The sequence below is a fragment of the Tursiops truncatus genome, chromosome 3 (genome assembly GCF_011762595.2).
Source record: "Tursiops truncatus isolate mTurTru1 chromosome 3, mTurTru1.mat.Y, whole genome shotgun sequence".
Taxonomy (NCBI): Eukaryota; Metazoa; Chordata; class Mammalia; order Artiodactyla; family Delphinidae; genus Tursiops; species Tursiops truncatus.
In genome coordinates this window covers 168507908-168623838 of record NC_047036.1, presented here as the reverse complement: position 1 = coordinate 168623838, position 115931 = coordinate 168507908, and the positions used below count along the sequence as shown (strand labels likewise).

General features: G+C 44.2%; 4 protein-coding genes and 1 pseudogene across 8 annotated transcripts; 1 reads left to right on the top strand and 4 right to left on the bottom strand.

Moving 5' to 3' along the window:
- Positions 1-304: 304 nt before the first annotated feature.
- Positions 305-19163, bottom strand: LOC101339372 (zinc finger protein 77-like). 5 transcript variants are annotated; one of them, XM_033854710.2, is made up of 6 exons: positions 18738-18818; positions 16393-17332; positions 15889-16026; positions 9327-9453; positions 7087-7267; positions 305-6671 (listed from the first exon to the last, which is right to left on the bottom strand). In XM_033854710.2, the coding sequence occupies exons 2-6, from the start codon at positions 16393-16395 to the stop codon at positions 5564-5566; spliced, it is 1557 nt and encodes a 518-aa protein (XP_033710601.1). In that variant the 5' UTR covers positions 16396-17332; positions 18738-18818; the 3' UTR covers positions 305-5563. The 5 variants fall into 5 exon arrangements, 4 of the variants coding, with proteins under 4 accessions (XP_033710601.1, XP_033710603.1, XP_019781716.3 ...); XR_012331147.1 differs by lacking the exons at positions 15889-16026; positions 16393-17332 and having other exon boundaries at positions 305-1932; positions 3759-6671; positions 18738-19163; XM_033854712.2 differs by lacking the exon at positions 15889-16026 and having other exon boundaries at positions 18738-18814.
- A 3122-nt stretch (positions 19164-22285) lies between these two features.
- Positions 22286-57901, bottom strand: LOC101336707 (heterogeneous nuclear ribonucleoproteins A2/B1 pseudogene; annotated as a pseudogene).
- Positions 30852-57903, bottom strand: LOC101336993 (uncharacterized). The gene is made up of 4 exons (XM_019926158.3): positions 57764-57903; positions 34033-34159; positions 32805-32982; positions 30852-32400 (listed from the first exon to the last, which is right to left on the bottom strand). The coding sequence occupies exons 1-4, from the start codon at positions 57764-57766 to the stop codon at positions 31209-31211; spliced, it is 1500 nt and encodes a 499-aa protein (XP_019781717.1). The 5' UTR covers positions 57767-57903; the 3' UTR covers positions 30852-31208.
- A 5896-nt stretch (positions 57904-63799) lies between these two features.
- LOC101327650 (uncharacterized) lies at positions 63800-74218 on the top strand. The gene is made up of 4 exons (XM_019926159.3): positions 63800-63941; positions 69257-69383; positions 70237-70297; positions 70688-74218. The coding sequence occupies exons 1-4, from the start codon at positions 63939-63941 to the stop codon at positions 71727-71729; spliced, it is 1233 nt and encodes a 410-aa protein (XP_019781718.2). The 5' UTR covers positions 63800-63938; the 3' UTR covers positions 71730-74218.
- Positions 74219-78802: 4584 nt separating this feature from the next.
- On the bottom strand, positions 78803-104147 carry LOC101325922 (uncharacterized). The gene is given in 6 exon segments (XM_004312790.4): positions 78803-81443; positions 81446-82845; positions 83604-83787; positions 84220-84346; positions 94797-95399; positions 103549-104147. Coding segments are annotated over 5 exon segments (1755 nt in total). The 5' UTR covers positions 94800-95399; positions 103549-104147; the 3' UTR covers positions 78803-81402.
- Positions 104148-115931: the final 11784 nt, after the last annotated feature.

Below are 115931 nucleotides of genomic sequence, written 5' to 3'. Positions count from 1 at the left end.
GATAAACCTATGCTCAGTAACTAATGTTTCAGTATTTTTTCTTATTTGGAAATGATCTGGATATTCCATGTATTTAACTTAAATCATCATTTAACTTAGGAAAACTTTAAGATTCTAGGTTACCAAAAGACTTGGGGAGTCTTTTGGAAAATTCACCTAAAACCTTTTTATCTTGCAATCTATTTGTTTGTTTTCAACTATTATGTTTCGATTAGTTTTGAAAATTTAATTAAATCGTTACTTTTTTTCCTGACAAATTTTGTAAGAGATAAACTGAAGTTACTTGACTTTAGGTAAACTTAAGTAAAAAAAATTTTTAACATCTTTATTGGAGTACAATTGCATTACATTGTTGTGTTAGTTGCTGCTGTATAACAAAGTCAATCAGCTTATGTATACATATATCCCCTCCCTCTTGCGTCTAAAATTTTTTTTTTACATCTTTATTGGAGTACAATTGCTTTACAATGGTGTGTTAGTTTCTGCTTTATAACAAAGTGAATCAGTTATACATATATATATGTTCCCATATCTCCCCTCTAAGTAAAATTTTTATATTTAATGCTGATAATTCTAAAGACATGCCTATTTTAATTAAACCAACAAATGTAAATTAGCTTCACTAGTGAATATTCTCCCAGATGACGTGAACCTGAAAAGCATTTTGGTTAGTTTCCACTACAGTTCTGGGAATTTAATTTATATAAGTGCTTATTTTCTTTAAGGCAATTAAATAGAGCTCCTTTTACAATATAAATTAATTTTGTCAATACCATCCAGAGGTAAAAAAAACACCGTATCTTTAATGTACATTCATAGACATACACAAACACACAGATCCAAACAGAGACCTTAGAAGACACTTTAAGGGTTTCTTGTTTTTCTAAGTTGAAAATAACTTTTCCCCTTTCCTTTTACTTCTCATTACAAATACATCCCTGAAGTTTGTACTTTAAACATACGGCCTAGATTAGGAGTTAACATTTTTTATCTCAAAGGCACAGGGAAATGATATAAATTCCTCTAAGAAGGACTCTGGCTTCCTAAGACCAATAACTTAAAAGCTTTTTGAGATAAATAGGGAAGGTTTTAGGATTGGTAAAAAGAAATAGATGTTGGATTGCCTCTACAGCTGTTTTTTTTTTATTTGTTAAGATAAGTACAGTTGCTCTCAGTTCCTCAAAGAATTGGGTTGTAGTGTAAATGATATCATGCGTTGCTCCACCTCTCCACCTTTGCTGGAATGTTCTTCTTTCCCTATGGGTACATTTAACTTAAGGTAAAAGGCCTAATGAAATTTTTTTCTTTCAGGCTCTGCATATCAGCTTCTAATCTGGCCAAATTTCTGGTTTAAAGTTATTAAGTCCTTTCAAATGTCGTGTCAGGTTTCAGCCAGGAGCAGTGAATATTTTTGGCAATATGAACAACGTCTTGGATTCAAGAAGTGTCCCCAAAGAGGTACAAAATATATTATCTTCACGATATCTAGAGTCACTCACAAAAGAGCCAAAGAAAGCGCCATCAACTTGTATGTCCCAGGAAAGCAGAAAGCTCAGCCAAGTTTTTTCTTTTTCCTATTTATTTATTTATTTACTTTTGGCTGCATTGGGTTTTCATTGCTGTGCGTGGGCTTTCTCTAGTTGTGGTGAGCAGGGGCCACTCTTCGTTGCAGTGCGTGGGTTTCTCATTATGGTGGCTTCTCTTGTTGTGGAGCATGGGCCCTAAGCACGTGCGCTTCAGTAGCTGTGGCATGTGGACTCAGTAGCTGTGGTTCGTGGGCTCTAGAGCGCAGGCTCAGCAGTTGTGGCGCACGGGTTTAGTTGCTCTGCGGCATGTGGGGTCTTCCCGTACCAGGGCTCGAACCGTGTCCCCTTCATTGGCAGGCGGATTCTTAACCACTGCGCCACCAAGGGAAGTCCCCCAGCCAAGTTCCTACGACATAAAACAAGACATGCAAGGAACCAAATCTATCCCTGGGAGAGAAAGGACCAATAACCATTTGGCATGGATTTTGGAAAGGAACAGCTGTGAAATGTTATTTCCCTCTCTTGACTGGGCAGTACAGAGATTTGGGAGTGCTATGATAAGAATTTTCACCTTTAGCTGATTTTGCCAGTTTTTCCAGGATCACATCTGCAGGTTCTGAGTGGGGTAGAAAGTGGAGAGCATAGCTCTGATTTTTACTAGAATTTGGCTAGGGTTTTAAATTCATTTTAATTTTAGTTTCCCCTAGGCTGTTAAAGAGAATAATGCAGCAGTTTACCAGAAAATCTCTGAGTCTCATCAACTCTGGGAGGGATCCTCCTTTCAAGGTAGGTATGAGGGTGTATATGAGGCTGTTAACTTGTTGGGTTTATGTTGCCTTTTATATCATTAATTTTTCATTAGCTTTTTGCAAGGAAGCTTTTAATGAAGGTATTTTTGGAATTCTGAAGCCTTTTGGGAGCTTCTGGGTACCAGTTAAAGTAAGTAGCCCATTCTGTTTGTTTCATTTGGGAACTCCTGAGTGCACCTCTGAAATGATCTTATCCAATTAGAGAGGTTCTTCTAATGGGCATTGCAATTCCCCTGGGGGCTGACAGCAGTTATGTAGGACCCTAGTCTCTTAGGTTAGGTGCAACCCACATTTCAGTCTGGCCATGTTTTGGGGCCCCCAACGTGACAGTGACCAAGCCAAGTTCTCAGGAAACAAAACAAGCTTAGCAAGATTTTGCCATTACTACAAATATCTACAGCTTCTGGGACCGCCGTTCTTAGATATTAAAAAAAAGCAAGTGTGCCAGAAGGGGATACACTTGATTCTTTAGATTTTAAGGATCCCACTGTATTACTGTTTTGTATTTTTAGCTAAGCTTTTGGGTCTCTCGAGACAATCTGATAACTAAAAGGGACATGATGCTGGGTTAGAAGATGTGGGATGTATTACGCTGTACCTCACTACATGAGAATTGATCTTCTTGAGGTTTAAGGGTGACCCAGTATCAATCTAACCCATTTCGTAACCAACTTAACCTAACATGGGTGTCTGAGTTAGGTGGCAAGTGCTTTAACAGCATTGAACTTTGCATCCCTTGCCCAACTTCTGTGGCTATGGCTTCTGAAATTCCCATGTAGCAAATAGTCTTTACCTCATGTGCACATTAACAGCATCCAATGGTAACCAAGGAAATGGAGCTGTGGACACCAGTAGCAACCAAAGAACTAGAGACAGGGAAAGGATTAAACCAGCAGACCTCACAGATGGGCACTGTGGACTCATTCCTAACAAATGGAGAACTGCACTTGCCATCAGCAGTTCCCAGTGTGGACTGTGGGGGAAAATTCTAATACATAGGGAACTATACACTAAACCACCAGCAGATCCCAGTAAGGAAACTGGGAACAGAACCAAGGGCTGGGGCTTAGAAATTACTGCAGACTTCCCAAGAAAAGGCCCCGTGTGCACCACCAGCAATTTCTGTGGAAACTTGGACTAGGGGAAGTGCTGACCCAGCAGACCTCAACAAATGGGGACTGTGGACTCAGGGCTCCACATGGTTGGGGAACTGCAAGCTGCCACTAACAGTTCCCATGTGGATCTTGGGACAGAAAAAAGGTTGGGATTTTCCAAACACCTGAAAATTACAAACTGAGAAGCCAAGTAGAGTGGGAAGCTCAATGTGAAGAGACTGGAGATCTGAACCAAGAGGAACTTACCCATGGTCCTCAGAGACAATGAGAAAGACAGTGAACTCAAAAGGGTTTCCCTCGTACCATACCTGTGTTTCTCATTGTCCCCAAATGCCAAACATGTGTCTGGTTGGGGGCTGTTCCACATGGGCAGAGCCAGAAGTCAGAAAATGGTGCTGGAACTCAGGCCTACCAGGTTGCCATGCATCTCCGTCTCCTAATGGTACAAAAGATCCGAGAATCATGGATTCCTCACTTCTGCTTTCTGGACCTCACACATCTTTTTTTTTTTTAATTAATTAATTTATTTTTGTTTGCATTGGGTCTTCGTTGCTGCATGCAGGCTTTCTCTAGTTGCAGCGAGCGGGGGCTACTCTTCGTTGTGGTGGGGGGGATTCTCATTGCGGTGGCTTCTCTTGTTGCAGAGCACGGGCTGTAGGTGTGCAGGCTTCAGTAACTGTGGCTCACGGGCTCAGTAGTTGTGGCTCACGGGCTCTAGAGCGCAGGCCCAGTAGTTGTGGTACACGGGCTTAGTTGCTCCGCAGCATGTGGGATCTTCCTGGACCAGGGCTTGAACCCGTGTTCCCTGCATTGGCAGGTGGATTCTTAACCACTGCACCACTAGGGAAGCCCTGGACCTCACGCATCTTTTTCTTCTCTACACTTTAACTCAGAACCACTAACAAAAGGACTCTGGGATACATAGCTTCCCATCTTGCCCAAGCTGACAACAAAATTCAATAGAACCACCTGGATAGTAGCTTTCAACTTCACACCAACAAGTTGCTCTTCTTAACTCAATGTTTTGTGTGCAATTTCTACCCAAGATCATGGACAATGAAGAGAGGCCAAATTAATAAACATAATCAGATGAGACAGAAGGTCTTCCAAGACCTTCCGCAATTACTAATTTCTGTGAGGAACACAAATATGGTATCCACTAGCAACAAACATGGAAGACACACCTTTTAGTAATATAAACTAAGGGGAGCATAAATACTGAGTCAGAAAATTCCAGTATTGTTCAGGAACCAGAAAAGACATTTCAACAACACAGGTCTCACATCATGATCACATATTAGGAACATAAGACAAAGTAAGAATCAAAAATATTTTCATCTAGGGGCTTCCCTGGTGGTGTAGTGCTTAAGAATTCTCTTGCCAATGCAGGGGACACAGGTTTGAGCCCTGGTCAGGGAAGATCCCACATGCCGTGGAGCAACTAAGCCTGTGCGCCACAAATACTGAGCCTGCACTCTAGAGCTCACAAGCCACAGCTGCGGAAGCCCGTGTGCCTAGAGCACGTGCTGTGTGATGAGAAGCCACCACAACGAGAAGCCCACACACTGTAACAAACAGTAGCCCCCACTCACCGCAACTAGAGAAAGCCTGCGCGCAGCAACGAAGGCCCAACACAGCCAAAAATAAATAAAATAAATAAATTCATTAAAACAAATTTTTTTCATCTAAACTCATACCATGTTGCACATGAAAAAAACCACAAACCAAAAAAACTTTCACTCTGGGTTCAAAAGACATTGTAATGGAATTGAGACAAGTATTATATGACTGTATAACTATTTAAAGTCCAAGATAACAAAACATAAGTAGCAAAGATGATGGGAACATAGAGGCATGGTTATTATCTTAAGTGTTCAGATCAGTTAACATGAGCTAGAAATTAATACACTGGGATCCCTATTCAGGATGAGGCACTTAAAAGGAAAAATCATATTTCTTTCCATTAAAAAATTTTGTCTACCCTGAGTTTTCAAGTATAAAATAAGTGCTGAAGGTTTCCCAACATTCTTTCCGTTCATAATGTTTCTCTCCTGTGACTGCTCCATTTATAAGATTTTAAGGGAGAATGAAGGCTTTCCCATAGTTTTTCTATTCAGAATTTTTCGCCAGTGTGTGTCTTCATGTGTCTTTGAAGGGATATGAGACACCTATAGGCTTTTTCACACTGCTGACATTTATATGGCTTCCCTTCACTGTGGGTTAGCATGTGTCCTTGCAGGGATCTGGGATACCTGAAGGCTTTCCCACACTGCTGACACTGATAGGGCTTCTCTTCACTGTGTGTTTTCATATGTTCCCGAAGGGATGAGGAAGTAATGAATGCTTTCCCACATTCTGTACATTCATAGGGTTTTACTCCACTGTGTGTTTTCACATGTTTTCTAAAGTATTTGGGACAACTGTAGGATTTCCCACATTCCTTACACACATAAGGTTTCTCTCCAGTGTGGATCCTCACATGTCCTTGCAGGGATTTGAGATAGGGGAAGGCTTTGCCGCACTGCTTACATTCATAGGGTTTTTCTCCACTGTGTGTTCTCATGTGTTCTCGAAGGTAAGTGCACCAACTGAAAGCTTTGCCACACTGCTTACATTCATAGGGTTTCTCTCCAGTATGCATTCTCACATGTTCTCGGAAGTGTGAGATGCGAGTGAAAGCCTTTCCACATTCTTTACATTCATAGGGTTTCTCTCCAGTGTGAGTTCTCACATGCCGTGCAAGTTGGCAATAATAACTGAAGGATTTTCCACATACTTCACACATGTGGATTTTCTGTCCATAATGACCTCTCTCATGTTCCTGAAAAGATGAGGGACAAGTGAGAGCTTTTCCAGACTTCTTACACTCTAAAGACTGTTCACTACAGTCACTCTTCATGCACCTCTTAGATGCTCTCCCAGCATCCTGATGTTTATCGGGTTTCTCTACAATGTCTGTTTCCCTGGGAGGGCTTAGGCACGAGATACAGCTGCAGGCTTGCCCCCATTCTTCACATGGATAATGTTTGTGTCCAGGGTGAGATCTTTGCTGATTCTTCTGGAAAGAATGGTCCCTGAAGGTTTTTCCACACTTAATGCATTGATGGGGCTGAATTCCAGTCCAATAACTCTTATGCACAGTAAAATCTATAATCTGGTTCAGGGTTTCTAGACATTGATGACCTTCTTTACCTTCACAGAGACTCTCCACCAAATTATTTCTGTTCAAAATAGGAAGCACAGTATTAGGGATTAATAATTATAAGTGATTTCTTAATTAGTGATTTGTTGATGGTTATTCATTATTATTTTGACTACACATTTGCCCTTTTCAATGAATGGGCATGTTTTTAGCACTCTGTGCATTGTGACAAAGTGCAACAAGTTTAATGCTCCAGCTGAGGGCTCAAGCAGGGCCATAACTTTCAGTGTTTTTTACATACGAGGTTTCCTGACCAGTGTTTCCTACTGAATTAAGTTTTAGGAGCTCCATATCTACAACACATTTATAAAAGTAGTTTTGTAAGAATTCTGTGAATAGACAATTGTCTAGCTAAGTTTACACTTTTTCTTTAATTTTAAGTGAGTCTAATACTCTGCCGAGATTCCCCCTCCCCTTGTGGGAGTGCTACTCACCTCAAACGCCTCTCCTGAGTTAGATGCTGATCTTGCATGTTATGAAATGCCCAGTTTTCTCCCAAAAAAGACCTGGAATCATTTCTTGTGAATCTTACTACTTTCTCTTCACTGCATAGTCCAGTCTCCAAAATATCCCAATGAGCACTTGATCTACTGGTTTTAACTGGAGAGCAAGAACCTGCAATAATTGGTAACATAATTAAATCCATGGGAAAGAAATGGTGGGATAAAGGAAAAAAAAGAGACCACATGTAGATTTCTTTCCATAGACTAATTCAAAAATGTAAAATAATTTTATAAAGGAAGGAAGAAGATGTGTGATATTGTGATTTATCAGAGACATATATATATTTGGTCATTCAGATGACCAACATATATTTCTCAGAAAAATTGGGTCCTTATCCACAGTTTCCTGCTCGGGGATCCTAAAACCCTTGGAATTTCCTGAGCAGTAAAAGCAATGGAATAATATGTGGTCTCTTGTGCTCATTTCCAGAAAACGCTTCAGGATCAGAAAGGTGAAATAGGTGTCTTGTTATTCATAAAAACCCTTTCCATCCCAATTGGGTTTATGTTAATGAAAAAAATTGTTAGAAAGAAGTATGGGGGCTCGTTGCCAATGGAGACACCATGTGATTAAAGGGTTGAAACTTTCAATCCCACCCACACGCCCAGACACCCCAACACCTCTGGGGATGGGGGAGGGGCTAGAGATCAAATCCACTGCCAATGGCCAATGATTTCATCAACCATGCCTATGTAATGAAGGCATGAAAAAAAAGTTCAGAGAGCTTCTGGTTGATGAACACGTGGAGATGTGGGGAGACTGGCACCTGGAGAGGCACAGAAACTCCTTTTCAAAATCTTACCCTATGCATCTCTTACATCTGGCTGTTCCTGAATTATATCCTTTTAAAATGAACCTGTGATCTAGTAAGTAGTATGTTTCTCTGAGTTCTCTGAGCTACACTAATAAATTAGTTGAACCCAAGGAGAGAGTCATGGGAACCTCTGATTTATAGCCAGTTGGTCAGGAGGACAGGTAAAAGCCTGGACTTGAGATTGGCATCTGAAGTGGGAGAATATGGAGTAAGTCTTGAAGGACTGAAACCTTAAGCTGTGGAATCTGTGGCTATCACTGGGTAGATGGTGTCAGGATTGAGTTGAATTCTATGATGTGCTGCTGGTCCAATAATTGTTTGTTGGTGTGAGGTGCCTTAACACATGTGCACGCGTGCACACACACACACAAACACACATTAGAATTGGGTCCAAAACAAAATTAACACCCACACACCCACACACACATTGGAATTGGGTCCAAAACAAACTTAACACACACACAAAGAAAAACTCTGAGGACCTCAACTATTTGGAACTTTAGCCATCATAGGGAAAATGAGTCAAAATGGCAGACTGTTCACTAAGAAATACTTCAGAAGAGATACTTCACAGAAGCAAAGCAGGCAGGAAGTGGGCAAAATGCACACTCCTAAATGCTCCCTTCGTAAGAGGAGCTACAAAAAGACTTCTGAAGTGGGCAAAGATGGATGAAAAGTCCAACAGGGAAGCCAGGTCACCTTCTCAAAGACAGAGTGACAAACGTCACCTTCTCAGAGTCATGTTTCTAACAGTTATGTCCAAATATCTCTCCCTGATACAGAACCTGCTCCTCCCAAGAGATGTGCCCTCCTGGTGATCGCAGGCACAGAGGCCCTAGAGGAAGCCTATCTCCAGTGACCCAGCTGCCACTAGGAGATCAGATGGTGCGTGGTTGCTGTCCTGCTCGTGGAGAAAAGCTTCTCAGGGGGAGGATGGAGGACAACAAGCCCTCCATGAGATGGGCCGATTCTCTGGTCCTCAAGTCACTGAGGATGGGTGAGTGTGAGTTTAACTACAGCAAGATTATCATGTCAAATGTGTACTGATCACAGTGTAACTTTCACAGGGTGAAAACCGTAACGCTGCTCTCACTGCCCCAAAGTAACACTGGAGACCACGCTCACATTTATACAATTAGGGAGCCTCAGGATTCTGATCAAGAGCAATAAAAATCAATTCAATATAGAAATATTTAGTCATGGAAAAGCTATTTGACTCTAGGTAGGTTCTATAAAGGTGGGGACCACGTCTGCCTGTTTCTCAACATATTCCTATTCCTTGGTTCCAGTAAGAAAGAACATTGTAAGAAATATTTGTTCCCTAAAGACTAAGTGCAGGGAGGAAGCCGTCCTCACCCACGGAGGCCAGGTTCCTGAAGGTCTCCAGCATCACGTCTCTGTAGAGCTTCCTCTGAGCCAGGTCCAGCAAAGCCCACTCCTCTGCGGTGAAGTTCACAGCCACGTCCTCAAAGACCACCGAGTCCTGAAACAGCCACAGGTTCCGTGTCAGCAAGGCTCCCTCTTCACCCCCATGTGTGGGAGGATGGGGAGGCTGGCAGTCGGAAACCGGACTCAATTCCTAGGACTCCTGAGCTTACACTCTTGTGGGAAATGAACACACACAAGCCAATCAAATGCATTTTACTCAGTGATGGTAAGTGCTAGAAACTGAAACAAAATGTAACAACAATACCTGATAAACACTCATGCACACATAATGAAAAAGAACGGTTTTTACTGAGATAGAGCAGACAGTGAGGTATGACACATACTGAAAATGAAATCATCATTCAGACGACATGGAAATGGACACTTGGCCTGCTCATAAGTTATTTCCTTGAACCTCCTAGAACTGGAGCAGACTGTCAGGAGGTCGTGAACACTGATTTTCCAGGGCCGCTGCATCTGAACAACTCTCGCCTAGACTGAAGAGCATGTAAAAGCCTGGGCCAGTCCCCTCATATCCGACAGAGGTAGAGATACGAACCCCCTGCCAGGATGAGGTGGACACCGAGGGCACAGACGCAGGCCAGGGCCCAGGGCCTGGGACACCTGTGGTGTAAGAGGAGGCCTGGTTCCTGAGGGATCTGTCAAGCCAGCAAGGCCTTTCAGATAAATAATCAAGAAATCAAGAATAATGCCCCACGAAGAAGAGTCATAGAAGGATCTGATGGCATTAGAGCCAAAGATGACTTTAACACAGAGAAAAATCACCGAATTAATGTTTTTAGGACAATATGGTATGACTCTACACCCTTGAAATATAAAGCAAACTATCTTTATCAATTAGAATTTTAATTAAAAATATATTCCGAAAATTGAAATGATAAAATATTCCACTACATCAGCTACAAAGAAGGCAAGGCTATCTCACCCGGGCCTGCAACTGGGGTTTGCTAATCACACACCTGAAAATATGGGACATTAGTCATCAGGGAAATGCAAATGAAAACTACAAGCAGATACCTCTTCCTACCCACTAAGAAGGCTATAAGACAGACAAACCGATGCTGGCGAGGATGTGGGAAAGTTGGAACCTTACAAACTGCTGGTGGGAAGGTAAAATGAAGCCACTTTGGAAGACAGTCCAGCAGATCCTCAAAATGATAAACACAGTTTCACCATATAACACAGCAATTCCACCCTAGGTATCTATCTACCCAAGAGAGGCGAAAGCAAACACCAACACAAAAACTAATACACAGGGACTTTCCTGGTGGTCCAGTGGTTAAGAATCCGCCTTCCAGTGCAGGGGACACAGGCTCGATCCCTGGTCGGGGAACTAAGATCCTACACACCGCAGGGAAACTAAGTCTGTGCACTGTAACGAAGAAGATCCCACGTGCCACAACTAAGACCTGATGCAGCCAAATATATAAATATTTTTTAAAACCCCAAATGTAATACACAGATGTTTACAGCAGCATGATTCACAACAGCCAAAAAGTGGAAACAACTCAAAAGGTTATCAACTGATTTGGATAAGCAAACACAGTAATCTCACAACGGAATATTATTTGCAACAAGAGGAATGAAGTAGTAATCCACGACACAAAATCAATGAACTTTAAAAACATTAACAGGTTTCACAAAAGCCCACAGGCAGTATCATATCATTCATGTGAAATGTACAGAATGAACAAAGCTATAGAGACAGAAATTAGATTAATAAACTGCCTAGACGAAGGGCGGGTGGAGGCTTGGAATGAGAGGTGACTGCCAGCAGGTACAAGTTCTTTTGGGTGATAAAAATATCTAAAATTAGAATATGAGGACGGTTGCACAATACAGTAAACATTCTAACACTTCTGAATTTTACAGTTTAAACTAGGAAACCTTACGGTTCATAAATTATACCTCAATAAAAACTGTTTAAAAAATAGATTCAGGGCTTCCCTGGTGGAACAGTGGTTGAGAGTCCGCCTGCCGATGCAGGGGACACGGGTTTGTGCCCCGGTCTGGGAAGATCCCACATGCCGCGGAGCGGCTGGGCCCGTGAGCCATGGCAGCTGAGCCTGCGCGTCCGGAGCCTGTGCTCTGCAACGGGAGAGGCCACAACAGTGAGAGTCCCGCGTACCGCAAAAAAAAAAAAAAAAAAGAAAGAAAAAAAATAGATTCAGACTAGCTAAAAATATGTTCTTCTTAATCTAATGGCAATTTTATTCAAAAGCACCACAACTTGGGCAAATAAAAGAATATGAATTGCTTAAGGAACAAAGTTACAAACGTTTCAGAGATCCAGTAGGTTGAGGAGATATCACAAACCAATTGTCAAGGATGCAACAAGTGCCCAGAGATGGAACTTGATACATGATGTTCTATTTCTACAGGAGACAAAAATTCAGTCTGGTTTTCTTTCAAGACTACAGGCTGAAAATGATGATTCCCCAAACTGCCTTTAAACACGACTGGCCCTAAAGATGATGAACGATGCTCAGTCTTGGAGATGAGGAAAGACTGTCTTTTCAAAAAGGAACTGGGCTCAAAATCTTTCATAGTCTTCCCTAGTATGGAGGGAGGTTTCCATAAAGCACAATTTTTGATACCATTCTTGGGGGGAAAATGTTGCAAGCTGACAGTTCATGAAAGATGTAGTTCTAGTACACTATTTCCACGCACCTGCCTTAATAACAGGTGAACAGGTCACTCTTCAGTATACTTTATGGAGCCTGTTGAGCTTTGAAAATGGACAGATATGGGAAATAATAAATAGTATTAAGTTAAATGATCTTATTCTAGTAAACATGATTTTTTTTAAGGCATATGAAGTGCTTTTCAAACTCTCATCCCAATGCAGCAAAATACCGATGAACAATATTCCCCCACAGGATCCATATTAATAGAATCTCATCTTTAGTTAAGTCTTCATCTCGTCTATCTCCTTATCACTGAAGCATAAATTTCTTGAGAGCAACTGAGATACCAGTCTTGGAAATTTTTTACATAATCTTCTTGTCATTCCTTCCTACTGTTCAACGGGGAACTGCTCCTCTTTACTAAACAGATATCTGTGTACACCACTGGGTTGCTCTGGGTCAAGAAGTGCTTCATCAGGAGAGCTTTCAGGGTGTGTGGAATGGGAGAATATAAAAAACAAATCTGCCCAATGCATTTGAGATGAAGTGCTGGTTTCCATTTAAAGCCTCTCTCTCTGCAGCACATACCAGGATGGGAGCAAAAGATGCCGTAATATGTCATGTGTCACGTGTCACATGCTGGAGACAATAGCTTAGTGTCTCTTTATCTTCTGTTTTGTGTTTTTAGTATTGCATGACTGAGGTCTTCTGAATGGTTTATCATAAAACCACATTTCAAGTCTTGTTTCTGTTCAGAGAGTCTTTTCAAGTATCCAAATGTATTTCTCACCCTGATCTCTTGGTAATAATAGACATAGAAATCTCTAATGCTGACCTGCAGTACATGCTTGAGTTTTAAAATCATTAATAGAGGAAACTAATGGCGTCATTTTACCAGGAAATAATACATGCAGGCCTTGGCAACTCTGTGGGTTTAATTCCAGAGCACCACAATAAAGGAAATATTGCAATAAAGTGAACTACACAAATTTTTTTGCTTCCCTGTACAGGTAAAAGTCACATAGTCTTTTAAGTGTTCAATAGACTTATGTCTAAAAAACCTTGTACATACATTAGCAAAAACACTATTGCTAAAAAATGCTGACCATCAGTGAGCAAATACTTTTTGAAAATGGCACCCACAGACTTGCTGAGATGTAGTGTTGCACAACACCTTCAATTTGCAAACAACACAGTATCTGCAAAGTGCAACAAAAACTGAAATGCAAGGGACATCCCTGGTGGTCCAGTGGTAAAGAATCTGGCTTCCAATGCAGAGGATGAGGGTTGGATCCCTGGTGGGGGAACTAAGATCCCACATGCCGCAGGGCAAATAAGCCTGCGCGCCACAAGGAAGAGCCCACGTGCCGCAACGAAGATCCGTGTGCCACAACTATGACCCGACGCAGCCAAATAATAATAAAACAAACAAACAAAAAATGACAATCAACAGACACCAACATCAAAATCACACATGGAATTATCTGACAAGGATTTTAAAGCCACTGAAAAATACTTCAGTGAGTATTACAAACACACCTGAAACAAATAAAAAATTGAAAGTCTCAGCAAAGAAAGAAAAGATACAAAGAAGAACCAAATGGATATTTTAGAACTGAAAAATACAATAACTGAACTAAAAAACTGGATGGTTTCAATACAGAATGAATATGACAGAGGAAAGAATCAGTCAACTTGAAGGTAGAACATCAGAATTTACCCAATCTGAACAACAGAGAAAATAGACCCAAAAAAAGTGAAAGACCCTTGGTGACCTGTGGGACAAACACAAAAGATAAAACATTAGTATCACTGGAGTCTCAGAAAGAGTGGAAAAAAGTATGCAATAGAAAATTACTAGAAGAGGGACTTCCCTCGTGGCACAGATGATAGGACTCCGTGCTCCCAATGCTGGGGGCCCGGGTTCAATCCCTGGACAGGGAACTAGATCCCACATTCATGCCGCAACTAAGAGTTTGCATGCCACAACTAAGGAGCCTGCCTGCTGCAACTAAGACCCAGTGCAACCAAATAAAATTTTAAAAAACTACTAGAAGAATTATAGAAATGAAGAACAGATGAGTGGCTGTCAGAAGTTAGGGTGAGAGTAAGAAGGAAGTGGGGTTTGTGTGACTATAAAGGGATAGCAGGAACTATCTTTGTAGTGATAGAATAGTGCTGTATCTTGATTGTGGTGATGGCTATACACATGTACACATGATAAAACGGTACACACACACATACACATACATATAAAATTGGTGAAATCTATAAAAACCAAACAACCCTACACTTTCAAGTAATGGAATAAAAATGTCCTACATGCTTGCACACTGAGTCACAGGGCAGAACACTGCATTGAGGAGGACACAAAGGGGAAGAGCAGCCAAGTGTGAGCCACTCAGGTCAGCAGCCTGCTGCCCACGGTGCACAAGGAAACCCCAAGTCAGACGGTCAAAGCCATCCGAGCTGGATGGGTACCCCCAGGGCAGGGGGAAGGACTGAGCTCCACCTAAGTATAGGAATGCCCCCTCCCTGGGCCTCAATTCTCACCCAGGAGGAAACGCTCAAGTTGAAGTTCTGACCCAGAGAAACTCTCTAATTCATCGATCCTCTCAGCAGCAGTTGAGCCCAAGGAGCCTTCCCCACGTCTGACCTTCACAGACTTACTCAGGGTGCACACATCACACTCAATCCACCAACTCATTGAATGAGGCCAAAAGCAAAGTCGGGAGACAGCCGAGGGCAGCACAACCTCAGAGGACAAACCGCCCCCAGCACTTCTGGAGCTGGATGCCCTGCCCCATGCTCGTGCCATCAACAGCTCCTTCTGTGGTGGTTTTATGGTCTGTAGGCCACCTGCAATGGGGGGATGGGGGAGATGGGGTGGGGCAAGACCCCAGGACACCTTCCTTCACCTCCCTCACAGGCTCAGCTTGTCCCCAACCCAGATGATGCACCTGCATCATGATGATCCCTGTGGGTCATTTACATGAGACGAAGACCCGTCTCAGTGTGTAAATGAGAACCTGCAGGATCACTGCTTCCTCCTGTGTTCATGGATAATGCAGGACAGGGAAATTTTAGGGCATTTTTATGGTTTGAGCAACTGGTTACTGCTCATCACTTTCAGAAGACAAGCATCAGTTCACTAATATCCTCATGATGACAAGCTGTAACTCATTTAAAAAGAAGTGAGCAAGTCTCAGTAGCACTGGTCACATTCCACAGAATTTCCACTAACCTCTGTTGACCAGGTAGTAACAGTGGACCAGGATCAGACAGCGTCACAACTCTGTACCCTTCATGGAAGAGTCACTACAATTTCTATGATTCTTTTTAATTCTCTGGGTGAGAGCCTCACCCAGAACCACTTGACATCAATTACAGGAAGAAGTGTCAATTACAGCCCCAACAGAAAAATTGAAAACACGAAAGAATCAACAATTACAGGCCCCAACAGAAAAAGATGTACATACATTGCATCTTCTCAAGAAACTGGCTACCCCAGCAACTAGCCAATGAGAAACCAGCATCAACCTGAATTCTCCATCTCTCCACGGACTTTACATCAATACAACCCCTCCCAACTCCCTCCTTTTTCTCCAATAAATAAGTCTGTTGGACTTGCCTATGGCTTTTGCTATACCTTGTCTGTCCCGAATTGCAATTTTTTGCTGTTCCCAAATAAATCCATTTTTCCTAGTAAATAACTGTTATTTTTAAGCTCAACATCCATTTTTTTTACCTAAACTTTACTCAGGTTTCTTCCCAAATGCCCCTGACCCCGCTACACCTCCCAAACTGAGCATCACTGAGCTGCAGAACAAAACCCCTCTCACCTGGGCCGAGGACGCCCTGACCACAGGACCTCTGGTTCTGTCAATCCGCCTTCCTCTCACCCTCCTCTCACAGAAGAGAAAAGCCCTTTGCTGTGTGGTTGGAGACGCTGGCACATCCCTGAGATCCGAGCCTCGGCCCTATCGCAACATTAATTGCAAAACAGTCTCCCTGACCAACCCTGGACTTGACATTATCTGTCAGGTCCAGGGCGGGACCCCAGCGCCTGACCGCCCGCTCCGGTGGCTCGTCCCGTCCTCGCTCAGACACCCACCGGGACAGGGACTGGGTCGGGACTCACGGGATCCCAAGTTGCGGTCGAGGGCGGAGACCCGAGTTGGGACACGAGACCCCGCGCGAGGACCGGACAGGACCCCGGGACCGCGCGACGCGGTCGAGGGTGGAAACTAGGGTCTGGACCGGAGTCAGGGAGTCCTATCCTGCTGCCGTTTCCGGCCAATTCGAACCAGCCCCAGCCGGTCTCGGCGCCAGCCCCACGCACTCACCATTTCAGCCCCTCTCCGCGCATTCAGGTCGTCCTCCCCGCGGCCCTGCAGCCCAACAGCTCCGGCAGGTTAGAGCAACAGCGACGGGACACCTGAGGTCCCCTAAAGTAGGTGCGACGGAACGCCCGGGCGGCTAAGAGCGACGTCACAACGTAAGCGAATGCGCCCGCCCCCGTCTCTGATTGGATGAGGCTCCAAGCCTTCGCACCTTAATTGGACGGGTCTCTAGGCACACCCCCTTCTTGGGCCCTGATTGACAACGAGTGCAGGCCTGCATTCTGAGTGAAGGGCAGGCTGTAGGTCACGTGACGGAGCAGGGCGGAAGTGCGGGTGGTTGGCTTCAGCCCTTTACTGCCTGGCTTTCTATGGGGCGCCAGACCTGGCTGCCCTGGTGGACTCTAAGCCGAATGTACTGCTGGCCAGACAGACACAGCATCAGCCCACAGCTTGCAGTCCCCTTCTCCTGAACAGAAATGTGCCACTCAGTTCCCCTCAGTGCCCCCTGTCCAGGGCTGCCCCCCTAAGTCCGGGAGCCAGGACAGCAGGGGACAGGTGTGAAAGGAAAATCAAAATGGAGTCAGTATTGCTAAGAGAGCACTCTAAAATGCAGGCAGGAGGCCACTGAGGATGTAGGGCTTATGCAGGTCTCAGCCCAGATGGAATCTGAACTTTTGACCACTTACTGCCTTAACGCAGGCATCCAGAACATCTGCCCAATGACCCAGAAAGTCAAGATACTTATTGGACCCTTCCCCTAAATAACTTGTGACAGCCTATTCCTTAAGGACAAATACTTCATTCCCTGTGTCAGTCTATCATAATTCACGCCAGGCAACTTTAACAACCCTGTGGCTTTTCCTTTAATAAGTCTGTTACTCTTCCTCCTCCCTACAACACTTTCAGTGTTACGCTGTTGATGAAAAATTAATGAATAGTCGATCTAAAAGAGAAAATAGAAAATTTTGTTTAAGCCTATGAGGGGATTATAACCCAGGAGACAGTCTCTCATAAAACTCAGAGGGCTGTTCCACTTACTAGAAGTCTAAGACCATCATATATATTTTTGAGGCAAAGGAGCATATATCAAAATGACACAATGACATCTCACATAAGGTTCACCAAAAATACATAGTCTAGATCTGCAGCAGATCAGCATGACCCCTGACAGGATTAGGAAAGTTACGTTATCTTGGAGTTACATTGCTGGTGGCAGAACGAGGTAAAAAATTTGATCTTTCTGGTGGAGCAGACATTCCTACCTTTGAGAAGGTCTGTTTAATGCATAATGCAGATGCACAATGTACATTAGGGAGGGCCCAATAAGGGCAGAGAGTAATGTTATGCTTAAATTTTCTTTCTTATGCCTCAAAAACATAAATTGTATTCCATCAACTCAAATCTGGGTCCCCCAAGTTGCAATTCCTAAGACCTCAAATAAGCTCAATACTGATTACTGTTCCACATGACACAGGAGGGCCTGGGGAACCTCCCGAGTCAGGGGTCGGCCTGGGAGCAAGGTCACTGTGAATCTGTTCCCAGAGTACAAAGACACTCTGTGATGCTCCCTGCATGTATTCAGGGGCCAGCCCCACTTTGACATTTTATCTTTGACACCAGGAGATCCGGCCCTCCTGCCCACACATTTGGGCTTGACCAAGTTCTCTGTGTCCTGTTTCTTACCCCACATCGTCAGATTTCTCCCCACAGGTTCCTGGACGGGGTGTCGCCCCCACGTCTGAGCAACACTGAGGTTCCGAACAAGCCCCTGGTCAGCTTCTCCAGGCAATAAGTGACCCAGGGAACCCTGTCCAGTCCAGCCACGCTGGCCCCGCACTCCGCGCACCGCCCTCACTCGCCCAACTTCCCTCCTGCTCGCCCTCCTCACACAGAAAAGCCCTTTGCTGTGTGGCTGGAGATGCTGGCACATCTCTGAGATCCGAGCCTCGGCGCTATCGCAACAGTATTTGCAATACAGTCTCCTTGACAAGTCCGGGCTTGACTTTATCTGTCAGGTCCAGGGCGGGTCCCCCACGCCCCAGCGCCTAACGGCCCGCGTCGGGAATAGTCCTGTCCTCCCTCCGACCCCCACGGGGCCAAAGACTCGGTCCGGACGCCCCCGGACCCCGAGCAGTGACGGAGCAACACGGCAGGTCCTCAGCCCGCGGCCGAGGGGGAGACTCGGGTCCGGATCCCGGGTACCCACCCCGAGGCCGAGGGGGAGACTCGGGTCGGGACTCCGGGGTGGGTGGGAGGCGGGGAGACCCTGGCCCGGCCGTCGCTTTCGGCAAGTTCCGGACCGTTCGAACCAGCCTTTTCCGTGTTAGGGCCCTGAGCGGTGCACTCACCATCTGTGCCTCCTTTCGGGTTCTGCGAAGTGTCCTCGGGGCGACCCTCCGACCTGGGCAGGTGAAACCGACGGGGACGCGACACCTGAAGCCACGCAGGACAAGTTCGCACAAGCGCAGAAAAACTTCCGCGGGCTGGGAACGCGCACGCCGCCCGCCCTCTTCGGGGCCCGGGCTCTGATTGGACAGTAATCCTTGCCCCGCCCCTGCCTTGATGGACAGTCCTCCTAGTCCCACTCTATCCTGATTGCTTTGTCCGGACCCCGCCCAGTCGCCGCTGATTGGACAGTTCAACCAGACCCCGCCCCTACATCCGAATGACAGGGCACAGGGACACGCGTGGCTGATACGCCGGCCTGGGAATTGGGCTCCGCGCAGAACGGGCTCTGGGCGCGGCACACCCTGTGGCATCTGCTCGGTGGCTCCCCTGTGTCCTCCTCCTGCACCTGGAAGTCCAGACTCAGTTTCCCCGGGGATCGCTCCATACCCGGAATGAGGATGAGAAAATACGGGTCATAGGGCTTTGTTGATGGAAATAAAAAATAAACGATCTATAATAGGAATAGAAAAATCTTTTGAGCCAAACTGAAGACTAGAGCCCTTAAGACGGCCTCTCAGATAACTCAGACGACCTGCTCAGGAAAAGCATGGTTTTTAGCACCGTTTTCTGTCTTGTAAGAACTCTTAACAGCAAACAATGCAAGGAAACATTCCTCCAAGGTTTCAAAAACGAACAGATCAGGGACTTCCCCAGTGGTCCACTGGTTAAGACTTCGTGCCTCCAGTGCAGGGGACGTGGGTTCAACCCTTGGTCAGGGAACTAGATCCCACATGCTGCAACTAAAGACCCCGCATGCCACAACGAAGATCTCGCGTGCTGCAACTAAGACCCGGTGCAGCCAGATAAGTAAATATTTTTTTAAAAAACGGCAAAAACAAACAAACAACAATAACAAAAACAAACAAACAAACAGATCAGCACAGAGGCTGCAGCAGGAGGCAACGAGTAGCTATCGAAGGAGGACCAGGATTGGTGTCCCAGGAAGGGAGACATCTAGTCTTTATTTTTAACACGGACATCTTTTGTTCTGGTCAATGTGTCCTTTAATAATTAAAGCAGACAGACAATGTGTTTGATAGGCCACAAACAGGCCATTTTAATTGGTATAAAATTCGAGTTAAATCATGTATAAGTCCGAATAACTTCCCCATACCTCAATAGGTGAAAATTTCTTTCATCAGCTTGGTGATCTCCAGTGTCAGGGCATGGCCCAGGGCAAGGTCATGGTGGAAACGTGCCCTTTAAGAACAAAGACTCAGTGACACCACCCACGATGTGCAACGCAGGGTCAGGCCTGGTCCATGTGTGACCTTTAACAGCAGGAGGCTCTGCCCTTAGTCCAAGCTCCCACCGCTGGGGCTTGAGGTCAGCTACCCAAGGCCCAGGGAACTTTACCCCATGGGAAGTCAGACCCTGAGATCCCAGTCTCTCTGCAGAACTGGTCTCAGCACAGACACTGAGATGTCACAGTTCTCAGGTGTGCATTTTATACTGCAGGGAAATTTATGTCAGATCAGCTTTTAGTCAGTCTCTGTGAATTTTGAAATGTAAGAAGTTATATTTCCTTTTTCACACTGTATAGTGATGGTTGGACAGCTGTGCAATGTACAAAAAGCCACTGAGTTTCACACTTAAAAGTGTGAACGTTATGGTATATGAACTGTGTACTCATTTAAAAACAAATTATAAGGCGATTATAGCCATGATAACCCTACCTCTTGGTCACCACTAAAATACTTTTTGGGGGGCTTCCCTGGTAGCGCAGTGGTTGAGAGTCCGCCTGCCGATGCAGGGGACGCGGGTTCGTGCCCCGGTCTGGGAAGATTCCACATGCCGCGGAGTGGCTGGGCCCGTGAGCCATGGCTGCTGGGCCTGCTCGTCCGGGGCCTGTGCTCCACAATGGGAGAGGCCACAACAGTGAGAGGCCCGCGTACCGGTAAAAAAAAAAAAAGAAAGTAAGGGAAGCTCTGACACATGCTGCAACATGAATGAAACCTTGAAAATATGCTGAGGAAAAAAGCCAGACACAAAAGACCAATATTGTATGATTTCATTTAGGTATATAAAATGTCCAGACTAGGTAAATCCAAATACAGAAAAAAAAAATTTTTTAAAGAATTTTTTTGGCCATGCCTCGCAGCTTCTGGGATCTTAGTTCCCCCACCAGGGATTGAATTCAGGCCCTCAACAGTGAAACTGCAGAGTCCTAACCACTGGACTGCCAAGTAATTCACAGACAGAAAGTTTTTTTTTTTTTTTTGTGACACGACAGTGACAGGCCCACGTACCACAAAGAAAGAAAAAAAAAAATTCTTTCAGCGGCCATGGCTCACGGGCCCAGCCACTCCGCGGCATGTGGGATCCTCCTGGACCGGGACATGAACCCGTGTCCCCTGCATCGGCAGGCGGACTCTCAACAACTGTGCCACCAGGGAAGCCCTTCCCTTACTTTTTATGACTATTATTCTCATCCTATGTACAGGTTACACTTAGTTTATCCATTCAGCCACTGATGGACATTTGGGACATTTCCATCAGCCACTGATGGACATTCAGGACATTTCCACCTTCTGGCTATTGTGAATAGTGCTGCAACCAGCATTCACGTACACATATTTGAGCATCTGTTTCAGTATAGGCAGGAGTGGAAATGTTGGCTCACAGGGTTAATTTCATGTTTAACTTTTTGAGGAACCACCAAGCTCTTACCCACAGTGCCTGCACCATTTTACATTCCCACCAGCAGTGTACAGGGTTCTAATTTCTCCATATCCTTGACAACACTTCTTTTTTTTTCCTTTAGAATTATTTTATTAAATCATAAATGTACAACAGCTTCTTAACTCTAAGACACACTTAAATTTTTTTAAAGGAAAAATGTTATGTCTTATTATACCATGATCCTGGCTAATAGCTTTTCAAAACTTTGAGAAAAATCTTAAAAAAGCTTTTACATGTCATCTGAAACTTACAAATTTAACATTATCAAAGAAGGAATGCTTCTACACTTACAAAGACCGCTAGAAAGAAACAACAAATAAAAAGCTAAGAGGGCTTCCCTGGTGGCGCAGTGGTTGAGAGTCCGCCTGCCGATGCAGGGGACGTGGGTTCATGCCCTGCTCCGGGATGATCCCACATGCCGCGGAGTGGCTGGGCCCGTGAGCCATGGCCGCTGAGCCTGCGCGTCCGGAGCCTGTGCTCCGCAACGGGAGAGGCCACAACAGTGAGAGGCCCACAAAAAAAAAAAGCTAATAAACTGTCTCAAAGGCACTTTTTTTTTTTTACAATCCTTCCTCCACAGTAATGTTATTAAATAATCCAATCCATTCACAGAATGGCTCTCTGCATCTGCTCTGGTGTCTTCTGCCATATTACTGCATATTTATGCATGACTGAGATAAGAGTTCCCTTAACATTGTTATTTCCATAACCTGAAGCTGTTCTGTTACCTCTGGGCTCTAATCCTCTCATATTTATACAGTGAAGCCCATGGTAAATAGGAAGAAGATCAATATCGGCTTCTCCCTCCATAACCCCCACTTCCTTCACTGCTTCCTGGACCATAGTTTCCTCCACCATATGGTCCCCCCCATGTTCCTGCTACCACCAAAGTTTCCACTCTTCATTGGACCGTAGTTAGAAGGTTGCTGGTTATAATTTCCAAAATCATTGCCATTTCCACTTCCACGATTTCTTCCTCCATAGATGCCATACCCACCCCAGGAGCTCTCACCCTGGTTGCCAGATCCAGAACCTCTACTACCATATCCTCCTCCTCCATAACCTGGGCCACCTCCCAAATTGCCACCTCCAGGCCCTCCTCCATACCCAGCATACCCATCTCTAAATCCAGGACCACTTCCATACCCATCAGGTCCTCCTCTTAAGTTATCATATTAAAACTTGGTCCTGGTCCTAGTCCTGGTCCAAAATTGCCACCAGCACCACGAGAATCTCCAAACCAAAGTGGCCTCCTCTTCCACTTCTAGAACTTTGGACTTCCTGCATTTCTTGTCTAGACAAAGCCTTTCTTACTTCTGCATTATGACCATTGATGGTATGGTATTTCTGCAACACACTCTTATCCACAGGATCATGCTCATCAAAAGTAACAAACCCAAAGCCTCTTTTCTTTCCAGACTGCCTATCAGTAATTATCTCAATGGTAACAATTTGTCCGTATGCCTCAAAGTAATCTCTAAGATAATGTTCCTCAGCATCTTTAATTCCACCTACAAACAGCTTCTTCAGAGTGACATGAGCCCCTGGCTTTCCAGATTCCTCTCTTGCAAACAGCATGTTTTGGTTCAACCGCTCTCCCATAGTTGAACGAGGTCTGGCAGCCATGGCAGCATCGATCTCAGCCATGGATGAAAAAGTTACAAAACGAAATCCTCATGATCTTTTGCTTGCAGGATCCCTCATTACCACACAGTCTGTAAGTTTTCCCCCATTGTTCGCAGTAGTTCTTCAAACTTTCTTCTGTAGTTTCAAAGCTCAGGCCACCAATAAAGAGTTTACGGATTTGTTCCTTTTCTCTCTCCATCGCAGACTCCGTCGCTTCAGCCCGATTTCCCGCAGCCGAGCGAGATGAGAGAGATCTCCGCGGACGAACACGAACCGGACTCGTCCCTGCGCTGTAGTCAGAACTGCCGCTGCTCTAGGAGCACCTCCACTCTCTGGACCCGGCGCTACTGCTACTGCCGCTAGAGCCGCCGCCGCTGCTTTTCTCCTCGACAACACTTCTGGCCATGATTCTAGCCATCCTAGTAGGTGCAAAGTGGTTATCTCATGTGGTTTTGACATGCATTTTCCTGATGATTAGCGATGTGGAGAAAATTTTCATCTGTTTATTGGCCATTTGTTTATCACTCTTGGACAAAAGTCTATTCAACTTCTTTCCCATTTTTTAACTGGGTTGTTTGCCTTTTTATTATTGATATGCAAGGCTGTTTAATGTGTTCTGGATAATAAAACCTTATCGCATGTATGATTCCCAATATGTTCTCCCACTCTGTGGGGTGTCTTTTCACTCTCTTGATAGTGTCCTTGGATGCACAAAAGATTTTACTTTTTTTTTTTAATATATATATATATATATATAAGATTTTACTTTTGATAAGCTCCAGTTTATCTATTTGTTTCTTGTGTTGCTAGTACCTGTATTCCTGTCTTACTGGTTGTTTGGCCTGAGGCGTTCAGCACTGGAGTTTGCAGGCAGTTGGATAGAGCCAGGTGTTGGTGCTGAGATGAGGACCTCCAGGAGACTTCACTCCGATTAATATTCCCTGGGGTCTGAGGTTCTCTGTTAGTCCAGCGGTTTGGACTCGGAGCTCCCACCACAGGAGCTCGGGCCCGACCTCCGGCCTGGGGACCAAGGTCCCTGCAAGCTGCGTGGTGTGGCAAAAAAAAAAAAAAGAAAGAAAGAAAGAAAGAAAAAAGGGAGAAGTACAATATCAAAGAACAAAATAAAATTAGAAAGATGAAAAATATATTAGGTAAAATAAAAATATAATTGAAACAACCAGTCGCTGGGGGTTCCTCCCATCCCCTTAGGTGTCTGTGGTCCCCCACTGGTGCCTGGTAGGTGCCCTAGTTGTGCAGAGACGCGAATTCTGCGTCTTCCTAGTCCGCCATTTTCCCTACGTGAAGTTTTAAGTGATAATTGTTTTATGCTAGATCTATTTAGAATAGCTTACCAATTTTGAGGGGGTAATTTACACCCTTAGAGTTTGCTACGTTAAATTGAATGATGGGAATTCATTGAATGTCTATGTCATTTCTGAGTAAGACAAAATACTGAAACATTAGTTATTCAATACTAAACAAGTCTAAGTGTACCTACTTTTGCCTTATTACAGAAAACAAAAGATATTTGGATCTATTAATAAGATACTTTTTACTGAATTGGAAAAGAAATATTGGTATAACAAACAGTTCACAATTGCTTACTTCTTAGTTTCATTATAAATTAAGGTTTCTAAAACTACTAAGATTAATAAGGAATATATCCTTGTATGCAAGAAAATTAAAAGAAAAATGTATAAGGAATGGGAATGCATTTTGTTAAGGGAAAACGAAGTGACTTTGTCTTAAAGCCACTTATTTCTAAACGGGAAAGAAAACAAAGGACAGGTAAAATGGACATAGAAATTTGTAAAAGTTTTGTGAAAAAAAGGAATCTTTAGAAAGGATTTTTTTGTGTCATCAGGACTGGCTAAATTGGAATAAATTTAGGTGAACAAGTTTTAATATGACAAGTAAGTTAGTGCAAAAGTAAAAATTGGTTGTTCTATTAAAAGAATGAATATTTTTTCTAGTGGTCTGCTCGTGATAATAAGAGACTATAAAAGGTGGACATGTTTTGTCAAAATAACCACTATGTTCAGTGTTGTCTTTATGAGTTCTTTTGTTCTAGGTACCTCTTATAGCTTTAATTTTCTATTAGCCTTTTGTAATGAATTTTTAAGAAAATTTTTTTGACTTTTGGAGGCCCCTACATGCCAATTAATCTCATTCTGTTTGTTTCACATGGAAGCCCTCACTTTTAAGTGCACTTTCTTTTTAATTCTTAAAAATTTTTATTATTTTAAAAATTTTTAGTAAGTGCACTTCTTTTTTTTTTTTTTTTTTTTTTTTTTTGCGGTACGCGGCCTCTCACTGTTGTGGCCTCTCCCGTTGCGGAGCACAGGCTCCGGACGCGCAGGCCCAGCAGCCATGGCTCATGGGCCCAGCCGCTCCGCGGCATGTGGGATCTTCCCTGACCGGGGCATAAACCCGTGTCCCCTGCATCGGCAGGCGGACTTTCAACCACTGCGCCACCAGGGAAGCCCAAGTGCACTTCTTAAATGATCTTATCTAATTGGAATGTTCCTTATAACAACCATTGTAACGCTAGGTTTTAATTTCCCTGAGGAATGAGAGCAGTTTGGTAGGACCCTAGCTGCAAATGGAGATTAATATACATTTCTGTTTGGCCATATTTTGGGGCTCCCAAGCCGTGTTCTCAAGACACAAAATTTGTAGGTTGTTGTCAGTAAGATTTTGCCATTTTTACAGATATTTATAGCTTCTGGGACCACAGTTCCTAACAGGTGTACTGGAAGGTGGCATGCTTATTAACCATGTGGATTTAAGGATCTTATTTATTTATGTATGTATGTACCTTTCTTTCCTCCCTCCCTCCCTCCCTCTATTTCTTTCTTATACTTTCGGTCACTTGGAGTCAAACTAATACCTAAAAGGGACATGCCACTCAGTTGGAAACTGTGGTAGTTTACAATGTACTACACTGCATAGAAATTTTCTTGAGTTTGGCAAGGGACCTTGTACCATTCCAACCCATTCTGTGACCAACTTATCCCAACATGGAAGTCTTTGAGTTAGGTGGCAAGTGTTCTAACAGTTCTTAAATTCTTGATCTGTGACCACCAAGTTTTGTGGCTTTTTGGTTTCTGAGATCCATGTTAGCAGTAGCCTTTATCTATACAAAACAAGATAAACATGTTCACCAAAACAAACCAGCAGCAACCAAGACACACTGCTGCAGAAGTCCATGTACACCACCAGTAACTCCCAGCATGGGGGACTTCCCTGGCAGTCCAATGGTTAGGACCCTGCACTTTCACTGCAGGGGGCACAGGTCCAATCCCTGGTCGGGAACTAGGATCCAGCATGCCTCAGGGCATGGCCAAATTAAAAAAAAAAATCCCAGCATGGACTAAATAAGGAGACTCCAGCAAATGGGATCAATAGACTGGAACTGGGGAAAGGACTGTATCAGCAACCCCAGTAAAGGGGAAATGCAGGGTGCAACTTGTGAAAGGGATTCCAAACAAGCAGGAGATTGCAGACTGAACTAAGAACTAGGGACTAGGGTTCTGGATGGAACCATCTGCCAGCTCAAGCTGACCCACTAAACCCTTGACTGGAAAGTCAATTCGATTGGGAGTACAACAGAGAGCAGAGCTCAGAAATGAGAGGAACTTATCCACAACCCTCAGAAATGGTGAGAAAGACAGTGAACTCGAAAAAAGGTTTGCTGGTACCATGCCTGTGTGTGTGTTTTTTTAAATTAATTAATTATTTTTTGGCTGTGCTGCATGGCACATGGCATGTGGGATCTCAGTTCCCTGGGATGAATCTGTGCCCCCTGTGGTGGAAGTGCAGAGTCTTAACCACTGGACCACCAGGGAAGTCCCCCATGCCTCTGTTTCTGGTCATCTCTGAATACCGTTGGAAAATCCTTTGATCCCACTGCTGCCACCACATCTGTTAAATAGCAAAAATTCACTGAGTAAATTTAAAGATCAAATTGGCTTTATTGAACAATTGATGAACTGGGCAGTGTCCCGTCTGGCAAGTAGAAAGGCACACCACTGAGCTTCAGAATAGGAAAGGTTTTCAAAAGTGGAAAGGAAATTATTAGCAAAGAATGCATGGTTTCAGGCAATGCCGCCCTCCTAAGGGGGATGGAGGGGGCCTATCGAGGGGATTACCTCACTAGTGCTGAGCAGGAAAACCCAGATCGACTGGTTAAAGGTCACACTCCTGGGAAAGACTGAAAGTGCAATTTGGCTAGGTAGTAAGTTTTGGCTTGCTGACATGGGATTCAGCACAAGTGACTACATTTTGGGCCCTATGTCTCCTTTTTTTTTAACACATGGTGTCATAATCCATACAAGACAGGGAGGCTGCTGTCACACCCCCCACATCCCACTTGGGTTTATGCCCCATCAGAAGCCCCACCCTGCCCTCTCACAGTTACCAATATCCCAAACTTTTAAAAATCATTTCCTTTCATTTACTTTTAGTTTCATCAATCATTTTTCCTGTTTTATATTGCATGTAAATAGAGTCAAATGGTATGTATCATTTTATATCGTGTCTTTTTTTTTAAATATCAGCTTTAACAGTCCACTTTTTAAATTTTATTTATTTTTTAATTTTAGCTGTGCTGGGTCTTCATTATGGCGCAAGGGTTTCTCTAGTTGTGGCACTCGGACTTAGCTGCCCCTTGGCATGTGGGATCTTAGTTCCCCAACCAGGGATCGAACCCGTGTCCCCTGCATTGGAAGGTGGATTCTTAACCACTGGACCACCAGAGAAGTTCCTATCAAGTGTCTTTTGTTCAAAAATGTTTTGCCGTCCACAGCTTGGTAATTTATGCACTTTTATTAATCTATTTTTATGCTTGTAGGACTATACCATTTTCATGAAATGATTCAACTGGTAGGAGCTTTTTTTCCCCACATTTTTGCCATTGGGACCAATGTTTGTAATAACATTCTCTTACAATACGTTTTTATTTTTTTAATTTATTTTTATTTTTTGGCCACACCACGGGTCATGTGGGATCTTAGTTCCCAGACCAGGGATCAAACCCACACCCCCTTGCAGTAGAAGCTCAGAGTCTTAAACACTGGACCGCCAGGGAAGTCCCTAAAATATTTTTTAAATTGTAATAAAATTCTCATAAGTTTATCTTCTGCCTTAGTATGCCCTGATCTCATCTTCATCTCAGCACACTCCAAGTTCAACTCCTTACACTCCAGCAATATTCTTCTCCATTGCCCACGACCTACATGTCAGTTGATGGCAATACCATCATGCCAGTTTTTCCTGCACAAAATAATAGAGCCACTCTTGACTCTTCCTCTCACCCCACCTTCAAGCCATCAAGAAATTCCGATGGCTCTTACTTCAAATTACATCCAGGCTCCAACCTGGCACATCATTGCCACTGCTACCAACCCCATCTGATCCACCACCTTAAGTGACAACATCCTAGAGTCTATTCTCAAGGTAACACAGGGACTTTGTAAAGCTCCCTCATCTGGCCACTTTTAGGCTCTGTCACTCATGGCCAATGTCAGTGCACCACAGCATGTCAGTGCATCAGGACATGATGTGCCTACCCACCGTCATTGCTCTCCTCTCACCTCTGCTGTTCTTGCCACCAGCTCACTCTGCTCCAGAAACACTGGCCTCTGGCTGTCCTTCAAATATCCAAGGCCCACACCCTCCTTAGGAACTACATTAGTCTGCTTGGGCTGCCCTAACAAAGCACCGGAGACACGGTGGTTTAAACAACAGAAACTTATTTTCTCACAGTTTAGGAGGCTGGCCATATGAAATGAAGTGATCAGCAGGGCTGGCTACTTCTGGAGACTGAGGAGGAACGTGTTCTAGGCATATCTTCTAGCTTCTGGAGGTTGCCAACAATCCTTCGCATGACTTGGCTTGTACAGAGATCACACCAATCTCTGCTCTGTCTTTACATGGTGAAGACATGTCTGTCTCCTGTGCAGGTCTCTGTGCCCAAATTTCCCTCTTTTTATAAGGATACACATCATTGGATTAGGACCGACACCAATCCAATATGACCACATCCTGATTACATCTGCAAAGACCGTATTCCAAATCAGGTTGTGTCAGTGATTCCAGGTGGACATGAAATCGGTGGTGGGGCAGGGGAGGACACACTACTTAAGTCAGTATGTGTGTATGTATTTTATGTGGGGGGCTGTGCCATGTGGCACGAGGGATCTTAGTTCCCTGAGCAGGGATTGAGCCCGTGCCCCTTGCATTGGGAGCGTGAAGTCTTAACCACTGGACCAGCAGGGAAGTCCTACACATTTGTATATATTTTAATAATCCATTTAGGTATTAACTTCCAGTGTTATCTGAAATAGTTAAACTTCTGCTATAATATTCCCTGGAATAAATGAATGAATGAAACTTCCATCTCCATATCCCTCTCACCCCCACTGTGCTACATTTCTTGGTACTACTGTGAAAGGTCAATGAAATCTAAAGGTAGATATGTTACTGCTGAATTGTTGTTTCACTGAGGGTAAGGCTGGGAGGTATGTTTCCCAGGATCCCCGCCTTTACGATTCCAGGTTACAATTCACCAAGAGCTTAACTCATATGAGATTTGGAAGGCACCAGTGAAGAAATCATTCCTCCCAGGGTTTGGAACCACCATATACAGACAGACCATGCACAGGGGCTTGTGGGGCAACCACAAGCCTGAGTTCCACTACTTGATTGACCTGGCTGGTGATCACAAGTAAGTAATCAAACCAGATGCCAACTTTTTCTCTTCCATTTTCTAGGGGTCCTGGCTTCCACACGTAACCTCTATAAACCCCCATCATGGATCAGATTCTGTAGCCAGAAATCCACAGGGTTGGGTTCATCAAACATGTCTGATTGGGACTGTTCCACATGGGCAGAGCCAGAAGTCAAAAAACGGTGCTGGAACTCAGGCTCACCAGGTTGCCATGCATCTCTGTCTCCTGATGGTACAGAAGACCCGAGAATCATGGTTCCCACACTTCTGCTTTCCAGACCTCATGCTTCTTCCTCATCTTAAGAACTTTAACTCAGAACCACTAACAGAAGGACTCTGGATATACAGTTTCCCACCTTACCCAAGCTGACAACACAATTCAGTAGAACCGTCTGGACAGGAGCTTTCATCTTCATGCCAGCAAGTTGCACTTCTTAACTCAATTATCATGTCTGATTTCCAACCAAGATCATGGACATGAACAGAGGCCAAATTACAAACATAATCAGATGAGAATGTTATTTTCCAAGACCTTCCACAATTACTAATTTCTGTGAGAAACAAAGATATGGTATCTGCTAGCAACAAACAACTTGGAAGACACACCTTTCGGTAATGAAGGTGCAAGGGGAGGGTAAATATTGAGTCAGAAAATTCCAGTATCTGTAACAGTGGACCAGGAAAGACATTTCAACAATACAGACCTCATATCATGATCACATATTAGGAAGATAATGCAAAGTAAGAATCAAAAGCTTTTCACCTAAAAATTATACCAAGTTACACATGAAAAAAAAAACAAAAACTGAAAACCACTTATCACCCCTGGGTTCAAATGACATCATAATGGGAGTTCCCTGGCAGTCCAGTGGTTAGGACTCTGTGCTTCTACTGCAGGGGGCATGCGTTTGATCCCTGGTCAGGGAACTAAGATCCTGCAGGCTGAGCAGGGCAACCAAAAAAAAAGACACTGTAATGGAAATGAGGCAAGCTTTATATGACTGTATGATTATTTAAAGTTGGAGATAACAAAATATAAGTAGTACAGATGAAGTAGACATAGAGAGATAGTTATTATCTTCAGTATTCAGATCAGCAATATGAGCTAGAAATTAATACACTGGGATCCCTATTCAGGATGAGGCACTTACCAAGGCAAAACCATATTTATCTCTGTTAAAAGATTTCTATTGTGCTCTGAGTTTTCATGTACAAAGTAAGTGAAGTGCTGAAGGTTTTCCCACGTTTTCCCTTTCATAAGTTTTTCTCTACAGTGTGCTGCTCACATTACAAGTTTGAAGAGAGAATGAAGTCTCTCCCACGGTCCTTGGATTCAGAGTTTCTCCCCAGCATGTATCCTCATGTGTCCTCGCAGGTTTGCGGGGTACCAGAAGGCTTTCCCACATTGCTGACATTCATAGGGCTTCTCCTCACTGTGCATTCTTACGTGCTTTCGTAAGGACGAGGGCCAACAGAAAGCTTTCCCACACTGTGTACATCTGTAGGCTCTCTCCCCACTGTGCGTTCTCATGTGTCCTCGAAGGGAGGCGTGGCGAGCGAAGGCTTTCCTGCAGTGCTGGCATTCGAAGGGCCTCTCCCCAGTGTGCGTTCTCTCATGCTCCCGGAGGGATGTGGAACAACTGTAGGCTTTCCCGCATTCCATACATTCATAGGGTTTCACTCCGCTGTGCATTCTAACATGCTTTTTAAAATATCGCTGATGCCTGAAGGCTTTCCCACAGTGCTGACATTCATAGGGTTTCTCTTCGCTGTGTGTTCGTGCGTGTTCTCGAAGGGATGAGGAGCAACTGTAGGCTTTGCCGCATTCCATACATTCATAGGGTTTCATGCCACTGTGTGTTTTCACGTGTCTTCTGAAGTATTTGGGACAACTGAAGGTTTTCCCACATTCCTTACACACGTAAGGTTTCTCTCCAGTGTGCATTGTCACATGTCCTCCCAGGGATGCAGGATATCGGAAGGTTTTCTCACATTCCTTACATTCATAGGGCTTCTCTCCAGTGTGAGTTCTCACATGCCGTGCAAGGTAGGAATAATACATAAAGGATTTCCCACATACTTTACACACATGGATTTTCTGTCGATGGTGACCTCTCTCACGTCCCTTAAAGGATGAGGGACAAGTGAGAGCTTTTCCAGACTTCTTACACTCTAAAGACTGTTTACTACTGCCACTCTTCACGTATCTCTTAGATGCTCTCCCAGCATCCTGATGTTTTTCCAGTTTCTCTACAATGTGTGTTTCCCCAGGAGGATTTAGGCACGAGACACAGCTGCAGGCTTCCCCACGTTCTTCACATGGATAAGGTTTGTGTCCAGGGTGAGATCTTTGCTGATTCTTCTGGAAAGAACAATCCCTGAAGGCTTTTCCACACTTAGTGCATTTATAGGGCTGAATTCCAGTCAGATAACCCTTATGCACAGTAAGACGTGTAATCTGGTTCAGGGTTTCTCCACATTGATGACCTTCATTACCTTTGCAGAGATGCTCCACCAAACCATTTCTGTTCAAAATGGGAAGAACAGTATTAGGGATTAATGATTATAACTGATTTCTTCATTAATGATTTATTGATGGTTGTTCATTATTATTTTCACTATGTATTTGCCATTTTCAAGGAATGGGTATGTTGTAGGCACTGTCTGCATTGTGACAACATGTAACAAGCTTAATGCTCGGCTGAGGGCTCAGACAGAGCCATAACGTTCTGTGTTTCTTACATACAGGGTTTCCTGGTCGTTGTTTCCAACTGAATTATGTTTCAGATACCTCACATTTATGAAAGTATTCTCTTGTGAAAATTTTCTAAGTAAAAAATTGTTTAGCTAGGTTTATACCTTTTCTTTAGTTTCAAGTTAGTCTAACAGTCTGCAGAGATCTGCCTTCCCCTGTAGCTGTGCCACTCACCTGAAATCCCTCTCCTGAGTTTGGTGACCTCGGATGTTATGAAATATCCAGTTTTCTCCAAAAACAGAACAGGAATCATTTCTTGTGCATCTTACTATTTTCTTTTCACTGCATAGTTCATTCTCCAAAATATCCCACTGAGGACTTGATCCACTGGTTTTAACTTGAGGGCAAGAACCTGTAACAGTTGGTAACAAAACTAAACCCCCAGGAAAGAAATGGTGGGATAAAGGAAAGAAAAGAGACCATATGCAGATTTCTTTCCATATACTGACCCAAAAATGTAAACACATTTTATAAGGAAAAATGGACATGGGAACAAAGAAAAACTCTGAGGACCCTTAGCTATTTGGAACTTTGGCCATCGTAAGAAAAATGAGTCAAAGTGGCAGCTTGTTCACTAAGAGATACTTCAAAAAGAATGGAGACTGATGTCGAGATCAGTATTTTCAGAAAAGTAAAGTAGGATGGAACTGGGTAAAATGCACATTCCCAAGTGCTCCCTTTGTAAGAGGAGCTACAGAAAGACTTCCCAAGTGGGCAAGGATGGATGAAAACTCCAAGAGGGAAACCAGGTTAATGACAAACATCACCTTCTCAAAGACAGAGTCATATTTCTAACAGGTATGTCCAAATATCACTCCCTGATCCAGAACCTTCTCCTCCCGAGACGTGTGCCCTCCTGGTGATCGCAGGCACAGAGGCCCTAGACAAAGCCTATCTCCACTGACCCAGCTGCCACTGGGAGATCGGATGGTGTGTGGCTGCTGTCTTGCTCATGGAGAAAAGCTCCTCATGGGGAGGATGAAGGACAACAAGCCATCCATGAGATGGGCCAATTCTCTGGTCCTCAAGTCACTGACAATGGGTAAGTGTGGGTTTAATTGCAGCAAAATTATCATGTCAAATGTATACCAATCACAGTGTAACTTTCACAGGGTGAAAACCATAACGCTGCTCCCACTGCTCTAGGTGACACTGCAGAATATGCTCACATTTATAAAATTCGGGACTCTCAGGATTCTAATCAAGAGTGACAAAAAGTCAATCAATACAGTAAACTTTGTTTTCATGGAAAAGCTACCTGACCCTAGGTAGGTTTCATGAAAGGTTGGACTGTGTCTGTCTTTTTTCCAACATGTTCTCATCCTTGTCCCTAATAAGAAAGGACAATTTTAAGAAATATTTATTCCCTAAAGACTAAGTGCAGGGAGGAAGCCATCCTCACCCACGGAGGCCAGGTTCCTGAAGGTCTCCAGCATCACGTCTCTGTAGAGCTTCCTCTGAGCCAGGTCCAGCAAAGCCCACTCCTCCACGGTGAAGTTCACAGCCACGTCCTCAAAGACCACCGAGTCCTGAAACAGCCACAGGTTCTGTCAGCAAGGCTCCCTCTTCACCCCCGTGTGTGGGAGGATGGGGAGGCCGAAAGTCGGGAACTGGACTCAATTCCTAGAACTCCTGAGCTTACACTCTCTTGTGGGAAATGAACACACACAAGCCAATCAAATGCAGTTTACTCAGTGATGCTAAGTGCTGGAAACTGAAGCAAAGTGTAACAGGAATACTTGATAAATACTCACACACACATAATTAGAAAGAATTGTTTTTACTGAAAGAGTATATCCTAAGGTATGATAAAGACTGAAAAATGAAATCATCATTCAGATAACATGGAAATGGATACCTGGCTTGGTCAAAAGTTATTACTACCTTGTCACCTCCAAGAACCGGAAACAGAACGTCAGTGCTGCTGGATCTGAATAACACTTAACTTGAAGGCAAAAGCAGCAGGGAGTCTGGTCTAGCCCCCTCATATCCAACAGAGGCAGAGATACGACCCCCTGCCAAGATGAGATGGACACCAGGGGTATACAGGCAGTCCAGGGCCCAGGGCCTGGCACATCCACTGGGTAAGCAAAGGCCTGGTTCCTCAGGAATCTGTCAAGCCAGTGGAGCCTCTCAAATTAATAACAGAGTGCTCGGAATTCAAGGAACAGGCCCCACAAACAAGAGCTATTGAAGGATCTAATGGTAATGGAGTCAAGTTGACTTTAACAGGGAGAAAAAGAACCTAATTATTATTTTTAGAGAAATATTGGGGACTTGCCAGGTGGCACAGTGGTTAAGAATCTAACTGCCAATGCAGGGCACACGGGTTTGAGCCCTGGTCCCAGAAGATCCCACATGCCGCGGAGCAACTAAGCCCATGCATCACAACTACTGCACCTGTGTGCTACAACTACTGAGCCCACGTGCCTCAGCTACTGAAGCCTGAGTGCTCCAGGTCCCACGTGCCACAAATGCTGAGTCCACATGCTACAACTACTGAAGCCTGTGCACCTAGAGCCCACGCTCTGCAATGAGAAGCCACTGCAATAAGAAGTCCACACACCTCAAAAAAGAGTAGTCCCTGATCACCACGACTAGAGAAAGGCTGCCTGCAGCAATGAAGACCCAACACAGCCAAAAATCAATAAAATTTTTTAAAAAAAGAAATATGGGACCACACTGCACTGATGATATAAACAGACAATGACAAAAATAAAAATTAGAGATTTTTTAAAACAACAAATATGGTCTCAAAATCTGAAGGAAAAACAAATCCCCACAATATCAGCTACAAAGAAGGCAAGGTTACTTCAACTAGGGTTGCAACTGGGTTTGCTAATCACACACCTGATGAGAGGCCTGTATCAGAAATATATTTTAAGAACTCATATGACAACAATAAAAAAAATAAAAGATAAGAATATAAAAGACAAATAATACAGTTAAATAATGGGGCAATAAATGTGAATAGACAATTCTCCAAAGAAGATATACAAATGGCCAATAACCATATGAAAAGAGGCTCAATAGCATGAGTAATTGGTGATCCATATACAAAATTGAATTGTGGAGAGACATTTCCCAACCCCTTCTATGAGGCTTGTATTACCCTGATACCAAGACAAGAAAAAGACATCACATGTAAAGAAATCTACAGAGCAGTATTCCATATAAATATAGACAAAAAAATTACTCAAAAATATCCACAATCCAAATCTAGAGAGATATAAAAAGTACTAAACACCATCACCAAGAGGGATTTATCCCAGGAATAAAAAGTTTGGTTCAAAGAAACAAAGCATTGGTATCAAATACCTTATTAACAAAGAACAAAAACCATATGATCACCTCAATAGACTCAGGAAAAGTATCTGTTAGAACATCACCTTTTCATGATATTCTTCTCTAAGTGGAAAAGACCACAACTAGATATATAAAAACCAGAAAGGAAAAGTTGCACTGGTAAAGTCAAAGATAAAGTAAAGGTAGTAGATCAACCACTTACAAACCTAGTAGGAAAGTTAAAAGACAAAACTAGTAAATTTATCTATATCCATAATAAGTAGTTAAGGAATACAGAAAACAACATATGTAAAATATGATACAAAAAAATATTAAAGGACTTCCCTGGGGATGCAGTGGTTAACAATCCACCTGCCAATGCAGGGGACACGGGTTCATGCCCTGGTACTGGAAGATCCCACATGCTACAGAGCAACTAAGCCGGTGCACCACAACTACTGAGCCTGTGCTCTAGAGCCTGCGAGTGACAACTACTGAAGCCCACGTGCCTAGAGCCTGTGCTCTGAAACAAGAGAAGCCACCGCAATGAGAAGCCTGTGTACCGCAATGAAGACCCAATGCAATCAAAAATAAATAAATAAATAAAGTTAAAAAAATTAAACACAAGTGGGAGGACTAAAAATGCAGGGCTGTTAGAACTTAAGGTAATCATGTATATAGAAAGGTTGCTATGTATAAACCTCATGGTAACCACAAACTAAAAATCTATAATAGATACACACAAAAGAGAAAGTAATCCAGACATAACACTAAAGATAGTCATAAAATCACAAGAGAGCAAAAGAAGAATAAAGGACAAAAAAAAAAAAAAGCTATAAAAACAACCAGAAAGCAATTAACAAAATGGCAATAAGTACATACCTATCCATAATCACTTTAAGTAAATGGACTAAATGCTCCAATCAAAAGACATAGAGTGGATCCACCACAGGGCAGACAGCAGAAGCAAGAAGAACTATAATCCTGCAGTCTTTGGAATGAAAACCACTTTCACAGAAAGAATGACAAAATGAAAAGGCCGAGGACTATGTACCAGAGGAAGGAACAAGATAAAAGCCCAGAAAAACAAGTAAATGAAGTGGAGATAGGCAACCTTCCAGAAAAAGAATTCAGAATGATAGTGAAGATGATCCAGGACCTCAGAAAAAGAATGGAGGCATAGATTGAGAAGATACAAGAAATGTTTAACAAAGACCTAGAAGAATTAACAAACAAACAGAGATGAACAATACAATAACTGAAATGAAAAATACACTAGAACGAATCAATAGCAGAATAACCAAGGCAGAAAAATGGATAAGTGACCTGGAAGACAGAATGATGGAATCACTACTGAGGAACAGATTAAAGAAAAGAGAAATGAAGACAGCCAGAAACCTCTAGGACAACATTAAATGCACCAACATTCACATTAAAGGGGTCCCAGGAGGAAAAGAGAGAGAGAAAGGACCCAAGAAAATATCTAAAGAGATTATAGTCAAAAACTTCCCTAACATGGGAAAGGAAATAGCCACTCAAGTCCAGGAAGTACAGAGAGTCCCAGGCAGGATAAACCCAAGGAGAAACACACTGAGACACACAGTAATCAAATTGACAAAAATTAAGGACAAAGAACAGTTATTAAAAGCAACAAGGGAAAAAGGACAAATAACATACGAGGGAACTCCTGTAAGGTTAACAGCTGATTTCTCAGCAGAAACTCTACAAGCCAGAAGGGAGTGGCATGACATATTTAAAGTGATGAAAGGGAATAACCTACAACCAAGATTACTCTATCCAGCAAGGATCTCATTCAGATTTGACAGAGAAATCAAAAGCTTTACAGACAAGCAAAAGCTAAGAGAATTCAGCACCACCAAACCAGCTCTACAACAAATGCTAAGAGAACTTCTCTTAAGTGGGAAACACAAGAGAAGAAAAGGACCTACCAAACAAACCCAAAATAATTAAGAAAATGGTAATAGGAACATACATATTGATAAGTACCTTAAATGTGAATAGATTAAATGCTCCAACCAAAAGACACAGATTGGCTGAACAGATACAAAAACAACACCCATATATATGCTGCCTATAAGAAACACACTTCAGAACTAGGGACACATACAGACTGAAAGTGAGGGGGCGGAAAAAGATATTCCATGCAAATGGAAATCAAAAGAAAGCTGGAGTAGCAATACTCATAGCAGATAATAGACTTTAAAATAAAGACTGTTACAAGAGACAAGGAGGGACACTACATAATGATCAAGGGATCAATCCAAGAAGAAGGTATAATAATTATAAACATATATGCAGCCAACATAGGAGCACCTCAATACATAAGGCAAATGCTAACATCTATAAAAGAGAAAATTGACAGTAACACAAAATTAGGGGGGGACATTAACACCTCACTTACACCAATAGACAAATCATCCAGACAGAAAATTAATAAGGAAACACAAGCTTTAAATGACACAACAGACCAGACAGATTTAATTGATATCATAGGACATTCCAACTGAAAACAGCAGATTACACTTTCTTCTCAAGTGCACATGGAATATTCTCCAGGATAGATCACATCTTGGGTCACAAATCACGCCTTGGTAAATTTAATAAAACTGAAGTCGTCATCAAGCATCTTTTCCAACAACAAAGCTGAGATTAGAAATAAATTACAAGAAAAAAAACCGTAAAAAACACAAACACATGGAAGCTAAAACAATACGCTACTAAAGAACCAAGAGATCACTGAAGAAATCAAAGAGGAAGTCAAAAAATAGGTAGAGACAAATGACAATGAAAAAACGATGATCCAAAACCTATGGGATGCAGCAAAAGCAATTCTAAGAAGGAAGTTTACAGCAATACAATCCTACCTCAAGGAACAAGAAAAATCTCAAATAAACAATCTAACCTTACACCTAAAGTAACTAGAGAAAGAACAAACAAAACGCAAAGTTAGTGGAAGGAAAGAAATCCTAAAGATAAGAACAGAAATAAATGAAATAGAAACAAAGAAAACAATAGCAAAGCTCAATAAAACTAAAAGCTGGTTCTTTGAGAAGATAAACAAAATTGATAAACCTTTAGCCAGACTCATGAAGAAAAAGAGGGAGAGGATTCATATCAATAAAATTAGAAATGAAAAAGAAGTTACAACAGACACCACAGAAACACAAAGCATCATAACAGACTGCTACAAGCAAGTCTATGACAATAAAATGGACAGCCTGGAAGAAATGGACAAATTCTTAGAAAGAGGGGCTTCCCTAGTGGTGCAGTGGTTGAGAATCCGCCTGCCAATGCAGGGGACACGGGTTTGAGCCCTGGTCCGGGAAGATCCCACATGCCGCAGAGCAACTAAGCCCGTGCGCCACAACTACTGAGCCCGCATGTCGCAACTACTGAAGCCCGTGGGCCTAGAGCCTGTGCTCCACGAGAGAAGCCACCACAATGAGAAGCCCGTGCACCGCAATGAAGAGTAGCCCCCGCTTGCCGCAACTAGAGAAAGGCCACATGCAGCAAAGAAGCCCCAACACAGCCAAAAAAAAAAAAAAATTCTTAGAAAGATATAACCTTCCAAGACTGAACCAAGAAGAAATAGGAAATATGACAGACAAATCACAAGTAATGAAATTGAAACTGTGATTAAATATCTTCCAACAAACAAAAGTCCAGGACCAGATGGCTTCACAGGTGAATTCTATCAAACATTTAGAGAGGAGCTAACACCCATCATTCTCAAACTCTTCCAAAAAACTGCAGAGGAAGGAACACTCCCAAATTCATTCTACAAGGCCGCCATCACCCTGATACCAAAACCAGACAGAGATACTACACAAAAAGAAAATTACAGACCAACATCACTGATGAATACACATGCAAAAATCCTCAAGAAAATACTAGCAAACAGAGTCCAACAACACATTAAAAGGATCATACATCATGATCAAGTGGGATTTATCCCAGGGATGCAAGTATTCTTCAATATATGCAAATCAATCAATGTGATACACTATATTAACAAATTGAAGAATAAAATCCATATGATCATCTCAATAGATGCAGAAAAAGCTTCCGACAGAATTCAACACCCACTTACGATAAAAACTCTCCAGACAATGGGCATAGAGGGAACCTACCTCAACATAATAAAGGCGATATACGACAAACCCACAGCAAACATCATCCTCAATGGTGAAAAACTGAAAGCATTTCCTCTAAGATCAGGAACAAGACAAGGTTGCCCACTCTCGCCACTATTATTCAACACAGTTTTGGAAGTCCTAGCCATGGCAATCAGAGAACCAAAAGGAATAAAAGGAATTCAAATTGGAAAAGAAGAAGTACAAGTGTCACTGTTCACAGATCACATGATACTATACATAGAAAATCCTAAAGATGCCACCAGAAAACTACTAGAGCTAATCAGTGAATTTGGTAAAGTTGTAGGATACAAAATTAATGCACAGAAATCTCTTGCTTTCCTATACACTAACAATGAAAGATCGGAAAGAAAAATTAAGGAAACAATCCCATTCACCGCTGCAAAAAAAGAAAAAATAACTAGAAATAAACCTACCTAAGAAGGTAAAAGACCTGTACTCAGAAAACTATAAAAAGAAATCAAAGATGACACAAACAGATGGAGAGATATACCATGTTCTCGGATTGGGAGAATCAGTACTGTGAAAATGACTATACTACTCAAAGCAATCTACAGATTCAATGCAATCCCTATCAAATTACCAATGGCATTTTTTACAGAACTAGAACAAAAAAATCTTAAGATTTGTATGGAGACACAAAAGACCCCAAATAGCCACAGCAAACTTGAAGGAGAAAAACAGAGCTGGAGGAATCAGACTTCCTGACTTCAGACTATACTACAAAGCTACAGTAATCCAAACAATATGGTATTGGCACCAAAACAGAAATACAGATCAATGGAACAGGATAGAAAGCCCAGAGATAAACCCATGCACATATGGTCACCTTATCTTTGATAAAGGAGGCAAGAATATACAATGGAGAAAAGACAGCCTCTTCAATAAGTGGTGCTGGCAAAACTGAACAGCTACATGTAAAAGAATGAAATTAGAACACTCCCTAATGCCAAACTCAAAAATAAACTTAAAATGGAATTAGAGACCTAAATATAAGGCCAGACACTATAAAACTCTTAGAGGAAAACATAGACAGAACACTCTATGACATAAATCACAGCAAGATCCTTTTTGACCCACCTCCTAGAGAAATGGAAATAAAAATAAACAAATGGGACCTAATTAAACTTCAAAGCTTTTGCACAGTAAAGGAAATCATAAACAAGATGAAGACAACCCTCAGAATGGGAGAAAATATTTGCAAATGAAGCAACTGACAAAGGATTAATCTCCAAAATATACAAGCAGCTCATGCAGCTCAATATCAGAAAAACAAACAAACCAATCCAAAAATGGGCAAAAGACCTAAATAGACATTTCTCCAAAGAAGATATACAGATGGCCAACAAACACATGAAAGGATGCTCAACATCACTAATCATTAGAGAAATGCAAATCAAGACTACAATGAGGTATCACCTCACACTGGTTAGAATGGAGATTATCAGAAAATCTACAAACAACAAATGCTGGGGAGAGTATAGAGAAAATGGAACCTTCTTGCACTGTTGGTGGGAATGTAAATTGATACAGCCATTATGGAGAACAGTATGGAGGTTCCTTAAAAAACTGAAAAAAGAATTACCATATGACCCAGCAATCCCACTACTGGGCATATACATGCACTCCAGTGTTCACTGCAGCACTATTTACAATAGCCAGGTCATGGAAGCAACCTAAATGCCCACTGACAGATGAATGAATACAGAAGATATGGTACATATATACAGTGGAATATTATTCAGCCATATAAAGGAACGAAATTGAGTCATTTGTGGAGACGTGGATGGACCTAGAGACTGTCATACAGAGTGAGGTAAGTCAGAAAGAGAAAAGCAAATAGCGTATATTAACACATATATGTCGAATCTAGAAAAATGGTACAGATGAACCCGTTTGCAAGGCAGAAATAGAGAAACAAATAGAGAACAAACGTATGGACACCAAGGGGGGAAGTGTTGGGCAGGGGGTGATGGTGAGATGAACTGGGAGACTGGGATTGAAATATATACACTGATTTGTATAAGATAGATAACTAATAAGAACCTGCTGTATAAAAAATAAAATTAAAAAAAATTAACAAATTGAACAAAAAAGAATGACTCACATTCTGGGGAGATTTTAAATTTTTTTTTAAATGAAATACCAGTTAGAGAGAAAAAAATCATTAAAAAAAGAAAACACACAAAGTGGCTGAATGGATACAAAACCAAGACCCATATATATGCTGCCCATAGGGACTCACTTCAGATCTAAAGATACACAGATTAAAAGTGAGGAAATGGAAAAAGGGATTCCAAACAAATGGAAACAGAAAGAAAGCTGGAATAGCAATACTTAGACAAAACAAACTTTAAAACAAAGATTGTAACAAGAGACAAAGAAGGACATTATTTCATGAAAAAAGTATCAATCCAACAAGAAGATATAACACTTGTAATTATATATGCACTCAACATAGGAGCACCTAAATATATGATGCAAATATTAACAAACATAAAGAATGAAACTGACAGTAACACAATAGCAGGGGACTTTAACACCCCACATACATCAATGGACAGATCATCCAGACAGAAAATCAGTACTGAAACACTGGCTTTAAACAACACATTAGGTCAGATGGACTTTAAATTACACACACACACACTAGAGTTTTTATATATAAAACATTCCATCCAAGAGCAGCAGAATACACATTCTTTTCAAGTATACATGGTACATCCTCCAGGATGCATCACATGCTAGACTACGAGTCTCAATACATTTAAGAAGAATGAAATTGTATCAAGCATCTTTCCCAACCACAACAGTATGAGAAATATATTCTTATATATATACATATAAGAAAAGAACAGCAAAAACCCCACAAAAATGTGGAGGGTAAACAACATGCCATTAAACAACTAATGGTTTATTGAAAAAATCAAAGAGGAAATAAAAAGATACCTGGAGATAAGTGAAAATAGAAACACAGTGTTTCAAAAATCTATGGGATGCAGCAAAAGCAGTTCTAAGAGAGAAGTTCATGGTGACACATCCTACCTCAGGAAACAAGAAAAACCTCAAATAAACAATCTAACCTTACACCTAAAGAAACTAGAAAAAGAATAACAACCAAAATCCAAAGTTAGTAAAAGGAAAGATATAATAAAGATCAGGGCAGAAATAAATGAAATGGAAACTAAAGAAAAACAACAAAAAAGATCAATGAAATGAAGAGCTGCTTCTTTTAAAAGATAAACAAAATTGATAAACCTTTGGCCCACTCATCAAGAAAAAAAAAAGAGAGCCCAAATAAATAAAATCAAAAAAGAAAGAGGAAAAATTATAACCAAAACTACAGAAATACTAAGGATCATAAGAGATTACGCCAAACAATTACTCACTAATAAAAAAATGGATAAATTCCTAGATGTGCAATCTTTCAAGACTGAATCAGAAAGAAATATAAGAGGGACTTCCCTGGTAGTCCAGTGGCTAAGAGTCCTTGATCCCAGTGCAAGGGGCCTGGATTCAATCCCTGGTCAGGGAAATAGATCCCACATGCTGCAACTAAAGACCCTGCATGCCACAACTAAAAAATCCCACATGCTGCAACTAAAGATCCCACATGCCACAACAAAGATCCTGCATGCTGCAACTAAGACCTGGGGCAGCCAAATAAATAAATATTTTTTAAAAAAAGAAAAGAAAAAGAAACATAAGACATGAGTGGACCAGTTACTAGTAATGAAATTGAATCAGTAATTTAAAAACAAAAAAAAACCTCCTGACAAACGAAAGTCCAGGACCAGATACCTTCACAGATGAATTCTACCAAACAATTAAAGAAGAGTTAATCCCTATCTTTTTCAAACTATACCAACAAATTGAAGAGGAATGCTTCCCAGATCGTTATATGAGGCCAGCATCACCCTAATACCAAAATCAGACAGATACTACACACAAAAAGAAAACTACATGCCCATATCACTAATGAACATAGACACAAAAATCCTCAACAAAACACTAGGAAACAAAAATCAACAATACGTTAAAAGGATCATTCACTATGATCAAGTGGGGTTTATCCCAAAGATGCAAGGATAGTTCCACATCTGCAAATCAGTCAACATGATAGAACTCATTAACAAATTGAAGGTTAAAAATCATATGATCACCTCAGTAGATTCACAAAAAGCTTTTGACAAAATTCAACATCTGTGTATGATGAAAACTCTCAACAAAGTGGGTATAGAGGGAACATACCTCAACACAATAAAGGTATATATGACAAACCTAGAGCCAATATCATATTCAATGGTGAAAAGCTGAAAACATTTCCTTGAAGATCAGGAGCAAGACAAGGATGCCCACTCTCGCCACTTTTAATCAACACAGTATTGGAAGTCACAGCCCCAGCAATCAGACAATAAAAATAAATAAAAGGAATCCAAATTGGAAAGAAAGAAGTAAAACTGTCACTGTTTGCAGATGACATGATACTATACGAAAATATCCTAAAGATGCCACACACACAAAAAAAACTGTTAGGGGCTTCCCTGGTGGCACAGTGGTTGAGAATCTGCCTGCCAATGCAGGGGACACGGGTTCAAGCCCTGGTCCGGGAAGATCCCACATGCCACAGAGCAACTAAGCCCGGGTGCCACAACTACTGAGCCTGTGCTCTAGAGCTCGTGTGCTACAACTACTGAAGCCCATGTGCCTAGAGCCCATGCTCCACAAAAAGAGAAGCCACCGCATTGAGAAGCCCGCACACTTCAACGAAGAGTAACCCCCGCTCGCCACAACTAGAGAAAGCCCGCACGCAGCAATGAAGACCCAACACAGCCAAAACTAAATAAATAAATAAATAAACTGTTAGATTAAATGAATTCAGTAAAGTTGCAGGATATAAAATGAGTATACAGAAATCTGTTCAGTATCTAAACACTAACAACAAACTATCAAAAAGAGAAATTAAGAATAATTCCACTTACAACTGCATCAAAAAATAAAATACCTGGGAATAAATCTGAGGAGGTAAAAGAACAGTACATAGAAAACTATAAAACACTGATGAAACTGAAGATGACACAAAGAAATGGAAAGTTTTATTGTTCTCATTGATTAGAAGAATAAATATTGTTAAAATGACCATACTACTGAAAGCAATCTACAGAGTCAAGGCAATCCCTACTAAAATACAAATGGCATTTCCCACAGAACTAGAATGAACACTTCCAAAATTTGTATGGGAACACAAAAAACCTCAAATAGCCAAAACAATTTTCAGAATGAAGAATGAAGCTGGAGGTATCATATTCTCTGATTTGAAACTATACAACAAAGCTACAGGAATGAAAACAGTATGGCAGTGGCACAAAAACAAACACATCAATGGAACAGAATAGAAAGCCCAGAAATTAACACACATTTATTTGGTCAATTAATATATGACAAAGAAGGCAAGAATATACAACGGGGGCGGGGAGGAAGATAGCCTCTTTAATAAGTAGAAAACTGGACAGCTACATGCAAAAAAAACAAAAAAAAAACAAAACCAGACTACTTTCTCACACCATACACAAAAGCAAACTCAAAATGGGTTAAAGTCTTAAATATAAGACCTGAAGTCATAAAGCTTCTAGAAGAAAACATAGGCTTGATGCTCTTGGACATGTCTTAGCAATATTTTTTGGATATGTCTCCTCAGGCAAGGGAAACAAAAGCAAAAGTAAACAAATGGGACTACATCAAACTAAAAAGCTTTTGCACAGTGAAGGAAACCACCAATAAAATGAAAAGGCAACCTACTGACTGGGAAAATGACATATCATTTGCAAATGATATGTCTAGTAAGGGATTGATATCTAAAACATATAAAGAACTCACACAACTCAGACAAAAACAAACAACTCAATTGAAAAATAAGCAGAGGACCTTAACAGCCATTTTTCCAAAGAAGACACACAGAAGGCCCAAAGGCACATGAAAAGGTGCTCAACATCACTAATCATCAGAGAAATGCTCATCAAAACCACAAGGAGATATCACCTCACAACTGTCAAATGGCTATTATCAAAAAGAAAACAAGTGGGGCTTCCCTGGTGGCACAGTGGTTGAGAGTCCACCTGCCGATGCAGGGGACACAGGTTCGTGCCCCGGTCCGGGAAGATCCCACATGCCGCGGAGTGGCTAGGCCCGTGGGCCACGGCTGCTGAGCCTGTGCGTCTGGAGCCTGTGCTCCGCAACGGGAGAGGCCACAACAGTGAGAGGCCTGCATACCGCAAAAAGAAAAAAAAAGAAAACAGGTAACAAGTGTTGGTGAAGATGTGGAGAAAAGGGAACCCTTGTGCACTATTGGTGGGCATGCAAATTCATGTAGCTGCTACGGAAAACAGTATGGAGTTTCCTCAAAAAATTAAAAATATACTCTATAGTACAGGGAACTCTACTCAATACTCTGTAATGGCCTCTACGGGAAAAGAACTTTTTTAAAAAGTGGACATATGTATATTTATAACTGATTCATTTTCTGTATACCTGAAACTAACACAACATTGCAAATCAACTATACTCCAATTAAAAAAATGTTTTTTAATTAAAAATAGAACTACCTCACAATCCAGCAGTTCCACTTCTGGGTATTTTTCCAAAGAAAACAAAAGCACAAACTTGAAAAGATACAGGTACCTCTATATTCATTGAAGCATTATTTAGAATAGCCAAGATATGGAAGCTACCTAAGTGTCCACTGATAGATGAATGGATATGGATATATATATATATATGTATATATACATATATATATATAATGGAATATTACTCAGCCATATAAAATAAAGAAATCTTGTCATTTGTGACATAAACCATATGATTTCACTTATATGTGGAATCTAAAAAACAAAACAAATGCACAAAGATAACAAAACAGAGTCAGAGATGCACAGACAAATAGCAGTTGCCAGAGGGGAAGGGGTTGAGAGGATGACTGAAATAGTTGAGGAAGATTAAGAAGTAACAGCTTCCAGGCTTCCCTGGTGGCACAGTGGTTAAGAATCTGCCTGCCAATGCAGGGGACATGGGTTCGAGCCCTGGTCCGGGAAGATCCCACATGCCTCGGACCAACTAAGCCCATGCGCCACAACTACCGAGCCTGCGCTCTAGAGCCCACGAGCCACAACTACTGAAGCCCGCGCACCTAGAGCCCATGCTCCGCAACAAGAGAAGCCACCACAATGAGAAGCTTGCGCACTGCAACGAAGAGTAGCCCCCGCTCACCACAACTAGAGAAAGCCCGCACTACAACGAAGACACAATGCAGCCAAAAATAAATAAATTTAATTTTAAAAAGGTAACAACTTCCTTTATAAGTTATAAAATAATAAGTCACTGGGATAAAACGTACAGTGTAGGGAATATAATCAATAATAATATCTTTGCATGGTGACAGTTGGTAACTAGACTTACAGTGGTGATCATTTTGTAATGAACTGAAATAGTGAATCACTATTTTGTGCACTGGCACTAACATAGTTCTGTAGGTCAATTATACTTCAAGAAACAAAGAAACTCATAGAAAAAGAGACCAGATTTGTGGTTACCAGAGGCAAGGGGTTGGGGGAGTGGAAAGTGGATAAGGTGGTCAAAAGGTACAAACTTCCAGTTACAAGTTAAATAAGCACCAGGACGTAATGTACAACATGATTAATATAATTAACATTGCTGTATGTTATACATGAAAGCTAACAGAGTAAATCCTGAGAGTTCTTGTCACAAGGGAAAAAAATTTTTTTTTCTTTTTAGAATTTTTTTAAAATTATTTATTTTTGGCTGTGTTGGGTCTTCGTTTCTGTGCGAGGGCTTTCTCTAGTAGCGGCGAGCGGGGTCCACTGTTCATCGCGGTGCACAGGCCTCTCACTATTGCGGCCTCTCTTGTTGCGGAGCACAGGCTCCAGACATGCAGGCTCAGTAGTTGTGGCTCACAGGCTCAGTTGCTCCACGGCATGTGGGATCTTCCCAGACCAGGGCTCGAACCCATGTCCCCTACATTGGCAGGCAGATTCTCAACCACTGCACCACCAGGGAAGCCCTCTTTTTTAAATTTTGATTGGAGTATAGTTGATTTACACTGTTGTGTTAGTTTCAGGTGTACAGAAAAGTGAATCAGTTATACATAAACATATATCCACTCTTTATTTTTTAGATTCTTTTCCCATATAGGCCATTACTGAGGATTGAGTAGAGTTCCCTGTGCTATACAGTAGGCCCTTATTAGTTAATTTTATCTATAGTAGTGTGTATATGTCAATCCCAGTCTCCCAATTTATCCCTCCTTCCCCTTACCTCCTGGTAACCATAAGTTTGTTTTCTACATCTGTAACTCTGTTTTTTTTTTAAATAAATTTATTTATTTTATTTATTTATTTTTGGCTGCGTTGGGTCTTCGTTGCTGCGTGTGGGCTTCCTCTAGCTGTGGCGAGTGGGGGCTACTCTTGATTGTGGTGCACGGGCTTCTCACTGCGGTGGCTTCTCTTGTTGCGGAGCACAGGCTCTAGGCACGTGGGCTTCAGTAATTGTGGCATGTGGGCTCAGTAGTTGTGGCTCATGGGCTCTAGAGCGCAGGCTCAGTAGTTGTGGCCCACAGGCTTAGTTGCTCCACGGCATATGGGATCTTCCTGGCCCAGGGCCCGAACCCGTGTCCCCTGCATTGACAGGTGGATTCTTAACCACTGTGCCAACCAGGGAAGTCCCTGGTCTCCTTTCAATACAACAGAGTGAAAATGGTGATCCCAAAGCTACCTTAATAATAGAGGCTTCCTGAATAGAAACATGGCCCCAGACTCCTCCATGTGCCAGCTTAAAGCAGAGCAGGTCAGCCAGGCTCATTTAGGAACCGCCACCACCTAGGTATTGTCTGTATCTGCCAAGGACAGTTCCTGGAGAAGAGTCCGCCCATTACCCTGCACCATCCATAAGCCTTGTCATCATTGTTGAAACTCCTATCACAGCTGCATCAAGTAAGAAAAAAGACAAAAAGAACCACTTTCAAAAGCCCAGAATTGAGAGCTGGCAGATACACGGAGTCAGCCAGGAGAACCTCCCTGAGGACGGACTGGGTTGATGATGTGGTGAAGCTTCGTAGAGGGAAAAGTAGTTTTTCCTTCTTCTGTGCTGGGGGAAAAAAAAACAGTTTTCCCTACTGTGTGTTTCTTCCCTGTGTGTCTCTTTTCCTTCACAGAGAACACTTCACTTCAGACACTTCTGGTCTCCAGTGTGTGGCGGTTTCTCCCCACACCAGGCAATTTTCTGTGACTCCACCTGGGTTTCCCATGCTTTCACTCAGTGCTGATACACTCTACCTGGAGAGATCCCACAGGTTAAGGGCTCAGTCCCTCAAGACTGACCCCAACCCCCGAACGCACACACACTTCAGACGCCAGTCTCAAGACCAGGCTGTCACCTGTGCTTCTTCTGACCTACCAGCTATAGATCACAGGTTCCCACGACCCCTTCTCCTGGGGTTCCATTAATTTTCCAGAGTGGCTCACAAAACTCAGGGAAGCGCTTACCCACGTTCACCAGTTTAATAAAGGATGCGATAAAGGACACAGACGAACATCCTGATGAAGGGACAAGTAGGGTGAGGAACGTGGGAAGAGGCACGGAGCTTCCATGCCCTCTCTGGGCATCACCCTCCCCACACCTACCCCTGGTCACCAACCCAAAAGCTCTCTGAACTCCAAACAACTGGGATTTTGTGGGGGTTTCATCACAGAGGCAGGAATGGTCATTAAGTCCATTTTCAGCCCTCTCCCTTAAGAGAATGTGGGGCTGACAGTTCCAAGCTTCTTATTATGGCTTGTCTTTCCAGTGACCTGACCTCATCCAGGAGGCATCCATGAGCCCAGAGTCATCTCATTAGAACAAAAGGCACTTCTATGACCCAGGAGATTAGAGGGGTGTCAGGAGCCAGGGGCAGAGACCAACATATATCTTCTATAATCTCGTAAGTCTTTAAACACAACTGGCCCTAAATGTGATGATTTGCCCTCAGACTTGAAAGCAAGGAAAGAGCGTCCTTTCAAAAGGAAATGGGGGATTTTCCCTGGTGGTCCAGTGGTAAAGAATCCACCTTACAATGCAGGGGACACGGGTTCAATCTCTGGCCAGGGAACTAAGATCCCACGTGCCGCGGGGCAACTAAGCCCACGCACCACAACTACTGAGCCTGCGCTCTAGAGCCCACGAGCCACAACTACTAAGCTCATGCGCCTCAACTAGAGCCCACGTGCCGCAAACTACAGAGCCCATGCGCCCTAGAGCCTGTGCGTCACAACTAGAGAGGAGCCCGAGCACCACAACGAAGAGCCCGAGAGCCACAACGAAAGATCCCGCATGCCGCAACTAAGACCTGACGCAGCCAAAAATAAATAAAATAAGTAAGTAAGTAAGTAATAAGTCTTTAAAAGAAAAAAGGAAACTGGGTTCAAAATGCTTCATGAGGGACTTCCCTCATGAAGGTGGCGCAGTGCTTAAGAATCCGCCTGCCAAAGCAGGAGACATGGGTTCAAGCCCTGGTCTGGGAAGATCCCACATGCTGCGGAGCAGCTAAGCCCGTGGGCCACAACTACTGAGTCTGCTCTCTAGAGTCCGCGAGTCACAACTGCTGAGCCCGTGTGCCACAACTCCTGAAGCCCGCGCACCTAGAGCCCATGCTCCGCAACAAGAGAAGCTACTGTAATGGTCCGGGAAGATCCCACATGCCACGGAGCAACTAAGCCCATGTTCCACAACTACTGAGCCTACTCTCTAGAGCCCGTGAGCCACACAACTACTGAAGCCCACGTGCCTAGAGCCCACGCTCCGCAACGAGAAGCCACTGCAGTGAGAAGCCCGTGCACCACAATGAACAGTAGCCCCTGCTCGCCACAACTAGAGAAAGACCGTGCGCAGCAACGAAGACCCAATGCAGCCATAAATAAATAAATAAATAAATAAATAAATGTTGCAAGCTGACAGTTCATGAAAGATGTAGTTCTAGTACACTATTTTCACACACCTGCCTTAATAACAGGTGAACATGGGCTTCCCTTGTGGTGCAGTCGTTGAGAGTCCGCCTGCCGATGCAGGGGATGCGGGTTCGTGCCCCGGTCCGGGAGGATCCCACATGCCACGGAGCGGCTGGGCCCGTGAGTCATGGCCGGTGAGCCTGCGCGTCCGGAGCCTGTGCTCCGCAAGGGGAGAGGCCACAACAGTGAGAGGCCCGCGTACCGCAAAAAAAAACAACAAAAACAAAACAAAAAAAACAGGTGAACAGGTCACTCGTCTATGTACTTTATGGAGCCTGTTGAGCTTTGAAAATGGTCAAATACGGGAAATAATAAATAATCAGTATTAAGTTAAATGATCTTTTTCTAGTGGATGTGATTTTTGTTTTTTAAGGCGTATGAAGTGCTTTTCAAACTCTCATCCCAATGCAGCAAAATACCAATGAACAATTCTTCCCCAGGAGGATCCATGTTAAGTGAATCTCATCGTCAATCAAGTCTTCATCTCGTCTCTTTCCTTATCACTGAAGCATAAATTTCTTGAGAGCAACTGAAATACCAGTCTTGGAACTTTTTTACATAATCTGCTTTTCCTTCCTTCCTACTGTTCAACGGGGAACTGCTCCTCTTTACTAAACAGTATCTGTGTACACCACTGTGTTGCTCTGGGTCAAGATGTGCTTCATCACGAAAGCTTTCAGGGTGTGTGGAATGGGAGAATATAAAAAACAAATCTGCCCAATGCATTTGAGCAGAAGTGCTGGTTCCTATTTAAAGCCTGTCTCTTAACCTGCATATACCAGGATGGGAGCAAAAGATGCCTTAATATGTCACATGTCATGTGCTGGAGACAATGAGGTTGGTAAATGCCTGTTTATCTTCTGTTCTGTGTTTTTATTTTTTTTTTTACTTTTAATTAATTAATTTATTTTGGCTGCACCGCGTGGTATGTGGGATCTTAGTTCCCCGACCAGGGATTGAACCCGTGTCCCCAGCATTGGAAGCGCAGAGTGTTAACTGCTGGACCACCAAGGAAATCTGTGTTCTGTGTTTTTAGTTGTTTAATAATTGAGGTCTTCTAAATGGTTTGTCATAAAACCACATTTCAAGTTTTGTTTCTTTTCAGAGAATCTTTTCAAGTATTCAAATGTATTTATCACCCTGATCTCTCAATAATAATAGACACAGAAATCTCTCTAATGCTGACCTGTAGTACATGCTTGATTTTAAAAAACTGTTAATAGGGGACACTAATAGAGTAAGTTTCACCAGGAAAAAAATACTGTAATAGAAGAAAACATTTACCTTTATTCATTGCTCAAATGTTTGTGTATGTCATGCCCCAAAAGAATAAGAAAATAATCACAGAATGAGATTTTTAGTAAGTTTCCAGTATATAAACTCATAAAAATAAATCTTGGTGTATTTTGAATCACTAGAAACAAGCAATTGAAAAGTAAAAATTTTCGGGACTTCCATGGCAGTCCAGTGGTTAAGACTCCATGCTTCCAATGCAGGGGGTGAGGGTTCGACCCCTGGTTGGGGAACTATGATCCCACATGTTGCACGGTATTGCCAAAAAAAAAAAAAAGTAAAATATTTAAATATTAGACCTTTAAAACTAATTGCTACAAAACTAATTTTCTTTAAGTCCTAAATTATGTCTAATTAAGGATATAAGCTGATTTGTGGATAAAGTCCAAAATGTTATCAAATGACCCCACAGTAAAATGAAATAAATGGAGAGATGGGCACATTCTCAGTAAGGGGACTTGATGTCACCATGACGTCGGCTTCTCCCAAACAGGTCAAGAGTTTAAGAAAATTCCACTGGATCTTCAATTCCATTGAAGGTTTGCTTTGGGTTTTGGTCTGGGGGCTGTTTCTGTTTTGTGTGAACTTAAGAAAAACTACTTTTAAAAACTGAAATGGAAGACAAACTTCTAAAATACCCAAGACTTTCTACAGAACAAGGTGGTGGGATTTTCCCTAACAGACATTGAAACTTCTTAAGCTGCAGTGATTAGGACAGGATGGTGTTAACAGAGGGATGGACAAATACACCAGTGGAGAAAAAACCACAACACACTGAAAGAGACCCACATGTTTTCAGCATGTGGATCTACGCCAGAGCACTTGATGCTGGGCAGGGGCCAGATGATGACACTTTGATGGGGCAGTGACCACTGGATATCTACAGGGGAATAAGAAATCTTTTTCCTTATAAGTGCATATACAATAACCAATTCACTGTGGGCTTAACTATGAGACACAAAAGTAGAACACATTGAGAAGTTACAGGTAAATGCATTATGACTCGACAATTGGGGGAGTTTTCTTATAGAGGAAAAATAGAGTAAGCTACAAAGGAAGATGGAGAATGTCAAGTCTATTAAAGTTAAGACGTGTCCATCAAATAGAATAGAGAGAACTGATGGACCACAATCTGAGAGAACATATTTGCCATACCGAGAAATGAAAAAGGTTGAATGTCCAGAGTATGTAAAGAAAGTATAATAAATCAGTAAATATACAAATGAATTACAGGTGAGAAAATGACTGAAAACTATTTCACAGAAGACGAACACCATTTATAAGAAGTGCTCAACCCCAATGGTTACCAGTAAAAACCAATATACAATCACAAGGAGATCCCACTTCGCATATTATGATGGACAAAATTAAGCTGGATACTCCTGAGCTAGGCTGGAACCTGGAAGCTTTGCTGCAGTGCCTGCAACTGGACAACCATCTCCTCCAACAACAAGATACAAAGAGACTATAAGGGACTTAAAAAACTGCATGGCAGGCTTGGGGCAAATTAGGAACAAGAAGATACAAAAAGACCAAATAATCCAACTGCCACTTCTGAGGAGTCCAGAGCAAAAGCAGGGTACTGCCCATGCACCTGGCACACAGCACCACCAAGGGGGTGGGCACACCACCCAAGCCACCCCTCCGGCACAGCTGCTGGACTAGAGTCCCCCCACCCAATATAACAGAACGCAGCTCACCCCCACCCCGTCCTCAGAGAGTGAGCAAGGAAACCTGTTGCTTGTTTTCGCTCCCTCCTGCTGCCGCAGGAGCCCTAATAAAGCCTTGATTGGAATTTCTTGTCTGGCCTCTTATCAACTTCTGTTGATTCAAGTCCAAGAACCCTGGTCGGTAATACTCCAAGTGCTGGAAATGGCGTAGAATCAACACTAGACTCCAGCCCTCCATCCACACTTCCTAGTATTTTGAAAATATCCATAAGCTACAGTCCTTCAATTTTCCTTCCACGTGTAAAAAATTATATTGCACTGGCATTTGGAGACAAAAATCAAGGAGTATAAATAATAGCACGGCTGATAAATCAAAACTAACCATGAGACAACCCAATCCCCACAGAACTGGATGGAGGATACCACCTGGTGACTCCCTTCCTCTGAAACCAGCACATGTGAAACAGACTGGGGCCAAGAACCACGTAGAAGCATTCTGTGTGCCATTACTGGTGTGGTACGGGTTATATTCACTTATTGCAGATTCAGCAGAAGCAAAATCAAAACGCTGCTCGGTGATGAGGAACAGGTGTAAAGCTGCAAAGAATACCAAAAAGACCAGGATGATGGGCACCCTGGGGGCCGCTCACTGGGAAGTGCTACCAACTGACCAAGGGAATAAATATCTACACCTTCAAGTAATGGAACAAAAGTCTTCAGTACTCACACTGAGTCACATGACACAAGATTCCATCAAAGAAACAAAAGGGAAGAGCAGCCAAGTGTGAGCCGCTCAGATCAGCGGCCTGCTGCCCACGGTGCACAAGGAAACCCCAAGTCAGAAGGTCAAAGCCATCCGAGCTGGGGGGCTGGGATCCCCCTGCTGACACACAGCCTGGCTGGGCGCCCCCAGGGCAGGGGGAGGGACTGAGCGCCTGAGATCAGTGTGGAAATGCCCCCTCCTGAGGACCTCAATTCTCACCCAAGAGGAAACACTCAAGTTGAAGTTCTGACCCAGAGAAGCTCTCCAATTCATCAACCTTCTCAGCGGCAGTTGACCCCAAGGAGCCTTCCCCACGTCTGACCTTCACAGACTCACTCAGGGTGCACACATCACACTCAATCCACCAACTCCTTGGATGAGGCCAAAAGCAAAGGTCAGGAAACAGCTGAGGACAACAAAACCTCGGCTGACAAACCACCCCCAGCCCTTCTGCAGGTGGATCCCCTACCCCATGCTCATGCCATAAACACCTCCTTCTGTGGTGGTTCTACAGTCTGGAGGCCACATGTGTGGGGAGGGGTGGCAGCAAGGGCCCAGAGCACCTTCCTTCACCTCCCTCATAGGCTCAGCTTGTCCCCGCCCCAGGGGATGCATCCACTTCAAGCACTGTGGGTCATTCACAGGAGACAAAGACCCCTGTCTCAGTGTGTAAATGAGAACCTGCAGGATCACTGCTTCCTCCTGCGTTCACGGATAATGTAGGAGAGGGAAATTCTGGGGCACTTTTATGATTTGAGGAACAGGATACTGTTCATCCCTTTCAGAAGACAGGCATCAGTTCACTAATATCCTCATGATGACGAGCTGTAACTCATCTAAAAAGAAGTGAGCAAGTCTCAGTAGCACTGGTCACATTCCACAGAATTTCCATTCACCTCTGTTGTCCAGGTAATAACAGTTAGTGGACCAGATTCAGACAGTGTCAGAATTCTGCACTTTGCATGGAAGAGTCATTACAATTTCTCTGAATCTTTTAAATCCATCTCTCCACCCATTTCACATGAAGGGGTGGGACTGCCTGTATTTCCTGAAATTCTAATGGAAGAGAAAACATTTTCTGTACTGAGACACTTCTCCCCAGAGGCATCTCTGGTTAAGGCCCAAAGGCCCAGAATAATACAAGTCAGCAGGAAAGGTCAAAGACCTGAGACGCTTACTACCCTCACTAAGGAGAAGAAACCAGGCAAAAGAATGCGGAATTTTACACTTGCTGAAACCAGAAGCTGGATCAGGGGAAGCTATTAGTGCTGAGCTGGACCCAGAGGAGGCTGCTCACAGGTGTCAGGGGACAATGCTGAACCCTCCCTGAGCCCTGTGCTCCTGGAAACTTCGATGGGAGGTGAAAGGACCCCCCACCCTTTGGTCTTCTGGAAAACGGCAGGCTGCAAGAAACCACCCCCGTGCCCCACCTGACTCAGATAAGACTCACACGGAGGCCCCTTGTTTATCCAGGACGAGGCCAGACGCAGTCCCCTCAAAGCCCCATCTCCACCTCATCAGTGATTAGCGGAACTGTTCCCCCCACTGACCAAACAGAACAAATCCTTGTTGGCCAAACTTTGGTTCAGCTCCTCTCCTTCCCCCTGACCTGGCCTCACCGCAGCCAGCTGACAGACCCCTAAGGACAGGCTGGCCTCAGGGATCTGCTATCCAAGCATCACACCTGGTCCCTCCTGGTGTTGTTTAAGCCTCTGTGTAAAAGAAACTCTTTGCCCAACTCTTGAGACGCTTGCAGATCTTGGGGTCAGATGTCCCCCTTCCTGCAAAGCCCCCTGTGCCTCATGCAGCAGACCCTTCTCCCCTGCAGGAAATCATTTGAATGAAAGTCTGCCTTTAGGAAATTTGGATTTTTATTTGACACTGGCTTGACCCAGTGTTCACAATTACCCATTTCTTACTCAAACTTTACTTAGGCTCCTGTCTACCCACAGGCCCCTGACTTTGAGTCACCACTCCCTCCCCCCGGCCCCCACTGAGAAGCACTGAGCTGCAGAGCAAACCCTCCCCTCGGCCCCCCTCCCCGACCCCGGGCTGAGAATGCGCTGACCACATGGACGCCCCATTCTGTCAAACAGCCTTGCTCTCACCCTCCTCACCCATAGCCCTTTTCTGTTTAGTCTGAGACCCTGGAACATTTGTGGTATCCGAGCCCTGTCCCTATTCCAAGTCTTTGGAATATTAAAAACAAGACCACAGCCCCAAACGGAATCGGTTATTCTAAGTCCCAAATCACCAAACAGAGACTTAATTACAGTTTCAGCCTCTCCCAGAAACGGAATCTGAAACCAGTCAGTCAGGAATTACCTGGTCAGCACAGTGAAGTGATCTGCCTGACAGACCCCTGCCCTCCGTAGAGTAACCTGGCCACAGACAATCCACTTTTCGCCACTTTCTTTGTCCCGCTCCCTCTGCCTACGGAAGACTTTCATTCCGTACAGCTCCTGGCAGCGCCCTTATAGATATGCTGGATGGGAAGCTGCCAGATTCATGAATTGTTGCATACAGACGTAAGAGCTTCAAAATGTACTCAGTTGGATTCTGTTTTTTAACGGGAATAAAGTTTCTCCTTACCCAATAAGGGTTTGACTTTGTCTGTCAGGTCACGGCGCGTTCCCTCACCCCCGCCCCTGACCACTGCCCGGGTCACCTGGTCCTCCCTGGGACCCCCAAGGGACGCATACTCAGGTCGGGACTCCCCCGCCCCCCACGAGAGAACGGGAAAGACAGGACGCCGGGACCCCACCCCGCGGCCGAGGGGGAGACTCGGGTCGGAATCCAGGGGAGCGGGCGCGGAAGACCCGGGCCTGCCTCAGCTCCCAGGCGGTCCTAATCAGCCCCTTCCGTCTCTGGCCCCGGCTCGCGCACTCACCATCTCCGCCCAGGTCCTGGGTGTCCAGGGCGTCCTCCCGCGGCCCCGCAATCTGGGCCGGTGACAGCCACAGACACTGGACACCTGGGTCCGCGCCCCTCAGGTGCGCAGGCGCGCCGAGATGCGCCGAGAGCGACGCCTGCGCGGGCTGGGAGGGCTGGGAGGGCTGGGAGGGCTGGGAGGGCTGGGAGGGCTGGGAGGGCAACCACCCCCGACCCTGATTGGACGGAGCTCCGGGCTTCCGCCCTCTGATTGGACGGTGCTCCAAGCACTCCCCTCCCCGGGGCTTATGAGTGTACGCTACTCCGTGACCCGCCCCCGGCGCCTTTTAGAAAAGGACTCCAGAACCGGCCCCCGCAATCCTTGATTGGAGTGTTCTCCGGGAACCGGCGCTCTGATTGGACGGTACTCCAGGCGCTCACCCTATTGAGGACTCTGAATGTATAGTGCGCGACAAGCTTCCGGGTTCTGATTCGACAATTGTTCAGACCCTCCCCGTCCCTCCGCCCAGTTTCACGGGCTCCACCCTAGCGCTTCTGATTATTTCCCGGGCCCCGCCCCCGTCTCCCTTGATTGGACAGTGTTATAGTCCTTAAGGCCTCACTGATAAGCTGGGACGTTGGTCAGGTCCCTAAGCCGGGCAGAAGTGCTGTTTTCGAGCCCGGGGTCGTGGGCTCCCAGCAGAACTTGTTCCCGGGCAGGCGGACCCGGACCGGGACGTCCTGACTCAGTTTCCCCGCGGAGAGACCCCTGTCCAGAGTCGGGACTGGACAAGATGGGCCGGGAGAGGCTGGTGACCTCCAGGGTCAATGGTCGACCCGGGATCAAAGGTCACCATGTGTCTGTGCCCTTTAAGAACAAAGAAACGTTCGCCTGTAAGGCAGGATCCGGCCGGGTTTGACGTGTGACCTTTGACACCTACCGCCCTCCTGACCCGCCCGCATATCTGGGCTTGACCAAGTTCTCTGTGTCCCATTTCTTACCCCACAGCATCAGGCTCCCTCCCCACAGGAGGGGGGTACCGTTGGGTCGCCCCCACGTCTGAGCAACCCTGAGGTTCAGAGCAAGTCCTTGGTCAGCTTCTCCAGAGAATAGGCCACCCAGGGAGCCCTGTCCAGTCCAGCCACACTGACCCGCAGTCCACGCACCGCCCTCACTCGCCCAATTTCCCTCCTCCCTTTCTCACATAGACGAGAAAAGCCCTTTTCTTTGTGGCTGGAGAGGCTGACACATCGCTGAGATCCGAGCCTCAGCCCTGTTGCAACAATCTTTGTGAATAAAATTTCTCTTTAAGTATAGATTAGTTTTTTATTAGACATACTTTTATTTTTTCGGCCGCACCATGGGGCATGTGGGATATTACTTTCCCTACCAGGGATCGAACCCGTGTCACCTGCAGTGGAAGCATGGAGCCCTAACCACTGGACCTCCAGAGAAATCCCATAAACATACTTTTAAAATGATGAATCCTGCAGCTTCCTGAGAGCTTGGTTCTAGGGCCATGTTGCCCAGGGTGATATGGCACTGGGATATCCTTTCCCAGTGGATACCCATTTGGGTTGACATGCATCCAATTTTTGTGGCTCTATGGTAGAGCCATAGTGGCTGAGCCACTTGCAGAATTCAATGGCAATTGTGGGCCTGGGAGCTTGACTTGCAAATACCTTTCAAATCAAGGTGCACAGCTAGCAAGGGTGATGGCAGCCTCTCTGAATCTGCCATCATTGGACTTAACTGGCACAATTAAAGCCTCAGTTATGGGTGGCTGAATCTAGAAGCTCCCAACAGTCCAAGGTGTTGCCCAGAAGGATGATGAGATGGTTCTGCTGCAAATAGGTTTTAAATCATATGACCAGATTTGGATGTATGTGGTTCATAAGGTATCAGGTTGTTTGCCAATTAAAATACATATGGTTGTATTCTGAGGTTGGAACTCCAGCACTAGCCTGCATGGACTTTAGTCAATAATAATGTATCAGTGATAAAATAAACAAGGTCCTACTGTCTAGCACAGGGAACTGTATTCAACATCCTGTGATGAACCGTAATGGAAAAGAATATGAAAAAGAATGTATATATATATAACTGAATCACTTTGTTGTACAGCAGAAATTAACACATTGTAAATCAACTATACTTCAATAAAATTAAAAACCTTAAAAAAAAAGATTGTGATATTCCAAACTCAACCTCCATAGCTTTTATAACAACCATTCAAATTAAAGAAAAGGTAGTTAAAGAAACAGTCCCTGCATCTCTCAGTATATTGATGGCAGTACTAATTTCTGAAATTCCTCCATGAGTGAGGTGTTGCTTCAGGCTTACTATCTTTTTTTTTTTTTTTTTTTTTTGTGGTACGCGGGCCTCTCACTATTGTGGCCTCTCCCGTTGCGGGGCACAGGCTCCGGACGCGCAGGCTCAGCGGCCATGGCTCACGGGCCCAGCCGCTCCGCGGCATGTGGGATCCTCCCGGAACGGGGCGCGAACCCGTGTCCCCTGCATCGGCAGGCGGACTCTCAACCACTGCGCCACCAGGGAAGCCCCAGGCTTACTATCTTAAGGAACAGTTCTAGAAGCATCTCTTTGACCTTTCCCCAACAATATGCCTCAAGGAAACCAAAATGGTAATTTTAGTGGTTAGCAAGTGTATCTATTTCTACAATCCATCCTGAGCCTGAGGAACTAATCTATTTTCGTTATTTTTATAGGGCATTTTGTAGTTTATGATTTTGTAAGTTTCTGTGCACAGGCTTTGCACATTTTTCTTGGACTTCAACATTTTGCTTCTGATTTATAAGCACTTTTAAAACTATCAATTAGGGTTTCTCTGGCGGCGCAGTGGTTAAGAGTCCGCCTGCCAATGCAGGGGACATGGGTTCAAGCCCTGGCCCAGGAGGATCCTACATTCCACGGAGCAACTAAGCCCGTGCACCACGACTATTGAGCCTGCGCTGTAGAGCCCACCAGCCACAACTGCTGAGGCCCTTGTGCCTAGAGCCCGTGGTCCGCAACAAAAGCCACCACAATGAGAGGCCCGTGCACTGCAAGAAGAGTGGCCCACGCTCGCCCCAAATGCAGAGCCCCCTGCCCAGCAACGAAGACCCAATGCAGCCAAAAAAAAAAAAAAAAAAAATTATTAATGATATTGCATTTTTTGCTATGACAGCATTGAAAACATTTCCAAGTTATTATATCTTTCATCTTATCATTTATGACGTTTTTACTTTATTTTTTTCAAATCTTGTCATCATTCTATTTATAGTTTTTCTTTGGATGTCGTGACTTTCACTCCCTAAGTATACAGAAATACTTACTGATGTTTTCTTTTAGGTTTTTGGGGTTTTTTTTAGCTGCATTGGGTCTTCGTTGCGGCACGTGGGACCTTCCTTGTGGCATGCGGGATCTTTCATTGCAGCACCCAGACTCTTTGTTGAAGCATGGGCTTCTCTCTAGTTGTGGCGCATGGGCTCCAGAGCATGCAAGCTCAGTACTTGTGGCACACAAGCTCTCTAGTTGCAGCGCACGGGCTTTAGAGCACAAAGGCTTAGATGTCCTGCAGCATGTGGGATCTTAGTTCCCCAACCAGGGATAGAACCCATGCCCCTGCAGAGGAAGCGTGGAGTCTTAACCACTGGACTGCCAGAGAAGTCCCTCTTTTTTTAAGTTTAAATCTTTATCTCATCTGGAATTTATGTGGATGTAAGTAGAAAGAGGGCTGAGATTGAATCATCTCTTGCCATAAATCATCATATACAGTATTTTATTATATCCTTGTGTCTGTTTATAGACTCTCAAGGGTGCATATGTTCATTCCAAGATTTCTCAACAATGGCACTACTGTTATTTTGAGTCAGATAATTCCTTGTTTCTGAGGGCCATTTCAATTATTTGTACTCATTTGTTATTTTAACTGGTGATCTGATCAGAAGTTCTTCCTCATTCTTCATTTACATTTGACTACCTACTCCTTGCACTATTTTCAGAAATTCTTTTATAATTATCTTATTATGAGGCATAAAGTACTTCTTGATGCAAATTTGGTTGGAAATTTCTCTAAATTTTATGGCTAGGTTTAGAGAGACCTGCATCTTTGAACTGAGGAGTCTTCAATCCAACAATGTTATTTATATATCCATGAAGGTGACACCTTTGTCACTTCATCAGGAAACATTTTAAATGTTCTTATATGGATCCAGCACATGGCATTAAGCCTATCCTGCAATATCTAATATATAGTTTCCCAGAAAATGCAATTTTAGTCCAATAATGTATTTTATTATGTAAATCATATATATTTAATCAGTAACTAGTAAACTGCCAATAGTTCTAACAGTTTTATAGTTGTTTCATCTTTAGTTTCTCAAGAAAGCAATGTTATCACCTCCAATCACAATATTTATTCCTATCCTTTATACAGCTCATTGTCTATTCTGACATGATCTTATTACAGATTAAAGCAATGATAAATAATTGAGGTGAAAATAGACATATTGTTTGATTGTTCCTTTCAGTCGGAAGTCCTACTGATATCAGTTCCTCTTTACTTCCGGCTCTCAGACACCTTCAGTGAGTCGCAGCCTGGCCCGGCAGTCATTGCCTAAAATCGATCAGAGAAAATTTAGTAATAATAATAATAATAATAATGGCAGTGTCTCTAGCAGCTAAGATTGTGAAATAAGGCCACAGACTTCTTTCCAATAGTGCTGAAATTACGTCGGGGAGACAGGCAATAAGCACCAAATAAGCTCACAGAAAATGGGGAGTATAAATGCAAGAGAGACTCCTATTACAGCAATTAACAAAAGGAGAGATAATGCTTCCGGGGGGACTCCTCAAAAGGTCACGTGAGAGAGAGACCTTTACACTGAGACCAAGGAGTAGAACACGAGGTGTCCGACTGTGGGGAGAGAGAGGAGGGGATGTTTTCTTACAGGGAAAATGTCACTGATTTTTTAATTGATGGATTAGATCTGCAGAATGGAGAGAGGGTGGTGTTGGACCCCTGCAGACCTATGGCAACAGAAGCTGGAGGAGTAGGGGTGCCTCCGCACAGATTTTAAACAAAATAACGGAGGGAAGGGAATTCCCTGTCAGTCCAGAGGTTAGGACAGGGCGCTTCCACTGCAGGGGGCATGGGTTCCATCCCTGGTCCGGGAACTAATATCCTTCAAGCCGCGCGGCGAAACAAAGGAAAAATAATAGAGAAAATAACGGAGGGAAGGACAAAGAATATAAATGGGAACACTGACAAGAAAAATCCTGATCATACGCTAAAATGACAGAAATGAAATCTTATAGAAGCAAACCAGAATCAGATCTAAGTGCATTAAAAAAAAAATCAGATTTCGAGACCAAAGTGGAAAAAATACGGTTTCCCAGAAAACTCAGACACAATGATATCAATTTTCAGTATAGGTGCTGATATACTAGAGGTCCTGGTCCCTAAAGCCCCAAGTCCACCCCTGACCCTGGAAGTCACCAGTCTCCCGCGTCCTGTCCAGTCCCGCCTCCAGACACGGGGTGCTCCGCGTGGAAACTGGATCAGGACATCCAAGACCAGAAAGGAGGACGAAGAGGGGCCGTCGAGCTGCGGGCTGACGCCAAGTCCGACCTGCCCGGAGCGAGTTCTGCTCGGAGGCCACATCCCGGGAAGGCAGTTCCGCGTCCAGGGTAGAAGACCGGACAAAGACAGGGCAGAAGCTGAGAATCCACGTTTCCGCCCGGCTTTTCCACGTGATCCCTGCCCCCGTCCATCTCCCAGGCAGGGTCGGTGCAGACACTCAGATTGCCCAATCAGGGGCACCGGGGCCTGTAGCACTATCCTCAGAGGCTCCAAAAGTGGTGCCCGAAGCGCTGTGCAATCAGGCTGCGTGCCTCGGCAAACTACCCAATCAGAGTCCCCACGGGGAGGGATTACCTGGAGAACCGTCCAATCAGAGTGCGGGGGATCCCAATTCTATCCAATCAGGGCGCGGGGCCCGGAACACTGTCCAATCAGGGCCGGGGGGCGGGCACGCTCCCAGCCCATGTAGGGGGTCGTTCTCGGCCGGCAGTGGTGCTGGTGCGCTACTCCGCGCAGCCCGAGGTTAATCTTCCCCATCGCTCTCACCTGCCCAGGTCGCGGGGCCGCGAGACCGCGGGAAGGACTTCCGGCAGAGTCCGGAGCGGGGCGGAGATGGTGAGTGCGCTGACCGGGTCGGAGACTGCGAGGGGCTGGTTCGAACCGGCAGGAACCAGCTGGAAGCTGACGCGGGCCGGGGTCTCCACGCCCCTCCCCCAGGGTCCCGGCCAGAGTCCCCGCCCTTGGTCGCGGGGTGGGGGGGGTCCCCCTGTATCCCCTGCTTTTTCTTTAGTGACTCACCAAGCTTCCTAAACTATGAGGCTTTAAATGAGGGGATCTTTTAATTTCTCATTCGTTTATCGCAACCACAGGGGGGAGGGTATATAGCACTTATTAGACATTCAAGGTATTTTTCATTAAATGGATGGATTCTGGTGCCCATGGGATTGAGTTTCTCGCATGTAAAAAACTAGGATTAGTCAGCATTTCAAGTACAAAGAATGAGTTGCAATTACATTGAACCTGTAGATGAATTCGAGGGTGGATCTACACCTTTTACGGTATTGAACTTTGCGATCCACGGTCTTGGTATGTCTCTCCATTAATTTCCTTTAATAATGTTTTACTGTTTTCGTCATGTTTTACAAAACCTTTGTTAGACTTGTTCTGCATGTAATGTCGATGCTGATTTAAATGGTATCTTAAAAAAAATACTGTTCCTGGTACATAGAAGTAAACTCATTTTTGAGCATTTTTCTTAGTGTCTTTGTTAGGTGCAAGCATAGATTTTAATTATTGATCTGTAAAATCTTTGAATCTTTACTTACAAAATCTTACCTGCAAATAATTATACTTCAGCTTTTTTCTTGTCCTGTCATTTTACCTTTTTATTTTCTTTTTAAATGATTCCCAGGACCTCATGTCCAGTGTAGAATAAGGTACTCTGTGTGTCTTGTCTTCTTGACAAGAGAGCTGTTTTACTATTTCAGATTTTTCATTTAACATTGCAGTGTTTTTATGCACCATCTTCCCCAGGTAGCCATGTTCCTTCTAGTTCTGATGTATTAAATTTTTATGTCCATTAATGATAGTCATTGTTTTGGATTTGAGGACAACGAATTATGATTTTTCTGCATTTCTATTATATAGTAAAATGGATTAACTTTTGTATACTGAAAACTACAAAAAAATCTATTTAATTTTTATTGTAGTATTGTTGCTTTACAATGTTGTGTTAGTTCCTGCTGTCCAGGAAAATGAATCAGTTATACGTGTACATATATCCCCTCTTTTTTAGATTTCCTTCCCATTAACGTCACCACAGAGCACTGAGTAGAGTTCCTGGTTTTATAAAATGGATTAATTTTTAAACATTATTGCATTCCTAGAGTAAAATGTGCTTGGTTGTGGGACTTCCCTGGCGGTCCAGTGGTTGGGACTCCATGCTTCCACTGCAGGGGGCACGGGTTCGATCCCTGGTCTGGGAACTAGGATCCTACATGCCCCATGGCTCGGCAAAAAAAAAAAAAAAAGCTTGGTTGTGCTTGATTATGCACATTACTCATTATTTAGGGAACTAATTTTTAATAGAATTTTGCACCTGTGTTTGTTAATGGTAGTTTTTTTTCATTTGTACTATTCTGCTCTTGGCATGTCTCTGAAAAAGGAATTGTTTTCTGCACACAGAATTATTAATCTCGTTAATATTTAATAAAACTAGCCTGTAAAACAATTTGGGATTTTTGTTTCCTTTTTGTGAATGTTTGAAAATACCCTTTTATTATCTTTAAATTACTTTTGACTACTGAGTAGTATGGAAATACTCATATTTTAAAATTTTATTTTAGACCATTCCCCTCCTCTCGTGTTTAATCCCTAGAACATCCCTAATTATGCCTGCTTTTTCATTTGTAAATTTATTTGCCCATGCTTTGTTTTTCTTGAAAAAAATTGTCAGAGGTTGCAATCTGATCAGTTCTAAGAGATGTGGTTTGTACGGTTTTTTGTTTTGGACTCACCGCACAGCTTGTGGGATCCTGGTTCCCCAACCAGGAGTTGAACCCAGGCTCTTGGCAGTGAAACCACAGAGTCCTGTGGTTTCCACCAGGGAATTCCCAAGAGATGTGTTTTTAGCCTCCCTTTTATATAGTTCATTTTGCCCTTCACATTTCATTCTGTGCTTTCTTCTTTTATTCTGCTTCACTTTTTCCAGATTCTTGAGTTCATTTTTAGCCCACTGGTACTGTTCGTTCTTTCTTTCTTTTTCTGGGAGTAGATGGTGCTTCTGCTCTTGGCTGGGGACACTTTGATTCTAGTGTCTCTCCAGTGGGACATGGTGAAGTTAACAAGCACTTGAAACCTTTCCAGAGATTTTGTGAAATCACAACATCCTGTTTCTAATCCTTATAGTTTAAAAACGCAGTGGCATTAAAAACAAACAAAAAACCAAGCCACGGTATCCATTTCCAATGTTACCCAGATGGTTATGTCACTGTTATGATTTCATTCTGCCCCAGTCCCTTTGCTCATGTTCCTAGTTCCAAGTGCCTTCATTGTCCTGTATTTTACCTACAGCACTTATCCCTTCATCTAGATAATATTCAATTTACTTATTGTCTTCCACTGTGAGATTTTAAGATCCATGTGGTTCAGAATTTTTCTCAAGTGCTGTATCTCTATAACTGCATGTAGTAGGAATTATCACCTAAATAGATTTTCAGCAAATGAATGAGTCAGAGCTACAGCTGTATAGAGAAGCAACTCGCCTGAGACAGAGGGCTTTGCCGGTAGAAAGAGCCCAAGGATGTCTGATGTGAAGAGAATGTTCCAGTTTTCTAGTCTCCACTGTCCTCTCCAGGAGACAGGCAGAGTCTAGATCTGCACTGTCCACTAGAGCACCCCTGGTCACACATGGCTGTTGAGCTCTTGTACAGCTATCAAAATTGAGTTGGGTGCATGTGTGAGATCCATACCAGATTTATAGCATTAAGTATGACAAAAATAACATAGGCTATCTCAGTAATTATGTTGGTTATGTACTGAAACGATCTGTATACTTGTATTTAGTGGGCAAAATGAAAATTATTAAAATTTCAATACAGGGACTTCTCTGGTGGTCCAGTGGTTAAGACTCCATGCTCCCAATGCAGGGGGCCCAGGTTCAATCCCTAGTTGGGGAACTAGATCCCACATGTCACAAGTGAAGATCCCTCATGCTGCAATGAAGATCCCACGTACCACAACTAAGACTTAGCATAGCCAAATAAATAAATAGGTAAATAAATATTAAAAATTTCAATACGACATTTTTATAAGGTAGCGACAAGAAAATTCAAATTTGGATATGTTGTCTGTATTGTCTTCCTATTTAATGGCACTGCTGTAGATCAGGGGTTGGCAAACTACAGCTCACAGGCCAAACCCAGCCTACCACCTACTTGCATAAATAAAGTTTTATTCGCACACCACCACATCCATTCTTTGACGTGTTGTCTCTGGCTACTTCTGTGTGACAAAGGCATACCTGAGCAGTTGTAACAGAGACCACGTGGCTAGAAAAGCCTAACAATGTACTCTCTGACATTTGCAAAGTCTGCTGATCTCTGCTCTAGGTCACTGTACACATTTTGAGGAATAATGGGCATAATCATCCTGTAACATGTATGTACAGAAATGCAGCTGCTAGACATTTAGGCTTTAAAGCAGTCAGACCTACATACAAGGTTCTAATTGGGTAACATTGAGCATATTATTAAGTGATTCTGTCCTTTTGAGTTTCCTCTGCTACATACTGATTGTAATGATATCTACTGTGAGATTTATTATGAGACATAAATGAACTCAGGTGTGCAAAATATTTCACACATCATGGATGCTCAAATAGCACATTTTCTTATTAATGCTGTTGTGAGACTGTTACAGGTTTTGATGGCTTTTAAATGTCACCTGATACACAGTGGTGGAAGAGTTAGTTGAATTTTATCTGTGGATAAAAGTTTGTCTTGAGACAGTGCTACATAGCAGAGTATCTTGGTAATTAGTAATTAGGGATGCCCAAAGCAGCTGACTTTACTTACCAGCCTCATGAGAGAGTGTTCCCATTCTGAAGCATTCTCATTCTGCTGCTGTTTATTGAACAGGTAAATCGTATCCCCTGCATTGGAGTGTGGCAGCCTATGTTCACACCTCTGCGTGTGGAAGCTGATGGAGTGATGCACTTCCTCAAAAGCCAGGCTGTTGGGGGACCCTGCGAGCCATCAGATTCCATGCTCAGGGGTTGGGCAGTTATGCCTGTCTGCATGCCATGGGGTGCAGAAATGACTGCTGTGTGTAGTGCCCCTAGGAGGCTGGTGTATAAGTCAGTGCCTCTGGCTTTTCAGTGGGAGCAGATGTCCTTCGGGAGGAAGGTGCCACCTGATCCCTTTATACCTTTTATGATCTGGGCAGATTCACAGCCAAACCCTTCTGGACTTCAATTAATTCATTTCCACAGTGGGCTCAGAACTGCCTCTTCACAGGCAGGAAGGACCAGGGCACTCATTTCTGGGGAAGGCAAGGCTGTTCTGGTGTCTTGTGACATCAGTGACATCAGTTGAGGAAGACCCACCACCCATAATTTTGACATCACTCATAATTATCAGCACTCAGGCCCCTGAATGCAGGCACTGTCGTGAGGTCTGAAGTCTTAGGCTTCCCTTCTCTTGGCTGGGCTCCAACTTGTCAATACACTGACTGCCTCCTGGAGAGCATGGAGAGAAAGGTGCTGTTTTATAAAAGAACAGGAGACAGATAAGTAAATATTAATGCTTCGCATAAAGGTGGACCTGCCAGTTTATGATGGATTGGAATTTTCCAAGGAACTATATCCATCTCAGGGCCTGGGTTGAAGGTTGGGCATAATCAGGCCTCTTGAGAATCAAATTGTTGGTGAGGGGGCAAGCAAGAAATGCCCCTGGACCCTCACTGTGTTTTAATTCATTAAAACCTCATCCAGGCCTGACTTGGTTTCATATCACGCTTTGGCCTGTATTGGACCATGAAGAAGGAGATGAAATCATTTTCATTACAAGGAACTGATGTTTTTAAAGATAAAATAATTGTTTTATTTGTACAGTATTTCTTCCATATCTCCAATGTATTGTGGACTGTTCTGGATCCTTCAGATGGAGGGGAAGAGTGGAAGGAGCCAGAGTCAAACTAGAGAGATGGGTGTTAAATCTATGAGGCAGGCTGGCATCTCAGAGGAAGTCAGCGCTGAAGAGAGGGGAAGAGATGATGACAGAACCCTAGAGTTGATGGGAGACCACAGAACCATGGATGAACTTGCTGTGAATTGAGTCCTGGTTCCCCAATGCTGTCAGCCTCCCCCTTCCTTCTGCACACACAGGTGGAGAGTGGTACCTCGTTAAACCAGAATTTGTTGGATGTTTTAGGAGTCAGTGGTCTTTGAGGATGTAGCTGTGGACTTCACCCCAGAGGAGTGGGCTTTGTTGGATCCGGCTCAGAGGAACCTCTACAGAGATGTGATGCTGGAGACCTTCAGAAACCTGGCCTCAGTGGGTAAGGATGACATCATTCCTTTACTGACTCTCTAGAGGACAGGTATCCCCAAGCTATTGAGCTTGCTCTAGAACTTGGGCTGAACAGTGGGAATTTATTGCTAAGTAAGACAGACATGGTCACATTACTATGGAGCATATAGTCTAACAGCTTTCTCATGTATGTATGAAACCTACTACTTTCTCATTAAATGTTTTTAGCCTCTGTAAGGGTTATAACTGTTCCTTAAGAGGAGCAGCCCTTGTTGGGGAACATTACATTTGGAAATATTAATTAGAAAAAGAAATTACTTCTTTCTGTGGAAGCTGAATTTTGCAGATGCGCTAGCTTCCCTTTTTTTGACTTTTCATCCATCCTCATGAATAGCCTTGCCCACATTGAAAGACCTTCCATATTTCCTCTTTGAAAGTTTATATTTGGGCATATGCATTTTGTCCAATTCCGTCCTATGTTTCTTCCTGACAATAGGGCATTTATGTCACCAGAAGTCTCAGTCTTCATGGAAGTATTTCCAGTAAATTGCCCACCATTTTGTCTTCTTGTCCTTATTATTGTTAAAGTCCTCAAGTAGCCAGAACTCCTCCAATTCTTTTTTTACTCAAAAGTGCATTTTTCCTTATAAAATTTCTCTTGGGTTGCTCTTGGAAAGAAATGTACATGTTTCCTACTTATTTTCTTGCCTTAATCCCACGAGTTCATTCCAAAGAAAGTAAACTTGTTACTATTTTTCGTATTATGGCACTCAAATTAAAATCAATGGGTTAAGTCCTCTACAGTGAATGTTTGGGGAAGTATGAAATGAACAGAATATAGTTAAGTTTCAGAAGAAATGATTCCTGGTTCTCCATTTTAGGAGAAAACTGGAAATGCCATAGCATTGAAGATCAGCACAAGAACCAGGGAACACATTTGAGGTGAGTGACACATACATTAGAGAAAGTAGGTCTCAGGAGAGAGTGCCATGATATTAATAAGTGTGTAGATATATGTCAGATCTTAAGTGTTCACAGAGAATTTTCACAAGACAATTTTATAAACATGATACAGATGTTGGCTGATTGAGACGTAGTTCAGTTGTAAACAATTGTCAGGAAACAAAATCCCATATATAAAGAACAGTGAAAATGGTACCTCAGGTTGAGCCCCCTGTCAGAGCACTCAGCTTATATCACTTTGAAACAATTCTAACAAGGCAAGAAACATACACATTCACTGAAAATGGTAAAAGTGTAATCATATTAATCATTAAAAACCGTAATGAATTGTTAACAAATCATTAGTAATATGATTCCTATTTTTAACAGATGGCGTGTGGTGGAGATACCCTCAGAAAATAATGAAAGTAATCAATGTGGAGAAACCAACCAGATTTCCAATCTTATTGTACATAAGAGACTTTCTACTGGAGTAAAATCCTATGAATACAATAAGTTTGAAAAACCCATCATGGATTCTTCAACCCTCAAGAGTCCCGTAGCATCATCTCAACATGGACAAAAACCCTATCAGTGTAAGGAATGTGGGAGAACTTTTACTTCTTACTCATCCTTTGGGGCACACATAAGAGCTCACACTGAAGAGAAACCCTACGCATGTAAAGAATGTGGAAAAGCCTTTATATATTTCTCCAAACTTAGAGTCCATATAAGAACTCACACTGGAGAGAAGCCTTATGAATGTGAAAAATGTGGGAAAACCTTCAGATCTCCCTCAAACCTTTGGACACATAGAGAAACTCATACTGTTGAGAAACCCTATGCTTGTAAAGAATGTGAGAAATCCTTCTCTTCTCCCTCTTCTCTTAGAAAACATGTGAAGGTTCACAGTGCAGAAAAAGCCTACGAATGTAAGGAATGTGGAAAAGCCTTCCTTCATTCTTTTTACCTGATCATACATGCAAGGATGCACACTGGAGAGAAAGCCTATAGATGTGTGGAATGTGGGAAAGCCTACAGCTGGCCCTCAGACCTTAGGATTCACATGAGGACACACTCTGGAGAAAAGCCTTATGAATGTAAACAGTGTGGAAAATCTTTCAGTTCTCCTTCATCCTTTAAGGGACATTTGCGAACTCACACTGGAGAGAAACCTTACGCATGTAACAAATGTGGAAAAGCCTTCAGTAGTCCTTCGTACTTTAGAACACATGTGCGAATTCACACTGGAGTAAAACCCTATGTGTGTAAGCAATGTGGGAAAGCTTTCAGTTGGTCATCATCTTTTCGAGGACATTTGAGAACTCACAGTAGAGAGAAACCGTATGAATGTAAGGAATGTGGTAAAGCCTTCAGTAGGCTTTCATCCTTACAAAGACATGTGAGAATTCACACTGGGGAGAAACTCTGAATGTCAGCAGTGTGGGAAAGCCTTCTATACTCCCCTATCCTTAAAGAAAACACATGGAAACTCAGGAAGGAAGGAAACTCCATGCCAGTTCCAATGATGGAAGGCCTGCATGCAGTTTACATGTATTGTGCACCACAAACTGCATAGCATTGGAAAATATTTACAAAGGTCTTGGATATACTGTTGGCTTTATTAGTGCCTTATTCTTAAAGTAGATCCCTATCACATTATTTCCAGTTCTTTATGAGGATAACAGCTAGGAGATAATAATTCTTTAAGTATTACTTTGCCAGGGCTGCCCTAACAGATTGCCACAAAGTTGGTGGCTTAAAGAAACAAATGTATCCTCTTTCAGTTCTGGGTACTAGAAATTGGAAATCAGGCGTTATTAGGGTTGGTTCCTCATGAGGGTTCTGAAGAAGAATCAGATCCACGTGCTCTACAAACTTCCAGTGGCTACAGCAATCCCTGGTGTTCTTGGCTTGTGGACGCCATCATTTATTTATTTACTTATTTATGTTTTGGGCCACACTGTGAGACATGCAGGATCTTAGTTCCCTGACCAGGCATTGAAACTGCGCCCCCTGCAGTGGAAGCACAGAGTCCCAACCACTGGACTGCCAGGAAGTCCCAGTAGGCACAACCATGCATCATTCCAATTTCTGTCTTAATTTTTTAAATTAATTAATTAAATTTTGGCTGCATAGGGTCTTCATTGCTGTGCACAGGCCTTCCTTAGTTGCGGCGAGCAGGGGCCACTCCTTGTTGAGGCGCACAGGCTTCTCACTGTGGTGGCCTCTCTTGTTGCGGAGCACGGGCTCTAAGTGCGCGGGCTTCAGTAGTTGTAGCGCACGGGCTTAGCTGCTCCGCGGCATGTGGGATCTTCCCAGACCAGGGCTCGAACCCATGTCCCCTGCATTGGCAGGCGGATTCTTAACCACTGCGCCATCAGGGAAGTCCCTGACTGGGAATTTTAATATTTCTTGTTTAGAAGGCAAAAAAGAGCGCTTCCCTGGTGGTGTAGGGAAGAGAGGCCACAACAAGAGAGGCCGCGATAGTGAGAGGCCCGCGAACTGCGATGAAGAGTGGTCCCCGCTCGCCGCAACTAGAGAAAGCCTGCACGCAGCAACGAAGACCCAACACAGCCAATAAATTAATAAATTAATTCAAAATAAAAGAAGGCAAAACGAAGGGACTGGGGCTAAAATTAACTTGTAAGGAAACAAGTCAGTTTTGTTAGCTAGACTAGGAGAAAGTTTCATCATTTTTGTGATTTGCATAATTCTTTTGATCCTGTGTGACGACATGATCACAGAGTGCTCTTGCTTGTGCCTTACTCCATAACATAACACCCAGTGGCCTTGTCTGATGACAGTGTTGTTTAAAATGGTTTCTGTTTAAGGGACCTGCCTGGTGGTCCAGTGGCTAAGATTCTGCACTTCCACTGCAGGGGGCGCAGTTTCGATCCCTGGTCAGGGAACTAGGATCCTGTTTGCCACCACGTGGCATGGCCAAGAAATTAAAAAAAAAAAAAGGTTTCTGTTCAGCAGAACACCACAGCCTAGGAGTGAAGACCAGGCCAGGTAGATCCCCGTCTCAAGGGCTGATTCTTTTTTCTCACTATGTGAACATTTTAGTATGTTTATTATATATCTGCCACTGTTTTGTTTCCCATAAATTAGTTCAGTTAATGTAAGTTGAGGTAATCCTCCAAAACTATAATGTAGATACTCTAATCTCCTTTTGTGAGTTAACTGGGGCCTACAGATTACAAAGCTAGCAAGTGGTAAAGACAGGATCAGGATTCAAAACAAAACCTTCTAGCCCTGAGACCATGCTCTTCACTGCATGTTAGTCTTTGAACCTCCTTAATACACCAGCCATTCTAAGCTCAAAACAAAATTATGCCCAATCATGGCACACATGGTAGACTCTCAATGCAGAAGCAGGAAACAAGTGCTTGCAGTTCTGATTTGGCATCAAAGATGGAAATATGTGTCTTGGAGGAAAATAATCCATGATAAGAGAGATAATAGGGAAAGCAGGAGGGTGTAGTCTGTATTTTTTTTTTCCTCTGAAAGGCAGGGGGGCATCAGTGAGTGAGGATGTGTTCATTAACTTATAATTTCATCATCTAGTGTCTTAAGTAAATACTACTAAAGGAAATGCTCAAGGGAAGTAGAATAATGAGTCTCCATAAAAATAAAATCCTTGTGGTTGCCAAGGGGGAGGGGGTGGGGAAGGGAAGGATGGGGAGTTTGGGATTAGCAGGTGCAAACTATTATATATAGGATGGATAAACAAGGTCCTACTGTATAGCACAGAGAACTATATTCAATATCCTGTGATAAACCACAATAGAAAATAATATGAAAAAGAATATATATATATATGACTGAATCACTTTGCTGTACAGCAGTAATACAATATTGTAAATCAAGTATACTTCAATAAAATTTGAAAAATAAAATTCTACTCATGGTTCAATTTGCAGTAATTAAAAGCTCTAGCTCATGTGACATGTACTTAGGAATTGGAAAGGGTTTCTGTCATCAGTGTCCCATCATTTATTTGGGCCACATAGTGTGGCTGTTTATAATCCTTTTGAAAGAACTGTAAATTGGATTATATATTTGGCATTATCATTTTGCTATTATAGTATAGTCCAATGAGTTTTGTATCCTGGAAATCAGAGTTGCCCCCTCGTTTGCAAAAGGAATATGGTCATTTGCACAGCTATACCCTAGCATGTGCCTTTTCCTATGAGCAGAATGATACCTATACAAGCTCTCGGAAATGCCCCGGTAGATGCAAGGAAAAGTGCGGTCAGTGACAGGATTTTTCCACATCATAAATCCATTTCAGCTCTCAAATTCCTTTCCCAAGCCCATTTCTATGTCTTTGCTGAGAGACCTCGTTAAGGGATCCACACCTGTCTCCATTTGGGGAATATTTCCCCTAAGCAATGCCATGTGGCAGTGAGTGGGAACAGAAAACAAGGGCAACCAGGGCCCAGGACAGTTACTAACAAACTTTGGGCCAAGGGCAGAGGAACCAGCTCTTGATCATCTTCAGCTCTGCAGCAAGTACCAGGGTCACCACGCCTACCTCAGTCTCACCACCACCTCGACGCTGGACCCACAGATGCCGCATGCGCAATCACAGCCCCTGTGTCGCAGTCGACCACCATGCGTCAGGAGCAATCGGGGCTGGGGCTCAGGGCTGCACATGCGCAGTCCACACCTAGAGCCACCTGGACTCTGGCTCCCTAGTCATTCGCAGGCTCCAGACTGGCTTTAAAGAGCCCTCCCCTTTGTCCTCCAAGTTCACTCACTTCCTGGGACACCACCCCAGGGAACCTGAGCCCCTTGAAAAATGCAGCTGGAAGAAAGACAGCCCACAGACTAGATTCCAGGCCCTCATTGCTTCCAGCACACAACGCGGCCTCCATGCCCCACCAGCTGCCCCCAGAGGCTGCTGGCCGTTCTGACCTTTGTCGACTGCCCAGGTTCAAGTGGATTATCCTTCCCGTGTTGGTAGCTGTGGCCTCTGGTTTTCCGGAAAAGCCCGAAAGGATGCCAGGCAGGGCCGAAGGTAGCAGAAATCTCTGCCTTCTACTCCGGCCTCACTGGACCTCACTTCCGCCTCCAGCCAATAACCAGGTACTGAGGCCAGGCGAGGGGTTGGGAGGTTTCCTGAGGCTTCAACCTCCCTTCCTTCCCCGACCATGGCTGCCACTGGGAAGGCAACTAGGTGCTAAGGAAACCACAGCAGATGCTGAGAGACTTAGTAGAGGATACAACAGCTAAAGAGGGATTGCACACCTTGGCAGCCCCAATGCAGTTCCTCCCTGAAATCAAAGGGACAACCAAAACCCTCTGTATTGTCAGGTAGTGAGGGGCCTGTTCTTGGAAGAGACCTAAAGCAGAGTGGCTGGCTGGAGCATCCTTGACAAGGGACGTTGGCCATTGACTCTCAGGGCCTCAGGCTCTTATCATGTGGTGGTGATGTCCCCTTGGCAGTTTCTTACGGTGAGTGCCTTTGAATGTTATGCACGGTGAGGGCTCATCATTGTGAGGTCCCCTCCCTCACCAGGTCGGCTGAAAGACCCTCCTTTGGGATTTGTTTTGAGTGCCAAGGGACATCACTCTGCCACATGGGAAGGGGGTGAGAACTGTCTGGGTCTGTTATGAGCTTTGAACAAAACCCTCATTGTTTGTGTGTGAATATATAAGTATCTAAACCTGGTGATTCAACTAGCGTTTATTGTCACCTATGTACCAGGTCCTGTTCTACATGCTGGAGATGCAGCAATGAATAGACACACATACTCACACACACACACACAAAGTCATGGGGATGTAATGAACAGCAAGGTGACTATAGTTAATAATACTGTACTGTGTATTTAAAAGTTCCTAAGAGAGCAGATCTCAAAAACTTCAGCACACACACTGGGGAAAACCCAGAGACAGAGAAACACTACAGTCATCCATGCAGTGAGATGCATAGACAATCGGCACTCCTGTCAGGACACAGGAACCACTACTCAAACACCTGAAACTTCCCAGACAAATGCATGTGGTGGCATGACAAAATCACACAAACTTTGTCACTGGGACATACACGTGGACACACTCAGACACAGACACATAAATTCAGACACACTGGCAAAGATGATGCCTCCGGAGAAACTAATACACTCCCAGAGATAAACAGCCTACAGTGTCTGCGACTCCCCCACTCCCCAACAGCTCTCTTTACTTAGAACTAACCAACATCAGATACGTCATCTATTTCACTTGTTATCTCTCCTCCTGGAACAGGAACTTCACACTTCCTGAACCTGCACAGTACAAAACGACTCTCTCCCTAAGAACGACAAGAACCCAACCTGTGGAAGAAGTGTCAGGGGCCCAACGTGGCTTGGGTTATGATGTTCCAGCCCCCCACACTGCTGAGGATTCTACCAGCAACACACTCATCACTACCTTTACCCGTTGTCACTCTGCTTTCCAATTGGAAACTCAATGCGGGCAGCAATGGTGTCTGTCTTGTCGACTGGCAGCCATGTGTCCTGCACTGTGGTCCCCTCGGCAGCGCTCTCTGCTGGTCTCATGTGCCCGTAGACTCCACTCCGTCCACCCTGGGTGGCCCCAATGTCCTCCCGGAGACTCCGAGGATGGGCGCTTAGGGAGCATGGACCACACATCTCCAGGCCACAGAGGTAAGTCTTGCTGATGCGCAAGACGTGGTGACCCGACTTCCATCTTTCCCTGGGCGGCCTCTCAGTCGCCCCACCCACGAGCACCTGCGCACTTCTGCGAAGTCTGCGATCCCTGGTGTCCAGCGGTGTTTAAGAGGCAGTCGCATGCCGGGAGGAGTCTGGGGGCGGGGCTCTGGGCGTCTGCTTCTGAGATCTTCATTTCCCACAGGCCACAGCGGCTGAGACTACGCTCAGGGCAGGTGTTGGTAGAAGTGCGCATGCACCGCAGTGGGGCACGACCCAGAGGGGAGGTGCGGAGGAGGCGCGACTGGAAGTGATAAGTTTGAGCGGGATTGGTGCACCTGCAACCTAAATCCTCCGGTGGTGGATGATCGTGGGGCATGTATGCGCGTGGGCGCCAACGGGCGGGCCATGGCTGGATGTCCCTTTGACGTCCCTGGAGGTTTTGAGATTGGTGTGCGCCTTGGAGCTTGTGGGCACTGAGCTGATGCTCCTGAGGAAGCGGGGGTTGCTGTGGCCACAGGCCGTCTGTCGCTTTGTCGCAGGTTCTGCTACTGCTGTGTTTCTGTCATCTCCCAGACCCATGCGGCTGCCGCAACGTTCCACATGTGGGAGTGTAGAACCCTCATGACGTCTCCCAGCAAGAAGTCACAGGACCCGGCCTGATGCAATTTTAGAGCTGAATGGCCTCCAGACAGGCCCAGGAAAGGCATGACGCTGATGCCCAAAGATTAAGATGCCCCCAGGCAGGTCTCTTGGAGAGAACTGTAGGGGCACTTTTATGGTTCAGACCAGAGCATTCCCAGAGATCTCACTGGAGGAAGCTAGCATAAACTCGGAGAAAGATTCCAGGAGCCCTTTCACTTCTCTCCTGTTGTGTGAGGCTAAGGACAGACATGGTCCTTGCGGGTGTTTCCTAACTTTAGACCGAGTTCCAATAATCTGTTTGGCCCCAAGTCCTTCTCCCGGCCCCCTCCAGGTCCTTCAGCATTTATTGAGGATCCCAAGATGGAGGTGGGCTGGGTGTCAAGGTTCAGGAGTATTAAAATTCCCTTAGCAAACGAAGGCTTTGTTTTTCTATTATTTTTAATATACATGCAGTAAAATTCACTATTTTAAGTGAAGCACCATGAGTTCTTATAAGTGCAGAGATAACACCAACAGTCAAAATGAACACGCCATCACCCTGAAAAGAACAGGTGCCCATTTGTTCTCAAATGCCCCATCCATAATCACTGACCTGTTTGTTTCCTATACTCTTGTCCTATCCACATCTCATAAAAGGAAAGCCTTCCTTTGTTAGGAGTCTTTTTGTAAAACTCGATGCCATTTTTCTAAAATTCAGAAATCACACTTGCCTTCCAGTGTTAAATGTCCAACACTTCCCAATAAAGATTAAGCAAAACTAAAACCTTCAAACGTGACATTCCATTTTTATGAGCTACATGAGTTTGGGCAACTCTGTGCTCCCCGTGCTTGTCATCATCTGAATGATAGGAGGGAAGGAGGTACAGATGATTGTCAAATCACATCAAACTATGGAGTGCTATGAAAACCTAAGTTAGCACGGAAAAAAAAATTAGAGATTAGACATCAACTGCTCTTTAATAAAAATAACTGACTGCTTCTGTTCTACCAATTAGTTTTAGACAACCTCAACTACTTATGCTTTCTACACTCACCAAGCACCAGCCCAAATCGGAAAATATATTCTTCCAAACAACCTCTGACTGGTACATCCCACTGTCTGTGCACTCATTCAAATTGCTTTAACTCAATACATCCATTTTCTTTGGTCAAACCAATGTGGTCCTTGTGGCTTTTGGCTAGAGACCATTGACAAAACCATTATTTAAGCTTTTATTATTAACAAAGAATAAGCAATCCATTTAATGACAGATGTTGAAGTATGTAACAATAAAAATGTTTATATGACAAAAACCACCTTAACTTGTATATGCCAGCTAATATTGTCTCAGACTGTATAATGCTTAAATTAACAATATTAGTTGATTTAAATCCATAATTGCAATGGAATACTTTAACATATTCTCAGTACATGAAAAATAATAACATTTGTGTTATGGATTGAACTGTGTTCCCCCCAAAATTCATATGTTAAAAGTTCCAGTATCTCAGAATGTGACCTTATTTGAAAATATGGTTGTTGCAGATATAAGTAGTTAAGATGAGGTCATACTAGAATAGGATGGGCCCTAACCCAATATGTATGGTGTCCTTATAAAAAGAATGCCGCCATATGAAGAGACAGGCATGCACAAGTAGAATGCCATGTGATTTTTTTTTTGGGGGGGGAGCTGCGTTGGGTCTTCGTTGCTGAACGTGGGCTTTCTCTAGTTGCAGCGAGCGGGGGCTACTCTTCGTTGCAGTGCGCAGGTTTCTCTTGTGAAGCACTGGCTCTAGGTGCATGGGCTCCAGCAGCTGTGGCATGTGGGCTCAGTAGTTGTGGCACACAGGCTTAGTTGCTCTGTAGCATGTGGGATCTTCCTGGACCAGGGCTCGTGTCCCCTGCATTGGTAGGCGGATTCTTAACCACTGTGCCACGAGGGAAGCCCCCATGAGAAGATTAGTTATGCTTGTTGCAAGCCAATGAGCTAACAGAAGCTAGGAGAGTGCTGGAACACATCCTTCCTTAGCACTTTCAGAGGAAGCATGGTCCTTCCAACATCTTAACTTTGGACTTCTGCTTCCAGAACTGTGAGACAAAAATTTCTGTTGCCCTAGCCACCCAGCTGTGTGGTGCTTTGTTACAGAAGCCCTAGGAAACTAATACAGTTTGTATACAAGTGATTTGGAAACACAGTAAACAAGATATTTCTAAGACATACCTACAGAAGATTTTTCTTGAAAATAAACACTGTTTTTAGTGACTTAGAATCAAACATAATAATTAAACCCATATCAAGGAACTGCATTCAGCTCTAACAGACATCTCCCCAAATTCACGAGGAGTATGTTTGTTCTCATGTAGGACTGAGTCAGCGCATTTAAAAATACAGTAGGACTTCCCTGGTGATGCAGTGGTTAAGACTCTGCACTTCCACTGCAGAGGGCACAGGTTTGATCCCTGGTCAGGGAAGTTCTGCGTGCCACATGATGCAGCCGGAAAAAAAAAAAGAAAAAAGGAAAAAAATACAATACCTTAACAAAGTCCCACAGGTTGTTTTGTTTTCCTACAACATTGTAGCTTTTGTGGTAGAATCACGATCAGAGAGTCACTAAAAGTTTTGAGAACAAAGAGTCTGCTATATAAATTAGACCTTGTAAAATATGTTAACATCTAGAGAAGAGTGGAATCACAGCATCAGAGATCACTAAACATGAGTCTGAATTAGTGGTCTGCAGGACATGTTAGGGTTTGTAGGAAAATCCAAATTGTGAGTGCCTGACCACATGACTGAATCCCTGACACCAAGCTCTTGGAGGTATTTATGGAAGCCTATAACTCTGAGAAAAATAGAAATCAAGTACTTGGCATTTCTTTTGATGATACTCTTGATTGGTAAGGCCAACAATCAGGAAAACGGGCTGAAAGCTGGTTTCCAAGTAGCCCCTATGCATCTCTCTCTCATACTTTAATGTGGCTGCAAAAACTTAGTAATGGCTTTATTTCTGCCTTCCAAATCTCATGCCAATAGGCTACTGGTAAATTCGAACACAGAATCATAAAAGGAAGGGATTCTGGGAACTGTAGCTCCTAACATTACCCATGCTGACGTAACACAATCCAGAACTCTGTATCTCATGATCACATCACAAGCGTCTCTTAAGTAAAAACCCACTGTTTAATTCGCTATCACAAGCAAGGACAAAGCAAAGGGCAAAAGCTGAAAGTAACAATTCACATGAGACTGTACACTTGGAAGAACTCTGCATAATTAAAAATTTCTGCCAAATATTTAGAAGAAAAACAGAATAAGATTCCACTGGCCTAAATAAACAAATATTCTCTCAATCCATGGTGGAAAACATATAATGGTTGATTATCCAGTATCTGCCACACTAAGCCAGTAGGAAAATACAAACAAATACCACACTGTCATTGTTCCAATAACCCCTTTAAGGACAATTTAAAGAACTAACATATTAAAACTACTTATATATTAAAAATACACTTCAAATCACCCATGAGTCCAACAAACTGTAAAGATGATTTATTTCCTAAAACATAAGAAAAAACACTTCCTGCAAAATTTATGTACTGTAGCCAAAAGAGTACTTCAACAGTTAATTTTCATCTAAATGTTTATTTGCAAAAGAACTGGAAATACACTCCCTATGGGTCCACTTTAGTGATGAAGGACTCATAAAGGCAATACCAGGTTTACAACTTTTGTAAGATTTCTCTCCTGATGTGAATTTTCTGAAGCACTGTGCATGAATTCATTTGCAGGAGGATTTCCCGAGTTTCATATGTAGTGTTTCTTAGTAGTATGTATCCTCACATGTCTTCTTAAGGATGAGGAACAACTGAAGGCCTTCCCACACTGCTTACATTCATATGGTTTCTCTCCAGTGTGCATTCTCATATGTATTGGTAAAGATGAGGGCCATTTGAAGACTTTACCACATTCCTTACATTTGTAAGGTTTCTCTGCAGTGTGCGTCCTCACGTGCTGTTGCAAAAGTTCAGGCCAGCTGAAGGCTTTCCCACATTGCTTGCATTCATAAAGCTTCTCAGCAGTGTGCCTTCTCATGTGTCTTTGTAACGAGATGTGGCAACTGAAAGCTTTCCCACAGAGCTTGCATTCATATTTGTCTCCAGGATGCATTCTCACATGCTCTTGATAGAAAGCGGACAAACTGAAGGCTTTCCCACATTGCTTACATTCGTAGGGTTTCTCTTTAGTGTGTGTTCTTGTATGTTTTCGCAAGGATATGGGCCAGTTGAAAGTTTTTCCACACTGCCTGCACTCGTAAGGTTTCTCTCCAGTGTGCACTCTCATGTGTCCTCGAAAGGATGAGGGGTGGCTGAAAGCCTTACCACACTGGTTACATTCATAGGGTTTTTCTCCACCATGTGTCCTTTCATGCCTTCGAAATGACTGGGGATAAATGAAGGCTTTTCCACATTGCTTGCATTCATAGGGCTTCTCTCCAGTGTGAATCCTTTCATGGCTTCGAAAGGATTGGAGATAAATGAAGGTTTTCCCACACTGTTTACATTCATAGGGCTTCTCCCCCGTGTGTGTTATCATGTGCCTTCGAAAAGCCGAGGAATAACTGAAGGCTTCCCCACATTCCTTACATTTATGTGGTGTCTCCCCAGTGTGTGATATCATGTGTCTTCGAAAAGTTGAGGAGTAACTGAAGGCTTCCCCACATTCCATACATTTATAGGGCTTCTCTCCAGTGTGTGTTATCATGTGTCTTCGAAAAGTTGAGGAATAACTGAAAGCTTTCCCACATTCCTCACATTTATATGGCTTCTCTCCAGTATGCGTTCTCACATGACTAGTAAGACTTGAAAAATCAATGAAGGCTTTCCCACATTGCTGACATTCATAGCTTTTCTCCGCAGTATGAATCCTTATATGCCGGTTGAGGGAAGAAGTACGAGGAAAAGTTTTTCCACATAATTTACACACATAGGGTCTCTCTCCACTGTGGGTCCTCACATGCGTCCTTAGGTGTGAACGACAACTGTAGGCCTGCCCACATTCCTGACATTGATACGGTTTGTGTCCAGTGCAAACAGCGATGTGACTCTTGAGGGATGAATGATGTGTGAAGACTTTTCCACGTGTACTGCATTCATACCTTTTTACTCCAGTAAGAGTTTTCTGGTACAGGTTAAGATTCGGAGTCTGGCTGAAGCCATCCCCACATTGATCATTACTTTCATGGAGTCTCTCCACCACGTGATTTCTGTTAAAAATGAGAAGCATGTTATCAATGGCTTGATTAATAATGATTTATTAGTAAGTACGAGAATTACATTTTCACCAATTTCAGTGGATGGATAGATTTTCTCCCCGACTTTTTTTTAAAAATAAATTTATTTTATTTATTTATTTTTGGCTGCATTGGGTCTTCATTGCTGTGCTAGGGCTTTTCTCTAGTTGAGGTGAGCAGGGGCTACTCTTCGTCGCAGTGCACAGGCTTCTCATTGCGGTGGCTTCTCTTGCTGCAGAGCACAGGCTCTAGGTGCACGGGCTTCAGTAGTTGTGGCACACAGGCTCAGTAGTTGTGGCTCACAGGCTCTAGAGTGCAGGCTCAGTAGTTGTGGCACACAGGCTTAGTTGCTCCACAGCATGTGGGATCTTCCCCAACCAGGGCTTGAACCCACGTCCCCTGCACTGGCAGGAGGATTCCCAACCGCTGTGCTACAAGGGAAGCCCTATCTGACTACTTTTAAAGTGGAATGAACTCAATGCCACAGAAGGGGGCTCAACCACAACGATTACAAAAACAATGTTTCTTAAACATGGGCTCTTCTGTTGATTGTTTTCAGCTGTTTCTATCACTCAACATCAATGTCGCATTTAAGAAAAAAATCATCGTGAAAATCTCTATGAATAAACAAATTTGATCTAGGCTTACAAGTGTTTTGTTTGCTTTTTAAACTTTATGACATACTAAGATTCCCTCCTGAAATACTGCTTTCTCTCAAGAGTGCAACTCACCTCAGATGTCTCCCTTGATCTATGTGCTGATCTTCAAGGCTGAGTTCTTCCCAAATTTTTCCTAAGACGGAGGCCAAGGAATCATTTCCAGTGAACTTTGATATTTTATGCTCCTTGGATATTTTATTCCCATAAATATCCTGCTGAGAAACTGACCCATTGGCCTTAAATTGAGTCTCATCCTCTGAAAGCAAAAAGGTAACAAATCTTACAAGAAAGGAGGTACCTGTTAGCCAAAAAGGACACGGAGGAGTTTAGCTATGTCAAGACTTCATCAATAACAAGTATAAGGGGTCAAAATGGTAAGCACTTTAACAAACACAGTAAAATTCTCATATGGTTCAAAAACAGACCTCACTGGGCCCCTTAAGGCCCCATGAAATCTATATCCACCAATGATGCTAAGGGAGCTTTCTTTACAGAAAGAAGAACTCAGTTTAATACAGATTCTCAGTCTCATGGGGAGAAACTATTAGATTCTAAGTCTCTGATGGTTATGACCATGTCTGTCTTATTAGTTAACATATTCCCTTTCCACGGTCCAATTCTTGGAACAGTGATGTGCCAGAAATGCTTGTCTCTAAATGACTAAGTGAAGGAATAATGTCATTCTTACCCACTGAGGCCAGGTTTCTGAAGTTTTCCAGCATCACATCTCTGTAGAGCTCCCTCTGAGCAGAATCCAGCAAAGCCCACTCCTCCAGATTGAAGTCCACGGCCACATCCTCAAAGACCACCGAGTTCTGAAACACCCAAGATATGTGCAGGTGCATGGGTGAGACTCACAGCATTGAACAACTGGACTCAAGTCACAGGAAGTTCAAATAAGATTCCATGGTCATCTAACATCTACTCTGTGATCCAGTCATCACACCTGCTACTTTATGTCCACAATCATAGATTATCCTCATAGATAACAGCATAGATAACAGCACTAACAGTGCTGTTAGTTAACAGCACTAACACACTGAACTTATCTCTACACTTTTACTGTGACCATTCAAGGCTTATTCTTCTCCAACCAAAGGGTTTAGACCACATTGGAGAAATGAAAAAAAATGCTATACAAATGAAATAATATTTGCATTTTAAGACCCATCAATCCCTTGTGACACAAGTGACTTTAGCTCCTTCCTACTGTACAACATCCATAAGCACATGAAGCCCAAGGTCAACCTGGATGAGGTTTAAGGAATACAAACACAATGAAGGACTGGGAACTTTTCCTTCTCTTTCCACCACCAAATATGAGAGGCCCATGGGCCTGTGGGAACCCAACTTGCTGCAAGGGCCTGCTAGCCATATTGTCTTTTTTTTTTTTTTAACATCTTTATTGGAGTATAATTGCTTTACAGTGGTGTGTTAGTTTCTGCTGTATAACAAAGTGAATCGGCTATATGTATACATATATCCCCATATCTCCTCCCTCTTGCGTCTCCCTCCCACCCTCCCTAACCCACCCCTCTAGGTGGTCACAAAGCACCGAGCTGATCTCCCTGTGCTATACGGCTGCTTCCCACTAGCTATCTATTTTACATTTAGTAGTGTATATATGTCCATGCTACTCTCTCACTTCGTCCCAGCTTACCATTCCCCCTCCCCGTGTACTCAAGTCCATTCTCTACATCTGCATCTTTATTCCTGTCCTGCTCCTAGGTTCTTCAGAGCCTTTTTATTTTAGATTCCATATACATATATGTGTGTGTGTGTGTGTGTGTGTGTGTGTGTCAGCGTATGGTATTTGTTTTTCTCTTTCTGATTTACTTCACTCTGTATGACAGACTCTAGGTCCATCCAAGCCATACTGTCTTAAAGAACTCCAGGCCATCAGGACAGTCCAACTGGCTGAATGAAATATTTCTTTTGAAGAAGTATTTATTTTAACACTTTTGTGTAATAGTTATCACCAGCTCAGTTTCTACTCTTTTCCTCTGTGTATTTTCATGAAAATAGGAAGTCAGAACTGCATATGTTCCCTACACTCCTGAGCCAGTGCTGCTGCCCACCAGTTCTGAGTTCACACACACACACACATTACATGATGCCAAAACAGCTCTTCTACCAGACCCATAAAAGAGTACTCTTGCTGACCTTGAGGATAAGGTTAAGAGCCGTACTTTGCAAAGGACTTTAACATCAAAAACATCTGACAGTGGGCTTCACTAGTGGTGCACTGGTTGAGAATCCACCTGCCAATGCAAGGGACACAGGTTCGAGCCCTGGTTTGGGAAGATCCCACGTGCCGCGGAGCAACTAAGCCCCGTGCGCCACAACTACTGAGCCTGCGTGCCTAGAGCCCGTGCTCCACAACAAAAGAAGCCACCACAATGAGAAGCCCAGGCACCACAACGAAGAGTAGCCCCCGGTCACCACAACTAGAGAAAAGCCCACGTGCAGTAATGAAGACCAAATACAGACAAAAAGAAATTAATTAATTAATTTAAGAAAGAAAACATCTGACAGCAAATTTAGCCTTGAGTATAAAATATATAGAGGATTCAGCAGTGCTTTCCTACAAAGGAAACATTCCCTTGCCTCAAATTCCAGGAGACAGTGATTCCACACAAACCATCCTAGAGGCTGCATTCTCAATTTCTCTCACGTCCGTGTCCCTCCCCTGGTGGGCACATGAGCGTGTCAGGCCAACCCCTAAGCACAGGGACCACTGAGCTGCATGTCTCCCTTAAGCCATGGTTTTTTAAAAAGTTCATCAACCCGCTGACATCCATGAGCATGGGAAAGAAAACACTCTCATATAATAATCCTGATGCCAGTATTTAGTACATATTCAACAGAGTAGCAGCATAACAGGAATATCTCTACTGTACAGGGAACAACAGGAGCTTCTGGAGCTTCTGGAGGTGAGATGCTCTCTGTACAGTTATCTGTACTGTTTCCTCTACTTAGTGTGCAGGAAAGGAGTTGACATTGCAAACCTTAACTTTATCCTTGGCAGTGACTGCTAGCAAGGTTGGCCTTGGCCAGTGTGTGGGAAATTTATTTTCTGAAGGTTTCACATCACCCTAATTATTACTCCCTGTCTCTGACTGTGCAGACAACACTGTTAGTGCTGAGTACCTGCTTTTCGCCTGGGAGTCTGGGCTTTGGGTCCTTGTTGCGCAGAGGATGCTCACATGATCAGCTGTGAGCTGATAAAAACCCCCGGTGAACTGAGTCCCCAGTGAGCCTCCGGTAGATGGTATTTCACATGCTGTCACAACTCATCGCTGGGGCTATCAGGTGTGTTATGTGCGACTCCACTGGGAAAGGACTCTTAAAAGCCTGCACCTGGTTTCCTTCAGATTTCTCCTCATGCGCCTTTTCCCTTTGCTGATTCTGCTGTGCTCTTTTGTTGTAACAAATCATAGTCATGACTCCAACGATACGCTGTCACATGAGTCCTACCTGCAGGACCTAGGGGTGGTTTTGGGGACACCAGACACATTAGAACTGGGATTTGCTAGAGCAACCCTGATTCACTAAAATACGGCAAAAGCACTGTCTGGGAAGTGGGAGAGTGAAGGAGGAGGGGATGGCAAACCTTTGCAGCAGGGTAGCTATGGAGTCATCCAGGGTATGAAAGGGCAGCTGTCTGGTGTGAGGCTAAAAGTTGACTGAGGTGTGGGAATTCCCTGGCTGTCCAGTGGTTAGGACTCGGCGCTTTCACTGCTGGGGCCTGGGTTCCATCCCTGGTCGGGGAACTAAGATCCCACAAGCTGTGCCGGGGCAAAAAAAAAAAAAAAGTTGACTGAGGTAGAAATAAGCAATCCAACTCCAGGAGGTCTGGCTCACTGGATATACCAGCTGCCTGTGGCCATGGAGGCCAAGTGAGAAGAAAATCAAAGTTCAGCACAGGTGACACCTGTGATTTTTGCTCTCTCTTCCAGGCAGGAGGAGAAAGGGCTGGCAAGTTCCCAAAAATGAGCTTTGGATAGGCAAAAAATATTAAAAGATTGTACTGCATCAGGAGAAAAAAAGTTAAATCAGTTCCTAGGGCTGAAACAAAATTTTAGACAAACCAAAGGGGAGGGGACAGCCAGCCTTTCTTCAGCCTAGCTGCTGGGCCTCCTGGCCCACCCACATGTGCCAGCCAGTATCTTCCCAGCTGTAACGCTATCCCTGTAAACGCTAAATACGTTTACAGAGATAGGCTGAAATCCTAACCCCTGATACCTATAAATGTGACCTTACTTGGAAACAGGGTCTTTGCAAATGTAATCAAACTAAGATGAGGTCATTAGGATGGGCCCTAATCCAATGACTGGTGTCCATAGGAGACAGGGAAAATGCCATGTGAAGACAGAGCCACACAGAGAAGACAGCAGAGGAAGAAGATGGACGCAGAGACTGGAATCATGCTGCCACAAGCAATGGAACGCCTGGGGATACAGAAGGTATAAGAGACAGGAAATGACCCCAGGACCCTAGAGAATTCTGAGGGAGCATGACCCTGCCAACACCTTCATTTCGGACTTCAGCCTCCAGAAATGTGAGAGAACACCCACATTGTGGTAATTTGTTATGGCAGCCCTCGGAAATGAACACAAGGTTTGACTGCAATGAGGGAAAAAAAGGGGGGGGGATTTTTTTTTTATATATACTTAATATGGTTTTGTTTTGTGGCTACTGCACCTGCTTGGATGGTAAAAATGGATACTAATGGTATCTGCTTGTAATTTTATAAATGCTAGAGAGATCATCCCCATCAGTGCTAAGAAAAATGAGACACAGCTTCCTTGCTGTTTCCAACTGGTGCCTGGATTGGAATTGGAACCCTAAGTATCAGAAACAAGATTAGGTCTCCATAAATGATTTTTTACTATGACTTTTACCCACTGGAGGTTCAAAAAGAGGTAAACAGGGACTTCCCTGGTGGTGCAGTGGTTAAGAATCTGCCTGCCAATGCAGGGGATACGGGTTCAAGCCCTGATCCAGGAAGATCCCACATGCCATGGAGCAACTAAACCCATGTGCCACAACTACCGAGCCTGCACTCTAGAGCCCATGAGCCACAACTACTGAGCCCACACACCTAGAGCCTGTGCTCTGCTACAAGAGAAGCCACCACAATGAGAAACCCGTGCACCGCAATGAAGAGTAGTCCCCACTCACTGCAACTAGAGAAAGCCCGCATGAAGCGACGAAGACCCAACACAGCCAAAAATTAATTAATTAATTAATTATTTTAAAAAAGAGGTAAACAAAATGAAAAAACAGGCAATCTTTAAGTAAAGATATACTTTTGGAATTTTAGGTAGAAGTTTTCAGTTTGCTAAAAAGCTCTTTTGAAAACCTATTTCGGATGACCTTCAGAGGCTGATTGCCCAGCAGGGGCTTAGCTGGGACTCTAAGGCAGACAAGACAAGAAGGGATTAGGACAGTCTCAATGCAGGGAGAAAGGTACCCAATCTTGTTGACTTTGCTTTATTCTTGCACTCAGAAAACACAGCCATGAGCAGACTATACACCGAAGCCTGGGAGGCCTCCTAGTGAATCTCTGAACCTAGAGTGGTCATGGGGACTGCTACAAACTGAAGGTTTGTGTCCCCCCAAAATTCATGTCAAAACCTAATCCCCAATGTGATGGTGTTTGGAGGTGGGCCTTTTGGAGGTGGCCAGGAATGGGATTTGCCCTTATAAAAAGGACCCCAGAGAGCTCCTTGGACCCTTCTGCTGTGTGAGGACACAGTGAGAAGACGGCCACCTACAAACCAGGAAGCAGACTCTCACCAGACACCGAATCTTCTGGTGCCTTGATCTTGGACTTCCAGAACTGTGAGAAACAAAGGTCTGCTGTGTATAAGCCACCCAGCTTACAGGTGCCCCAGCTGACTAAGACAGGGACTCCCAACACACCTAGCTTGAAACCATCAAATATTTAACACTTTACAATATTAATTTTTTTCTTTTTTCTTTTGTTTTTGTGAGATTTTCTTCGTTCTTTTTTAAAAAAAAATTTTGTTATATTACAATACTAATTTTTAAAATGTGCCATTGAGCACACATTATATGAGAAAGACAAATATATTTATAATAACTCTGTAAAGCAGACATGATTAAAACGAGTTCACAGCAGAGGAAATGCAGAACAGTGAATTAATAACATCATGCCAGCTTGGCACACTTGCCCTTCTTTCACACACACCTCACAGTTGTTTTGCTAGTGTGACTGTTACTTCCCACTGTGATGAGGAGATAAACTAGCTTCTGCCGGGCGCTGTGGAGAGCAGCCAACAGAAACATCCTATTCCATCCTTACATCTCACACTGCTTCTCCTGCCAAAGCCCCGTGCCCATGCAAAAACGCTTTGTTTGAAGACCTGACCTCTGGCTCTTTCATTTAATAAAATTTGTTTAGGTTACAGTACTTGCAGGCACTAGGACTACAGCACTAACAAAACAAAAATTCTGAACCACGTGGATCTTAAATTCTTTTGGAGGAAAGCAGTAAATAAGCAAATCAAACATAATTACTGAGGAAAATGTGGCAGAGCAAGGGGATTTGGAGGGGTATATATATATGGGGGGGCAGAGATTTTCACGTGTGTGTATATACACGTTGATATCGATACACATATATATGAATGAATGGCTGCAGGGCAGAGTAAGGGAGAACAGTAAAATAACCATTTGAGATAAGACTGCAAACTGGCACCTAAAAATCTAAATAACAAATATATACATATATATACACACATAATTACATATAATTATATATATCTTCACGTAATTCAACATATTGGTCATATTTGGAGAATGGCAGAGGGGCCTGCCACTGGGGTTCATTTCAAGCCTTTTAAGAAAGCTTGTTCTACATTTAGGGCTGAGTTTCATTTAACAGAGGATTACTTTTTTTAAACATTTCTGTCAACTGTACATACGTCACATGCACTTTCCTGCACTGATGTTATATGATACAACAGAAAACTCTAAAATCAATTCACAGGATTTACCTGTAATCATCTTAGAGCTGCTGAAAGCCATTTTATAATATTCAACAGTCATATATAAAAAAACACTCTTACCAATGGGGAATAGATGGTAATGTGCATGACTGGATAAAGGAAAATGGACAAAGGAATATTCAAACGAGACCAAAGAACATATAAATGGTATGAAATTCACTGTTTTCTCCAAGACAATCAGGTACAAATGAAGTGTGGACAGATGACCTGACTCTCAGTCAACATTACATTAGCAATCCAATCTGGAAAATGCACAAATGTGCAATGCCAGGAGACACTTGTCTTAATGCCTAACTCAACAGCTGCACATGTAAGACACCAACAGAACACAAAGATAATCGTACAATAAGATTCTGAACAAGATCTCAGGATAAAAATTCAACATAAAAATAAATTTCATTACCTTTCTAATTAATAGCAACAGCAAGTTGGAAAGTTCACTTTAAAAAGATAACACATACATAAACAAATGGGACCTAATGAAACTTAAAAGCTTTGCACAGCAAAGGAACCCATAAACAAGATGAAAAGACAATCCTCAGAATGGGAGAAAATATTTGCAAACGAAGCAACGGACAAAGGATTAATCTCCAAAATATACAAACAGCTCATGCAGCTCAATATCAAAAAAACAAACATTGCAATCAAAAAATGGGCAGAAGACCTAAATAGACATTTCTCCAAAGAAGACATACAGATGGCCAACAAACACATGAAAAGATGCTCAACATCACTATCAGGGAAATGCAAATCAAAACTACAATGAGGTATCACCTCACACCGGCCAGAATGGCCATCATCAAAAAATCTACAAACAGGGTTTCCCTGGTGGTGCAGTGGTTAAGAATCCGCCTGCCAATGCAGGGGACACAGATTCAAACCCTGGTCTGGGAAGATCCCACATGCCGCAGAGCAACTAAGCCCATGTGCCACAACTACTGAGCCTGTGCTCTAGGGCCCGTGAGCCCCAACTACTGAGCCCACGCACCACAATGACTGAGCCCGCGAGCCCCAACTACTGAAGCCCATGCGCCTAGAGCCCGTGCTCTGCAACAAGAGAAGCAACCACAATGAGAAGCCCGCGCACTGCAACAAAGAGTAGCCCCCGCTCACCACAATTAGAGAAAGCCCACGCGCAGCAACTAAGACCCAATGCAGCCAAAAATAAATAAATTAATTTTTTTAAAAAATCTACAAACAGGACTTCCCTGGTGGCACAGTGGTTAAGAATCGCCTACCAATGCAGGGGACACAGATTCGAACCCTGGTCTGGGAAGATCCCACATGCCGTGAACCAACTAAGCCCATGCGCCACAACTACTGACCCTGCCCTCTAGAGCCTGCGAGCCACAACTATTGAGCCTGCAAGCCACAACTACTGAAGCCCACACACCTAGAGCCTGTGCTCTGCAACAAGAGAAGCCACTGCAATGAGAAGCCCATGCACCGCAACAAAGAGCAGCCCCCGCTTGCCGCAACTAGAGAAAGCCCACACACAGCAACGAAGACCCAATGCAGCCAAAAAACTTAATTAATTTTAAAAACACTTAACTTAAAAAAAAAGTCTACAAACAATAAATGTGGAGAAAAGGGAACCCTCATGCACTGTTGGTGGGAATAAATTGATACAGCCACTGTAAATTGATACAGCCACTATGCAGAACAGTATGGAGGTTCCTTAGAAAACTAAAAACAGAAGTACCAAATGACCCAGCAACCCCATTACTGGGCATACACCCAGAGAAAATCATAATTCAAAAACACACATGCACCCCAATATTCATTGCAGCACTATTTATAATAGCCAGGACATGGAAGCAACCTAAATGTAGAACATGTGGTACATATATACAATGGAATATTACTCAGCCACAAAAAAGAATGAAATTGGGTCATTTGTAGAGATGTGGATGGACCTAGAGACTGTCATACAAAGTGAAGCTAAGTCAGAAAGAGAAAAACAAATATTGTATATTAACGCACATATATTTGGAATCTAGAAAAATGGTACAGATGATCTTATTTGCAAAGCAGAAGTAGAGACACAGACAAAGAGAACAAACGTATGGATACCAAGGGAGAGGTGGGGGGGGGGAAATTGGGATAATGGGATTGACATATATACACTATTGATACTATGTATAAAATAGATAACTAGGGCTTCCCTGGTGGCGCAATGGTTGAGAGTCCGCCTGCCGATGCAAGGGACACAGGTTTGTGCCCCGGTCCGGGAAGATCCCACATGCCACAGAGCGGCTAGGCCCGTGAGCCATGGCTGCTGAGCCTGTGTGTCCGGAGCCTGTGCTCCGCAACGGGAGAGGCCACAACAGTGAGAGGCCCACATACCGCAAAAAATAAATAAATAAATAACGATAACTAATGAGAACCTACTGTATAGCACAGGGGACTCTACTCAGTGTTCTGTTGTGACCTAAATGGGAAGGAAATCCAAAAAAGAGGGGATATATGTATATGTATAGCTGATTCACTCTGCTGTACAGTAGAAACTAACATAACATCGTAAAGCAACTATACTCCAATAAAAATTAATTTTAAAAAAGGTAAAAAAGATAACACATACAGCAGAAACTAACATATTGTTAATCAACTATACTCCAATAAAAATTATTACTCAAAAAAAAAAAAGATAACACATACCATGGTAAAAACCAAATTGAAGTAGTACAACATCAGTTTAATGAAGGCTATAAAAAGAACCTAACAAAAATTTTAAAACATAAAGGATAATAACAAAGCAAAATGAAATAAATGACAAGATGGCACATGTTCTTAAAAAGAAATCAGTGTTATCAAGATATCAACCCTCCCAAGACAGAGTCTTTATGAAATTCCATAAAATTGCCAAACAAGATGTTTTTTAGGATTTGACAAATACTAACTTTACACACAAATGCCCCCAAACAGCCAAAATATTCTGAAGTACCAGGCAGGAATCCGTCTATCACACTGCAAGGGTTTTAAAGCAGCAGCAACTCCTGACAGGACGGAATTGGTAAAGGAATGGACGACTAAATCTACAGAAAGGAACAGAGCCCCAGGCAGGCCTGTGGCTATGGGGAGGGGGAGACCTGATTCACCACAGGGTACCCACGGGGAGCCAAGCAGAAATGATAGACACTTCCACACATGGGACAGGACAAACTGATATCTAAGTAACATCCGTGTATTCCCACCTCTTCCATGGGCAATAACTAATTTACTGCAGATTTAAGCAAAGTGTGTTGCAGATAATAAAAAACAACAGTATCATCTACTGTCACAAATTAAATAACTGGTATTTTTGGTGAAATTTCACCTACCACACTATGTGGTACTGTATTCACTTCTCTGCAGCTGTTCAGGAAGGGACAGACCTGACAAACTTACTACAGACAGGAGGAGATTTTAAAAGAATGTTTAACAAACGTAATGTATGACATTTTCTTTTTTTTTTACCTGAAACTCACCCCTTTGAAAGTATTTTATGTTATATTTCCTGCTGTACTAATTCAATGTATTTTACACTTGCTGAAAATCTGAGGTTCCAGTAAGTGAATACATCTTTTCAAGGTGAAAAACCCACGGAGGGGTTGTGCTGAACTGGTACCCAGACACAGATTACTCAGGGTCAAGTGCAACCACGCTACCACGAGGGGCACCACTGCTAACGTGCTCCCTGAACAAAGGACACCGGCTGTGTCCCCGCTGTGTCGCCAGTGCATTTGACTTGGGGGGTGGGAGGGGGTGAGGGGTGCTGCCCCACCTCACAGTGGGCTTTCCTTGACCTTTGCGTTAGTTTTTCTCCCTTGTGTGGTTCTTGTGAGAACCCAGGGGGCAGGAATCATTTCCGCCTTTTCCCCTCAGGCGTCCAGTCAGCTGACAAATAGTGTCCCTCCATGGAATGAGAACTGAGGCTGGGGTCATTTAGGACGGAGGACCTACCGGGAGACGCCCTCCCAGCCCAGGGCCCCCAAGCAGGTCACCCCAGGCTCCCCGCCCGCCCCCGCAGGCTGTCGGCTGGGAGGAGCCGACCAGGGACTGATGTTCCCGGACCCCCGAGAGGAGAGCAGTTGTGCACATCTAGGTCACCCAGATAGTCCTGAGACACCGGCCCCACAAGCGGGGGCCGGACAGGACGCCGGGACCCCACCCCGCGACCGCTTCCAGCCGGTTCCGGACGGTTCGTAACAGCCCCTCCCGGTCTCGGGCCCCGGTCCCGCGGACTCACCATCTCTGCCGGGCTCCCGGCTCTCCCAGGCGTCCTTGCCGCAGCCCGCGCAGGTGAGAGGTACGAGGAACCGACACCTGGGCCCACGCGGCGCAGGTGCGCAGGAGCGGCACGGCTGGCCGAGAACTACCCGCTCAAGGGCTGGGAGTGTGCTCTGACTGGACGGTGCTCCTGGCACTCTCTTCCATCTGGCTGTTGATTGGGAGATGCTTCGCGCCCCACCGTCCTGACTGGACAGTGCTTCGGGCATTGCTACTGCCCGGGCCCCTGACTGGACGGTTTCCCGAGGCCCGCCCCTGGAGCCCCTGATTGGACAGTTCTCTGGGCCCGGCCCGCGAGTGCCTGCTTGTTCTCCGGGCACCGCCCCGTCGCATCTGATTGGACATTCCTCCCAGGCCCGCCCTCTGGTTATTGAGTGACAGGCCCTCGTAACACATTGTGGACCGACCCGCCCGCGCGGGACGTGGGCCCCGAGCAGAACCTGCTCTCGGGCGGTCGAACCCGGCGTCCTCCCGCAGTTCGGCGGCCCCTCCTTGTCCTCCTTCTGGACCGGGAAGTCCTGATTCAGTTTCCACGCGGAGCGTCCCTTGTCCGGAGCCGGGACTGGACAGGATGGGACGGGGGAGGAGAGGGTGTAGTGACTTCCGGGGTCAGCAGTCGGCCAGGGGGCGAGGTCACCGTGGAAACATATATTTGTTTAAGCCCCCTAGCGCGCGGGCTTCTCATTGCAGTGGCTTCTCTTGTTGCAGAGCACGTGCTGTAGGTGCGCAGCCTTCAGTAGCTGTGGCGTGCGGGCTCTAGAGCACAGGCTCAGTAGTTGTGGCGCGTGGGCTTAGATGCTCCGCGGCCTGTAGGATCTTCCCCTTCCAGTGATGGAACACGTGTCCCCTGCATTGGCAGGGGGATTCTCAACCACTGCGCCACCAGGAAAGTCCCTGAATTCCTATTTTAACTTATATAAAACAACAACAAAAAAAGCTTATATAAATTTAGGATGGACCTAAGAACTCTTAGTACACTTACTAGATGGGGGCTAAACACCGACTGCATTTAATATGCCTGCTTCTTTTAGAAAACATTCTCTCATTTGACATTAAGTGGATGCCCAAATTCTGATATCGTTTGTCATTCTATTTACAGACAGAACTTTAAAAATTCCTTTTTTAGGAATTCCCTGGCAGTCCAGTGGTTAGGACTCCGAGCTCTCACTGCCGAGGGCCCGGGTTCAATCCCCGGTCGGAGAACTAAAAATCCCACAAACCGTGGGGCATAGCCAAAAAACTAAATAAATAAAATAAAATTTTATTTTTTACGGTTTTCAAAAAGGTTTTAGATGTTTTCATTAAAATGAGTGTTTAGAGAATTAACATATAAAAAAGCTTCAAGGCAAAAATAAGTTACTCATTGGATTTATAAACTATTAAAGATAAAATATATACTTTTAAAAATATGGGTTAATAATGCATGCCGAGTTTCAATAAATCAGCATGGAATTTAGAAGTCTCCCTTAAGATCGGGTCCTGGCATGGCCCTCAAGCACTCCTGTCTGTTTGCCATAATGTGCTCAGAGATCTATCCTGTGAGCCTCACACATAAAGAACACGTCATTTCATGTATTAAGGTGAAAAATGAGGCTGGTTTCTGAATTCTTCACCAAACACCCATTGCCACAAGAGAGCAGAGTAACACGTGTAGCCATCTGAGGGAAAGGAGGGGCGATGCAAGATATTTAGGCCACGCTGGGATATTATTCATGCACAGAGGTAACAAAGACATCCTCAACCACGCAAGGAATGAGAGGGGCCAATCCCTCTCCCTCCTCCAGATTCCGTCCCCCCTCCAGTTGGCAGAAGCTGCTGGCAAAGCAGAAATGCGGTTTGCAGCGTTTTCACCCACATCACAAAGCAAAAGGTTTGTGGGTTGGTTCAGCCCATAGAATTAAAGGTCCCCAAAGATGTCCACATCCTAATCACTGGAACTTGTGACTGTCACCTTAGGTGGCAAAAGGGACATTGCGGGTGGGATTAAGGCCCCTGAGACAGGGATGACCCTGGATTCCCCGGGGGGCCCAGTGTCATCACAGGGTTCTTATAAGAGGGAGGCGGGAGGCTCAGAGGCAGAGAGAGACGGGAGATGCTGCGCTGCTGGCTGTGAGGATGCAGGAGGGGCCGCAAACCAGGGATGCGGCGCCTCTAGAAGCTGGAAAAGGCGGGAACCTATGCTCCCCTGGAACCTCCGGAAGGACCGGCCCTGCCCACACCTTGAATTTGGACTTCTGCCCTGCAGAACTGTAATAAGAATAAACTGGCTACGGGCTTCCCTGGTGGCGCAGTGGTTGGGACTCGGCGCTTTCACTGCCAAGGGCCTGGGTTTGATCCCTGGTGGGGGAACTGAGATGCCGCATGCAGCAGGGCACGGCCAAAAGGAAAAAAAGGGGGAGTTCCCAACCAACGTCCAGAGGAGGGAGTTCAGACGCAGCAGAACCAGAAGTCAGACTCCACTAGTGCCTGGTGGGGTCCTGTCTGGCTTACAGCTCAGGGATCGACAGACGCTGGGCCCGCAGTAAAGGCAGCACGGACCACCAGCACGCGGGCCGCCGGGAATGCTTTCCCCATTTCTTGCTGAACTGGTGATTCTAACTTCTGGATCCGTGAGTATGACCTTCCCACTTGAGAAGCTGCTCCTGCTTCTTCGTGATCGATCTGCTCTAGGGTCATGCGATGGAGGGTCTATTACTGACTCTTCCTGGACAACCTCACAGGGCGGTCATGAGGGCTCATGAGTTCACATGGGTCGTGGCCTCTGCTGCCCACAGAGCCAGAGAGCCTAGAAGCCACACCGAGCAATCTGTCTGACCAGGGAGACCCTCACCCCAAACCTGAGGTCCGTAGATACTGGTTCTTTGGTGCCATGAGTTGGAGTTCCACGTCACAAAGCACAGAGGGGAAGGAGTGGGGTTTGCTACCTGCCCCAGACTCACCTGCTTCCTGAAATACTCGGGGAGAGCCGAGTTTGGGGAAGGGAGGATGAAGGGGTGGGGGGTGACAGATGCATGGTACCTGGCTGGCTGGGCTGCTGGCTGTCCTGCGAAGGAAAACTACCTGTGGAATTGGACAGTGACAGACCCGACCTCAGGAAAGTGGGTGTGCTGGAGTGCTGGATCCCCTGGCAGGTTTGGGCCATTCGGGCTAAAATGAGGGGATATTTAATTTAAAAAGAAAAGAAAAGAAAAAAAAAAGCAAGTACTGGTGATGCCTTTGGTCTTTTCCCTCTTCCAGGAGGAGCAAGGGCTTAGACATTCCCAAAGAGGGTGGCGTGGAAGTGGACAAAACATATTCAGTGTCCCTGTTGCCTATTCCTCCTAGCAGAAAAAAACAGCCTTTTTCCCCCAGTGGCTGCAGCTGCTACAACCTCCCCCAGGGCCCCCTGCATTCCAGCTGGCGGCTTTAATGTTAACCCTGCAATTGCTAAATCACTGAAAGGGTTGAGTGAATTTGCAAGGAAAAAAATGTCAATGGCTCTGTATTGTATGGCCCTTAACATAGGATGCATAATAAAAAATTAGTGTGAAATGTTATTGGTTTGCATTTATTAAATACAATAATATATTTAGATTATAATAATTATAAGCATTATAGTATTATTATAATCCATTATTCTATTATAATAAATGATATAAATATATTATTATAATTTCATAACAGAGAGATTATTCCAATCAGGGAAAGGTGGGGGAAAAAAGTCTTAGTGGGACACAACTTCTTTGCTTTTTGCAAAGCTCCGCGCTGAAACCTGACCGTGTCCGTGTGGGCTGTTTCAGCCAGGCTGACCTGAGAGCGGGTCCAGGTGCAAAAACCAGGACTTCGACTCAAGGACCAAAGCAGATCCAGGACACCTGACCAAGGTTTCTAACTATGAGAATCTCACGGATGCTGCGGGGACCATCTGGGAGACTTGCAAATGTCCACGAGAAAGGGCTTGTTTCCCTAGGGGACCTGAAACCGAACTGTGGACCAGCCCTGTTTTTCTGATGTGGAGAATAATTATGCTCAGTGAAATAAGCCAGACACAGAAGGACAAATACTGTCTGATTCCACTCACAAGAGGTCCCTAGAGGAGTCACATCCACAGAGACAGGAAGTAGATGGTGGGGGCCAGGGGCTGGGGGAGGGGTGGGGAGTCAGTGTTTCATGGGAACAGAGTTTCAGTTTGGGAAGATGAGAAAGTTCTGGAGATGGATGGTGGGGATGGCTGCACGACAGTGTGAATGTACTTAAAGCCATTGAGCTGTGCACTTAAAAATGGTTAAAATGGCAAACTTTATATGTGTTTAACCACAATAAAATTTTTTTTGAAAGAAGAAAAATGGTTAAGATGATAAATTTAATGTTATGTGTATTTCACCACAATTTTTAAAAATATAAATGTTTTAAAGAGGATGGCACCTTGCGGGGGGGGGCCCTCCCTGCCCTATGGGGGAAACTGCAGGGTCTTCAGGTGGTACAGAGATGTTCCAGACCCTGGGAAGGAAGCACAGCCCTCCTCTGGGGATACAGTGCACCTCTCCCTACACTTAGGAGGAGCCTGAGTGCCTGGACCTAGACACTCATGGTGAACTCTCCCACCTTTCCCACAAAGCAAGGGCACTCCGCTTCTGACAGGTGTGTTCCCTCTGGACATGCTGGGTGCCTTTCGGGGGAAGAGGAAACCCCACTGGGGCCAGGGGAGCAGGTACCCAGCAGCCATCCTCTCCACCCTCCTGGGCAAAAGCAGCTTCCCGGGCAGGAAGGGCTGCAGGAGAGGAAAGGCAGAGTGAAGACCAGACCCAGCCTGTCCCCAGACCCCAGAATCCCCTCCACCACTTGAGATGACCGCCGCCACAGAGGATGGTCATGGAAGCCAGGACAGGCCAGGGGCCTTAATGGCTCCATTTTCTGGATGAAGATACAGAAGGTCTTGGAAGCACACAAGTTCTACTGTGAAGCGCTCTGTATTAGCATCCCAGGGCAGCTGTAACAAATGACCACACACTAGGGGGCTTAAAACCTCAGAAATTTATTTTCTCTCAGTTCTGGAGGCCGGAAGCCTGAGATGCAGGTGTGGCAGAGCCGTGCCCCCTCTGAAGGCTCCAGGGCAGGGTCCTTCCTGCCTCTTCCAGCTTCTGGGGGCTCCAGGCATCCTTGACTTGTGGCCCCATCACTCCAGTCTCTGCCTCCCCTTCTCTCTGTCTCTGTGCATCTCTCTCCTCTTCTTATAAGGACACCAGCCACTGGCTTAGGGACTCCACCCCCACCCCACTCCAGGATGACCTCATCTTAACTAATGACATCTACAAAGACTGTTTCCAAAAAAGGTCACATTCTGAGTTTCTGGGTGGACGTGAATTTGGGGGCGTGGGACACAATTCAAACCAGTAGGACCTCCCAGGCCCACGTTTTGTAAGGCTCAGTTCAGACTCCCCATCCCCAGGCTCTGCATCAATCAGATTCACCTCTCCCTCCCCACAGCCGAATCCCTCTCCGCCCTCCTTTCTTAGGCCAAACTGCCCAAACTGCTCCATGCTGTAGCAGGAAGGATCTAGATGGGCCTGCCCCGCCTTATGAGAAAGAGGAGCACGTGGCCCTGAATGCCCGCGGGGAATTCTGAGCTCCCCACATACCCAGGGGACCCCCTGCCTTCCAGCGGGAGAGCTCCAGGTGGATCTGGGCTGTGCTGATTCTGGAATTCTCCACAGTGACAGGACTCTGTCCTTGACCAAACGTTAGGCCCCTCTGATCCCTCGTCCCAACTAGGCTTCGACCTTTGGGCTCCCGAGTTTGTCTCTGCATTGCACAGTTTTGGCAAAAACCCTGCTAAGTGACTTCAGCGAAAACCCCTGCCCTCTGTTTCTATAGTTATATGAGCTGCCACCGAGGGGGAGGCTGGGCGGTGGCTATATGGGACTCTGCCCTGTCTTTGCAACTTCTTATGAGTCCGTAATTTGTTTAAAATTTAAAGTTTTAAAAAATAGTAGTCTCCCCCCCAAAAAAAAGAATTTCATGGGAAAGGTTGATTAGGGAAAAAATGCCTAAAAAGGGGGTGATAATTTTTTTTAAAGGCTAAGAACACTGCCCAAGGGGAAGCTGTGTGAAGGTACATGGGAACTCTCCGTACCATCCTGGCAATAGACACTTCCAAAAAAAAAAAAGAAGGGAATTCCCTGGTGGTCCAGTGGTTAGGACTCTGCGCTCTAACTGCGAGGGCCTGAGTTTGATCCCTGGTTAGGGAACTAGGATCCCACAAGCCATAGGGCGAAGCCAAAAAAAAAAAAAAAAAAAAAAGAGAATTGACACTTCTCTAAAGACAACATACAAATGGCTAATAAGCACATGAAAAGATGCTCATGGGTCACCAGCCATCACGGAAATGCAAATCAAACCCACAGGATGATTAGGATCAAAAAGACAGACAAGGGCTTCCCTGGTGGCGCAGTGGTTGAGAGTCCACCTGCCGATGCAGGGGTCACGGATTCGTGCCCCGGTCCGGGAGGATCCCACATGCCGCGGAGTGGCCATGGCCGCTGACCCTGTGCTCCGCAACGGGAGAGGCCACAACAGTGACAGGCCCGCGTACCGAAAAAAAAAAAAAAAAAAAAAAAGACAGACAAATAAAGCAACTAGACTCCAATAAAAAAAATAAATAAATAAAGAGAGGTGTAATAAGAAAATGTAAAGAGCTCACGCACAAAGAAATAAAACTGCACTATAATAAAATTTTAATAGCACATTACCCCTTTGTCTAAAACAACAACAACAAAAAGCCCCAAAAGACAGACAATAATGAGTGTTGCCAAGGGCACCCTCACCCATTGCTAGCGAGAATATAAAATGGTGCAGCCACTGTGAAAAACAGTCTGGCAGTTCCTCAAATGGTTAGGGTTGCCATAAGACCCAGTTCCACTCCTAGGTATCTACTCAAAAGAAAAGAAAAAAAAAAACACATCCACACAAAAACCTGTACACCCATGTTCACAGCAGCATAACCCACAACAGGTGAAAGGTGGAAACAACCCAAATGTCCATCAAGTGAGGAATGGATAATCCCCATAAGGCACATCCACACAATGAAAGATTATTCGGCCATAAGGAGAGAAGCCCTGACACTCGCTACAATGTGGATGGACCTTGAGAACACGACGCTCTGTGAGAGAAGCCAGACACAGAAGGACACAGTGTGTGATTCCATCGATGGGAAATGTCCAGTACAAGCCAATCCACAGACACAGAGAGTGGGTTCCTGGTTGTCAGGGGCTGGGGAGGGGGAGGGGAATGACTGTTGATGGGGACGGGGTTTCTTTTTGGGGTGATGGAATGCTCCAGAGTTAGACATAATCTAACTACACACACACACACACACACACACACGTGTAAATATACAGCAAAAAGCCAGCAAGGATAGGCACCAAACGATATCACGGTTACCTCCAGCAAGGACCTGGAATTATGAAAAGTATCAAGGAAAACGTGATGTGCAGTCAGCTTCTCGAAATAAAATCGAGATAAAATAGAAAAGTTTAAAAATCTAAAAATGACGGCAGCTTTCGCTAAGCTTCCGAGGGACCAGAGGGGATTTGATGCAAATTCTCTTCCCGAGAGCTGGCTCTGACTCATTCCACGTGGGTGGTGGGAACTGTGGGCGCACAATGCTGTGCCGAGCCATGCCCCCAAACTGCACCAGATGCACCCCGAGGACACAGAATACTTTACCCAGGGGGAACATCTGCTGCTAAGACTGTCATGCGCTGAATCACGTCCCCTAAAAGATACGTTCCAGTCCTGACCCTATTACTATTGGAACTTATTTGCAAACAGGCTGTTTGCAGATGTAATTAGTTAAGATGAGGTCATACTGGGGCAGAGAGTGTCCTAATGCGATATATGACTGGTGTCCTTAAAAGAGAGACAGACACACAGGGAGAAGGCCATGTGACTACAGAGGCAGAGACTGGAGTGATGCATGACGGCCACCACCAGAGGCTGGAAGAGGCAGGAAGGACCCTCCCCTGGAGCCTTCAGAGGGAGCAGAGCCCTGGGACACCCTGATCTCTCTGCTCTTGGGACTTTAAATTGCAGCTGATGGCAATGGGTCCAGGACCCCCGTCCTTTCCTAGCTCTTCCAGACCAATCCTCTCCCACCCTTGGGTGGTTCGCAGGACCCTCCGTCCCTCGTGGTTGATGTCAGTGATCCCGTTGGACCCTCATTCACCCAGGCCTGTGGCACCTGGTTCAGGGTCTTCTCTTTCAGTTTTCAAACCACTGAAACTCATCCTTTCTCCACAAGAAAGGGCTGATGAGGACTTCCTGGCAGGGAAAAGTGCAATCAACCCCAGGGAAGGGGAGAGGTCGGTGAGCTTGTTGCTGGGACATTGGCAGAATGGTCAGCTCATTCCTGAGCAGGTGTGTCAGGAATCAATGGAGTGGACTCTTGATACCTTATCACTAGAATCACAATGCTAAGGTGTAAGACCCTTTGGCACGGGCGACCTGGGTCTGGATCGTTCTGAGGGTCCATCCTGGGCGCTGCAGGGTGTTGAGCAGCATCCCCGGCCCCCACCCACTCAATGTCAGGAGACCCCCCCCAGTCATGATAACCACAGATGTCCCCAGACACCGCCCCGTGTCCGCCTGGGGGCAGAACCACCCCAGGTGAGAACCCCTGGGTTAGCCCAAGTGCCCACTAAGTCTACACCCTGGATTCCGGGCGTTCGGTTTACCTCGTTTCCCTGTAACGTCCGGCCTCTGGAAACTCCGTTTACTTCACGACAGAGTTTGCCCCATGGACCTGTCATCCAGGGGCACTTCCACAGGGCCTGGCTCGGACTTTGCCATTCTGGGTGCTGGGTGGCCTCGGGCAAGCTGCTCGACCTCTCTGCCTCTCTTTTGCCGCCTGCAGAGTGACGGGCGGAGCAAACCCAAGGGGAACACCCCAGGCCACCCCTCCCGCCCGGGACCCCGCCCCAGACCCCGTCCAAACCCACGCCCGCCTAACTACCCGCACAGGAGCGGGGGCCAGGCTCGGAGTCTGCATCCCAGCGCGGCTGCGCGGCCCGGACAAACGCTGCCCGGGTGCTGCGGCCCCAGGTGTGGGGGAGCGCTCCGGCGCTGGGTCCTGCCCGGGTCCCGCCGCGGCGGAGGCCCTCGGTGCAGCTTGTCCCGGATACCCGTCAGCACCCCGTCCGCCCGCCCGCGCCCCACGTTGGCGCCCCAGCTAACTCACGCCGCTGCCGCCGCCCCCGGACGCGCGCCCAGGACGGACCCGGCAGTGCGCCTGCGCGCCACGAGGCCGTGAACTACAAGTCCCAGAAGGTTCCGGGCGCGACCCAGGGTCCCCGTCCCTCCGGGGGCAGCGAGTTGAGTTACAGCTCTCTCTGAGGGCGGGCGGTGTCTCCTCAGGACTGAGATGCTTCCTGCAGCTGAGCACTTCCTCCGGTCCCAGGCGCACACGCGCGCTCCCTGAGAAGCTCAGGCGCATGAGTGTAGTGGAATAACTGAGGACATGGAAAGGAGACGTGACCCATGAGCCCCCCCCCCCCCAGCAAACTGGGGGCCGGCGAATAAGCCAGAACTGCAAACAGTCCTGATTGCTTTGAGCGCCCCTGGCAAACCGGGGACCTGCGAATAAGCATTGAGTGCTTTGGGCACTGATCCATGAGATGTCCTCAGTATAATCAGAATGGTGGGAACACAAGGCAATGTCCTTGTGCTGCTTTTGCGCTCAAGGACGAAGCACGGCATGTTTTCAAGAAAGCCCATTATTGCTTGTATAATCAATAAAAGCATATGTTGCTGCTTTGGCACTTCTGGAATGTTAAGAAAACAAGTCTTAAAATGTAAACATAGATAATGCTTAAATAAAAGCTACCACAGCAGGACAGACGGCGCTGTTTTGCCTGAGCGAGCGGCAGCCCTCTACTGCTGTGTTTCGGCACAATTCATCTCGTGTGGTGAGCTGACTTTCGGCCCTGTCCTAAGAAAAACTACAACACATGAGCGGCCTTTTCTTAAATAAGGGAGGAAATACGGTATATTCAGCGCCACGCCCAAAACATAGCTTTGCCAATAAAACAATAATAATAACCAGTATTATTTATTAACACATTAATAAGTGTATAATCCATTATATACCTAGTAAAATTGTTTTAATGATAATGTGTATTTATTAGTAATATTAATATATTGATTTATGTTAATAATATTCTGTTAAATAATAAAACTACCATAATTAATATAGTATAGGTTGGTAATATATTCTTAAAACAATATAATATATTATTAAATTATATATTATATAATATAGTAAATGTTATCATTCACTGATAAAACAATAGCTATTTATTAATAAATTATATGAATATTTTTATGTATTTAAATTATTATTATTGTTACTATTGGACCAAGCCATAATGTGTTATCTCTCTTCCCTGATACTACTTCTCTCACTCTTTTTCTCTATATATGATGCTGTCTCTGCAATATCCCAAGTCCTCTCCCCTACAGCATGTTTTTGTTGTTTTATTTGGCTGCATTGGTTCTTCGTTGCTGCGCGCGGGCTTTCTCTAGCTGCAGTGAGCGGGGGCTACTCTTCGTTGCGGTGGCTTCTCTTGTTGCAGAGTACGGGCCCTAGAGCGCGCAGGCTTCAGTAGTTGTGGCTCGCGGGCTCTAGAGTTCAGGCTCCGTAGTTGTGGCACACGGGCTTAGTTGCTCCGCAGCATGTGGGATCTTCCCAGACCAGGGCTCGAACCCATGTCCCCTGCTTTGGCAGGCGGATTCTTAACCACTGCGCCACCAGGGAAGTCCCTACAGCATGTTTTATGTTAGAGAAGAAATGAAGTCCCCAGAAAGTGCAGAGAAGTTGACAGTGCTTCCTCCGTTACAACTGATGACCACTGGCACTTGATGGTGTTTATGTGCTATGTAATTATAAACGTTCTCATTGTGACTTTGCCATATGATCAACCGATTCTTGGGCAAAATGGATTAGGATCCTTTCTCTAAAGTTACATTTTACTTGTTTCAAGCTTTGGTTTAGATAGAATAAACATCCGGTTAGAAAGCTCTGATGTTTGTATGAATTTGTGTGACGTATGGCCCAAGCCAACTCAATAATAAACATGATGTGTGTGATAGATTGAATGTTTGTGACCCCACAACATTTGTAAGTTGAAATCAAATCCCCAATGTGATAGGTTAGGAGGCAGGGCCTTTGGGAGGTGATTAGGTCAGGAGGGTAGATCCCTCACTAGTGAGATTAACATCTTTATAAAGGGACCCCAGAAAGCTCCCTCTCCTCTTCTACCACGTGAGGACACAGGAGAAGTCAGCTGTTTGAAACCTGGAGGAGGTTCCTCATTAGAACTTGACCATGGTGGCACCCTGACCTCAGACTTCCAGCCTCCAGAACTGTGAAAAGCAAATTGGTGGTTAAGCCACCCAGTCCATGGTAATTGTTAGAGCATCCCCAATGGTATAGGACGATGTGTTGAACAATTTTCCAACCCAGCTTTTTCAGACTGACTTTACTGGTATAAATACCTCAATTAGGGCTTCCCTGGTGGCGCAGTGGTTGGGAGTCCGCCCGCCGATGCGGGGAACGCGGGTTCGTGCCCCGGTCCGGGAGGATCCTGCGTGCCGCGGAGCGGCTGGGCCCGTGAGCCATGGTCGCTGAGCCTGCGCGTCCGGAGCCTGTGCTCCGCGACGGGAGAGGCCGCAGCGGTGAGAGGCCCGCGTACCCCAAAAAAAAAAAAAAAAAAAAAACAACCTCAATTAAAAGTCTTAGTCTTATTTCATGACACGGAAGATATGCTGCTCAGATTCCTCCTTGAGGACTGAAGGACCTATTCCTCCTGCAGCTGGGAATGCTGCTGACCAATGGTCCTCAGCTCTCAGCCTTGCTTAATCAAAAATCATAGCTGTGGGGCTTCCCTGGTTGCGCAGTGGTTGGGAGTCCGCCTGCCGATGCGGGGGACATGGGTTCGTGCCCCGGTCCGGGAAGATCCCACATGCCGCGGAGCAGCTGGGCCTGTGAGCCATGACCACGCCTGCGCGTCCGGAGCCTGTGCTCCGCAACGGGAGAGGCCACAACAGTGAGAGGCCCGCGTACCGCAAAAAAGACCAAACCAAAACAAAAACAAAACAAAACAAAAAAATAGCCTAAAGGCAGGAAGGGGAGAAATGGAAACGTATAACACTATTGTGAGGTTCTTATACTACACATAAAGTCCTATAATATCAAGTGAAGATAGACTGTAACAAGTTAGACATGTACTCTAAGTCCTAAAGGAGCTGACAAACAAAATGTCAAAACACACTTACAGGGACTTCCCTGGTGGCGCAGTGGTTAAGAATCCACCTGCCAAAAAAAAAAAAAAAAAAAAAAAGAGAAAGAATCTGCCTGCCAATGCAGGGGACATGGGTTCAATCCCTGGTCAGGGAACTGACCCACATACATGCTACAACTAAGAGTTCACATGCCACAACTAAGGAGCCAGCAAGCCGCAACTAAGACCAGGCACAACCAAATAAATAAAATACTCAATTACTCCAAAAGAAGGCAGGAAAAGAGAGAAAAGGGTAAGATGGAGTGAGTAGCATATAAATAGCAAGATGATAGACTCAAATATCACCATATTAAAAATAACATTAAGGGCTTCCCTGGTGGCGCAGTGGTTGAGAGTCGGCCTGCCGATGCAGGGGACACGGGTTTGCGCCCCGGTCCGGGAAGATCCCACATGCTGCGGAGCGGCTAGGCCCGTGAGCCATGGCCGCTGAGCCTGCGCGTCCGGAGCCTGTGCTCCGCAGCGGGAGAGGTCTCAACAGTGAGAGGCCCGCGTACCGCAAAAAAAAAAAAAAAAAAAAAAAAAAAAAAAAAAAAAAACATTAAATAAAACATAAATAAAATAAAAATTTAGAAAGGGAGAAAAAAAGTAAAAATTACATTAAATGTTACTGGTATAAATACCTCAATTAAAAGTCAGAGATTGTTGGGCTTCCCTGGCGGTCCAGTGGTTACAACTCTATGCTCTCACTGCCAAGGGCCTGGGTTTGATAACTGGTTGGTGGGAAACTAAGATCCCGCTTACTGTGTGGTGGCACAGCCAAAAAAAAAAAAAAAAAAAAAGTCACAGATTGTCAGAGAAAAAAGTTGACCCAAAAATATGCTGGCTTCAAGAAATGTGCTTTAAGTATGAAGACCAAATACAGGAAATGGAAAGATATAGCATGTCAATACTAGTCAAAAGAAGGTAGATTTGGGGACTTACCTTGTGGTTCAGTGGTTAGGATTCCACACTCTCACTGCTGAGGGTCCGGGTTCAATCCCTGGTCAGGGAACTAAGATTCCCACAAGCCAAGGGGTGTGGCCCCCCCAAAAAAATTGCAAAAGAACAAAATGAATGTAGAATTGGCTATATTATTATCAAAGTCAATTTAAGAGCAAGGAATGTTACGAGGGATAAATGTCACTTCATAATGATAAAAGGTTCGAATTAATCAAGAAGACATAACAATCCAAAACATTTATGCACCTAATAACAGAGCTTCAAAATACATGAAGCAAAAATGGATAGAACTTCATGGAGAAATTGATAAATCCACAATTATAGTTGGAGAATATTTCAGTACTCCTTGCATCAGTCAAGGTTTCCAGAGATATAGAGAGGGATTGATTTTAAGGAATTGGCTCACATGATTGTGGGAGCTGGCAAGTCTTCAGGGCAGGCAGGCAGCCTGGAGACCCAGGGAAGAGTTGATATTGCAGATGAAGACCCAAAGGCAGTCTGGAGGCAGAGTTCCTTCTTCCTTCAAGGACATCAGCCTGTTTTCTCCTCAAGTCCTTTAGCTGATTGGATGAGGCCCGCCCACAATATGGAGGGCAATCAGCTTCACTCAAAGTCAACTTACTTAAATGTTAATCACATCTAAAAATGACCTCAGCAACATCTAGACTGATGTTTGACCTAGCAACTGGGTACCATAACCTAGCCAAGGAGACACAAAAAAGTAACCAGCACACCCTTCTCTCAATAATTAATAGGACAAGTAGGCAGAACATCAGCAAAGATATAGACTTGGAAAACACTACCAACCACGTTGGCCTGACTGATGTTTATAGAACACTAGACCCAACAACAGCGGGATACACGTGCTTCCCGATTGTGCACAGAGCAGAGATAGACTATTCTGGACCATGAAAGAAACAAACCTCAATACCCTCAGAAGGATCCAAGTTATACAAGATGTTTTCTGATCACAAAGGAATTAAATTTAAAATCAATAACAAAAAGATCTCTGGAAAACCCACAAATATTTGGAAACTAAATACCAGACATCCAAATAAACCAGGAGCCAAAGAAGACACAAGAACGGAAATTAGAGGGCTTCCCTGGTGGCGCAGTGGTTGAGAGTCCCCGCCTGCTGATGCAGAGGACACGGGTTCGTGCTCCGGTCCGGGAAGATCCCACATGCCGCAGAGCGGCTGGGCCCGTGAGCCATGGCCGCTGAGCCTGCGCGTCTGGAGCCTGTGCTCCGCGACGGGAGAGGCCGCAGCGGTGAGAGGCTCGTGTACCGCAAAAAAAAAAAACAAAAAAAAAAAAGGAAAATAGAAAGTACTTTGAACTCAATGAAATATCATTCTAAGTGCAAAGATTAAGAGCCACTATCATTCTCCTTGTGATCCATGGATACTTCACCTGCTGCTAATAAGACATTTTTGTTGTCAGAACTTCTCTTGTTCTGATTCCCCACTCTGTGTGCAGCTAGGGCTGTGGTCCTGGGTTCATGAAAACCCCTCAGGAGGGGAAGCCTATCTGCTGTGTTGATTGCACTACTCACCCACATGGGGAGCTTTCCAGTCAGACTGGCTTTGTAAGATTTGACTTTCTCCAAACACAGGAAGGTTAATCCCAAATTTATGCCCAGCCGCCAGTATAACGTATACAATACACTTTCACTCACTGAGAATCTCCTCAGTCACGTAAGTTATTTTAAAGAACCTTTTACTGTTTAGTCCTCACAACAGCCCCATGGGGTGAGTCCTATCATGACCAGCATTTTACTCGAATAATTGGAAGTACGTCTAAAAGCAAAGCCTTTGTAAGCGGCAGAGTGCAGAATTCATTCTGAGTCTATAGAATTCAAAATCTCCTCTTTCAACTACATCACACGGTCTTTGAAATTTTATAGTCTAATGAATGAAGCATGGCAAATACACAAATTCTTTCACCACCGTGCAAAAGGCTGGATGAGAAGAAGCTTGCACAAGAAACTTGAACATGACAGTCTTCAAAGATCTGGGAATGATTCCCAAAGGAGATGTAGTTTGAGCTGAGTTTTTGAAGCCAAGTAGAAAACTTTTGCTCCGCCAGACCTACTGTACACGTGTTTCTGCCCCACCCTCTACCCTGGGAAACTGACTTCTACGGATCACACCAACCAAGGTCATTTGCCTCCTGACTTCCATTTGGCTTTGACCAACTGGGAGCGGCAGCACAAGATCGGCAGGGAGGGGAAATAATTAAGAGATATGTCTTCCTGTCTCCCTCCACGCTGGGTCATGGTTTGGCCATGGCTCTTGGTCTAGTGAAAGCTTCAGCTGCTGTCATGTTGAGCTCTTGCTGGGTTCCATGATTTAGTCCCTTTTTCCCCTTGAGGTCAAAGGTAGTAACCGCTCCCACTCTTGCCCACTGCAGAATGCCACAGAATCCTTTGTTGGCTTTCTTTAAAAGTATCCACGTATTTGCACATAGTCTTTTCAGGGAACGTTCTTCCATCACTCTCTTGAAGGGTGCCATCTGTTTTCTAGTGACACCCTTATGAACAGAGAGGGAGACTCGAGTCGGAGAAAAACATGTGCCAGGGCACAGGGGAGGGAATGAGCCAGGAGCATTTCAAGCTTGGAGGATTTCAAGTAGATAAAATGCATGTCCTGCTATAGGCTAAAGAGTGTGAACTCTACCCAGAAGCACATAGGATCAATTTTAAACAATTGCATCATCAGATTTGCATGCTTAAGCAGTCACTTCATGAGTGGTGCACTCGTAGGAGGGAATTAGAACTGAAGACTGGAAATTCATTGCAAGTGAAGGGGAGGGATACAGTGACTATCCCTGTATATGCATTTTTGCACACTTGGGCCAATAGTGTATAAACAACATTTTGGAAAGACAAATATCATATGACATCACTTATATGTGGAATCTTAAAAAAGGGTACAAATGAACTTATCTACAAAACAGAAATAGAGTCACAGATGTAGAAAACAAACTTATGGTTACCAAGGGCTAAGGGGGGAGGGATAAATTGAGAGATTGGGATTGACATATACACACTACTATGTATGAAATAGATAACTAATAAGGACCTACTGTATAGCACAGGGAAGTCTGCTCAGTATCTTGTAATAACGTATAATGGAAAAGAATCTTAAGAAGCGTGGATATATGTATAACTGATTCACTTTGCTGTACACCTGAAACTAACACAATATTGTAAATCAACTATACACCAATAAAAAGTTTTAAAAAAACACGTTTTGATTTTCTGTAGGATAAATGCCTATAAATGCAATTGCTGAGTCATTTGCATATGTACATACTCATCATTTCAAGGCCCTACGATACATTTTACCAAATTGCTTTCTCAAATGCTTGTACCTACTTACCAAAAACCTCATCCCTTTACCACTAGGGTTTGCAATTGTAAACAGCTTTTGCTAATAAAATGGTATGCCGTCATTTTATAGCACATTCCTGGATTATTAGTGAGGCTGAATATCTTTTCCTATATGTATTAGCTAAATTCCCCAACCGATGCTTCATATTTTATCAGAGTATTGTCATCTTCTTGTTGATTTTAACAACTCTTTATAAATATCATCCTCCCTACTATATAAGCTGAAAATATTGTTTTATTTTATTCTTTTACCTGTGTATGGTGACATTTGCCAAATTAAAGCTTTGAATATTTATGTAGTTGGCAATGAAAATTCAATTAACAGTCAAGTTAAGAAGAAAAAAGAATTTAATTCGAGCCAAACTAAGGATTATAACCCAGGAGACAGACTCTCAGAAGCTCTGAGGATTGTTCCACCTGTTAAAGTGGAAGGCATGGTCACATAAGGTTTTCAAGACAAAAGATCGTACCTCAAAATGACATAATGACATTTTATACAAAGTTCACCAAAGACACATAGTCTAGGTAAGCACATACAAAGCGAATAGTAAGTCATCATGACCTTCTCTACAAAGTTGGGAAAGAACACTATTCTTTTAAGAAGTTACATTGAGAGTGACAGAAGCAAGAAAAAAATTGATCTTTAAGGCTGAGCAGGTGTTTCCATCTTTGAGGAGGTCTGGTTCATGTGTAATGCAGATGGAAGGGAGGGAGGAGGCCCAAATGGACACAGAGAGAATTTTATAAGTTTTCTCATCCTGCCTTAAAATATAAATTTTATTTCATCATACTTAAAGAACAAACTTGTGATTCCAAATTTGGGCAAATGTAAAATTATGCAGTGATTCAAAGTTAATTGAATATGTTGAATTTTTAAATCAAAGGTGATGTGCAGAGATTCACTGAAGGAATCCAATGCTCTCTGCCTAAGAAACGTATTGTTTTGGTAATGACCATATCAATTGTCTTTTCATCCTTTCATTCAGCAGATAAATAGGGTTCCAAGCAGCATTTAGCAAATGTGATTTCTTCTAACCCTCTCTGGATGCGTCATTCTGGGTCCATTCCTTTCGGTGACTGATAAAATATGCAATAGTGTTGGGTTGTAGTTTGCAGCTATAAGAAACACAATGCCCAACTCAAACTATCCTTTTAAGGAGGAAATTTGTTATATCCCTTAACAGGACATGGAGAGAGCCATGGTCCTGGGGTTAATTATTTCAAGTGCTCATCGGGACTTCCCTGGCTGTCCAGTGGTTAGGACTCCACCCTTCCACTTCAGGGGGCGAGGGTTTGATCTCTGGTCAGGGAACTAAGATCCCACAAGACAAGCAGCGCGGCCAAAATAAATAAATAAATAAGTTCTCATCAACATCATCCATGAGACAAGTTCACCCTATCGTCCATTTCAGTGACTTGGTGAGGCCACCCATGGGGGACCTCACCACCCACCAAAGTGGGTCATATCATCAGGGACCTCTTCAACACATTGGGTTTGAGACACAGGCATTACAGGCAGATCCACATTACAACACAGGAGAAGCAGGGCACAGGGAGAGACAAAGCAGCGTTCCCTCCGAGCCGTGGCTCGGCCCAGTATCTGCAGAGACAGCCTTCAAGTCTGAGGTTTCATCTGCCATCTTTTTTTCCAGTAATGCGCTGTCCACTACAGCCGGCACTATTGAGTCTTGAAATGTGGCTATTCCAGGGGCTTCCTTGGCACTCTGGTGGTTAAGACTCTGCACTCCCAATGCAGGAGGTGTGGGTTTGATCCCTGGTCAGGGAACTAAGATCCCCACATAACGCACAGTGCAGCCCCCCCCAAAAAAATGTGGCTATTCTGTGCTGAGCTATGCTGTGAGTGTTATAAAATAGATACCAGATTCTGAGGCCTTTGTTCAGGAACAAAAAAGAATACAAAATATCTCATTACCACAAGTAAGGAGCCCACGTGCTGCAACTAAGACCCGGCACAACTAACTAACTAACTATTTAAAAAAATCTCATTAGTAGCTTTTTAATATGATTTTTATTTATTTATTTATTATTTATTTTTGGTTGCATTGGGTCTTTGTTGCTGGTACACGGGCTTTCTCCAGTTGTGGCGAGCAGGGGCTACTCTTTTTTTAAAAATTTATTTATTTAATTTATTTATTTTTGGCTGCGTTGGGTCTTCGTTGCTGTGCACGGGCTTTCTCTAGTTGTGAGCGGGAGCTACTCTTCGTTGCGGAGCATGGGCTTCTTATTGCAGTGGCTTCTCTTGTTGTGGAGCACGGGCTCTAGGCTCGCGGGCTTCAGTAGTTGTGGCACGCGGGCTCAGCAGTTGTGGCTCATGGGCTCTAGAGCGCAGGCTCAGTAGTTGTGGTGCACAGGCTTAGTTGCTCCACGGCATGTGGGATCTTCCTGGACCAGGGCTTGAACCCGCGTCCCCTGCATTGGCAGGCGGGTTCTTAACCACTGCACCACCAGGGAAGCCCCCAATACCTTTTTATAGTGATGACACATTGAAATGATGTTTGGGATAAGCTGGGTTCAATAAAACACATTGTCAACGTTGATGTCACCTGTTTCCATCCACTTGGCTACTAGATTTAGACTGACACATAGTCCATGTTGTATTTCTCTGGCACTGGTCCAGGAGATCAGGACACCTGTCCTATATCGTAGGATGACTTTCTTCCAGGTACCTTCTGGATGAGCCTGGAAGGGCGACCTGTGGTGAGGCCTTGCCACCTGCTGGACACATCCAGTACTGCAGCCTGCCTTCTCAGTTCACTGATTTTGCAAATATTCATTGAGTAACCCCTATGCACTGACAACAGGCTCAGTGCCAGGGGGGGATGCAGCACTGAACCCACTAAGACCACATACGAGGTGAGGCAGGTGGGGCTGGAGGTTCACAGGATACAGGTAAATGCATGAGTGAATATGTCATAGGTTCAGGGGTGATACGTGTGTGGAGGGATAGAAAGGAGAATACGGGACCTACAGAGAGAAGAGCTGCACCTGTAGCCAGGGATGTCTGGGAAGATCTATCTGAGGATTTGACATCTGAGTGGGGGCATGAAGAAAGGGAGGGAGGGGACCATGAACACGCATGTGCAAAGCAAAGCAGGTGCAAATGTTCCCTGGGGTATTTCCAAACGCTTTCCTCTTCACTTTCCTGCTGGGGCCAGACAGCTTCTGAAGCCGCATTTGACAGTTGAGGAAACTGAAGCCCAGGAAGGTGACAGCCGAGGTTACTCATCCCTCATCCCCTCCCCTTCCTTGTCTTGAGCTAACCCTGCCTCCCACTGCAAACAGGCTTCCCTATGTCTTGTGGATACTGGGGACAACTCTGTCACTGCATCACCCTCATGGACACACCCCACAGCTGAGGGGCCAACGCTGAGTTAGCAGATGCCCCACGGGTGGTGCTTCTGGGAAAGCAATTGTTTTCCACATTAAAAAAAAAAAAAACGACAAAGCTGGCACATGCATTTTGCCTCTGTCTTTCCATCTTCCCCCTCTCTGGAATACAGCTGCAATATCTGAATGAGCAGAAGCCACCTTGCAACCATGAGGACAAATGCCACCAAGAACAGGGGCACCGGCACCCGCAACCCTGAATTGCCCATCTCAAGATTTCTTGTTGTTTGAGGGGGGAAATGCTTTCAGTTCTCTGGAGTGTATATTTGGATGTGGAGTTGCTAGTTCGTATGGGAATTCTATGTTTAGCTTTGTGAAGAGCCTATAGGTGAGGTCTTTGCCTGTTCTTGAATTTCACAGACATCTAAGCTTACGGTACGTCCTCTTTTTGTTCTGGTTTCATTCGCTTAGCAACGTTGGTGAGATTCCTCCCTGTTGGCAGCCCAGCTCTGTATATGGTCCTTGTCTGTCCTTGTCGTGTAGTCTTGTGTTGTACAAACAGAACAACATCTTGGGTGGATGCAGCCGAAGTTTTGTGAAGTGTAAATTGTTCCATTAGCACAAAATACTGTCTAATTTTAGACCTTCTGATGGGCATATAGGGCATATTCTGTTGTGGTTTTAATTTGCATTTCTCTAATGACAATTGACATTGAATACCATTTCATAAGGTTGTGACTATTTGGATTGACTCTTTACCGAAGTGTCTTTTGCCCATTAAACCAAAAAATGGTTGTCTTTTTCTTATTGGTGTGTCTGTCCTTTTTCTAATTGTCAAGGCTATGGGTCCTTTGCTGGTCAATGTTTCAAATCTCTTCTCCCCCTCTGTGGTTTGCCTATGCTCTCTCTTAATGGTATATTTTGATGTACATAAGTTCTTAACTTTTACAACGTCCAGTCTTTCTGCTGATGTATAATATTCCTTACTTTCCATTTATAATATATTTGCCAAGTGCCAAGGTCTTGAAGACATTCCCCTAGTTTTTTCCTAAAAGCTTTAGTGTTCTGCCTTTCACACTGT

Bases quoted from the DNA above. Each gene is read 5' to 3' on its own strand.
- LOC101336993 (XM_019926158.3), bottom strand. The intron at 32,983-34,032 runs GTGAGGATGGCT...CAACTGTTACAG, and splicing joins CAGGAACCTGGCCTCCGTGG to GTTCTTGCCCTCAAGTTAAA. The intron at 32,401-32,804 runs GTGAGTGGCACA...CATTTTGAACAG, and splicing joins ACTCAGGAGAGGGATTTCAG to AAATGGTTTGGTGGAGCATC.
- LOC101339372 (XM_019926157.3), bottom strand. From the start codon at position 19,148: ATGCCACAGGGTGTGCCGCGCCCAGAGCCCGTTCTGCGCGGAGCCCAA. The intron at 7,268-9,326 runs GTGAGGACGGCT...CAATTATTGCAG, and splicing joins CAGGAACCTGGCCTCCGTGG to GTTCTTGCTCTCCAGTTAAA. The intron at 6,672-7,086 runs GTGAGTAGCACT...TATTTTGAACAG, and splicing joins ACTCAGGAGAGGCGTTTGAG to AAATAATTTGGTGGAGAGTC.
- LOC101327650 (XM_019926159.3), top strand. The intron at 69,384-70,236 runs GTAAGGATGACA...TCTCCATTTTAG, and splicing joins CAGAAACCTGGCCTCAGTGG to GAGAAAACTGGAAATGCCAT. The intron at 70,298-70,687 runs GTGAGTGACACA...TATTTTTAACAG, and splicing joins AACCAGGGAACACATTTGAG to ATGGCGTGTGGTGGAGATAC.